The sequence below is a fragment of the Strix uralensis genome, chromosome 3 (genome assembly GCF_047716275.1).
Source record: "Strix uralensis isolate ZFMK-TIS-50842 chromosome 3, bStrUra1, whole genome shotgun sequence".
Lineage (NCBI taxonomy): Eukaryota > Metazoa > Chordata > Aves > Strigiformes > Strigidae > Strix > Strix uralensis.
Window position 1 is genome coordinate 62,704,905 of NC_133974.1, and position 144,179 is coordinate 62,849,083.

At 39.9% G+C, this 144,179-nt stretch overlaps 2 protein-coding genes and 1 long non-coding RNA gene across 13 annotated transcripts; 2 read left to right on the plus strand and 1 right to left on the minus strand.

The window, feature by feature from the left end:
- The first annotated feature begins 335 nt into the window (after nt 1–335).
- AKAP7 (A-kinase anchoring protein 7) lies at nt 336–94,132 on the plus strand. 10 transcript variants are annotated; one of them, XR_012628143.1, is made up of 9 exons: nt 363–642; nt 3,779–3,928; nt 5,015–5,160; nt 9,922–10,058; nt 15,320–15,480; nt 27,426–27,538; nt 39,206–39,350; nt 91,822–92,543; nt 92,787–92,930. XR_012628143.1 is itself a non-coding variant. In XM_074862512.1 (9 exons), exons 1-9 carry the CDS (start codon nt 453–455, stop codon nt 92,797–92,799), a joined length of 1,254 nt encoding a protein of 417 aa, XP_074718613.1. In that variant the 5' UTR covers nt 363–452; the 3' UTR covers nt 92,800–92,934. The 10 variants fall into 10 exon arrangements, 8 of the variants coding, with proteins under 8 accessions (XP_074718621.1, XP_074718613.1, XP_074718614.1 ...); XR_012628144.1 differs by having other exon boundaries at nt 91,822–92,453; nt 92,787–92,912; XM_074862512.1 differs by having other exon boundaries at nt 91,822–92,020; nt 92,787–92,934.
- MSH5 (mutS homolog 5) lies at nt 31,985–34,952 on the minus strand. 2 transcript variants are annotated; one of them, XM_074862511.1, is made up of 2 exons: nt 32,519–34,952; nt 31,985–32,452 (listed from the first exon to the last, which is right to left on the minus strand). In XM_074862511.1, the coding sequence occupies exons 1-2, from the start codon at nt 34,687–34,689 to the stop codon at nt 32,257–32,259; spliced, it is 2,367 nt and encodes a 788-aa protein (XP_074718612.1). In that variant the 5' UTR covers nt 34,690–34,952; the 3' UTR covers nt 31,985–32,256. The 2 variants fall into 2 exon arrangements, with proteins under 2 accessions (XP_074718612.1, XP_074718610.1); XM_074862509.1 differs by having other exon boundaries at nt 31,985–34,952.
- A 1,595-nt stretch (nt 94,133–95,727) lies between the features above and the next one.
- LOC141941793 (uncharacterized) lies at nt 95,728–107,553 on the plus strand. The gene is made up of 3 exons (XR_012628422.1): nt 95,728–96,048; nt 97,138–97,383; nt 107,325–107,553. It is a non-coding gene; the product is annotated as an uncharacterized LOC141941793 (long non-coding RNA).
- The last annotated feature ends 36,626 nt before the right edge of the window (nt 107,554–144,179 follow it).

The following is a 144,179-nucleotide window of genomic DNA, read 5'->3' on the forward strand; positions in this document are numbered from 1 at the left end:
CCTGACTACCTATTCTCCCCCAGACCGCAGCCAAAGATGTTAATTACTGCTCTGCGGCCCTAAGCTACAACCGGTTATTTTGGGAAGACACCAGCCCAAACCACCCCCCTTCTGTGGGACGAGGGCTGGGGCGGCCACGTGTCGTTAAAACGCTGAGCGGTAGCAAGGCATGCGAGCGCGGCTCTGGCGGCTCAGGACGCGCTCTCTGGGTTGCCTCTACGGCGACCGGCAAGGCTCGACGACCCGCGGCCATTACAGACCAAGGCAGGCGGCGGGTGGGGCCGTGCCAGGCTCGGGGCCGCCTCCCGCCATGCCCAGCGCGGCGCACGCTGGGAGCTGTAGTTCCCCCTCCGCCCCGGGCTCCCGCCGGCCCCAGGGGCGCGGCGGCGGCGCTAACCTCCCCCTCGGCCCGCGGCTTCCCGGCGGGCAGCCCCGCTCGCCCTAAACCGGGCATGCAGCGGCTGCTGCGGCAGCTCCTCCCCGCGCTGTGCTCGGCGCGGCCGGCGGCGGCCCGCGCCCTCCTCGCCTGGCCGGCTGTGCCCGCGCTCCCGCGCCTCATGGCGCTGCGGACGGCGGCGGGAGCGGCGGGGGACGGTGGCGGCGGGGATCCCTCCCGCGTAGCCGGCGCGACCCCGGAGCACGGTGAGGAGGCGGCGGGGCGGGGTAGGGGCGGGGGAAAGAGGGCAGGCGCCTGCGAGGCCCCGCGGCCGCCGTCCCCGCCGGCTGGCGGGGGCGGCGGCCGCGGGGCCTCGCAGGCGCCTCAGCGCGGTCCGGGCGCCCTCCGCTGCCGCGAGGCCTCCGCTGCCGCCGGGCGGCGTGTGGGTCGTGCTGCGAGGAGGAGGAGGAGGAGGAGGAGGAGGAGGAGGAGGAGGAGGAGGAGGAGGAGGAGGAGGAGGAGGAGGAGGAGGAGGAGGAAGGGGGGGGGGGGGGGGGGCGTCGACGTTGCTGGCGTCTGTTAGGCATTAAACGGTCACGTTGGGCAGGGCGGCTGTAAAAGCTATGGCTTGTGCACACCTTCTCAGGTACCGAATGGAAAGAGGCAGATTTCGCAGCAGGGGTTGTGGAGATCGTAGGGGAGAACGATTCAACCTTGTTGTGGGCTGTTGCTAAAAAGTCTGTTCCTTTCTGCCACGCTCAGTCCCCAGGTGTCAGTGTAAGCATCAGAGCTGGCTGTGAATATTAAACCTACCTTTTTTTTTTTTTCCCAAAATTTTCTGGTTTTGGTAAACTTTTTCAGTTCTCTGGCTACATAAACACGAGTGCCAGCACCAGAGGTTCACAATGCCTCGAGAGTAAGACCATCGATTTCTACAACAGCTTTCCGTTAAATTGTCTCCAAAGGATTCATTTGTTATTACACATATGAACATAAACATATTAAACAGGGAGCAGTGCCTGGAGGCCTAATCTCACTGTGATCTGTGATGTGTAGGTGTCAAATAATAGAAGATTATTCTATCTGAAACTATAATCTGAGTATGGAGAAGAGGGCTGGGAACGAGTGCAATCAAATATGTTTTATTACACCTTATTTTTGTATTCTCTCCTTTATGAGCTAGGTGTGTCATGACTTTTTTTTTCTGCTGGAACAGAGGACTTAAATACTGGTGAAGGTCAGCAGCCACTTAAGCAAATACAAATATGGGAATAAAGTATATGTCTGTTCATATATGAAATTCAGGCTAATATAATTAAGCATGCAATTAAGAAAAAAGAGTTTATCCAATAGTAGCTTGATGGTCAAGGAGTTCCCATGGAAGCTGATTTTGTTAGGTCTCAGATTATCAACAGTATGTCAAGAATTTTGAAGAATCATGTTTTCACGTTGGTTTAGTGACTAGAGCACAATTCTTGAGTTTTGTTGCTGATTTCTTTAATACATATTTCAGAAAAGGTGAGGGATGGAGTTTTTTGCTTGGGGCACAACCTGTGGAATTTAGAAGCAGTGCCTGTTCAGTTCAGCTAATTGATTTGAGAACAGACATTGTTAATCACTAGCGCTGTGCCTTTGCTATGCCAATCTGCTACTGTGAGCAGATAGAATTTTTCAAAGTGGCACAAGTATACTGCTTTTTGAGCAGACAGAGCAAAGGAAACACGTAATCTGCAATATACATCCCTCAGATTTATTTGAGTCTTTGTTCTGCAGCTGATTCTACCTTAACAAATCCCTTTTGCTTCCAGCTGGTTATGATTCTGCATTTCTGAATCTTGTTGATAACTTTTCTGCCCCAGACTGGCCTACCTGTTCATCATTTTCATGGATTTCTGTCTTGTCCTTCACTTTGAGACCTCTTTGAAGGAAGGATTGCTGTTTTCTGTATGCTTGTGGATCACCAGCAACAATCTGTTTTGTGAGCTTTACTTTAATCTAAACGTTAAGTAATAATTTTATCATTACTTTAACATCTGTTTGTTGTGCATAGCTCTTTAGTGTCTACAGGGGGAAGAAGCAACAAATCTAAATACTTTGTTTCTTTTTAATACCCTCCGGGATAAAGTTATGTGTGAGACCACAACCACAGAGTGATTCATGCCTCCCTACTTTAGACTGGAGTGAATTAGCATTTAATCAGGTTGTTCTCGTCTTCCCTAGCATAAAGTGATATATGCAAGAAACACTCCACAGAGTGATAATAATCCAGATTGGATCTATAGTGCTGAATTTATACATGTAGTGTAGTTTTGCATGCCACAAGTACATAATATGCACTTTTGCTGCCAAATTTTCCCCATGGGCCAGATTTGGACTATCTGCACTGGTCACAAGAGGAGCTTTGAAAGTGTGTTGTCTGTAGTAATGAGCTGTCCTGGGATAAACTGCAATTCTGAGATAAGGCTTCTTCCACTACAGTAGTCCCATTGTGGAGTTGTCCCAAAAGAATATTGCTGGATGCCTGGTTATGTGCACATTTTTTGCTGCTAGAGAAGATTTTACTTTCTCATTTTTTAAGGTGTAACTAATATGTCAGTATTAGAGTTTACTGATGCAGAAACATGAAGCAGACATAAAGAAATGGCTCATACTCAGTACTCTTGGGGAAAAAGACATTTTTTAAAAGCTTATTAGTGGAGATTATTCTGTCATTGTGGTATTAATCTGAGATAAAACTTCATGTTTATCTTTATACATGCAAGATGAGTTTGGATTTATATTGGTTCCTTCTTTAGCTGAAATACTAGAAGTCAGTTTTTAGATCGAGAAGTTCAGATCGTTGCTGTCCATAACGTGCTGTACTGTGTGGGAGATGCAGTAGAATAATCATCTCATTCCTGAATGATATAGTCAGCTGAGAACTCTTTGTTACATGTGGAATGGTAGGATTCCCTTCCTGCTCCTTTGTGCCTCATTTTCAGTGTGTTTACATTGCAATTCATTTGCCAATGTTTGTCTGCACTGAATTTCATATGCCATTACTGTTATCTGAAGTAAACTTTACGTGATATCCCAAGACTTTATTTTTTTCATGCTCAGCTATAAGTATCCCTTCTTTTGCACAGAATTGCATTTGCTTAGAACCGAACAAGACCATAAGTTGTTAAATACAGAGAGGCTGAACTCCCTTTTTTTTTTTCTCTTCAACGTAAAGTGTTGAAGTATTTTTGCTGATATGTTGACGAGGAAGAAGAGCAGCATTCTTAAGGGGGTTATATGTCAATATTCATTTGCTGAGAATTAGAGAAATGTGTATTTGGTATATTGCTTGGTATAATGTCTCAGCTGTTTATATAAAAAAAACTAAAACTCAGTGTGTTATTTTTAAATATTATATTACAGATGGGCTGGAAAATGTACAGCAAAAGAAAATCTTTAAAGAGAATAATAAAAGGACACAACAGAGTAAAGAGCCATGTCCTGCTGATTTGGTAGAATCGCTGATGGCAGAAATGCCGTTTGTCGACACAGATATTGAAGATGAATTTGTTAGTAAGTATATTAAACAGAAGTAGTGTGGATGCATAGACACATCACACACCTGGTTCTTGGTCCTGCCTGTTGGCATGTACAAGTGGGCTGTGTGCATGGAACAGAGTCTCTGGGCAAACAGGATCCGGTCCAGGGCTTCTCTTATTAGTACTCACTCCTGCAAATACTTGAGCATATTAAAAATGTACTGTTTTGTGATCCATTGCAGCAATGAGTCACAGAATAAAGACATCTTGTATGTCAATTCACATTATTGTATATGAGCTTCTCACGTGGTGGCTTTTATGAGCTGTCTTCCAATATGTGTATTCCTAGCGTGGGGCTAGAAGTGCACCTCTAATTGGACAGTGGATGTCTGAAGCCTGGTCAGTGTATGGGTATATATCAGGCCACATGGTGGGAGAGGGTCTGCAAAGTCTTGAGGAAATAAGTTGGGAGAAAAATAGTTTATGGTGCAAAGGGAGAAGTGAGAACACGCACTTTTCTTTCACTGTGTTGAAAGGTGTCTTTGGGTATGGAGGAGGTAGAGAGTAGGTATGACTTGGATTAAATTTTCTTCTGAGCTACGTTTGGTCCTTGAACTATATGTTGTCCAGTCCTAGTTTAATACAACCTTTTCCTTTAATAATCCTCTGCTTTATATATATGTGTTTTATTATATTATATATATGGGTCTTCTATTTCAAAATGCAGCATGTGTGGGATTTTTGAAACTTAATATTGGCTCTTTTGCTCTAAAGTCACGTCTGTGTTCAAGTGTCATCAATTTGCAGGTCTATTACGCTACAGTGTGAGTTGGCTGAGTGAAACATGGTAGTTTGGAAGCTGTGTGTCTGTGTTAGCAGTTTATAAGCCCTGCTTAGAGGCATAGGCTGTTAGCTCAAGTATGATACTCCACTTGTATGACTATGTTAATTCAGGTTGCAATAGGATCCCAGTCAGACAGTTTAGAGTGTGGGCAGATCAGATGACTGGGAAGACATACCCTAGTTGGTTGACTGAAGTCCAGCTTCTCCCGTTGGCATGATAATGTATTTTTGTTTTGATTTATCTGTATGCTGAAAGTAATTTTTTTTTTTTCTTCAGTACATGCAACCTCTGAAATAAATACAAAAAATAAAAGGAAGAGAACTACTGGAAAGGAAATTGAAGACAGCAGTGAGAGAAAGAAGAAAAAGAAAAAACAGTATCGGCCTAATTATTTCATTTCTCTTCCAATTACTAATCCAGAGGTGATATCCTTTATTATACTAATACTTCAACAGTTGCATGTGTTTATAAGAACAGTGTTTGATCTTGAGCAAAATTATTTTTTTCAGGTATTTTTAAAGGATCATTAGCAGCCTATTCAAAGAGTAACTTTATGTAACATTTTTGTGAATAAAATTGCTTATCTGTAAAAGGCTAGAGGAAAAATATTTATCTTTTTATTCAGTTTGTCAGTCTTAATGGATTTCATGTTATTTTCCCCTCTGTACTGTTCCAGTATATTGCTTATTTTTTCATTCACTTAGAATAAGGAAGAGAGACATTCCTATTTAATTTAGTAAGAAAATCCCTAGCAATATTTTTAGCTCTCCTTATAGCTAGGAATTTAAATTTGTATCTGTTGCTGTTTTAATTAGGCGGTTTGTAGTTTAACATTTTCCAGTAAAACTGATCATCTTATTTAAAATTCAAACAACCTATTGTTTTAGTGAGATGTGTTTAGTGTTCAAATGAATTCAAGAAGTGCAGAGAGCTCTTTAAGAAAATACATCTTCTTGTAGTTATCAGTGTTTTCTCGTTTAGCCAGTGAATGAGAATGATTTCTTACATGCTGTGGGATGTCTCTGGTACAGCTTTGACAACTTTTGTGTCTGCAAACAAGGAAAGTAGGTGCATTATGTTTAAAAAGTTAAACCCAACAGTTTACCACAATTTCCAAACTTAAGTTTATTTTTTAATACCAAGAGCGCTCTCAGGTGAGTTTTAACTCGTCCTACACCTGTACTGTCTGTTCTCTGAGAAAGTCAAAGATTAAGAGAATCTGAAATGAAAATAAACCAAAGTAGGTTTGAAAATTACAGTGTAGTCTTTTGATTCTTCAAAACATACTATGTGAAGAAAAGGTTGTAGATGTTGTTTTATCAGATCCAGAGTAGCCTGACATGAATATTGTGGGAGATCTTTTGTGCCATTTTACTCTGAAATATATTTTCTTCCTGTCTGTTCCATGATTTACCAAGTGCAAGAATAACGTAGGGTTTATATGATCTGATAATTGAGAATTCCTGCTCACAATTATTATGTTGAATGGCTGGTTGAGTGGAAAAGTCCTAACTACGCTTGCGTTTTTATGTGTCATGTATTTAGTCTTACATAATTTAGAGAGGCAAAGGAACAACTATATTAAATCTCAGAGCATTTGAGAATTCCAAGACTTTGCTAGAAAGTTTTGTTTATACTTTCCTTAGATGTAGAGTTGTTCTGAAAGTAGAAAATACACATTGGAATTTGTATAGGCAACATTAGCCAAAATTTAGACTTAAAACACCTGGTTTCTTGATAGCCAGAGGGAATCTGGTAATTACTGGTAATATTTCAGTTAGTAATGAGAGTCCTTTCTTTTTTTGAGGATCTGATTTTATTCCAGTGAAGTGTTTTAGTCGTTAGTAGTCTTTCTTCATATTTTATGTAGTATTTTAATCTTTACACAGAGAACCATTTTGTAATGAGGGATATTTCTGGAACATTTAATGAACTGTTCCTCTTGGAAATTAAACAGTTTCCTTGTTTTCATTTTAATTATGTTTTGAATCTTCAGAAATAAAATGTGGTGTTTCATTAATTTTAAATTTATATTGAATATTATTTTGCATTATTGTGTAAAAATAGCTAAGTGGATGATTATCATTGTATCCTTTTCTGGTAATTTTTTTTAAAGTTATGTTTCATCTGATGTGTTACCACTTGGTAGGTTAGCCTTTCAGGGTCTCCAGTCTTGATTATAATTATATTTAATCTGTTAAATTTTTAAAGCTTACAGTCTTTATATTCACTTGCTAGTAGTATCCTTGCAATAAGCAAAACTAAACTATTTTATTACTCTTCAGAATAACATATTCCAAGTAATGGGAGAGGGGACGGTGAAATCAGTATTTGAGGCCTTATTTTGGAGCACTTTTTAAAATAATCGGGGGAGGGGGGGAATTGTTGAGTATGATGTGCTTTCTTTTACTTAAGTTAGGAAATCTCGAGTTAAAAGAAATAGTCAACATGATAGCAGTTGAAATGTAGCATGAAACTTTGTAAGGTAATGTAAATAGCAGGTTAAATAGCAATTTAAAGTTTTTATTTATGCAGTGGGTCATAACTAGTTATACAGAGATGTAGGAAGAGTCCTAGTTTGCTTAATTAACATTCAGCATGCTCAGCTGTTAATTGCAACTTAGATTTGTTGAAGAAAACGGAATGAACCTGAAGTTGTATTATGCATTGTGATGGCACAATACGCTACAGCTATTGTGTTACATTCTGATCACATAACTTCTGGAAAGCATGTTGAAAATAAATTCCTGAAATTCACAAAAATGTACTTGAAAACTTCTTTTCTTCTTTCCAAATACTATAGATTGTGTTAGAAAGTGGTTACTTAGCCAAAGAGAGGGAACGTGCTCAGTCTTCTTTTTATTTTGCCTTTATCAAAAAGGCAGCTTATTTCATACTTTCCTGGTGTGTTCAGCAATAGCTTGTCTCTGGAACTGCTAACTGGCTATCTTTGGAATTAATCCTGTCCCAAAGGTATGTTATTTGTTAGGTTTTTAGCTTCGTTTCCTAATGGAGTTTATACAGGTGGAGCCTGCCTACCTGTTTGCCTTGTTATAACCCCATTATGTTTTTGTGGGTTCTGAACCAGTTGTGGATCTTCAACCTGTTGTCCAAATTTCGATAAAAGAATTGACGTCTTGGAGGTACTAGTTTCCTACAATTTCTGTGGAATTAGTGCTTGTGTAAAAGAGAGAGCCTTGAAAGAACATGCTTGTCTTGAAGGCTGTAGTGTGAGTGTGGTGATTATCTATCCTAGTAGACCGGCCAGCTGACGAATGAATATCTGCATGTTTGTTAGCCAGTCAACCCCTTATAGCTGAAAATCAGCCACGAAGTGTGTTGCTTCTTGCCCAAGCCAGCACTGAACTGGAGCTGGAGGTAGTTTAGGACATGAGTAGGAAGGGACTCGGAAGTACTGCTGGAGGAAACTATATGGGTAAGGGGATGTGGGATATTGGCTGCTTATCTGAATGCTGAATAACATTGATTTTTTTCAGAACTAGGATGGTCTTACCACTGTGATAATACAGTTCCAAACCTGTCTTCTGTATTCTGAAGGGCTTGTACGCTTACATTTTTTTTCTTTGCCAGCTCACAAATTAAATTTAGAAATAATAGTTGAGAATGGAATGAAATTGTAATTCATATGACAGCTGATCTCATTTTTAAGATTTTTTTTTTCTTTATGGGGATAACTGCATTTGCTTTAGTTTATAAACTTAAGTAATTATGCAGTCAATATAATTATCAGGGATTACATTTACCTTTTTTTTTGCTTAAATGTGGGTTAAATTTCTCTTATATCTGAGACAATAACAGTGTTCTTTATCCAGGATAAGATCAGTTCTGACATATGAAGGAAGATGGTCTTCTTATAAGGTGATTTATGATCAAAATGTTGGTGCAATTTTCTTCATACACTACCTAAGACACTTGTGGTTTTGGCCATATCACTTTTTTCTGGCAAGTGGCTTTTACCGTCCTTCCTCCTTCCCATCCTCCTAGAGTTGGTTCCTTTCAGTTATAATTTGGTTTTGTTTATATCTATGGCACGTTAGGTAAACCTCCTGAATGGCAAAACTCCTCTTAAGAAATTAAATCAGAAAAATACTGACGACTCCCATTAGATTGTGTTTTTTCAGGAAATCTGTGTTTCTTACGATTAACAGAGCTACCAAAATATATCGAGGCTTTTTTTTAACGTAAGAGCTACTTGTGCTTATGTTATAAAAGCCAATATCTACAGTATATTTGTGAAGCATTCATCACAGTGTTTCAAATAGAAAACTTCAATCTGATTTTGTTTTGCATGCTTCTTTTAGACTTTATACACCAAAGCTGATTTGTCTGTAATGTCTTTGCTTACCATGCTTTAAGAAATAACTCATTTTGTCAGATGGTCAAGGTTACTGGATTTATTTTCCACTAAGATATTCAAGAATTGTTGCAGGTTTTTGTGGTGGGTTTTTTTTTTGTGTTTATTTTTTTTAATCACTACAAGTATCATAATGGCAAGCTCAGTAAACATTTTGGGTACAATTTACAAAGCATGCATAACCATACAAATAATTTTCAATGAAGAAAACATAATTCAAATAATTTTAAAGAAAAGACTGATGAAGTTAGAACTATATACACGTTGTATGGAAATTCATTAAAATATGTTTGAAGAGAGTGTATAAATTATATGTCTATTGGACAGTATAATCAGAATTGTAAATTGGTTATCTCTACAAATTATTTACTGAATATTCCAGTTTTGTATGTGCCTAATCCTGCAAAGATCTCTTTCTTTTTCCAGACACTTTTCTGCACATAGCAATGTACAAGTTTAGCAAAGCGGGCAGAGAAAGTCCTTGAAGAAGCCTTTTATTTGGATTAGTGGCAGTGTAAAACTGGATGATCTTAATCTGCTCCAGGAATTTATCATACTTATAGAAGAAAACTCCTGTTAAAATGTGATGGGGAGTGTCCAGTGGTTTATTAATCACTCCATTCGTACCCACTTTGGGTTTACTCAGGTCAATTAGCACAGCTTTGTCAGAAGATAAAACTTTCTTCTGCTAGAATGGTTTTTACATAAACGTTTGATTTCAGTTTGTGTGCTTTCTTGTTCACTTGCTTGATGGGATACAGTAATGAACAGTAATGGCTAACTGTTGTTTCTGTGTCTGTTTTACCAGATTACTGGGAGTATTCAGGCTGTCCAAGATGCAATAATACAAAAGGATCAAAGGCTTTCCAAAGCAATGGTTCGCTCTGGCTCATTGCATGTCACCATGTTAGTGATGCATTTATCCAATGAAGAAGAAATTAGCATGTAGGTATTTGGTGTTGAATTAAGTATATACAAGTATTTTTGCTGGAGGAGTTAATAAAAAGACAGGAAGAGGTAACTGATGCTTATTTTTTTGCAATACACAGCCCTACATTACTAGAGTTACTGAACATTTAATTCATGTTGTTCTTAAAATGCTAATCTTAATATTAGCCATTTTCATAATTGCTCTGAACAAAATAGGCTTTTTTCCCTTGCATGTGTCTTACTGTGTGCTGAACTTGCATGCACAAATCTCATGTTTTGCTAAAGTAGTTATTTTAAAACAATGTTTTGATGTAGGGGACGCTGGACAGGTTAACAGGGGAATTTTCAGAATTTCGTAGTTTAGCAAATGTTATAAGCCAAATCAGTAATCGTCCCTGAAAGACTTTAATGAACTAAACTTTAGCTCCAAGCTAATGCCTCATGCAGTTAGAGTTTGGATTTTTTTATGTCCCTAAATGAATTTATTATGCTCAAAATTTAAGCACACTAAAAAGAGAGGTGGCTGTTAGGCATTATCAAAAGTATAATTTTTATGTTGCTTCAGTGATACAGCTTATTTTTTTGATCATATAAAAGATAGAAAAGTTGTGGAAAGGCATATATATTATATAATGATGTCCTGTATCTCAGTGTTAGATGCTTTATAAAAATGCAGTTCTTTGGTGTTTTTTTACTGTTTATCAGATGCTGTGCTGTTATCTGACAAGCCTACTCTAATGTACAAGTTCAATGGCTAATACGAAGATGTTCAGACTTTTAAGTCTGTACAGCTCTAATTTATGAATGTTCAGAATAATAACTTCTGCGTCTAGCTGTAATTTTGACTTGAAATGAAAACATATATTGTATTTTATAGTCCTGCTTTACACAGACTGACAGTTTCTATTTAGATGTGGTGCGTGATGACCTGCATATGTGATGTCTCTATATTTGCACATTATAATTGCAGAATTGAGATTGCAAACACTTTGGTAACTGTAACAGAGCATTATGTAAAATGCTGATAAACAGTCTACTGGCATTATAGTGAACATCTGGGAATCCTCCATTGCTTGTGTGTCAATTTTGTAGCAAATTGCTAATGAATCAAAATTCACGAGATCTTTATAGTTCTGTGAAGGAGAAGCCTCACAGTTTCATCTCCCCCAGATGAGTTCTTTCAGGGGCCTTCTGTCATACATATATATCTGTATCTATCTTACTGGTTTTCTCTGCAGTGTTAGCAGGCATGCAGTACATGTACTGATTTATCTAGATCAAATAACGAGTAAGTGCAGTGAGACATTGCTTTGGTTATGGTAATACAGTCACAAAATAATGTGTCTAATAACTGTGTGTTGAATATTTTTTTTTCCCCACTTGGCTGTTAAAGTGCTCATAAGAAAGCGAGAATCCAAGATAGAATGTAGGAACCATTTGGTAGTCAAGGGCATGCTTCTAATAAGTAGAAGTATTTTGGCTAAAAACATTTAACACACCTAAAAATAATGAGATACCAGTATATCTAAATCAATTGCCCTGCATGTTTTTCACACTTGTTTCCTTGAATGATATATTCTTGAGGCCTCTACACTCTCACCTCTCCTGTGAGGATGTGAGTCTGTCAGCATCCTGGTCTCCAGTGGTCTAATCTGAAGGGAGAGAAACAGATAGCCAGGAACAGAATAGAAAGGAAAGCAGAGGATACTAGATCTGCTGGACTCCCTCTCCTCTCCACATACCTTTTGTCTCCTGTAGTAGGCACACCAGCTTTGTCCTGCTCTGGTTGATGAGCAAACTGGTAGCACCTGAAAATCGGTGAGAACAACCACCAACTGTGTATGCAATATCTTTTTAAAAAAGGTTTGAAGTATGAACTTTTTAAAAAGGGGATGTGAGAGGATATCTCAAAGCCAAGTATGCCGCCTCATGAATATTTTTTAGAGTCCTAAACTGTATATCAAAACAAATATTCTCAAATTCAGTATCTTCTGCTACTCCTTGAGCTCCTTCTCAGCTCTCACTGTCCGACTGCCACCCAAACACTTACTTACGGAGTTCTTCTCTGCCTCTCCCAGCAGAACTCCACAGTCCAGGCACCCAGGAGCTGTCCTCTAGTCAGCAGCAGCTTCCCCAGTGATTCACCCTTTCCCTGGCCAGATGCCTCCTACAGGTATCTAGCTCAGCTATCCTCAGGTATTCTAGATTGCATTTTCTATTATATGGGATTTTTAAATTATTTTTTTCATAATGGATGTTTACTGTTTAATCTTTTGGGAGAACTTGAAGAGTAAAAAGTTGAATTTTCCTTTCTTTGCTTCACCAACTTTTGATACCAGGTTAATAGAAAGAAACCAAAATCCAGGCTGGCAAAAGAACTTGTGTGTAACATAGGATGAGAGTAATCCCTCAAACAAAGTGCAGCTAGTCAACTGGGCATCTGAGAGTTCACAGATCCTTAGGTTTGGATCCATTAAGTTACTTAGATATCTACAGTTTTTCTACTGTGTTTGCACAATAGTGCCTCTGTCTATACAGAAATGAAATGTGTTGAACGCTATTTGAAGTCAAAACGTGTGATAAGAATGTGCTAAACATAACATTCAATTCAGCACAAAGCCCTTTGTGTGGTATTTTAGTACATAACAGCTTTCACCCTGAAAATGGAAGATCTGTATTCTAGGCCACTCTTTCTAAGGGAATCCAGACCTGCAATTCCCATGCAAGTTTCCTAACTGTTTGGCTGTGGTCTAGCCTTCATGAATGCACTTCACATCCCTTTTTGTGGGACTATATGAAATCAAGAATGTGAGATTTTAAAAACCATAAAGCAAGCAAGCAAGTAAGAGCCATGACAGCACTCCCTTCCAGCAAAGGACTTCTAGTCTGTGCTATCTGTATGCATAGTCATGGGATCAGGTGTTAGAAATCAGGATGCCTGCCTTCATGCCTTCATTACCAGACTGTAGCATCAAGTTCTTCTTGCTTGTTATATGTCAAAGGCTCTGTGAATCTAACCTTTGCATTATAAATATGAGAGCTGAAAGCATTGTTTGGCTTTGGCTTTTTTTGCAAGTTTGCTTTTTCTAACAAGTAATTAAAATTAACAAGTAAGAAATTTCTAAAAAGAAACTACATCAATTTTAAATGCTATAATATTTACATTACAACAATACAGAAAAAACCAGGCACTGCTTCTATAATCCTAGTTTGTATTCACTTAGAATATGCTGCTTAATTCTTTTCTTTTTTACTTCCTTTCTCCACTTTGGAGTAAAATGCTTGTAAACTTTTTTCTTATCCCTGTGGGTTAATTGCACTGAGCGTAACTACATTTGGCATCGTAAATACTATTTGTTAGGAATAACAAGAAAATACCACTGTTGTGTTTTTTGCTGTTGATTTCAGTGGAAATGTTTGTCTTTGTGCATTATTCTTACAAAGCAATGTTAGGTGTTATAAAGTGAATGATTGAATACAGAATCACAAATATGCTAGCGAGATGACAACTATTTTTCTAAATATTTTAGTGTTTATAAGATTGTATATAAAAGAAAAAGTGGAACTAAATCTTCACTTACACAGTGCTAAACTGAAAACATGCTGCACTGTTTGAATTGACCTTTCATAGACCTCATCAGGTAATGTTGAGCTGATCAGTGAGTTCTGCGGCATACTCTACAGTATGGAAATATAAATCTTTGTTCAGCTGGGGAACAGAGCTTTCCATGACTCTTTGTGTACCACTTCTCAGATGCAAAAAATACAGAGATGGGTTTTAGGTATGTGCGTGATTCACCACTTGAAAACTCACTGCAGTCTTTGACACTGTATTTGAAATATCTGTACTTGTTTTGGAACAATTTTTAGGTTCATGTCGGTAAATAAATCTATACATGTTTACCTGTGAAGTAATCTGACAGGTATAATGAGTATTAGATGGTCTTTTGGAAAGGTCTTGAAGTATAGCACTTATGGAAGACACAAGAACAGGTTTGTCTAATGGTGAAAGAAGGGTAGGTAAGTGGCAGAGACTGTGTTCAAAGAAAAATATCTTTGCCAAGGAACAAGTAATGGCATTGTTGTTTAAAGTGGTTATATAGGAGCTAAAGTACTTCGAGGCTGTAGGTTAAAGCCCTATAGAAAAAACATAGGAGGACTATATCAATGAAGGATATTTTGTCATGTAATCAATCCTAACATCTTTCTTAACCTGGCATAGGTTTCAGTTAAATGCATAGTTCTCATCAAGAGGCCATCTTGTTAAACACGGTGGAAACGTGTGTAAAGTTGTTTGTAATTTTACAAGTTTAAAGAGTATAATTTAGCCTACTTCAGAAATCATGGTGATGGCTTGCATCCAGCTAGGACAGAAAAAGTAGAATAAACTCTCTTGAGAGTTTTTAGCCTGTTACTGCCATCTAGCGTTTGTGAAGTCAACATCAGTTTAGTGAAAAGTTCAAATTCAGTTTCGCTGAATAGAGTTAAAAACTGAGAGGACGTGAGAGATCTTTTAGAAGACACTAAGAATGTTTATATAGTTTTTGTTTAGCACGTGAATCACTTCAAGTGCAGGTCAACACAAATATGTAATCGTACATACACTTAAAAGTGGCTAATTAAAATGATTATTGAAAGGTTACCAGGCTTGCTCCTGTTTCTTACATGTAGATTATGTGTGTGTGCTACTTATCTCTTAAAGAAAGTACTAATCAGTTTAGATAGTACTTCTTTTAGTAACAGTTCTTAATGAGCTTAATAGTAGTTTCCATATAATTTTATCATTTTTTATATATATATATATAATGCCACTAACCTCTGTTTATAATATTAAGTAACGCTCTGTAGCAACTTTGAATGAAGTAGAATTTCAGAGTATTCAGTTGAGCTATCAGGAGATGAAAAAAATTAACTTAAGAATCGAAAACCAAATGCTTCCGAATAAGCATCTTATTTAAATGGGATGCACAGAATAATAGAGACACTATGATCTTAATATCTAGTCACCTTGAGGACTGAGATAAACTCTTTTGAGGAATTACACCTGCTTCTAGGTCTGCTTAATTATTTCTGTGGTTTTACAGCAGGGTATATGAACCAGTTTACCTTCATAAAATACTGACTGCATTGATAGGAAGTAGTGCAAAAGTACCTGAGTAGATAATAAATTGATAGTAATAAAACTCCGTGAGATTTTTGGATATAGTGATTAATAGCAATGTAAACAGTATTAATATATTTGACTTTCACATAGATATTTTCTTTCCTCTTGGCAGAGCAGTTGGTGCTCTTTCAGACAGCAAGGATTTTGTAGAAGATCTCCTGAAAGGAAAAAAAGTGGATTTGTCTTTTCAAGGAATTGATCACTTCAGAAATGAAGTTGGATTTGTGAAGTTGGCAGAAAACGATCATACAACAAAACTTACGGAAATAGCAGGTATCACTTATCAATCTAGTTTAAGTGCTTTAAAAATTTTTTGACAACCTGAATGAGAATGGAGCACAAAGATAAGTTGTTTCTAATTTAGTCAACATTAGTATACCTTTAACAACTGTGAAGGCTACATAATGAATTTCCTAGCATTAATGATTTACAGACAGTACTGTTTTCTGATATCTTTTTATTTAGTAGATGTAAAAAATGTAGTGCAGGTTTGCAGACAGATACAAAGACTCCGTTCTACCTTGTTTTGGTCCAAGTACTGTCTGCTGTTTCTTAGCTGATATTTATACCCCTTTCAATTTGTATATTCATACTTACTGACTTTAAGAGGTGTATCTTTGATGCATCTTCCCTGACTTGCAAAGTTACATAGTCTTCTCCTTTGTGTTTATGCTGAGTAGAGCACTGAGAGACAGTGACATTCTTTCCTCTTCCATGGTGTGGGGAGTCTTTAAGTTCTGTGTTTCCTGTAGTACATTATCACTCTTAAATCTCAGTGAACTAACTGTAATTTACCACTCCCACATGTATAAGTGCATATATACACACACACACACATATATATGTATAGGTATGTATATGTACTTTATATGTAGGCTTCCATATATGTATAAAGTAAAATCTAGACTTTCTCTGCACCCCTGGAGGATAAGGGGAATTCGGGAGAAGGACATGTCTCGTCTGTCAGAGTAATGGAGTTGAATACCATGCTGCTTTAGCCTGAAATTGTTTTTTGGAGCAGTTGTGGAACCAATCTGTGGGTTGTACAATGTTAATTGCCTTCCTTCAGCAATTAGGAAGTTACTGAAAGATGTGGCAGGTATGTGCTACTTTGCGTGTGCCCCCACATGTTCACTTCAAGAGCAAAACTCTCAGTTCTGACTTAACAGTGGAGCTAAGGCCACTGTCTTTGCCAGTCAGATGAAATGCATCCAAAGATACAGTTCAAGTCAGTAGGAATATATAAATTAAAAGGAGTGTAAATATCAGCTGAGAAACAGCAGTCAGTGCAGACTAACACCTACACCAAAACAAGGTAGAGTGGAATTTTTTATGTATGAGTCTATACTTAAACTATGTTGTTTACAGATATTAAATAAAAATTCTCAGAGAACAGTACTGTCTGTAATTCACTGGTGTCCTTTAAAACTATCTCGGCAATTCGAACTATTCCTTGGAAAGACACTTTAAAAGAGTTTTTCAGTATTGATGAATTATCTTTTGTGCTCTGAGGAATGCGAGGTCACACCATTTTTTAATAGTGCAATAACCCATATAGGACATTTTGCAGAGTGGCAAAGACTGCTGCTATCACGCTACCTCTTTGCAGTCCCATACAGAGAAAAAATGGCAAAAGTCTTTCTGAAGTGCCTTTAGAAAATGTTCAGTACTTTTTAACTGACATTTTAAAGAGAGGTTGAATAGAAGACTGAGCTTTTCAGCTTACCAAATTGCTATGCTGTTATTGGGCCATGCTTTATTATTTTAAGCAGCGTCTGATAGAGAAGTATTTCTAATACTCAGTGTGGTAGAAATTGAACAGTTCTTAGAGTTCCGGAGATGCTTCGGTTGTTGAATGATCCCATAATTATATCAGAGATTGAATCTACCAAGTATTTCTTCAGTCCTTTGGACAATATGCTTCCTCATCCTTGTCTTTGAGTTTGTCTTTAGATTTCTCTTAAAGGTGACAGAATATGTGTGCTTTTTTATAAACAGTGAGATAATTCATAAACCCTTTTGATACCTCTTGTGAAAGGAGATGGTTTCAGTTAGTGACAGTAACTTTGGATTTTGAGTTTATAGTTAAGAACTCAAAAATAATTGAAGTTGCTAGACATGGAGAGCCAAATATTTTTTAACTACAGGAAAAAAAGGAGTTTGTTATGAGTGATTTTCTACACATTTTAGACTAGTGAACCAGATTTTAATCAGAATTAGACAAGTAAAGATGTGATTAGGTTTTGACCTTTGTTTTTTAGTTTGACAGTCCTTCCTAGTAGACAAACTCATAGTGCAGTCAAATTTAGCAAACAAGCAATTCTCTGTTTTCTTTGTAAAGCATAACTGCTGATACTCACTGATGAGCATTCTTTGCTTACATTAGAAGTACAGCTGTATATTATTATTTTCACCTAACACTGCTGTTTAGTAAAAACGTTTCTTATTTCAGTGCTTACTTTTGCCAACCCAATGGATCATTTCTTGGCCTTAGGCCTGTTCAGTCGTTAAACTTACACGGTGATGTTTGTTTCATCTGGATTTAGTTCTGAATCAGGGTAGGGAGCTGAACATTGCCAGAAGAGAATGGTAAAATGACTGAAAATGGTTAATGGGTATGACTTCAGGATATGCTATCTTAACATTTCCTAGTGACTGTCATAATCATAACTTCTGAATTGCTGCTGATTTCAGAGTATCTTTTTGTGCCTTCTTGGAAAAGCTAGTATTATTTCATAACAGATAACCTGTAATTCAGGAAAGCAAATTCAGTGGTTGTGTTGATGCTTGTGCCAGAAAAAAAGATTTTTAGGTCTGTAATTATGTAACGCTGGAGATTATACAAGTGTGTTTCAAACAGTATCTTGGTTACATATGAAATTAGTGGAATGGCCAGGTATGAGTAGGAAGAAAATGAATACACTGCATAGTTTCTACATATGTCTTTATTATATTAAATTACAAATAATTTAATGTAAGTAACCTGATAAAAATAGATAATTTCTTATTATATAGATGTCGTTCAGGGCAGTGCAATTTGCAATATGAAATAATATTAAACAAAAGAATCCATGTGAACTCTTCAAAACTGATGAGGTAAACAAGAGTTGTTAGGATTCCCCCCCTCCCCCAAGTGTATCACGTATATAATTCCTTTAATGTAAGAGTACACTTATAGAGTTAATTCTAAGACAGTTTAGTTTGCATGCAGTTTTTACAAAACATTAGCAGTCATTCAGCTAAGGGCCAAACCTCCTACTGAAGGTGTTGCATTCTGGGGAGAAGACCATGTAGTATTCTGGGCTGTACTTGACACAATAAATGTACCTTCTAATGTAAAGCATCATATTAGCAGAAATGTGCCATTATTTTCTGTGATACATTTCATATATTAATTCAAAACAGGCTGTATGTCAAAATTATGCCTAGTATTCCTGCTCTGTGGATAGTATCCTGAATACACAATTTGAGAGAGAAAGCTGCAAGAGAAAATATTGGAAACTCTTTTCTGCTGGGCTGCTATTGTCAGGATCTGTGTGAAGATTGCTATCAGCTCTTCATATATTCTGCTGTGAGGTTATATATGTTTGACAGAAATTGTCACAAGTTTATGCTGGCTCCTAGTGCAGCTTGCCTGTGACCCTTGTGTCCCTAGAAAACTGCAATTTTAAAACTGAAGCTGGCAGAAAGAAGAAAAATAATTGCTTGCAGGATGTTAATCATTTTGTTGTTGTCCATGGAACAGTAAAGAGAGATCACTTCTGTAGCTGGTTTGATTTTTTGCAAGACCTAAGTTTAGTTTATTACAGAATTATTCTACTTCAAGATTACGTTCGTTTTCTGCTATGCTCTGAGGTAAATTTTGACTTCATGTGTTATTTTGTGTTCTACATGAACGTTGAAGGAGAAATATTGATAACATAGCAGTAGAAAATATATGAGGTTAAAATAGCTTCTTGTAAAAGTCCATTTAGTTCCATAAATTATATGGAAATTTGTTTGATATCAGTAATGTCAAGTGCGTATCTGCTAATGTAAATGAAAGTTTGCCAGAGACAATTTCAGGAAAACAGAGCTAACATGGATCTTCTGTTTGTTGTGGTTTGCTAGTTATTTCCCAACAATCCATTAAAAGACATTAGCATCATATAATTATCTTCCAGGAATAGTGCTAAACTATTAGGACAGAAGTTTGAGGAGTATTTTAATCCTTCTTTGTCCAAGTCATCTTAGAAATCCTGAGCTAAAAGCAACATATACACTCATGGTGAGTTTTAAAAAGCTCTTCATTTCTTGTGCTTTGCTACACTACAGAATATTTGAATACTAAGTGAATTTGGAAAAGGTAATGAATTGTTCGGCTTTGGTTTTCATTTTGATAATTATATTGTAAATGCTGCTTGAAACTGATAAAACTGAGTAAATGAATCCTGTTTTTTACCCACAGGACTTGCAGATTTTGGTTTTGTGGATGAATGATGCACGTTATGGTCTGACCGTGAGGGGGAGCTTGTATTTCATGAACAAAAAAGTTACTCTTCTGTTTCTGCAGATAACTATTTAATTTGCTTTCGGTCCTTTGTTTTTAAGAAATGTTCATTTGTTGGGTTAAATATTTGAATACAGTTAGGACTGCACTAGACAGACATGTACACCTAACTAGTCATTTCCTTTAACTTTAGTTTTATATAAATGACATTTAGTCTAATCTCACTAAATTGATTTTCCTAACAGTTCGTACTAGAGAGGGAGAAATGGAAAGTAAGTCATACTTGCCCGTCTTCTTTTCTAGGTACATTACAGCGTTACTCAAGCATAAGCTGGCATTGCCACCATACCAAAGCACTCCGGCCCCTTTTGTTGTGCTGGGGATTTATGCAACCACTAAATTAACGTTTTTACCTTTGCCAGCTAATTTTTAACCTACTCAGTTTGCTAGCGCAGTTTACTGTATAGTTACACGACTGTTGGCACAAAAGATAGGAGCGGTGGCAGGCATGAGGCTGGAGAGGAGGAACAGTCTGTTTTGGCGAGGATGGTGTTTTATGAGCTTCTTTAAAGATTATGAAACCACACATTTAGCATCTGTTTTAGGGTGAGTTACATTGCCCTGACTTCAGAGGGCCTAGGGAAATAATTCAGTTAATTTAGTTCCCTTTAGTTCCAGATGGCTGAAGCTAACATAAATGAATTTTGCCTCTTGTCAGTTATTCTTAAGTCATTTCACATGATGGAAGAGTTAAGAACTCAAAACTGTTGTACAGATTGGTTGTTTTAATGGAAAATTACAAAGTGAACAAAAAGCTGCTAGTCCAAATCCATAACAGTTGCATTGAAAATGTACTGCTGTGACGTTAGATTTTCTTCTAGTCCATGTGACATTAGTTATAGTTCCTGCTAATGCATGTAGTAGAACTTTACTGGTCTGTCTAGAAACCTGGGTCATCCACAGCAAGAAGAGAAGGATGCTCTGAAGTTGAAAGTGGCAATGTTCTGCTGTCTCAAAAATATAATTATCTATGTCAGCAAATATATTTCTGCTGTATTGTGTGATGAATATAACCAGCAGAAAAAACTCCCAACAATTCTTTTGTTGATTTCATTACAAGAGACAAGACTTCTACCTGCTGATAGTACTTACATGAAAGGCTGATTCCAATAGACATAAGCATTGTTCATGCCTTTTGATATTGCAAAGTTTTCTGCATGCAATCTTTTCTAATTCAGCTTTGTGCTACATGACAGGTTTTTTTTTCATGTAGGCCCCCCTTGACTACACAAATGCTGACAACAGGGGCAGACATTTTAGTGAAAATGAACAGTCACTATTATGGCCTAGTGTAACAACAATTAGTTTTATGAGTTTGTGCTTCCAACAGGTAATAGTTATTAAATACAGTTTGCTTGGAGTTCAACATTTTATTAGTTGCATGGGAATACTAAATGCTGTGCTGTTGACAAATCTCTTAGTTGACCTTTTTTGTGCATCACATGACAAGTAGAAGAGGCTTCTACTTGGGACAGGGGCCTGGCTTTGGAGCACTGTGTTGTAGTGCCTCTCCTGCCCTTTGACTCTACTACACTTCATGCAGGATCTTAAAATTTTGATCACCTTTGTGGAAGGAGTTAGAATCTTTTCAATTTGCTGAGAAAACTGTGATTCGGCTGTAAAATGGCATTTTCAGCAAGGTACAGAGAGGGCAGATACAAGGCGAAGAATAAGGATTTAATAGAAAGGAAGTTGGGGTAGGAGGAATAAATAGAGGATCTGTTCGTAAGGCAAGGAGAAAGTAAATCTTACGAGAGGATTCTGGCATTTACAGACCAGGTAATCTCTAATTTGCTGTTGTGTAGTCAGGTGGAACTGGAAGCAACGTTTTAAATTGTTGCAAGGAATTTATTCAGTTAGTAGGGAGATTGAAACATCTTCAGTTTGTCATAGCATATTATCTTTGCACCTTCATGTTTTATTATGGTTTTTATTCTCACTGTAGTTTTGTGTGTGAAATATATAAAACAAACTAACCATGTGCTTGCCTGGCTCTGAATCTGCCGTTTAATTTCTCCTTGATTGTTTAATATGAGATGCTTTTGTTAACACCCCTCTGTACAGGACACATACAGTGATCTGGTTAAAGGCCACTGAGCACTGCCGTATTATTCAATGAAACTGGATGTGCTGTTCACTATGTTCGTGGCCTTTGTTCCTCTAAAACACCTATTAGTGATCTCCACGTTTGTTCCTTAATGCTAAAAATGTAAAGTATGGTTCTCTGAAAGCAAGGACAGCAAATGCTTTTGGATTTTCATTTACATTTTTCTTAATATTGTGCTGTCAAACACCGAATAACAATAACTCTGATAAATACTTTATTAAAATGAAGCTATATGTTTTTTGTGATTTAAAAGAAGGTACTCTTACTCACTACTTTTTGTGATTGTGACAAACTTTTAGGAAGCATTGGAATGGATTAAAGCCAGTAAAAGAGCTGAGTTTCTTCAAGAAGTCTGGCACTTTGAGCCTTCACATTATAATTGTTTGTCTTGTAAGACTTACCTTACATATTGGCATTTGTGCACAAAGTGGGGATTGTTTGGTCCAGCTGCTCATTGGATCCTGTTTTATGAATGAGCACATCTTTCTTCTATTTACGTGTATGGTGATGGAGAGAATCAGAGGGACCTGCATATACAGCTGATATGTGCTTGAAATAACCATCTAGCTCACTGATATACCATAGTGGTATGGTACAGTGCAACTCTCTGTAGAAAAGCCTTAAGTAATATATAACCGTGTAGCAGTGGTAGAACCATTGGGAAATTGGCTTGACCCTGGTTTACCTTTTGGCACAGTTTAAAGCTAATTATTTACAGAGAAATGCTAACACTGATGGGGAGAAAAAATAGCCTCTCTTCATATGGAGAGATGAGAAGCAAGGCCTTTTCTTTTCTTACATCCTGGAGATAAAAATCACCAGCACATGAGGTAGTGACTGACCCTGGTTTAGCCAGGAAAAAAGGGTTTTTTTCATCAGAGCTTGGGCGTTGCTGAGGTGTTCAGGATTCAGTAGTTTTTGTCAGGTAGCAGCTAGGGACTCTCCTCAGGCTGATACTATCCTTCATAATGGTCTTAACAGTAGGATGGTGGAGAGTTTGGTGCTTGATGCAGCTTTCATTATATATTCCAAGCATAACATGATATGTAAAATAATTTCTTTTAATTCGTAGTGCTCACCTATGGTGACATATAGTTGAGGTCATGATAAATGTTAGCATCTGAAATAGATGGCTTTGAGTTCTTAATTGGCTTGGAAATTAGGTCTTGTAAGGCTTTGCATGTGCATTATTCTCAGTGCTATTTAGGAAAGGAGGGATGACCAAAAGAGCTGCTTTGTGAACCCCAGACTTCTGCTAACTGATAGCTAACAGAATGCTCTTAAAAAACAACTAAGAACTTAAAAATTTTAAAATGGCTTAACATGATAGTTATAATTGTAAGTTATTTATGCTTAGCTTTTCTTCAGCTCCAAGTGTAAAGTAAAAAAGATTGTCAGTAAAGAGACAGAGTACTGTTTCTAAATGCTAAACCTTTTAATTGAGAGAACATGTTTTGGAGACAAGCAGAAATGAATAGACTGGAAGAAAATGTACATATGTAGCAGTTTTCTATATCTAATAAAATCTTGGAAAAGAAGATGGCCATTTGTATTACAGAATATGTCTCTGCAATTTTTCTGTGAATCATTCTGTATTGATTTAGCTGTTGAATTTTTGAGCCTTTCCAGTATATACTGGTTCTGAGTAAGTTTCACATATCACATTTCAAATCTAATTAAGGGGAAACAGTTTTCTAAAGGATTCACCCGCATCCAATGCAAGAGAGGTAGATGACATTCAGTAATTTTGACATTATAAAAATAGGGTATGAAATGGTATTGCAGAGTACTTCAAATTGCATTAAAGATGGTCTGAAAGCTGTCCAGAAATTTGTTCCAGGAAGTCATTGAGCTTGTAAAAATAGCCTTAACTTTTCTAGGGTATACTTTGAAGCTGCAGACATTGCTCAGCCTGAGACTAATATGGGAAAACACAGGTCTTGTTTGTTTCTTTCAGTCTAGCTAGTGATGTTGATGTTGGGGGGAAAGATGGCAGGTCCTCATTTGTTAAGACCCGTGGGTATTGTCTGTCTACGATTCTTGCCACTGGCCTCTAATTTCTTTCAGTTCAGGCAATCCCATCATAAACTTTAACCTTTGTGTATTTGCTCAGTCTTCAAATCCCCTTTCATGCTGTCCCATAAGCCTGGAACTTTCTCTTGCCCACAGCATCCATGCTTCCTTCCACATTTCTTTTAAAACCCTTCTTGTGGCCACTTCTTCAAAGAGCTGCACGGATATTAATAGCATTACATTATCTTTTAACCTTCCTGTGCTCTCAGGAAAGCATTTCCCTTTGTTTCTTTTTTTTCCTCTCCATCTACTCAGATTTCTTTCTGTTTTCATTATCTTTGAAGAAGGAAACATTGTACTATTTATGTTTATAAGTCACCTTAACCAGTAAAATGTCACATTTTCCTTAAGTATCAAATACTGCAAAACTGGGGCTATCTGTAGTACCAGCAAGTGTGGCCAATCTCTTCAGCCTGTGATGTTTAATAAGTCTGTGTTGTGACAAAGCTGTGTGAGAAGTCTCATCACTATGAGAACATGTGTGGGGACACACACACACATACACACACATAAATCTATTAAATTTAAAACTTCACACTCTCTCTGAAATTATGCTTTCTTTCCTCTGAGCCAGTTTTTCATTATGGTTTTTCTTGATTGGAATTGCCAGGTATGAAAAAAAGATTAGTTTAGAAAGAGAAATAGCAGATATTGAACAAAGGTATTTAGCACAAAATGAAGACACATAGTCCATGTGGTTGCTGTGTCACTGTGTTCAGCAGTGTAAAGTATAGGTGCCCTACTGTCCTGCTATAACAGGCATTTATAGTGCTATATGATCAGTCTACCCTGTTGAAAATGCTGGATTTAAAATCCTGTGATCAGATGCACATTGGCAAACGATTGCTCTGACACTAAGCACTTACTGGAGTTAGGGGGACACCCTTAGAGGTGCAGATCTTCACCAGCACAGATCTTAATTGCAGAGTGGGAAATAAGACACTGCTTGGCATAAGATGTGATAACCAGAAAGAATTTGAGCTTTTAGGGGAGGAAAAAAAGACTACAATCCACAAGACTGACTCAGAATATCACAGGGTAGCATAAACCTGGTTTTGGTAAGACTAATCCTTTGCTGGAACATCAAGTCAATGAATCCACAAATGATGCAGTTCAGAGAACCAAACACAGGAACCAGAAAATGGCTTTGTTACAAGATAATTTCAGTTTTAAATAAATGTAACATTTTATTGGCTTATGAGCATCGGAAAATAAACAGGCCAGTGGATGCATGGAAATATATGCACACTGTAACTAAATGACTTAATTCGAATTTCCATATCTGAGTTTGAAGGAGCAGCAAACATTTATTTGTAGTCTTCTGTTTTGATATGTTAATCCATTGTTTAGCAGCATTTGTGTGCACAGCTGCACAATAGCTTAGTGGGGATTCAGTGTAAATTTAGAAATGTTTCCCACAGACACAATTTAAAATAATACAAGTAGGTAAGCTGTACTTGTGTATAGAGGCATAGCTATAGCTACATATCTATAGTAAGTCTATAGATGTAAATACAGAGCTGTATAGATTTAGATACATAGATCTATAGGTCTATATAGCAGTTATGCTTGTATATACATATATACATACATGGGGTGAGGGAGGGAGAGAGAACACGGGCATAAGCTGAAGCATGGCAGGTTCCCTCTGAACATCAAGAAACACTTTTTTTACTGTGAGAGTGACCACACACTGGCACAGGTTGCCCAGGGAGATTGTGGAGTCTCCATCCTTGGAGATAAGCAAAACCCATCCGGCCATGGTCCTGGGCAACTGGCCCTAGGTGGCCCCGCTTGAGCAGGGGCGTTGCAAAGGTCCCTTCCAACCTCAACCATTGTGGTAGGTTATCTTCAGCATCTGCCATAGTAATATGACCCCTAATACTATTGTGTAAAAGCTTCACAAGTTTTAATCTGGTTGTCCTTTCAGTATCCTGTGAGTTAGAATAAAAGGTTGAGCTAATTATTTTTTGTAAAATGCATCAGCCATCTTATAAGTGGGGAAATGAATGTTGGAAAGAGAATTTTCAAGTGGGCCTGTTTAAGAGATGGCATTTGGGTCTTTGATTTCTTTGACTTCTTTCAAAATCCCAACTTCTGCACAGACTGTGGAGCCTAATCATATGCAGCAAAGAAAGAGAAGTGAATTTTGATCTCCAGGTCCCAAGTGAATACTCAGCTTCTAGAATGCATAAACTTGTAAAATATTTTCTTAAGTGTGATTTCAAAATAGCTTACTTCAATAGTTATTATAGAAAACAAAAAATGGTAAGAGTCTGGAATGACATGTTACAGGAGCATAAAGTGGCAGACTTAGGCTAGCCAGCTTTAATATGCCTATCTTCCTCTTCCTTGCGCCTTCCCTATTTTTTTTCAGCCAGCTGTGCTGTTTGCTTTCCAGTGTAATGCATTTTCTTCTAGGTGGGAGAATAAAGCACTGGAACTTTCTGTCACAATTGAACTGTCAAGCCAAAATTAATACAATGCAAATACATTGTTATGGTAAGGGTTGATTAAATTAATGTGATAGGATGGGGTTTTTTTTTTCCTATTTTGATTTTAGTTCCAGGATAGTATGAGTCAGCTAGACCTAAGCTAGTGAAAAATTGGAAGTTGTATTTACAAAGAAAAAAAACCCACACATTTTTGCAGTTTTTCTGGTTTTCCGTAATAGAAATATTCTATTTACTGGCACTATTTTTGCCACAGGTTTTATCAATTTTATCTAAACTTTTTTTCAAAATTATAGCAGAAATTTTGCATGTATTTCAGCTAAAAGAAATATGGAACATAATTCAAAAGTTATACTGAAATTTATTTCTGAGAAATGAAACGTTACATTGGGCAGGTGAGTTGGGAAATAGTAAACTAGGTCAGTGTAGTAGCTTTGGTCTGGATTGTAGACAGACAAAGGTGTACACTAAAAATAGGAAATCAGCTTGGAAGGCAACAGTGAAGCTTAAAAAAACAAACAAAAATCATTAGCATACTTGATATGTTCTCTAATTCTGCCATGTAAATCCAGGGCCAGAATTTAGAGCTTTGAGTTTCAGATTTCCTTTGGTCTGAGTGGGAGATTACCCAAATATAGATAATAGAACTCACCATGGAATAGTGTTTTTGAAGAGAGACAGTTCTGTTACATACTCAAAGGTTTCCTGAAGTTTCCAAACCTCTAGTGTAGTAACTCCAGAACAGTTCTAATGTCGAGTTCCTATTTTGACAGCAAAAGCAGACAGCATGGACAGCTTTCTAATTGCCATTATTTTAGTAAAGCCAAATTCGCGACCCGTACTAACTGCAAATATAAGACTATTTTTTCATGAAATAATATGTACCTTTGAAGTTAACTAAATCTCTGCCTTTTAGTACTCATCATCATGTTTCTTCCCTGTGGAGCAGCTGTGACTCATATTACAGATGAAAGCACATTTTTAAGCATTCTATCATGTAATATCTTTGTACCTCTACATTTTTCTCCCCCCTCAGAGACTATGAGGAAGATATTTCAAGAAAAAGGCATCTTGACAGGAGAAGAAAGAGCTTTTAAACCACATCTGACCTTCATGAAGTTGTCAAAATCAACACAGCTACGTAAGCAGGTGAGCTCACATTTCACACAGCTCAGCAGCAATCTAGAAAGTTTAATTTGGAGACAAACAAAGGAGTTGCTTATGATACAGCATCATACTTTCTACTTTGTAACCAGCTGAAGAGGTAAGACTTTAAAATACTGATTTTTTTTTTTTTAAGAAAAATTAGTGCATCTACCGTATAAACAGTGGTCCTCTACTGTACTTTGTTACCACTCTTGATATTCTCAGTACAGTAATATCATGGTCTATTTTCTTTTGTGAAACTAGGCAAGACCAAAAGATGAAAATACTTGTTCAAAATTGCAGAGTTATTATTGTAGATTATATGCATGCAGTTTGTTTGGATAATTTTGTTACTGTATAGGAGAAAATAAGCAAATAAACAGTGGAATTCGTATTTGGATTATGCATAATAGGCAGACTGTCAGTTCCCCCTATTGAATATGCTTTGGTGAATTTCAGAGTAGCAATGAAACACATCTTCTATATTTTCTCTTGCAGGCAGTTATTTCTTGCTGTTTATTAGCTTTTTTGACAAAATACACAAATACATAAGAGTAGGTTATAACTGTGATGATAAATAGAATCAATACTAGTGTATCTAGTTTTTTATTTCATACTAATTTATCAATAATATTGTATTATTTAACATAAGGTATATCTCCATACATTTTTTTTTGCTGACATTGTATGGAATGTTTTACGTGATCCTTTTAAGATTGACCAGGAAAATTTTCAGAAAAAAATATATTTTTAAATAAGATTTAAAGTACATAATATAAATATTTTAAGTTGTTTTTTTCCTTAATAGTAAGCATTAAAGAAAAATACTTTAAAGTTTCATTAGAAGTAACTCCAGAAAATGCTGAAGGTGCATATTTTAATTAAGTGGTATTGTGAAATCAGTTGGAAGAAGGCAGTGAGGTTTGAGATACATCAGGAAACTTCAAGGGCACACATACTTGCTGTGAAACAGAAATAAGAACCTGTCCACAGGTTGTCACCTACAACGTGTATATTATATAATTATATAATATTACTCATTTGTAAGCTCACATAAGCTGTTGCTTGTATTAACAGTTGTTTTTTAAAACACTCATTTTAAAAATCCACAGCTCTTCTAGAATATCAGCTGTTCAGTAATTTAACTCTTTGGTTAAAACATCTGAGACTATCAGGGTCAGTTTTTTGCCATTCTGTTTTTTGGTTGTTTTTCTTCTGGTTGTTTTGTTTACATTTCTCTACCTTGCATGAACCCTTAGCCAGGATGCATACTTTCTGTGTTCTGATACTCACTGCCGCTGACAGAACCAGGTCAATGTCATTCCAAATCATCTTCCTTAGTCCTCTATAATGCTGGATAATGCATATGGTATTCTAAAGATACACTGTATAGAAAGATACTATGTATTAAAAATCTGTAAATTTTTCTCTGTCAATCCACTGTTAGGCATAAACCTCGGTCTTTACGGTCATTTGTTGTTTCATTGTGTCCATGCTTTTAGTGAGATAGTTTCATGCATTTACTGAAAACAATAAATAAAAACATGAAACATAAAGAGAACTTATGTTGAAGCAATACTCTGTTAAGCCATTCTCCTCATAGTGACACCTAAATTCCACCAAAGTTATCTTTTGGGAAAAAGAACAATCTGTTTTTCAAACTTTCAAAAATGCCTGTAGCTATATTAAATGCATGTAGTCTGTAAAGATTTTAACTTTTCCAAATTGTTGCTGATAATTACAAAGCAATGAGTTTATTCAAAATTAATAAAGATCTCAAGACATCAGCTTTCTACTTTGAAGGCACAGCATTAAGCTAAAAATGGTAAATCTAAAAAAACTTGGAAACAGACATTAATAAAAGATCAAAATGTGAGATAAAGTGGGTTAGAAAAGAGCTATCTGGGTCACTGTACCCCCTTCAGCTTCTCAGGTTAAAGATGCTTAGTTGGACAATTCTGAGATCAAATGGGCCACTGAAAACTTCCCCAAAATAAGGAGGTACAGTGTGCATCTAGGTGTCCTTGTGGAAGGAGATAAAGGGATATAATTTACTTGCACATGTTTAGCTATTTCCACAATTGTTTGAATGATAAGAAGCTTGGGTTAGTATCATTATCTTCTATACAAAGAACCTAATGAAACACAATGAAAGAAGAAACTGGAGTTTTGCACTTGAAGACAGCATTTCTATTCTTGGTTCCCTCACTAGCCTGCTATGTTGCCACACATCAGTCACAACCCCTCTGTTTTTCATTCATCCAGACTGCTGTTTATTTCAGGGCGTGTTGTGAGGCACACTTGATAAATGCCGTATGACATTTGGAGATCCTTTGATATCTAGTGCTGACAGAACTGCAAATCCTGTGAAATGGATTTCACAAGTAGAAGATGACTGACAGCTAAATTGCTCTGATGGCATCTGCTTAATTAGTAAGGAGTATATCCTTAGTCTAGACAGTGGTTGACAAGAATATATGCCCAAAATATAATTTATGAATACTTAAGATATTATATTCTTCTGTACAGCATATCTTTAGAATGCGTATGTATAATTAGTAAAAGAACATATTAGTGAGAAAAATCCGTTTGTATTTACAGCACTTGCAAGTGTTGTACAAGGCCTGATTCACTGTTACCATTCAGCTTCAATGGTAACATCATCAAGATGCTAGATATTTTGCAGATGGTATTATTATGACTGCACTGGAAATAGCAGTTACTGCATGATTCAGTAATTTATTCTTGTAATTTTTAATGAATTATGTTAAACTTTTGATACTATCCTGGTTTCATATAGAGATAACATAAGGTACTTATTTTGTAATAATAATTCCTTTGGCATAAAGGAGGAAATTCCACACTGAATCAAACCCAAATCAGTGTCTCCAAATTCAGATCTTTTTGATGTGCACTCACATACATGACATGGTAGACATACCAGATAAGATGTTTAATACTGACAATTATGGAGGTAATTACTTTCTTCTCATGTAAATTTTCTCTCAATTTATGTGACTAATATTTTTGGCTTTTTGAAATCAAATATAGCTCAAGAAACCTGTAGTGTGTCTGCTGATGTCTTTTGTAGCCTTACTGTAAGCAGTTACAGCAAGTTTTGGCAGCCAGGCAATAAGCGATCTAATGTCTCTTCTGCCTTATTTAGATAAGGAATCTCCAGCACTTATCACAGGGAAGTTTATTACTTCTATAGTACTTAGATGTCATGTCTCTTGCTTCATTTATTTGTTAATGAATTTCTGTGGCATATGTATACATGTACTCGGCACTGGTGAGGCCGCACCTCAATTACTGTGTTCAGTTTGGGGCCTCTCACTACAAAAAGGACATTGAATTACTCGAGCGTGTCCAGAGAAGGGCAACGAAGCTGGTGAAGGGTCTGGAGCACAGGTCTTATGAGGAGTGGCTGAGGGAACTGGGGTTGTTTAGTCTGGAGAAGAGGAGGCTGAGGGGAGACCTCATCGCCCTCTACAACTCCCTGAAATGAGGTTGCAGAGAGCTGGGGATGAGCCTCTTTAACCAAGTAACAAGCAATAGAACAAGAGGGAATGGCCTCAAGTTGCGCCAGGGAAGGTTTAGACTGGATATTAGGAAGTATTTCTTTACAGAACGGGTTGTTAGGTGTTGGAATGGGCTGCCCAGGGAGGTGGTGGAGTCCCCATCCCTGGAGGTGTTTAAGAGTAGGGTTGACATAGCATTTAGGGATATGGTGTAGTTGGGAGCTGTCAATGTTAGGTTAATGGTTGGACTGGATGATCTTCAAGGTCCTTTCCAACCTAGATGATTCTGTGATTCTGTGATGAAATACTGTGTTCAGTAAAGATCCTCTGCATGACAAGAGAAGAGAAAGGGAATCTTCCCTTTCTGATATCATTCCTTCCAGTTTTTTTCAATACTTGAAAATAGAATATAAAATGTGAATTTCTGTCTTACACCCCCAGCATAGTTTTCAGTTTCCTACATTTCTAATTTTGCTTTTATTCATACCCGTATGGCATAGATACATAGCCATACCATGTAGGACCTTATGAGAAAGAGTGATTCTCAGCAAAACCAAAGCACTTCTGTTAATCAGTCCCCGCTGATTCTGACCTCCAGCATTCTTTTTATAACTCCTGGGATCTCTGGCATTTTGGACAGAAAAGCTGGTATAAGAAAAGCCACAGAGCTCATTAAATCCCTCTGTATTTCCATTTATCAGCCTCTACATCAGTGCTTTGTATTGTGACAACTGTTACTTGCCGATATGGGACTCTGAGGCACATACTTATTTGGAGTCTTTGATGCTGATCCTAAAATGGCTGAAACGATCACTTTGGCACAATACAAAACAATAAACACTTTCTTTCACAGTCTTATGAGATCAACAGAAATGTTTTATGATTTTTATATGGTATTTTTTTAATCTGAAGATCAGGGGCAGAAAATTCACAAACAAGATGACCCAACAGCTGGAAGAGGTTCTTAAGTTCTCTTCTTTCAGTCTTCCTGCTTTCATACCATACACCATTTTGCAGAGATATGTAACTACAGTACTTGTTTTAAACAACAAGAAAAAGAAAAGACATAACTGTAGACAGTTTGTTACAAGCTAAATGTAGTGTGAGGTGTTATTCATAGTGATCATTCCTTTAAATTACCAAATTCTTGTACTGAACATGGTAGATAGGATGTAATCTATGCTTTTACACATACCCCTGTTATAAGACTGAGGCTGCAGAAGGCAGCACCTCTTCACGCATGAACTCTTCTAAGTCCACATGGGGATCATCAAGGTCTAGGCGAAGAAACTTTTCCACAACAGACTTGCATTTTTCCATCCGATCGCCTTTTGAAGGATGATCAATACGTTTGATAGCTTTTCCATTGCGAATCAGTTCTGACACTTCCACTCCTCTTTCAATAATGTTGGCAGGCATTCCTGCTAATGCAGCAATGTTGGCAGCATGACTGACAGTGGACATGCCTTGTTTGATCTGATAGAAAAATATCAACTCATCTCCATCTTGGTGGGTCTCCATGGTCAGGTACTCCAGCAGAGGTGTGTCAGGCAGGAGTTCTAGTTGCATTAAACTGTGAAAATTAGTGGAGACAAAGACCTGCGGACACTGTGTTCCTTGACTGATCCAGTACCTCAGGACAGCAGCCAAAAGGGACAGGCCATTCAGTGTGTTGGTCCCTTTACCAAACTCATCAATAAGTACCAAGGACCTCTCTGTGGCATTGTTTACTGCCTTGGCAACCTGGTTAAGATCAATCATGAAAGTGGAGAGCCCTACAGAAACTGATTCCCTACTGTGTATTCTTGTGTAAATCCCATCAATTACTCCAATCTCTGCCTCTGTTGCAGGGACATAACTGCCAATTAGAGCCATGAAGACTATAAGACCTACTTGCTTTAAGTAGACACTCTTTCCAGATGAGTTGGGCCCTGTGATGATCTTTATTCGTCTGGTAGCCTCGCCACTGTTCACAGGATTGGCCACAAAAGTCTTTGCACATAGTTCCATGAGTGGATGTCTTCCATCCTTGATGTGGAAGCCATGGCGGTGAGTAAAGCGTGGCCGGCAGTAGGCATTCTCCCGGGCCATCACTGCCAAAGCTAGTAGCACATCTAGGTGTGCAGTATACTCAATCACACTGTTGAGCACTTCAGACTTCTCCAAGATCTTTGTCTGCAGCTGGTGCATAATGAGTGTTTCCTGGTCTCTGATCTCACAGTGCAAGTCACCCAGCAGGCTGTCTAGCTCCTTAGTCCTAGCACTTCTGTAGTGCAGTTTATCCTCTGACAAGAACATGAAATCCAAGCCTTTGATTTCGAAGTCACTCTTATCTACCATAGTTGGTAGCCGTGGAATGGAGAGAAGGAACCCAATCAAAGGAATGTAGATCACACAACAGGAGGGAATATGATTGTCCAAGGTCTCCAGTTCTTTTCGTGCCACTTCTGTAAGGAACTCTGACAGTCCCATCAGCTTTCGTTTCTTCTCATCAATGGTGGGGTCCACGTTGGGTCTAACAGTGAAGCGGTTCTCTGAGATGCTGCCTTCAAAGTCCACCACTCTGCTGATTAGATTAGCGATGTAGTGCAGATCATCAGTGAAAACACGCGTTATAGTCTGAAAGAGTTCAATAGTGTGGGGCAGAGAACGACACGTGTCTCTAAGGCACACTGCACTGTATGCTGTCTTATAGAGCGCTTGCCAGTCACTAACTTTAGTGTGGGAGAGAGTCATTCTTTTCAGAATAAGAGGCACATTTTTAATATTCTTGAGGCAACCTTGAAGAGTGAGGACTGTTTCATGGTTCTGAGCCAGCAGGAAGAAGTGGATAACATCTAGCCGTTTGTTCAGCTCTGTCAAGTTCCGAGTAGGTCGTGTGAGCCACAGCCTCAGCAGTTTTTCTCCCCATTTGCACCTGCAACGGTTTAAAATTCCATACAAACTGAATCCTTCTTTTAATCCACTGGACAGCTTGTACACAGAAGGATGGATATCACTTTTAAATATCTGCAGGACACAGTAAGTGTCTTGGTCCATATTCACAATATCTGACAGCACAAACTTTTTAAAGGCCAAAATAGGAACTGCAATAGTGCTTTCTTCGAGCTCAACTCCAACCCTTCTCCTGTCTAGGAACTTAAGGAGTCCCCCTAGGGCTCGTATCATGAGTGGGCTCTCAAAAGGGATGATTGAGGACAAGTAGAGGACTTTCTCTGCTGCAGTCATATGAGATGGGATAAATGGAAATTGCCTAGATAGGATCCGTTGCTTGCTAACTTCTAAGCCAAAATCTATGTTAGGAAACAGGACAATTTCTGGTTTTCTTATATCTTTGTCACCAGTAGCTGTTAGGCTGGTCAGGAATTTGGCAATATTCTGGTCCTGTTTTGCACTGGTCACTATGCATTGAGGATTAACTTCCCCAATCACTCTATGCAGTAGCTTGAGGTCTTCATTATCAGGTATGTCAGGCATGAAGTACACTGAGCAATCTTCTGTATCATAGTAAGTAATTGCAAGCTGCCCCGCATACCACAAAACAGACATGTGTGTCTCGGAGCACTCTTGGTCCTCTTGTTCGGGCCCAAGTGGTGGTGGCAAGGCACAACTCGTGGCTGACGTGGCACTCATTCTTCTGAATAAAGATACTTTTATTCACAACTCATCCAAAAAATTCTGAGAAGTAACTGTAGTTGACAACAGCAAGTTAACATTCATTCTTCCAACCCTGGAGAAAATAAGATGCTACCAAGAATTAAAGACCCATGTTACCTGTTCCAGTGAGAAGATGCAGCTAATAACTACAGCCGCCATCTTGCTTCCAAGCAAGGTGTAACTGAGCTAACTACCAGCAATGTTGGAATAGTTTTACAGTTTTAATTTGTATCCTTTATTTTAGTAAGTGTATATGTATGCCCAAATACCCACAAATACAGTAATGTGCATGCACATGTATATACACATACAAAATCGTCCTCCCTCAGAGGCAGGGGACACTCACGTGCACTGACCACAGATCCTCACAACACTGCAGCCACATAAGCTAGTCATTGTTTCAGGGTCCTCCCCCAGTATTTATGCTGCACCATCACACAGTACCAGCTTCAATACAAGTACATAACGTGCTGCTGCAGGGATCAACCATACCAAACAGCTTCTCCTACAGAGACCGCAGTAGCTGTCCGCAACCCACTTCCAGCCGTCTCCCACTTCTTCCCCCTTCTGCTCACCCTCCTCACCGCAGACGGGCAGCTCGTCTCGCTGCTGCGTCTCCTTGCAGCCCAAAAGTTTTATCTTGACCCCCCTCCCCTCCCTCTCCGAGCAGGTGCTTGTCGCTCCCTGCCCTCAGGCCTCCCCGCCGCCGGCTCCTGTCAGGAAGGCGCCGCGCTGTGGCGCTGATCCCTGCCTGCGCAGCCAGGCCGCAGCCACCGCCTCGCCCCCGCCGCGCTGCCGTTTACCGCCGGTCGCCCGGGGCCGGCGGCGGGGCCCTGCCGTCACGCCGGGAATGGAGCCTTGGCTTCCCCTGCGGACTCCCGGCTGAACGGGAGCGCCCTTCGTCTCGGGGCCCGAGCTCCTCCCGCCAGCCCCTGCCCCGTCCCCCGGAGCGGCTCGCTGCCTCCCTCCCCGGCCTCCTCGAGCCCCGCGCTGAGGGGGAGGGAGGGGAGGCGGTTGGAAGCCCCCTGAGCAGCTCAGCCCGCCGGCCGGCAAGGGATGCCATGCCTCTGCTCCCACGTTGCACCTCCGTGACCTGCCTCTGCACCGCCTGCCAGTGCTCCAGCGGGACCCATGGCTGTCCCTACCCGCTGCCAGGCTCCCCACTGCTCCCCTCTTTCACCCATTGTGGCCTCTGCAGTTCGCTTAACTTGGAGCAGCTGTAAATGAATCTTCATCTGCAGCCGTCGCCATTGGAGAGCTGGGTGTGTGGTGCTGGGAGTTGGGCATTTTGGCTGTGGGCTGTGGTACATGGAAGCTGAAGCTGCTTGTGGGGGGCGTTGGGTACCTGGCTTTGCAGCTGTGCTAAGGCCTGTCACCACTTCAGCCTTCCTGCCTCTTCATGCAGCTGGGGGACTTCATGCAGCAGGGACTTCATGCAGCTGGAGGGTTTAACTGCAGGCTGGGGACAGCAAGCTGCACCTTCCCTGCCCGCATACACAGGAGGCGCAGACAGAGAGTTAACAGATGTAACAGGGCTACCAAATGTTGTCTCCTTGGTGCCCTGCCAGTCATGTAAGAGCTCCACATGCAACGCCTCTCCAGGCCCACATTACACAGCCATGTCCCTTTGCAGGCATCCATTCATTACAGTACTTCCTCAAGAGACAGGTGTCTTGCTCCTTCCCTTCCAGCACCGAGTGCTTCAAAATGGCCTCTCAACTACTCTTGTTTCTCACCATCCCCCGATTATAGCATAGTTCTGTAATCAGCATCTTTGACTTTCCCATGTGGTAACAACTCCTTTCTTTCATCTCTGCTGCTCCAGACACTTTCAATTAAGAAACGAACTGTGACCTTCCCGTGCACCTGCATTGTTTCATCCTTTCACATCTCATTACAAACAGCACTCCAGAAATTGCTCCAAGTTACTAAAAATACCATAGTTTTCCCATGGCTGCTTTTCCAAATATTTTTCAGTAGTGCATCACAAGCATAACCTAGTTCCTGAGCGTTCAACATTTGATTCACACCTTACCAATCTTTTTGACAAGCAACATCCCAATCTCTTGTAAATGGTATTTTTTTTGTTGAAGCATGAAGTGGTGATTTTGATCTTTTCCTCATTTTGTTCCATGAGTACTCAAGGCTTCACATTTTGACAAGTGTTCTCCTGGCTGAAAAGGTCTTTTTTTTATTAGTGATTGATGTCTAAATATATTTCAAAGAACTGTCAGCCAAAAAGCAAAGAATGATGATTTAATTTTAAAATAACCTTAGTACATAAGGACTAATCTAGCCAGAGAATATCAAATTTTAAATAATGTCAGTGAGGATGGAATAAATGTAGACTTCGAAGATCGTGTGCATGAAATGAGAAGCATCCACCACTAGATGTCATCGTTTCAGAGATTAAGGAAATGGAAGGACATTTCTGACCTTCACTAAATTAGACTTTAAGGGACCAAAGTCTCTAAATTAGACTTTAGAGAACCAAGTGTGCAGGTACTTACTCAAGCAAAGTGCTGCTGAAGTCAGTAATTTTGTAAAAGCTCAGTAGACATACCAACACTGAGCCCATCTTGCATATGAATAATTGTTAATGAAAGAAATGCGTGTGATGGTCAGATGAACAGATACCGTGTAAGAGTGTGAGGAAGGAGACAGCATCTGTCCCCTTTAACGTGTCTGGTGAGGGACATTTTCAGTGCAGAAGGGCGTAATAAGAAAAGGAGGAAGCCCTAAACGACACAGACACAAACCTGACCAACATACGATAAGGGAGGCAGTAACAAGAGCCAAAGCTGGTCAGCCACACAGACTGATAAGGGCATGTGGAATGTGGGGATGTTTGTTTCAGTAGGACTGTCTGGTTGAGGACCTCATCAAATGGGATGTTAAGGAGAAGGGGGAAGCCATAACCAAAATATACAGAGATACAAACCTGTCAACACACAAAAACAAGAAACAAACCTCATCAGTCACACTAATTGATGGACTGTCAAGAAACCACAGGCAAACTGGGACTTTGCAGCTCTTGGGGATGTAAAGCTGAGGGTTCAGAGTGTTGAAGGGTGTTGATGGAACTGTGCAAACGAATGGGAGATGTGCAGGAAAAGGGGATGGGGAGGAACAAAGGAGGAGTGGACAGAATGGGGTGTAAAAGGGACCGGTCCCGTGTAAAACGGAGCTGGTGGGTGCACTTGTCTGACTGAGCAGGTGTGCTGGTTGCTGGGGGCAGATGTCTGTATCTTCCCCAAACGGTGTGTGTGTGAGGGGTGCAGGTGTTCACTACCAAACCTCAAGCTGGACCAGTTGGCAAGTGAGGGACCCATAGGGTGAGGAAGAGGGCCTGGGATCTGGACAGGGGTGCTGGGTAGATAGAGGGGCTGTGCCGGTGCTTAGAGGATGCACAAATGTGGGTGTGCTTGCAAACCTGGAGAGAGTCATGTGCACGACTGCACTAGTGATGACCTGTCTCTGCTGGGGGCTGTCCACATGTGTCTCATGTGAGCCATGTTTGTGGGTGCTGTTGAAGGCAGCACCTTGTCTGTGGCAGCCTGTGTAGCTGTCTGTGTCCATGTCCTCTGAGCAGGTGTAGGTGTCTCTGGGACATGAAAGGAGCAGGTACCTCCATCAGAGACCCTGGGTCCCCTGGGCATGGGGCTAGACTCTAGCAGCTGGGCAGTAGGGAGCCCTGGGCTGGAGCTGCAGGAGGCAGTGATTGCTCCTAACACCCCTTAGCATATAATAACAGTTTTTAAAAAGCAGACAGCATTATTGTGAGGTAAACTGAAGAAAACAACACTGAATTTCTACAGAGATCATCTATTTTATTGAAAATATGATGGCATGAGGAGCCCTAAACTCTTAAAATAACTACTGAAGGTAGGTTTTCTGAAAACAGCCTAATAGAATATTTATTATGTTCCACTTTGTATATACATAATGATACTGATATTATAAATCACTGTAATTTCTTAGATTTACTGAGATAAAAAGTCTAGTGCTAGTTAAATACAACCATATTTTCCTGTTTGATGATTTTAAAGACTCAGAAAACTTCCCTTGACAAATGTTTGAGATTCTTCCTTGTAGTAGCATGCCCAGTGATGATAGCAAGAATAATTTCCAGTTACGTGTTCCATGAAGACTGTTGCAAACCCTTGGAAGTTAAAGCAGTTGTAGCATTGTGTATGTCAATTTGTTTCCTACAAGACTGAAGAAGGAGGGTTAGAAAGGAGGTGTAATGACACTTGTATTTTCTTATTTAAGTTCTGCAGCAGACCGTGTTTAACTAAAACAGAAGAGTTGGCACATTATTGTTTCAGTATTCTTTTTGCATCTTGAAGTGGTTTTCCATCCTAACTATACCTCTGGTTAAAATGAAAACCATAGGAATTAAATATGAAAATTCAGTCTTCTAGTAGAATGCCTAAATTAATTTTATGTTAAAAGCTATTTATTATTTATTATTTATTTATGCTATTTAAAGGTGAAAAAAATTGACTCAAGCCTGTATGAAGATTTTAAAAGACATTATTTTGGAGATGAAATCCTGCACCGCCTAGATCTTTGCTCCATGTTGAAAAAAAAGCAACCAAATGGTTACTACTACTGTGAGTCCTCTATTGTTTTTGGTAAGTACATCTTCATTTTTTTCTTATATCAATTGTGTCTACAAGTTATATGCCTGAAAAGCCATTTTTTCTGGAGTGTATGTTAGGCAATTCTAGTAATAATATCCGTGGAGTCTGACAGAAGTCTGTATATCAACCCTGGCTTTTCAGGAACACTGTGCAGTGCTTCTTGGTGAAAGCTAAAATTTATGCTCAACTATCCGTCCACAGAATCCAGTTCCATTTCTCATCCTAAAATGAGTGTTTAAGATAAGTGAGATGTATCACTCCAGAGCTGCTCATCTCTCATGACTCATCATTACGACATTACTAGGAGAAGTCCTAAAGCAATGAAGAAAGATTTCAGGTCCTTGGGGAAAGTGATTAAGGGGTTGGGGGCACAAATTGTGTTCTCCTCCATCCCTTCAGTTGGGGGGATGGATAAAAAAGAATACAGGAGAACTCAACAGATGAACTTGTGGCTCCAAGACTGGTGTTACCGTCAGGGCTTTGGATTTTTCAATCATGGTTTGGTACACAGGGCACCAGACCTTTTGGCATTAGATGGAATGCACCTGTCCCTGAGGGGGAAGAGGATCTTGGGGCAGGAGTTAGCTGGGCTCATTGACAGAGCTTTAAACTAGATTTGAAGGGGGAAGGGGGGAAAACATCAGCCCATCTGAAGTGCATGTATACCAATGCACACAGCATGGGTGACAAACAGGAGGAGCTTGAAACCATGATGAAACAGGAAAATTATGATGTTGTGGCTATTACAGAAACATGGTGGGATGTCTCCCATGACTGGAGTGCACCTGTTGAGGGCTACAAGCTCTTTAGAAGGGACAGACAAGGAAGGAGAGGTGGTGGGGTAGCGCTGTATGTTAGGGATTGTTATGATTGCCTTGAGCACAAGTGTAGCCAAGACAGGGTAGAGTGTCTTTGCGTTAGAATCAGGGGGAAGGCCAACAGGGCAGATGTTGTAGTAGGAGTCTACTATAGGCCACCCAACCAGGACAGAGAGGTGGATGAAATATTCTGTAGGCACTTAGGAGAAATTTCACGATTGCTTGCCCTTATTCTTGTGGGAGACTTTAACTTCCCAGACATCTGCTGGAAATACAGCACGGCAGAGCGAGACCAGTCCTGGAGATTCCTGGAATGTGTGGGAGACAACTTCCTGACGCAACTGGTGAGAAAACCAACCAGAGAAGGTGCCCTGCTGGATCTCCTCTTTGTGAACAGAGAAGGACTGGTGGACGATCTGGCGGTTGGAGGCCGATTAGGGCACAGCGATCATGAAGTAATAGAGTTCTCTATTCTTAGAGAGGTCAAGAGAGGGCTAAGCAGAACTGACATCCTGGACTTCCAAAGGGCTGACTTTGTCTTGTTTAGGCACCTGCTTGAAAGGATACCTTGGGAGACAATCCTGAAGGGTATAGGGGTCCAGGAATGCTGGACACTCTTTAAGAAGGAAGTGTTAATGGCTCAGGAACAGGCAGTCCCCAGGTGCTGTAAGAGAAGCCGGCGACAGAGAAGACCCCCCTGGCTGAACAGGGAGCTTTGGCTGCAACTCAGGGAGAAAAGGAAAGTTTACAGCCTTTGGAAGAAGGTGCTAGCCACTCACAGTGATTACAAAGACGCTGTGAGGCTATGCAGGGCAGAAATCAGGAGGTCTAAAGCCCAGCTGGAAATTACTCTGGCTTCAGCAATCAAGGATAACAAGAAATGTTTCTATAAGTATGTCAACAGCAAAAGAAAGACCAGAGAGAGCCTCCATCCCCTGCTGGATGCGGGAGGAAACATGTTAACAAGTGATGAGGAGAAGGCTGAGGTTCTTAATGCCTTCTTTGCCTCAGTCTTTAATAACAAGACTAGTTGTATTGAGGGAATCCAGCCTCCTCAGCCAGAGGACAGAGACTGGGAGAACGACCGCCCCGCAATCCAGGAGACAGTCAGTGACCTACTGCATCACGTGGACACACACAAGTCTATGGGACCTGATGGGATACACCCGAGGGTGCTGAAGGAGCTGGCTGGGGTGCTCGCCAAGCCGCTTTCCATCATTTACCAGCAGTCCTGGCTGAGCGGGGAGGTCCCGACAGATTGGAAACTGGCCAATGTGACGCCCATCTATAAGAAGGGTCGGAAGGATGATCCAGGAAACTACAGGCCCGTCAGCTTGACTTCGGTGCCTGGGAAGCTGATGGAGCAGCTCATCCAGAGTACCATCATACAGCACGTGCAGGACAACCAGATGATCAGGCCCAGTCAGCATGGGTTTATGAAAGGCAGGTCCTGCTTGACAAACCTGATCTCCTTCTACGACAGGGTGACCTGCTTATTGGATGAGGGAAAGGCTGTGGATGTAGTTTACCTCGACTTCAGTAAGGCCTTTGACACTGTTTCCCACAGCATTCTCCTGGCAAAAGTGGCTGCTCGAGGCTTGGATGATCGCACGCTTTGCTGGGTACAAAACTGGCTGGATGGCCGGGCCCAAAGAGTTGTGGTGAATGGATTTAAATCCAGTTGGCGGCCGGTCACGAGTGGTGTCCCCCAGGCCTCGGTTTTGGGGCCACTCCTGTTTAACATCTTTACTGATGCTCTAGACGAGGGGATCAAGTGCACCCTCAGTAAGTTTGCAGATGACACCAAGTTGGGTTGGAGTGTTGATCTGCTCGAGGGTAGAGAGGCTCTGCAGAGAGACCCGGACAGGCTGGAACGATGGGCTAAGGCCAACTGTAGGAGTTTCAATAAGGCCAAATGCTGGGTGCTGCACTTGGGCCACAACAACCCCCATCAGCGCTACAGGCTTGGGGAGGAGTGGCTGGAGAGCTGCCAGTCAGAGAGGGACCTGGGGGTGTTGATTGACAGCCGGCTGAACATGAGCCAGCAGTGTGCCCAGGTGGCCAAGAAGGCCAATGGCATCCTGGCCTATATCAGAAATAGTGTGGCCATCAGGGACAGGGAAGTGATCTTGCCCCTGTACTCGGCACTGGTGAGGCCGCACCTCGATGACAGTGTTCAGTTTTGGGCCCCTCACTACAAAAAGGACATTGAATTACTCGAGCGTGTCCAGAGAAGGGCAACGAAGCTGGTGAAGGGTCTGGAGCACAGGTCTTATGAGGAGTGGCTGAGGGAACTGGGGTTGTTTGGTCTGGAGAAGAGGAGGCTGAGGGGAGACCTCATCGCCCTCTACAACTCCCTGAAATGAGGTTGCAGAGAGCTGGGGATGAGTCTCTTTAACCAAGTAATGAGTGATAAGACAAGAGGTAATGGCCTCAAGTTGCGCCAGGGAAGGTTCAGACTAGATATTAGGAAGTATTTCTTTACAGAACGGGTTGTTAGGCATTGGAATGGTCTGCCCAGGGAGGTGGTGGAGTCCCCATCCCTGGAGGTGTTTAAGAGTCGGGTTGACATAGCGCTTAGGGATATGGTGTAGTTGGGAACTGCCAATGCTAGCTTAAAGGTTGGACTAGATAATCTTCAAGGTCCTTTCCAGCCTAGATGATTCTGTGATTCTGTGATTCTCTGCTGACTATAAAGACAGCCTGTGTGTCATAAGTTAGATTAGACGTGGTAATTATAGATGATTAAAGCTAAGTGAAATGTCTCTGGCTTGGCAGAGATGTGACCTTACTTGGACTGTATTTATATAGAGAATTTCATTGGTACAACCATCAAGACTTTAAACACTACAGACACCTTGCCTAGATCATTACAATACTAGAAATCACAGTTGTTTCCTCGTGCTTTATCTGAACGGAAGCTTCAGATCCCTATGATTAATATTCTAGGCTTGTCTTCTCATTTCTGCAACAAGTTGTGTATAGCTGGAACTTCAGGTGGTATACATGGAAGGTCTGTGGACTGAGAGACTAAGAAATAATGGTTTGTATAATAAACTTCTCTGTGACGGTTAGTTCCCAGTAGCTGATAGTAGATCTTGGGACTGCTATTAGTCATATTAAGAACATGAGAACACTCTAAGTGGAATAGCTAGAGAATGTTGAGTATTTTTTCTTAAATTCAGTCACCCCTTTAAATCTGGGAATGTATTCTGTGATGTGTTTGGAATAGCTTTAAAAATACCATTCCTGCACCTGCGGATCTTTAAGAAATCAGATGACATAAGATGGTCAAGTAGTAATACAACAAAATGCAAAGTTTTTTATATTAATTGCTTTTTTCACCTGTCCTAATTAGGCTGATTCTTTATATATGTCATGTTAGAAGTGAGTCTCAAAAGTCAGGTTTATAGCAGGGAACAGTTTATATTTTTTATTCTTTGTACTGGTACAGCTTGGTTTATATGTTTTGGGGATTATTTTTTTTTTGCTGCAGTCATCTCAAAGGTTGAATGTAGTGGTGTTAGAAGACATGGGATACTGAAATTCATTCCATTCACGAACATGAAGTTCATGTGAAGACTTAACTTTGTCTTTCTTATTTAGACATAGAAATTCAGAAATAGAACAAAACTCTGTTTGGCATGTTGTCAATGAGCAATAGTTCCATCTCAGCAAGAATATAGACAGTCTTAATAAATCTTAATAAAACAAAATCTTAACTTTGACCTACTTAAGGAAAAGAGAACATCTGCTCTTGTATGGATCCTCTGATAATAGGAATGAAATGTGAAAAATCTTTAGAAGGAGCCTCAACAATAAAATGCTTACTTAAAGACTATAGTAAATTTGTTCACATATACCTTGCAACATTTTCCAGATTTCTGGCAATAAGCAGAAGTATAAAATAAAAAACTTTGGCCAGAAATCATTCCAACAACCAAATTATTCAGTGGATCTAATGTTTCCCACTCCAAAGCATACTAGCCTTAGTAATGAAAATATTCATGACCAAGGAATGATCATATCCTCAGAAAGAAAGAACAAAACATGCAACATCAGGGAAATCTTCCAAGACTGTTGCTATCCCAACTTGCTGAATAGAAACGTTTTCACTGGAATCTTTTTTTCGTGTGGACAGTTTTAAAGGAAAGCCCTGTCTTCATGCTTAAATAATAAGGAATCTCAAAAAGATGAAAACTTGTATTTTTTATGAAGATACGTCCTTAAGGACTAAGAAATCTGAAAAAGATGAAGACTTCTGTTTGTTACAAAGATACGTTGTTAAGGACTAAGAAATTTCAAGAATATGAAGACTTTATGAAGGTACAATGTCCATCCCCAAATTCTGCAAAACCTTTGAAGGTATGATGAGCATAAAATAAAAGGAAAACTTCTGATCCAGGCACCTCTTCTAGTTGAGCTAATTTTGATGGAAAGATCTAACTTTTAAAGGTTTATAATTGACAGAAATATGTGTGAATAATGCATTATACTCCATTTTTCCTAAGCACATATTGTTTGCTTCATAATCATAAAAACTATACATGGTTAATGGGCAGGTTATACCTGGTGCCTCATCTGCTGTTTTTCAGCCATTTTTCAAGGTCTGAATTGTTTCATTCTTAATGCTATAAAGCTAACACTATGTTGCAGACAAAGGGTGTTTATGAACAGTTAGTACTACTTTTAAATCCCTGTTGTTTGGACTAGCTTTACATAAATACCAGTATTAAGATTTAGTGCTGGTTCCAGGACTCCGTGTAGGGCTTTGGTGACGACTTGGTTTCTGTCTTGTGGTAACTTGTTTCCCTGTGCTTCAGCATTGCTGGTGGAAGTGCTCACTGGTCTCGAGGACTGTTTTGAGGATTTTTGATTAAATACTTATACAACACTTTAAACATGTCAGGCACTTTGCAAATGCTAACTGCTGTTAATGTTTTTGTTTACATTTAGGGCCACCTTTATTTAGCTTACAAAACAAATCAAAAGCAGTACAGAGGAAAAAAAGTGCAGGATGTCTATTTAAATTAGTGACAACACTATTGCAAAATCCAGACCAGTCAAAATCGAAGTGAGATGTATTTATACATGCATATCTATCTATCTATCTATCTATCTAAATATCATATTTATTACCTTGCGTTAATGCATGTCTCATAGTTATGTTTATATCTGTATATAACTATATATCATCTTCTGTACATGTTTGTACGTTCAAATATTATTTATGTGCATCCAAATGCCTAGAGAAAGAGAAATTGCAAGATTATTTAACATGGTATAAAATTTTTCATTTGGGTAAAATTGAGGCTCCACTATTCACAAATATACTTCAGAATATTTTGGAATATGTATCTGTTTAAAGAATTTGGTAAATAACTCATTACAAATAAAAGCTGTTTAATAGTATATGTGGTAGATATTGACAATGTTTTTTCAAACCATTTGTTTAAATCTCTTTTCTTGAACTAGTCTTGTTACTGACATCTCAGAATGCTGAAATGAGAAAGTCAGTCTTTCAGCTGTCTTTTGAATATGTGTCCCATTAAATGGTTTATAACAGCAGTCAATCAACTAGTATTCAAAGCAAGAATCAGATGCTTGTTTGGCTTTAACTCAATCCTGGTGTCACAATGCGTAAAGAATTTATGGGAAATGTCATTTTCACAGTCGGAAAAGAATTCTCCTCTGAATTATTTTTACATGAGTACTACATCTGGCTTCTCTAACCGTAGTATTTGAACGCATGTTCTTCACTGATACCACATTAAGAAAGTATAGTATTATTATCCCAAATTTTCTCAGTCCTGTATGAACATAGATGCATCTTGCCCAAATACATACATTTAATTTTCTGGTTTTGTACATGTTAATATATATTTATTTAAAGCCAATAGGAGAAGGAGAACAACTATATTGGAACAGAGTTTAAATGACTTATTCTTTAATTTCAGAGAAGAAACTATATTTTAATGAATTTTGAAAAACCCATTTTAAAATGTTTTAAAATGTGATTTGAATATTACTAACTATAGGTAGCTAGGACATTAAAATAAACACAGGAGGGAGTTAATGCAGTTCTATTAGTATATCAGAAATAGGGAAATTTGAAAATAACTTAATACAGGCAAAACACTGTACCCAGCTCTCATTCTTTCTACATGTACGTGTACTCAAGCAGTTATCTTCTTTCCTTACGGTGCACAGAAAATACAAAAACAGTATTTACTTTTTGTGGCATAGTTTGGGCCAAACTTGAGTGTTATGCATCTAATAAGATGAAAAGATCTAAAAAGGTATCAGAACTAATGTTAGAAACAGAAATGCATACACAACAGAGAATGGCACACTACCATGGCTAATAAATGCTACAACACATATCAGCTTGGTAGCTGCATGTGTTAAGAGCATGTTTAAAAATATGGGAAGCATAAAAGATTGGTATGAATAAAGGCAGAGGTGAAACACCTGCTGAACTGCAGCAATATGCACAGCAGGTAAACAGGCTTTGACAATATGTTACAGAGCAGCATCCACCATCTTCAGCAGAGCCTGTAGATGTCTGCACTAGAAGATTTCTCTGCATCCACATGCCAGCCCCACAGGGTATGTATTCAGGAGTTAAAATTTGACATGACAGTGACAATAATGTTGAAGCTTTATTCTCAAAGTACAGTTCAGTTTATTCTTTAAAGAAAACAAAACATCAAGCCAACAAAGTGTCCTTCAGACCACCCACCGCATGGCAGCTGTTGTATGTCACCTCAAATCCCAAAGACAACCAGTGAATGCTAGAATGAGTTGAGCTTCTCAATATATACTCCTTCACCTGAATGATTGATTCAGTTCTTTATATCACAGTGAAGATGTTCAGTAGCCCCTCTGACCATCAGATCTTCTGACCATTATGTAAATCTTCTTATGATAAACGTGCCTTTAGCATTAAGTATCTTACTTAAATATTTTCAGAATCCATTCATAAAGATTTTTGTAGACATGTTTCAAAGAAAATTTGTTTATAGTAATATAATGTCAAATGAGATTATATACACATTAAAGAAAGTTATCACACGCTAAGCTGTATTCAGCCTGTAAACTGTGCTAAGGTTCTCCTGAGTGGCTAGTAAGGAGAAATTTATGTATCAGACTTCCCCTGGGCTATCTCAGGGGTAGAAAAACTTCAAGAAGCCTGTTCCTTGGTGGAAACCACCCAGCAGATTACTTACTTTCTGCACAGCCAGAATTCATATATCTGGAATATGTGCCAAGTTGGAGGTTAAAGTCCTATTATAGTTCTCCTTAACCCTTGCAATCTAGCAGTAGCAATATGGAAATTGAAATATCAGACTACAAACATCATTTTATCTGGATAAAAGCATAACAATGTGGTAGAAGGTAATGCTTCTTGCTGCTCAAATAATACCTCAAACAGATGCCTTCTTAAGTAGCAGAACATTAGTGGGTCAATTTACCTTTCAGTGGAACTATGTACAAGTTCGGTGTCCAGTCTGACCTTGTAATCAAGGTACCTTCTGCAGTCCATGGAATGGGAGACACCTACAGAAAGCTGTTCATCCCATACTAAAATGTGTGTGTAAGACAAGCAAGGTCTAAGAGGTGTCTAAGATAGGCAAGATGGGAGTCTAAGATACACAACTTGAACAGGTGTTAATATTTGTTAATTAACTTGCTTGCTAATTTTATATATATATAAATTTTTAACTAAATGACCAAAAGATACATTATATTTGCAAGCTTCACATTTCTGAGGGAGATCAATAACATAATGAACAGAACATGTTACAAACAAAATTTATTCTTTCAGATTGCTGCTGTTAGGGTATTTGAATCATTTAAATAACTTTTTAGTTGCTTAAACTTTAATAACCTTGAGTTAGGATTTAGTGGTGCAGTTTATGGTTTCACATTATATTTTATGATGTTAGCCAGGCAGCTGCTCAACACCCATGTCGCAAACAAAGAACAAGATACTCCTGGTGGTACCTTGTATAAAAGCTCTCTAGACTAAAGATAAGTTTGTCGGTAGTAGGTTTGGGGGATACCCACAAAGAAGAAAGAATTACAGAAGAATGGAGAAAAGAAGAAAAGACTCGGTGCCTCAAACAGAAAATAGATATGATAACATCACTGTATGAACTCAGAGTAATACTGAGAAGACTTAGAAGACTAAAAATAAAATAATTGGAAACCAATTGATAGTCTGATAGATTGTCAACATCCCTTAGTTTGCTCTTTTTAAAAAATGCGCTTAACAGTGTCAAGCAAAAAATACAGTAATACTTCACCTTCATCATCAAGGAAGAAGAGGGTTCAAATACAGTCTGCAATATGAAGACTGTATCTTTTTTTAAGTGGCACTGGCTTAAACGGAGAGAAAGCCTGGCATTTGTCTTCTCTGGATACTGTCCTGCTTCTCTATCTATAGATGGTTTAACCTAAATGTGATTGATTTTATTTGTACGGCAATTAAACATTTTCTCACATTGGGAACAGCAATGGTAACCAAGTAAATGGTGTTTTAATTGTGCAGATTCTACATCCCACAAAATTACACATATCGTGTGTTGGTTTCTTTTACTCTCCTTCTTACTTCCATGACAGTGAATCACTTCTTCTAAAATAATTAATCATTCTTTGATTTTATCTGTTATCTGTCCTTATTTCTTCTTTTTCTATAATTTCAAAATACTCGTAGGTCTGTTTCTACCACTTCTTAATTTTTCTTTCCTTGGTAGTCTATTTGTAGGCTAGCTTTTACTTTCTCCCCTCTTTTAGGTTGTAACTGCTCTTGAGTTTCTTGCGTATCTATGGCACTTTTCCCAAACTTTAATTAATAATACGGCAGTCATACTGCTTTTGGATAAAAATGTCTTGGGCAGCTTCCCAGGGGCTATTTCTTAACATTCGAAATTAGTAATTAGTTCACTGTTTGTGTTGAGTTTATCCACAGCTGCTGTGATTTTGTGCATGCAGGCAGCATGCTTAATAACTCTTGGCCTACATAAAAAGCAACAGGTATTGTGTGCTAATCAATAAAGTCTTTCCCTAAAGCAGAGTCAGGTGGTAGAATACTGACTTATAAAAATTATTCTTTTAAACATGTCAGAGAAACACTCACATTTTAGTTATTAACCTAGAAGCCAGGCTCTTTATGGACAGTGACTAGAAAGTGGCGATCCAGTGGTTTCTTACACACATCAAATATTTTCCATTCACTACTGAGAACAGAGTAGTCCCCTGTTGATTCCTTTTCATGAGTCTTAGGTTAAAACTTGATGAATGTTCTCTTTAGCTCTAGAGATATATCATCTTGTATCACTACGTTGGGCAGTTTCTTCTGTATTTGGTAATTTTCTGCGCTTGAAAAACTGACCATTAGTATATCATTTTTCATAATGAGATAGCATTTTTATATTAATTTTGTAATACCAGTTACAACTTAAAAGCTATAGTGAATACATTCTGTGTGTGTGGTTAAGGAGGAGAACAAGCTGACTGAGAGGGAAATAGCCAATGTAAATATGGTTTGAAAGTAGAAATTTTCATTTCAGAATAACATCTCATTGTTTTGAGGGCAAATTCTAAAGTCCCTGACTTTGAGATTTAATGTTAGCAAATGTGTAACAAACTGTTCATTTAGAAAGTGACAGGGAGCTTTAAAAACAGGAACAGGATATTTAGAATTCAATCATTCATCTCCTAATACTGAAAGTAGGTAAAACCTTCTCATCACCTTCTGTAATTCTGTGATTCATGATTCTGTGATTATGAGGTATGTAGTATTTGCTTTATTGTAAAGGGTAATTTTTGCAATTGTCTTTAAAAAATAATGTAATTCTATTCAAAAGGCTATTGTCCTTCTATTTTTCAACAAAAAGGTGTTTGAAGTAGTGATGTGTTTTCATACCAGAACTGTTATCAGTAGTTGAAAATAAGTGAAAATAAGATTTTCCACAAATGACTTTCAAAAATAGATGCAGACAATGGGATAAAACTGATGAAGTAAATCTGACAGGAAAGCACAAAAGCATATTTGACATCAGTAAGAATCTGATTCATGACTGAAAATCTGGTTGAGTATATAAAAAAGACAGAATTGATTTTTCACAACATAACATAGTATGTTATAAAATACAATTTAATAACGTCCAGCAACTTTTTTGTATCTTAAGTATTTCTGCTTTAAGGACATTTTTCCTCAAGCAGACTTTGGTGTCCAAACAACTAATTTATTCCTAAATTTCATATACTAAAAATGCATGGAAAATATGTAAAACATTAATTTCAAGATACATTAATTGCAAAAAGTAAACAGACTGCCTAGGAGGTAAGGAATAAATTAAATATGTAATATTCTTTCATTGAATAGATCAATAAAAGATACTTTTTTTCCTTAAAATATTCCTAGCTAGGATATTGCTTTTGTTGATACGTATTTATTGTATAGTCTTAACATCAAACAGAAGGTATGTTTGGTTTACCATAATGGAATTAAGCTCTTCTGCAGTTCCTGTGAGGAGTGTTTTTCAGTAGTTCGAAGGACATGAAGTGAAAGGAAAACCAGTTTTCCATTGTTCAAATGTCACCATTTTTCAATTGTTGATGATTAGTGTAGATCTGAAGAGCTTATCCAGTGTGCTGCATGGTTACACAGGGAGAGTCTACTGAGCTTCCTACCTAATCCCTGTGAGGTATTCTGAAATAAGACATGGTTGCAGATCAATAGAGATCTGTACTTCAGGGGTAATACAAACACTGACATAAAAATGTAGTTGTTGAGGAAAGGGCTTGTTTTGCTTAATACCACAGCTTACATTTCTCTTTCAGAACAGTACTCACCAAGTAATGGAAACAGGTGATAATTTAATTTCCAGTAATTTTCATATTCTAGACTATCCATAAAATATTTCTGAAGCCTCTAGTATTTGTAAAAGTAGTTTCTTCTCAGTGGAAATAATTTCAAGATAAAATGTGACAGATTTTAGAGAAGTATTATTAATGTGGCATATAGTGAGTGTCATTTCTTGCTTCCTAGAAAGCAGCAATGCGCTGTTTTTTATGGAAGCAGTAGAATGTAAGAACAAGATTACATCAACCACAGGCTAAGACATGACATTGTTGTCTTAATGGCAGCCTGCCAAATTACTTGAAGTTTCAATCTGTTCTTAAACACATCAGAAAGGGCCATCACAGTACCTGGTGAATACATAGTATGCAATCTTCTGTTTTTCAAATGAAAATCAAACATTTAAGATCTGAGTTAAGATTTAATGACAGGACAGAAATCTGAACCACCCTTCTGTTTATAGGACAGTTACACAGATTTTTTAGGTACAAACGGCTGGAGGGTGTCACTCATGCAGTATAGAGAACTTTCTGGGAGGGTGCGACATAAATTCATAAACATGTTGTGTTATTACATAGACAAAGAGTTTTCATTTCTTCTTAGTGAAGTATGTCTGAGTCTGCTTGTGGACCCTTATTTGTCAGCCATCCAGCTGGGGTCAGCCCAGCATTGAAAAGGCCCCACAGCCTGAAAATTTACCAGAGGATGTGGGTTAGAATAGAACCACTGTAGGGAGAACAGTGCCAAACCTTGCCATTTACAGCCAATAATAAATGGCTGAGCAATACATAAGAAATAACTTTTTTACACTGCCTTTCATGCTGTGTGAACATTCCTCATCTGTTCCATTGCAAGATTTAATGTGTTAACCACTCATGACATAAACTGTCTGATACAACTTTAGTTGTTAAGGTACCCCACTTGCTTGTGCTGTGGAACTGACAAGGAGGACTTGAGATCAGGTGGAGATGACAATGCTTAATGAAGCTGTCCTTCCTGCTTCTCAAGTGTTGGCTGCCATCTCTAGGCTGATGCTATAGTGTTTATCTATGTATTAATTTCTACACAAGCATCAGTAGGTCCAGAGACTTACATGGTACCAGGTCAAACATACATACATACATACTCATTAGACATACTTACAGACACCTGAAGTTAGGCTTCCAATTTTTAAAGTGCCTAAACATGTCTACATTGTATTTTCTGAGTCAGTGTGGATTCGCATCACTTGCATTCTGATCAGGTATATGGGTGTATGTGGTTGGCAGAGTGCTGAGATTGACAGTTTGAGTTGGCATCACAGATTCTGTTCACCTGGATTTGGGTCAGCTATGAGTATGGAAAGAGTGAGCTCCTCTTGTCCTCTCTAGACTGCATGGTTTTACTTTAGGTAAATAGCTTGATTTCTGAAGTGCTGAGACACTACAGTTGACTCTTTGGCACAAACTTTTAAAAACATCTGCTGTGACTTTGCATTTTACAAAGAGATTTGTTTTAAAGAATTCTGAGTAACCATCCACAGCCTACGGATTACAGCAGAAAGTAGTTGCTGAATGCAGACTGTTTATAAAACGTTTTACCTTTGAAATTGCTTATTTAAGGAAACAGTGAAAATGCCACACTTGCATTTAATACTTAGACACTGTTTCCATAGCTTATTTTTAAAAAATGTTTAAGGTGTTTTGCATCAGAAACCCTGGATACTGAACTTTATTGCTTTAATGAAGAGAACAAACAAAAGGCTTTCTTACACATAAAACTGTTCCTAATTAAATACACTTGGAAAGTGGGTCAAGCTGAACAGGAACAAAGCACTGTTATTCCAAAATAAGAGCATTCACATATGGAATTATTCAGAAACAGCTCTTAGTACTTCAAAATTCCCCGTCACTGTTAATCTGTTCTATCTTTTGAATGCAGGCAAACCCGATAGTTTTCCCTCCCCATTCCCATCTATTGTATTGAAAACACAAAACACATTGGATGTTAAAAATTTACATCACTTGATTAGAATGTCTTTGGCAGAAGAGGAGACTTGTTAGTGTATCTTTAATATTAGAAATGTTATTTTCACATGAAAGCAAGTAAAAGCAATCATTATTTTATGTGGCAAATATACCTACTGATGGATGTACTCTTTTAGAAGCATATGCTGAATTTTTTTGTGATCTTTATTATTGACGAATTCCATTTTATAGACATTGTAAATTCCTTTCCTGACATATTACCCAAGGTGTAGAGATGATAATCTCCAAATATCTCAAATACCATCCATAATCCGGATTAGCTGTTACCTCAGACATTTACATCTTCCAGTTGTCTTGCAGTTATCTAGTTATCTAGTCAGAGCTTCTCATATATTTTTTCTTTTCAGAAATATACAGAACATCTGGTTCATCTTTCTTCATAATTCATTACCCAGATGGGTTTGAATGAATTTAGTGGTTATTTATATTCTTGGGGATAGCTTTTCTTAATCTTGAAGAACACAAAACAGCTGAAGCCATAAACTCCAAATGGAGTTTAAAATATTATAGTACAATTCTTTCTATAACATACACATATTTCAAAGTAAACCTAAATCTGTAATTTGAAATACGGATGTGTAAATCGTAATTCCTTTGTTGTTTTTAAACTATTGTAAATAAATTCCTGTATCACCTGCATTTTTACTGCTTCTCTGTATCATGGGGCCTTTTTTGGCTTATATAACCAATTTTCACCATGATGCTGTAGTTATCCAGGTAGCTTATGAGGAACAAGGGTTAAAAGATTCTAAAAATTGAGTTCTTTCTGATTGTTTATCTGCTCTTTAAACTCTCTGAACACTTTCACTTTCTCAGTTTGGGACTTTAGTGGTACAGAGCCAGTGGTGGTGAGGCTTACACAGTGAAATTCTAAGGAAAAGAACATTATTTTGGGAGAACGGTGCTCTGTAGTAGGGTACATTTAAAGGTAAGAACTATATAGTAGCGTGCAATAGTTGAGTACAAAATATTTTTGAATATTTGAGTATTTTTGAGCTTCTATTTAGCATCACTCTTGTCTAGACTCTAGATGAGTTGCAGTGCTCAAACTCATGGAATTAGTCTGCTACATACATTTATAAGTTTGTCTTTTGTAGCAGTAGCTAGTCTGACTATTGCATTTTCATTTGAACACTTCTGTCTTCTGGTTTATTTAATGGAAAGAATCTGTAAGGGGTTGTATCCTGGCACATGTATACATTTTTTCAGTGTAAAGTTACATTTGTGCAAATTCAAATGTAATGGTCCATTTGAATGGACAATTATGTTAATAACTTTGTGCTATTAGTGCAATTATAGTAAGAATTCTCTCTACAGACTCTCTTAAGGGCTGTTTTCCAAACAAATTTTGGTCCACAGTCCTGGTCCACAGTCTTTTGCACCATGAAATATAACACATGGACTAAATGTATGTTATCTACCTGACTGAAAAGTGAATTCATTAGGTATATTACATTGACAAGTCCTGCTATTTTGTGTTAAAGGCGGGGTTTGTTTTATGTCCTCATGTATAAACAAAATTTACCAGTCAAAGGAAGAAAAGTCATTTTAGGTGAATATCTTTTGCAGGAATTTGGCCCCAGAATGAGATGCCTCCATTTCCAATTGTGTGCAGGGTCCAGTATCTCAGAGCAGAGTCAAGAAATTGCAGGCTGAACTGTGCGCTGCATTGAATAAGCCAGTGGGAAATGCCCAACAAAGAACTGTCAACACCTCTCTGTCTTTCTTTGATTTTTGAGATAGGCATATCACCCTACTCGGATCCAAAGCCCAGTATCCTCTGCTTACGATACATGGGTACTTAAATCAAGTTTCACTTTTTTTATTTTAAAGAGGAAATACTTATTACATACATATTTTGGTTACAATTCCCACTCAGATTGGACATCAGGGCTTTTTTCTTCCCGCAGCTTGGGGGAATTCAAGCCCCTGAAGGCTGGAAAGGCCACAACTGGCAGTTTAGCGTGGAAGCTGAATGATGCACCTGTGTTCTTCAAAGAGGCCCAGAGTAGCAAAGAATTCACATCTCATAGGGCCAAAGAATGAGCCACCACCTGCCCCAAGTCAGACTCTGTAATCCTGTGATTATTTCTTGCAGTCTTATGGAGGTCACAGGCTCCGTGTTAAAATGCTCACTGGACTCTTAATCTTATGGCCTATTTAGGAAAGGGAGTGTCCAGTTTTTGGATTCTAAGCAGGTGGACCCCAGGCTGTTCAAAGTGAGCCAGTTCTGAACATGACTACTTCTACTGCTGGACAATAGTAGAATATGTGGGTTTTATTCAGTTTTTGGGTGCAGGCACATCACCCTCGTCTAAATGCTCTGTTTGGTGCTTGTCTTTTTTTGGTATTCATTAGAGGCAAATTATCAGTATATAGGGTTGATATATATATGTCTCTCTGTGTGTTTGCATGTTTGTGTATATGCGCATGCATGCATGTCTACATAGCATAGTTCCTGGTATTTACTGCGAGGTAATGCAAAAAGTTCCTTTTAAGCAGCTCCTTTCTTGCTGGAAACCTTTTAATCAATTTAGGCACAGAAGTGGGTGGTGTTCACATGGAGGAGGTTAAGAAAAAGCTCACCAGAAAAGCATTGAATAAATATGGGTTTGGACAGTCTTTGGCTATGGGACTCGTATGGTACCTTGACATGTATCAAAGCTGCTTCCTACCAGTTGCACAGTAGACTCCCCATGATAGGCTTTGGACTGAGTACAGCCCAGATGTTCATTTTCTCATGTATTGTTACTACATGATTCATTGAAATGTTCCTTTTCTTTGGAAGCAGTTTGAGAGTCTCATACAGGGACATGTTTATGAATGTCCATTTAAAGGAGCATCTTTTTTGATTGTTGCATGTTGTTATCTTTTGTATGTGGGCTTATTTTTCAATCTGTGCTATCTTTTTCATTCTTACATAAAAGCTTCATTAGCAGTCAAATAAAAAGTTCATGTTTAACATTGTAATTAAAATAGATAAATCCTATTTTATCAATTAGTATAAAACAGCAATTTAAAAATCAGAGCAGATGCTGAAGCTGATAGGTAGGTGATAGGTGATTTCTCCTATCTCCAAAACATATTTATCACTGCTAAGGATGAAAACAAATGTCTTTCCCTTCTCTAGGAGAAAACGCAGTTGTAGTTTGTACAGTACAGAGAAATTTTATGGAAATAAAGAGAATCCAGAGCAAACAAAGGAAACCATTTTACTTCTTTTAAATCCTGTTTATACATGAGTATATTTTGTAAAGAAATGTTCTTCAATACATTGAGGAAGGCAGAAAGAATCTGTTATTTCACTCAGTAGATATTGTATCCTCTCCTTGTTCTGACAGCAAATGCAGAATCACATTCCCTTTTTTTTTGACCTTTATAAATATCACTGTGTCCTTGGAGTAAAGAAATATGTGGGAATGCCCACTCAGTTACTTATGTTGTACCGCTTAATATAGGCATCTCAGTCAAAACTCCCAATTCTTGAATTTCTTTTTAAGAATTAAAATATGTTTCTGAAAATGATATAATTTTTGTACAAATATAATAAATTCCAGTACACACTTTCCTCATAGTTATAAAACTTAAAAACTGAGATTGAAAGACAGTAAACATGTTTCTAGATGAAGACACAAGAAAGTCTTCTAGGTGTAGTGCTAGCTGGCTTTTTTTAAGAACCTTCTAGTAAACCACTCCTACCTGTTAGGCTCACTTTTGACTCCATAGATTTCTAGAAGGACTTTCAGATTAAGCAGGTATCACTTCTACATCTTTTTATAGAGATGTAATAGAAAATCATAATGCACAAGCTTTGCTTCACTTGTTCTTACTTTACTTTTTACTTCTTCCAGGTATACGTAACATTATTGTCAATACTCTTATACATAATGTCTTATGAAATAACTCATTGATTTGAGTTTTTTTGAAATGTGTGTATTTTAATTTTAAATCTGTAAATATGTTCTGTTAATGTTTGAGTCTCTTGGGTAAGTAGTATAATTAGGTTTACATTATTATAATGAACTCTATCTCATCCGTAATTGGACACCAATGGAAAACTGTCAGAACTATTTTTTTAAATCAATACTAAAATTAGGAGGCTGTTGGTCTGTAGCAAAAGAATGGCTGGGTTCCAGCAGAAGTTTCTGTTATCTTTGGGGCAGGACATGATTTTTGTGTTGAGTTTTTCTGAGAATAATGTATGAAGGGGAATAACAGAAATCTCTGTATGACTAACCAAAAGGAGTTTAGTTCACAGTCATCTGAGAAAGCAAAAGCTGGATGCCATTCCCAGTTCTCCTTTCCTTTCCATTTAGAATGAGTTTTCTGCTTTGGTCTCAAGAAAACCTTGGAGCAGATTACCATAAGAAATGAGTCAGTGTTACTGCCTGTCCTGATCTTTTAGTAGAGACTATCTGGCACTTCAGGATGATGAATCTGATAGATTCACACACAGGCAGCCATGGCAGTGTAATACCTATTAGTTAAAATTACACCAACAGTTACCCAACTTTCAATCCTTTGGTAATGTGTTTATGATATGTTGATAAACCATATGCTAAGGGGTCACCTGCAAGTGATACAGATTATTCAGTACACTTGCTGCCAAGATGCATTGATAATGAACGCATTTTTATGCTTGTTTGTGAGAATGAACACTTCAAATTCCATGCTGTTTTCCCCTTCCTTTTCATAGTGTAAATTAAAACAAGAAAAATATTGTAAAAGGAAAGAAACAGCTTTTTAAAATTACAGTCAATGAGTGATTGCTAGACTGAATGTTTACAGTATTTTAGAATATGTGGGCTAGATCCTGAAATATTTTCCATTTGCCCCATTTCTGTCTTTTTAGGAAAGACTGAGAGCAGAGTTGTCCCTGGAATAAGTTTGTTTTAACTGGTATTCTCAGAGCAGAGCTTAACAGTTTAGCGCATTTGCTGTCTGCAAAAGATTGTACTCAGTTTATCAGTTTTAGCTGGTGTAGATACAGGCTTAACCTTGTACATACAGCTTTAAATTACATTGTGCATCTCAGATGAAAGCCATGGTACTGTACATAAATCAGATAAAACATTTCAAACAGGAGGGCAGCCTGAAGGGTCCATACTTGATTTCTGTTTGAAACTCAAGGTGGAGACTGCTGAATTTCTGAAAAACAGCTGTTGAAGCTGCTTGAAGTATAAAGTCAGAGATGGTTCCATAGTGCAGCCTGATCTCTGCTGTTAGCCCACTTGGCTCTTCGCTGAGCTGAATGGCTTTAGGTAGGCTGAAAAGGTGATGTTCCTATGGCGTCTCACAGGTGTGTGGTACGGGCGTGGAACAAGGACATTTTGCCTGCTGCCAGCAGTCAAAGTCCTGGCAATGGTGGAGAATTAACCGCTTGGAAGACTGAGCTGCTTTCTCATCTCATTGACGTGGAGGAGCCAGAATTTCTCTGAGCATCAATCTTGGTCATCGATCTGACTTCCTGCATGTTTCGTATGTATGCGCCAGTCAAGCACTTAAAATTGAAGATTCTCTGTACAGAACCTGGTCACTGGTCAGAGCATCCTTCTTTCTTTCTGATCCATTCACAGACCCTCTTCCCACTGTGGCTGATCTTTTCAAAGGACTATTGGCTATAAAGAAAAGGACATATTTAAGAATATATTCAAATCTAAAGATTCTTTTTCTGGAAGGCTTTGAGGTGAAATGTGTTATTTCAAAGGAACAGGAGTCAAGGGTTAATCCTTTTCTTCCAGATGTCTTTTTTTTTTTTTTTTTTTTTTAATAATCTGAACAAACAGATTGGTTAGGGTGTGTTCCTTGATTAGCTATACAGTTTACTAAAGCAAACGACAGCACACAGGCAGATTTCAGTGAACCATATTAAGATGCAGCAATCTAGCAAGTGCTATGAGCTGACAACATCAAAACCTTCTTAATTGTGGGGTTTTAAATACAAGTTTTACATGGTTCCTTTACTGACTTCATACTACTTTCCTTTTTTCCTCCCATGAATCATGAAAAACCTTTAATACAATCTTAAAAACAGCTGTAAATGCACAGTAACTAGCATTGGTCCCTTCATTTCTGTTCTTTAATGCTAAGTATTTATTTGCACAGCACCAAATACCACGTTTTCACTGGCATACCAGAATAAGACTGTATTTTCTTCAGACTGTAAAAATAGATATTTAAGGAACCTTCTGCTGTTGTATTGTCAAGTACCTCTTAAATAAATGAGAATTCTATGGGAAGGACTACCTTAAATCTCAACTCTCTCCTGACTTGCGTTCTTACCAGTGGCTTTAACAAGCAGGAGAAAAGGAACTTTGTAATATTCTCAGAAAGTTAGAAAAATCTGGGCTCTGGAGCTCCAAATGGAGATTGGGGAAAAGTTGCAATACTGAGGAGTGTTGCAACAGGAATGGAAAGGGGGCTGAAATCAGGGCCTGCCTGTGCAACCTTACACCAGCTAAATTTTGGGCACATTCAGTGAGCCTATTTATATAAGTGTTCCAAACCACAGAAGAACTCTAGTATAGAACGATAATGAAGAGAGCAATAGATCAGCAATAAAGTACTGGCTGGGGTCAGTGGCATTAGCAGATCTGACACACAAAATTGTGGTACAGTGGCAGTGCATTTCACTAACTTTCTTGACAAACTTTGAAGGGAGAGAATATTAGTAGTCACCATTTATTTAATTTTTTTTTCCTTTTTAAAAAGTTTATTCAGTTTACTTGTTCTAGTGGAAAATTAATTTTGATTTTTTTTAACAAGAATTGTTCTTCTAGGCTATGTACAACACTCAGTGTTCCAGAAAGCAAGTTTTAATATAATGTGATTGATAATGTATGTACATGGCAAAAAAAGAATTCTCACTGTTCTGTGTTCATATTGCATTTTATTTTTAAATGTAAAAATTTGTCATGTTTGAATGGAGAGCAAGGGAAGGAAGTACAAGAACAGACCTCTATCTTCTTTTTCTTGGTAGCCAGGTTTCCCTGTTTTTCAAAATAAGCATTTAAAAATGCTAAATGTAATCAGGAAAGTAAAGAAAATATTCAAAACAACATTTTGGAAAAAAATGGACGTCCTTTTAAAAAAAGGCAAACAGCGTAGTGATAATTTGTTGGAAATTTAGGTATCAGAACAAAGTCATTACAGCCTTGCCACTGCCACATATTTCTCATTTATTTTTGATACACATGAGAAAAAAAAAATCATTTTACTATAATAAGTTGAAATCAATTTATATTCTCCTTAAAACTTTTTTGGTGTCCTCACAGTCAGGTTAACTTTCAGTAAATCATCATTGGACAATGATAGCTGTCTCTAGCTACTTACTGCTTGGCACAATCATTGAGAGACTGCTAGGCTATGAACACAATTCTTTTCAAACTTCATTATCTCAACTGTTCAGTTCCCCTTGAAATTTTAGAAGGCAAAAGTATATAAGCACCAAAATTTTTGCCTTTCACTCAAATTGCACTATTTTTTCACGCATGGCATTTAATAATTTCTATTAAACTCTGAGATTCAATTTCTTTTTGTGATTTTGGAGGGGTTTTCCCCCACAATAACTAATGTATCCTTCAGTTTCTGGTCCCCCTGCTTTTATACATTCCTTAATCTTTCTTTTCCACAACAGCAGGAACTAGCTGAATATTGAATTAAATGAATGCTTGATAGGTGTCAGAGGCATAGGCCTGTAAGGTGAGCCTTGGAAAGACCCTGAAGTGTGAGCTATACCTTGCCCCAGCTTTTCCCATTGTCATTGTCTTGGGGCTTATCTACAGATCTCATATGTCAAGGGGGACACATTCTTGCATGCTGGCATCCACTATGAAGTCCATCTCATACCCCCGCTTTCAGTCAGGCAAAATCACTGCAGGAATAGATGGGATACCTCAGGACATACACATCACAGACAGACATGTCCACTCTGCAAAGAAGCGTTCCGTGAGTACGCTGCAGAGCTCGAATATATTTGGGGTTTTCACCCAGAGGTGCTGTATGGCTTATTCTAAACACAGCTCTGAATGCATTCCTGAGGGTAAACAATCTGGACAGTTGGCAGATTTGGTCTTGAGCCTCGCCTTGAGGTTGCACTTAGAATAGAAGGCAGGCGTATGGGTGGCTGGTGTCCCAGCCTTTGCTGAAAAGGTACAGTGCATTCAGCAAATGTAACTCACAGAAATAGTGATTTACAGTGAATAGGAGCAAGATTCTCTCTCTAGAAGGCAGTGTTGTAAAACACATATTAGTGGTGAGATTTCCCTGGAAGTATTTTAATGTGGTTTTAAAGAGCATAGCTAAAATAGTCACTTCTGTTTTAGAATGCAAATGCCAACTCAGTATATTTTTTTCTTTATAGTACATGTTTCCAGAAATATTCTTAAGCCATTAAAGAATAAGAAAATCAAATACTTTAAAATTAATTTAGTCTAGTTGTTTAAGGTTTTCCTCCAGAAACATTTAATTGCAAGTGTTTTCAGAAGGACACAATTAAAAATTTGATAGGATTACACATTGCATTACGAACCAAGTATCAGAAAGAAATGGGAGCATAGTCTGCACTGTCAAACAGAGTAGGAAAATGTTTTCATTTTGGGAAGTCCAACAGATGATTTGTTTATCCCTGGTTTTTCTTCTAGGTAGGGATTGTAATTCTGGTTTGGTAGGTGCTCCCAAAACAGCACTTAACAGTGATACACTGTCTTCTGTGCTCTGTGTGTGTGTGTGTATGTGTGTTTATATACATTGGCTTGGGAACAGCTTAGGTTCTGAGTGCAGAAATACTTTTAAGTTGAAATGCAGATCAGCTTTTCTTCCTCACCCACTTTTTACATAATTTGCACCACAAGCATCATCTAAAAAAAGCTTTGCTAGGTTCCTTCTGGATCAGCTGAACAGTATTCAGGAGCAATAGGAAGGCTGAAATTGCCTCTGCTTAGAATGAATACCTTCTTGTTTCTTTTAGACTTTATCTGCTCTGAAGAGGGACACTTTCCAAGATTTGAAATTGTAATTTCTGCTTGGTGGAGGCCAGTAGTTCTGCTGGTTTTGCAGTTTGTCTTGGCTAGTCTAGGCAACCATCCTTGATAAAGGATGGCACCTTGCCATTCCTTCCCTGGAAAAATTCCACCCCTCAGTTTCAATCCCAATGTGTCCTCCAGCTTCCCTGCCTCCCAGCAAAACACATATCAGTGTCTTTTGGGGCTTCTTAATTTTTAATGATAATTGGCTGTTTAGGCCTCATATGGCTAGAGTTAGTATAATTCTATATCCAGTCACACTTATGTGCCTGAAACAGTTGAAAGCTTTGCTGCTGTGGGGTAACTTCTGTCAAAACGTACTTTGTATATCTCACCAAAATTTCATGAGATGTCAAAACAGAACAAACTGCAGGCCTTGAGCTAGCAAAGCACTGAAAATGTGATCAGGCCCACTTTTGTTACTGAATATATGCCCAAATATTTAAGATGGACCATATCTAGCTCTTCAGTTCGTGGTCCCTATCCTCATCTTTTAAGTTAGAGCATGTATACTGATCTGGCCAGTGCTAAAAGGCAAGAGCCCTCCTTGAATCCTCTGTTTCTTCTCTGTATGCACATTTGTGCTTATGTACTTTGTTAGTTTTGGCTAAAAGATGACTTGTAGATGGATGGAAGAGGTCTGTCACTGGTTGTGACTATTCCAGAATTGCGTAAGAGGGTATTGTCAGCCTGACATCCATGGATTGCCCGCACTACTTAGGAAGCAATCAGTAAGAACTACGGTTATTGCATGTTTTAGCAGAAGGATGCTTTGTTTTAAGTACAAGAGGACTGTGTGCTTCGTATGCTGCTTTGTTAAACATGATTGTCAAAAGATGACAGCACTGGGAGTTTTGTATTCATTTAGGTACTACGTAGATGTGATCTGTCTGTATAGATGGAGAGTATGCCTACATAAAACTGAAAAATATGTTATTGTTTGGTGTATTACTTGAACATTCCTGATTTTTTTTTTAACTTTTCCTGGTGGAGAATAATTGTTTTCTTGCCTAAAATATTGCCTGTGATCTTGTTTTGATCCTGAGCAGAATGAAAGATACTGCTCACTCCTAGAAATAGTCTCTCTATGCTTTGATGATTGGCTTCACTTATGCCTTGTAGTATTCATGTTTAATTCACGTTGTAGAATATGGGTCATGTTCTTTCCTTTTTGCTCTTGGTTAGGCTAATAGCATCTCCACAAGTGAGGCAACTGCACAGCTGAAATGGATTTCTATGAATATAGAACTTAATAACTGTTACAGTTATTATAAAAACTTGTATACCATCCTGATTTTTTTTTTTGTTTCTGCTACTGGAAGATAATAATTCTTAAAACAGTAGATGATTTAATTATTGTTAATAACAGAGTAATGATGGAAAAGAAGAATATTACAATCTGGCAACCTTATATTAATGCATCTTAGTTTTGGAATAGTACTTAGCTTAAAGGCAGTTCTGTTTTCATAAGGAACCATGCCTAACAAACAAGTTAAATATATTACACTTGTTCTTCTCAGACAAACTGACTTGTCTCTGTAAGAAATACGAAATATTTATAGGATTCCCCAGTCTTAGATTCTTACATCTCAGAAAACAAACATATAATTTCATGAATCAAATAGTAGCTTGACTATGAAGCACTAGACATTTTTGTGGAGAATTTCTGCCACCGCTTAAATTGTTGGTTTTCTAGAAGGTGTGTCATATAAACTAGAACACTAAAAAAGTGCAGGTTAATAGTAACAGAATTCATACCCTCATTTTGTGGCAAATGGATTCTCTTTTCGGCTGTAAATATTAGACTTTAAAATATTAACAAGAATATAAGCCTTATCATTTATCGGTGTGATAAACGATTGCATGCTTTATCCATCCTTCGTATTAATATTAAATGTTAAGAACCATTGCTATCACAGGCTCTCTGTTATTCAGTGGGTGCTCAAAATGTGTCAGTGACTGCAGGTATTGTGCAAGATTAGGTCTTTTAATAGAAAGTATTGGTGGATTTGATTTCTTCTGAATTTTTGTTTACATTGTGAATGCAAAAAAATTACTTTCAAAAACAAAGTGACTGCAGACGTGAAAGGTGCACCATTTGCCAGTGCACACAGATGACCATTCAATGAAACACTGGTTTTCCTGGATATACTAGACAGGAAATTGTGTGCAGACTTTCTAGACTGTAATCCCACAATTTCTATGTATACCTGCATGCCTTCATTATTAGCCTAATGACAGAAAGCTTGTGGGATCATGCTTTGCGTATGTGTATGTGCGTATGTGTTACCTGACCGTTACAACAATAACTTTAAAATTTGTTGACAAATTTCTGGTAAATTAAACAGACGTAGAAGTCTCAAAATATTAAATACCTACATGTTAGCAGAAACACACATCCAGATAGAAGAGGAGATTTTATTAATTCCCACAGTGAAGGAAAAATTGCGGTATGAGCTCAACTTTTAAGAGCCATGGGGCATCCAGTGACTATTGTCATTATGAGTGGCTTACCAAGGGTCAGTCTTCAGTACCAGATCTTTGGACACCAAAGAGCTACTTCTCAGACACATATCTCATGTACATTCTTTGTACATGAACATGAACAGTTTGTGATGACACCTATTTGCAGCCAAAGCTGGGATATTCACAAGATACTTAACCTGCAAGGATGCTTTGATAGGTAACAGCATGTGAGCACCCCAGTAGGAACTGTCTAATTCCTTTAAAAATTCAGTGAACTACAAGACAAAATAGGTAGGAAGCTGGACACTTTTGGTTCTGGTGAACACAAGAATATTTAGACAGAATATATGCCTTTACGTTTGGGTTTATTTACATTCTTCGAATGAATAGACTCAGTTTGCCAAAGCCATACAGGGTGTGCTCATTTACTATCCTGTCTCACTGCATGTACTAAGGTGTTTCATTACTTATTTACTTTCAGGTAACTAATGACTCTGTTGAGTAATGTTGGGATTAGTACTAATCCCTGTAGGACTGCCTTTGATTATTTTTCATCGTTAATCACTAATTTACTCTTTACTGATGTTGCATCTCATTGGTTTTTTATTACCTTAGAAAAGTCTACGTTGGTTACATCCACCGGGTGACCTTCCTCACGCACAACTTGTAATACATTCGCTGTTGAGGAGGGCTGGTAACCTGCAGTGAAGTGACCTGCTCTGTTCCTACCGAAATCGGTGGCGAACCCCGACGGCAGGGCGGGCGGTAATCCCGGGCTGTTTGTCAGCATCTCTCGCTAGGGCTGCTGCTCCTCCGGCAGCAAGACCAGCTTTTTTCCTTGCTTAGTTTTATAACCTCATTTTTGCTTCTGGGGGAAAGTAGGAAAGCCCATTTATTAAGTAAAAATACTTAATATATAGATTTAGTGTATACTTAACCGTATCTTGTCCCCTTTCTGAGCCCGCTTTTGTGAGGCAGAGGGGAGGTGTGGTGGCAGAGGGCACACAGCCACACTTACACTTTTTAAACCAACCGGCGCCTTATTTAAGGTGGCCAAACGGTGCCTGTTTTTTTAAGTACCCTTCTCTCCTTTAACCTAAGGACGAGAAAGGGAAAATCGGGCAGCTGTCTTCAAGACAGATTGCACGGCAGGGGCAGGGCGCAGGCTGCGAGCGGGGCCGGGCCGGGCCGGGGGCGGGGCCGGGGCCGGGGCGGGCCGGGGGCGGGGCCTGCCCTGCCGCTCACTCCCGGTCTCCCGCCGCTCCCAGAGCAGAATAAGCAATTTCTTCACGGACTGCAGCCCGATCTACAGCTTTTGATTGAGGGGCACGCAGAGACGACAAGGAAGAAAAGAAAGCGGTCGATGCCATGGGCCAGCTCTGCTGCTTTCCTTTCTCCAGAGGGGAGGAAAAAATCAGTAAGTGGGCAGTAGTGTGCGGCGCTGCCTGCCGCCGCCTCGGGGAGGGGAACGCTGCGGGAAGCTGACAGGCGTTCCTTGGGTTTGGGGGTTTTCCTTGTAGAAAATTAACTGATTGCTTTTTAGAGAAAGGATGGGGATAGGTGGAGGCAAATTGAGCACTACTTCCACTAAATAGATGAAGATTTCTTTGTAATAGAGATAAGTGATTATATCAGATTTTGTTTATGAGCATTCTAGCAGCCCATTTCTCTATGCAAATGTAGCCAAAGTGAGTATTTTAATTTTCCTTTTTAGCAAATGTCATTCAGAGTAGGAGTTGAAAAAGGACGAAAAGCAAGTGCGATTTTAACAAGTGCAATTTAGAGTAATAGATGAGGTTTTGATGTTGTTACCATACACATGTTGATGGTTAATACTCATTAGCAACAGATAGAAAGAATGGAGATTTTGTTGATGGCAATGTTGACAGATGATGAAGGAAATCATCAGTTCATTTTCCGTTTGGGTGTTGGTTCGATGTGTAGTTTTTAGCTGAGTGAGCAAATAGTTGCACTTTATGTATTTATCTGGTAGTGTCTGAAGTGACTATCAAGTATATATCTCTGGTTTTGCTTTTAGTTGAGTAAATATAAGTTAGAATTAGAGGAAGCAGTTCTGATTGCCTTATCCTTTGGTGCACTGAGTCAAGCTAGCTAATTTGACTGGAATGTTTTTTTCTGTTAAATTATGTGCTGAAAATGGTATTTGACCTAAGTTTGGTTACACAATAAAATATTTACTCTTGACTTCTTGCTCAGTGAAATATTGTCAACCTTTCTTCTAGAAGATGCAGCCAAATTTCTGTCACATTATGTCTGAAATCAGTTTTAACTAAATTCACATAATTCATTAGCTGTAGTCTAGAAAATCCAGTTATCTGATCTGGTTTATATTTCATTCTTGTTACTCAGGAAGCTGTCTAGGCATAAATAAAATCAGAGTTTATACCATCAATTTAAAAAAAAAAAAGTGTCCCTTAATGCAAGAAATCTAGAAGACAGCCTCAAGCAAATGAGTTGGCTGTTTTTAAATGTTTTTCCTTCACAGGTCATGGTATGAGGGTAAATGTTGTAAATTTTGCACAGTGGAAAATGGCTAGAAATATTTTGTATTTCAAAACTTTTTTATCATATAGTCAGTACAGAATGTCTTTATGTGAAAATCAAGTACCTAGTGCATCTCAGTTTTAATATACAGAATAGGTGAAGACAGCAGATACAAATTGTGTTTAAGATTGTTCTCTCGAGCAGATCAAAAGATACAAAGAAGCGATAGATTCTTCTGTGTCCTGCTTCTCTTGGTTCCCTCACTTCACTGCTTTTTGACTTTTCTTCTGGCATTACCTGTCATGCATCAGCTTTCTTTGTATGTGCTCCTGTGAGTGAATGGAACATACACAGAATGTAACATTTAGCATAGCATGACCTCAAACTGCTTGTAGTCAAAAAAAATCATTCAGGAGAGGTCGTTGTGTGCAAAGTCACAAAGGCTTTTGAAAGAGGTGGGCTTTTGGCATGTAGCAACTGAAAGGTGTGGCACAAACCCCTGGGAGTGAGGAAGGGACAAAAAGGATAGTTATAGGATGATGGGAATCTGAAGCAAGGAGGTCTGGCTATGGATGAGGTAAGAGGGCGGTGTCTGAAATGAGGAGGAAAAAATAGATGTGGCACTGTTTTACCAGTGTTTGTGGGGGAGTAGGATAGACTGAGACATCTTAAAAAGAGAAAGACTGAGCAAGTATGTGATGAGCATGGTGGATATGATTGGCTTTCCCCGCAGTCCAGCACAGTCTGGAGAAAAAAGAAGAGAAAGGGGCTTTTCTTTCAGCTGGTCCCTTGGCCTCCCTCCCTCTCTTCTGCCATGCCTGGTCCTCCCTTCAGGCGCTGGCAGGAAACACTGCCATGCGTGGCCGTGTATCTAGCATGGCCCTGCCTGAGCTAGATGGATGGCTTGAAGCTGGGCATACGAAGAGGCAGAAGGGAATGACTTTCACATCCATTTTTCATCTTCCTATCACATTATCATGATGGCCTTTAAACTAATTGTGTTGGGAAAGTAACCCGGGCTTTTTATTGCCACTAAATTATCTTGGTTAGCAAACATGCAGGTGCAAATCACGATCATGTGATTGTTGTATATGAGAAAAAAAAGTACATTAAATAAAGGCAAGCATTTGCAGTAAACAGCAGCTCACTGTGCTGCTTGACTGGACTCAGTCACAGTGACGATGAAAATGTCTAAACTTCATTATGGTCTTCCTGTAAGCTTTGTTTCAGCTGAGGTGCCTCAAGTTAAACACAGCTGACAAATGCCAGTTATTGAATGGCTGAGAGTTCCTTACTTAGTAAGGAAATGTTTCCATTTCATGTATAGTATAGTTTCAAAAGGTGTTGTAGATTTTATTATCTGGTAGTGTTACATAGTATATATTTGTGTTGAGTGAGGTGAAAGCTCACTGCTTTCATGGCATGCTTTTTAAAATAAGAGTTTAGATCTATTTCATGTCAAGTCCGAATTGAATTTATCTTCAACTCATTGCCTAATCTGCATTGTTTAAAAAAAAAAAAAAAAGATAAATTTAACCTTAGAAATTAAAAGATGGCTATGACTGAAATGCACCAAAGTACTGACAAGTGGAAGCTGAGTTGTATTATTAAGTTTGAACAGCAGCTTTCTCACATCTTGTATCTACACACAGTATGTATTTCACATCCCTCTCTATTCTCTCCAAATACAGGTATAACCTTGGAAAACATTTAGCCAAGTTTTACAGTTTTGGTAAGATCATAAGAGTGGTTGTTCTGAACCAAATTTAAGATCCCTCTCCCTAGCATTGTAGGCACAGGATGCCTGATAGAACCATTAGAAAAGGGCAGGTGTAAGAAGGCGTTTCTTCAAAATACAGCTCCAATGCTGCAGCGCTTCATAGCTAGTGAACTTTGTGAAGTGGGGTGGTATTCTTTATAATTCAAAGTCTTAAATAAATTTTTCTTCCAATAAATTTTCCAGTCACCTCTTAAATCCATGTAAACTTGGAGTATCTGTACCGTCTTCTGGGACGGAGCTTTACAGCTTAAATATGCTTTTTGTGAAGAACCTTATCAGCCATGCCAACAAATACAATTTGGTTTACTAAGTACTATCTAAATAAACAGTTTTTCTGCCACACTTCATAGAAATCAATTCCCAGAATGTACTCTGGGGAGCAAAGAGCTAGTGCATTCTGCAGAGGAGGAAAGCAGAGAAGTATCAGTCCTCACTACTGGTTGTGGGACAGAGATACAAGTAAAGCATGAGTAGAAGCTGTTACAATTTAGGCATTTAGGACCTTCACAACCTATTCTTTCAGTTGATGATTCAGTGAATGATCATGAACCACTCTAAGGCTGAGGAGCTTTCTACAGGGGTGCAGACATCTGATTCAGCATCTTCCAATGCTGCCTTTATGTATATTCATCAATGTATCCTGTGTTGAGTCCCTTACCAGAAGAACCTTTTTAAATAACCGGTGGCTTAACTAGTTTTTTCTTTGTTTTTAGGTACATAAAATGAAACCATATTGATAATATTACCCTGATTTTGCACAGGAGATCCCTCAGATTCCTATAAATTTGAAGGAAGTTATTCTCATGAATAGAAAATTAGTTTTAGAGGTTACATAAATTTGATAAATTTATGGAGACTTTTATTAAAAGTCATAGGGTAGAAATCTATTTTTAAAAAAGCCAAAAACAAAACAAAAAATAAACAACTTTATTTCTTCTCCCATTCAACAATGTTAAATTCCAGTGAAGTTGGTGAGGGTTTCAAAATTTGGCTTGCTCTGTTTAAGGAGGGGCTTTTGAAAGAGTGTCTATTCCAAAATAGACTAGTGTATAGTCTAACAGTTCTTCATGTTCTAAGATCATGAAGGAATTCCCTGTATGATAACCCTGATGTTAAGCTTCGTATTGATTTGCTTATGTCAACACTAAATAAGTGCTTTTTCATTTTGGAATGATCTTTAATTGCTTTTTGAACTGATCTCATTGGAAGCTTTTTTCTGGTCTGAACTTGTTTATTTATTTTAACTTCGTAGCATGACACTTTTTAATGTGGCATAAAAGAAAGCATTGTCCAAAATAAGCATTGTTACACTTCATTTTAGCTGTATATGCGTTAGCCCATTTGCTACCTGATAGGAAACCAAAGATTAGAGTCTGGCCAGAAATTGTTTAAAAAGGCTGTTACATATTGAATGCATACAAAATTCCCGTGTCAGACAATTACTGATGTGAAATAAGGCTGGTCACTTCAAAACAGAAGATGAAACCTATTTGCATTGTAAAAGATGTGATTCACAACTTTAGAGGGCAGAGCATAGCGATGCGAGCACTTCTATGTGTTTTGATTTAATGAGATTAAGCACTTAATTTGTTCTTTGGTAGCTATTATACACTATTACTTATGGTGCATATTGAATATAACACATGCAAACAGTTGTGGAAATAAGTAAATGAACACAGGGCCTGAATCTACATATCCTGTGCACAGGAACCAGGCAAGCAAGCAAGCTCCAACACACAGCCAGGCCAGCCACATTCAGCCCAGATCTTGCTCTTTTGGGCCTGACCAAAAATTACTCAGCTGTATCAAACTAGGGGTTGGTTTTTGAGGGTAAAGAAAAGTTCAGTGAATGAAATGCAACTATTTTATTTAGGTCTTAAGCTGATTTTGAAAATCCTGAAAGTTACATTTACAAGACAATGACTTGGCCAAATTTGCAGTTCGCTCTAAGTTATCACAAATTATTTTGCGTTTATGTGGCTATAGCACAAAAGATGCATTGTTTGTCTTTCTGTCATGAGAGACAGGACAGGTTTGCCTACCACAAGTAGTAAGTGAATCCCTGTTAAACAGCCCTTGTCCCTTGTATGTTTGCCAGGCTGTCTAACTAGTTTCCAGTACTGCTAGCTCTGTCCCACAGGTTGTATGTCCTTTTCATTTCTGTTTTGTGAGGTTTTAACTCTCAATTGCTCAAAGGGATACCTGCTCTGATACTGTAAAGATGCTATCCTTTTCCCTACTTCTTCCCTAAATGTGAAAACACATTCATCAGCTGATTTTGGCGAGTCCTATATACACTCCATTCTCCAGTGCTTATATTCTTTCCTGTTTTGCCAATCTCCCTGTGTAATGTTGTTTCTTCATTCCTATGCATATGTTCACTCATACACACATGATGTACACAGGCAAAGAGGTGCATGATGTGGATGAAAAAACAACTAGTTTGAAGGAAAGGTGCATTCCTTAAAATGACATTTTGAATAACAACTAGGTGTTATTTGTCTTTTTCCCTCATAGAAATTCAGAGTGCCTGTGATTCGGTTGCTAAGATTGCTTCCATTCTATACTATAAGAAAAGAAAGAAAATTTAGTGATCCCAACCAAAACTAAATGTTCGATACTTACCATGTCAAAGCTGAAAATTACGCAGGTTTTTCTCCTCTTGCAACTGACAGCGTTAGTTTTGATGACCAAGACAATAAGCCTAACCAAGGGCTGATGACAGCCAAGACTGTCATTACTGTTTGTGAATCATGAGTATCTCTACTTGTATGTCCATTCTTGGGATTGACGTTGACTGTCAAAAATAATCCTTCAGTCATGAAGCGAGACTGCTAGAAGAATGCACCAGTGAAGACAAAGTGAAGGACATTTAAGAAAAATCTGGGAGAGAAAATAGGGTGTAGAAGAACTGTGAAGTTCAACTTCATTGCAAGGTATCCAGGAGGGGATGATAGTCTAGATAGAATAGTCTTTTAAATAGGAGGAAGGAGTTTTAAAAAACCTTCAGCAGTGAATGCCTATTTGTGACCTCAAAAAATGGAGAATATATTCATCTTGAAATAAAGAGAATAAAAATAATGGTGAATGTGAAATTAGGGAGTTTTTAAAATTATGTTAGATGTATCCATATGCCTTAGGCAATCCTCCTTGAAACTAAAATGTCTTTACGTTTTTGGGTTGTTTGGTTGGGTTTTTTAATTAAAAAGTGCTTTTAGAAAATAGTCCGACATGGTATGAACACATATTGCAGAATTTCTTCCAATTTCTTCCAGTGTCTGATCTATAGTCATTTCAGGTGGTATTTGACTTTTAATTGAAAAAGTGACATTCAATTTTTTTTTCCCTTTATGTTTAATACAAACATATGTAAGTCCGAATTTAAGTCCTATCAGCACATATGGCCTGTGGAAAGAAATTAGCTTCTTGAATTTAATTTTTGTACCAGTTTTTATTTCGGTATAAGGAATTTTGAAGCACAGAATTGTATAATTTTTAAAACAAAGCTACGTTTTACTATTTCATAAGTATGCAACAGACTGTCTTGCTCTATAATCTATTAGATTGCAGATGTTAGGCTACCTTCCACCTTCCTGGCAGGATGTTTGTGTAAAATGAATTGCAACTAGACATTCTGGAGATTAATCAAGTCAAATGGGATTGCCTTGCTATTAAGTTATGTTACTGATGGAGGGAAAAAGCAGCATTGTTTATTATATAATTTATTTAGAGACATGGCAGAACTGCTTTTTTCCTGAAAGGAAACATGAGCAAAGACAGTGAGTTCTTTGGTTCATAATCAAAAAATGTCCAGGTCAATTTGTAACTGTTCTAAAATAGTAAAAACTGTAAATTCGGTTAAAAGTCTAATTTGCATGTAGCATGCACTTACACGTATGAAATTAAGACATACGTGGGGATGAAGGCCTTATTTGGGAGTACTTTGGACCACACTGATCCATAACTACTGTACACTGAGAAACTTGAGCAAAGCCCTTAACCAAACCTGTTTGTATTAAAGGACTTGAAGAATTACCCGGAGAAGTTAGGAAAAGATTTCATTTCAGTTCAGTTGTAGCAAACAGAAGACAGGACTAGCTAATTGGTATAGGTGACTAGTTTCATGATGGGATGGGTACCAACACTTCTTGATCGCACTGAGAGACGATGAGAAAGAATAAAAAAGTTTCTCATCAGGGTCTTCTGAACTTTGAAATGAAGATGAGGTTGCTAAAACTGACTCCATGTTGATGGAGTTGGAACTTTAATGAACTTAATGATCACTTTTCAAAAAGTGTGTCAGCAGAGAATCAGCTTCCAGTGATTGGTGACTGTGTAGTAAGATGAGAACTGCCCAGTCCCCGAGTGCAGCCTGCTGTTACTGTAATATATTGGTTGTTTTCTGTCTTCCACTGATGCCACAGGGAGCCAGCTGCAGAAAACGTTTGCACTGATGGTTAAGACCATCTTAAAACTTCCCTCCTGGATATTTCTGTGGGAAGTTTGTTCCTCTCTGTTGTACCTAGACTGTGGATTAGCTGAGGTATTCAAGGGTGAATAGCTTAATGACCGTCTTATGGTCAGTGTAATTGCCAAACTAACACTTTACGTAGGCGGAAATGTATCAGATGCTACATAATATTTGGCAGAAGTATTTGCATGGATTCTTCCTATATTGTTGAAATTGCATTTATTTTCCATATTGAGGCCAAACGTCCCATCTTCTATTCACATGCTACTATTACTTTACTGTCAGTACCTCTGCAACTGAACTGGGTCCCAAACACGTTGGGAGAGAGAGAATTATATATACATTTTATATTCATTTAACTGACTGGCAGAGGGGGCATAAGATAACTCTTGTCTTTTCCTTTCACCTTCACTATGATCACAGTCCTCTTTACCTGCTATGTGGGAGTTGTGTGAGCTTTGGCACACAATAACCCTGCCTGTACTTTGTGGTGGATTACTACAGGCTACCATCTTTCATAGTGAGTTCTAGCAAGAAACACGTCATCATACACAGTACTAATTAACCTCACTTGTTACAGATAAATGTTGATAGAAAAAATGTTACTGTGCTGGCAGTTGTTAGATAAGCAAAACAATAATGGCTCTATGGCCATAAAGCCCCTTCCTCTTCTAGATTCAAAAGTGCTGACAGAAGAGGTTGCTGGTCCCATGTAGTCATTGCTGCCACCATCCCTGGTCATGTACACCGTGCACTGGTGATGTACGCTGTGTGCATTGATCCATAGCAAAGCGGGTTATGTGAGCACTCCTTTAAGGCAAAATCACCCCAGTGAGGTTAAGCATTTCTCCACCATTGGTTGACTTTTGCTTGAAGTGAATTAAAGAATCCTCAAAAACCCTGGGGCAGATGATGGTAAGCATCATCTAGCCACAACAATTTCTTCCACTGTATGACTAGATCTAGTAAAGAATATCTGTTGCTTCAGAATATGCAGGCTCAGTCTTGCAAATTGCTGAGCAGCCTCAATACGTTGTGAACATACACACACGTGGTGTTGCTGACTTCCTGCTGCTGGCAGAGGATGCTGGGGTGGCAAGGAGCCGAAGCTTTTCTTGCACGTGGGAAGGATTAGCAGTCCGGAGGGTGAGGACATTGACCAGAATAGGTTGATCATGGTGTCTTTTTCAACAGACTCTATTAGTAACATTTATATTGAGATAAAGTAAAACTGTACTACTCCCTTGATGCAATGAAAGTGATTTTACTGTATCTAAAGTAATAAGCTCTGTTTCTGTCCAGATTGATCCACTGATACTTGTGGATCAAACATTAGATCATGTAGACATCAGATGGGTCAGCCTTCCTGCTAAGTTCAGTGTTCTCAGAACAGTGAAATGGTGTCTCTGTACCTACCCTGGACTCAGATGGAGAGAAGAAGGAGGACCTTCTTGATTGTAGTCAGGAACTACAGGAACAATAGTTGGAAGGGTGAACAATAGTTGGAAGGACATCCCTCCCTCCATATTGCCTCATATGGCTGCTGCCCCACAGGATAAAGTGCTGTACTTCTTGGTTGGCTAACTTGCCAGGTGCTGTACCATTCATCATGATTATATTTCACAAGAAGGCTATCTTCATATTTGTATGCTTCCACATCCTCTTCTGATCTGCAAAACCATAATTCTCTGAGAATTTCAGAAATGAGTTTATTTCCCATGGTGGGGGGTTGGAACTAGGTGATCTTTAAGGTCCCTTCCAACGCAAACCATTCTATGATGCTGTGACAAAGAGGTGATAGTTAATGCCAGTCTGGGAATTTTAAAAGCCATGGAAGAAAATGAAACAACTGATGCAAGTTTATACCTCATTTCTGCTGTGAAGGGCATTGTATGAACCATTTATGGATTTTTTTGAGGTAAAATAATCTATTTAATTATACCAGAGCAGATTCTTCAGTAAGTCATGTTAGTACTGCAGTGGATAACTCTGTTATGGGATTTTTTGTTGAGCAAAGATGAGAGATAACATTAAAATTGTTTTGTTTACAGCTGAAGGCTTCTTTGCAGATTATGGGAACCGAGCCTGTGATCTCAGTGAGCCCATACAAAGGTCACCACTGCTGGAACTAGTCAGCATGCTTGTCAGACTAACAGAGGCTGCTGGTTGAGGGGGTTATGAAAAATGCACTATTAGTTATATGGTTATGCAATTCTTTCTGGGTGGAAATAAAGCACAGTAAGGGATGATGATCAGTACCATGCAGCATTGCTGCTATTATATGTATAGCACTATAAAAGAAAAAAAAAATCCTCTGTCAAGGAGAGGGATCTTCCTTAAAATATTTGTTTTACTGCACGTTGATGCACTGAAATTTCCAACATTTGTTTTCTTGCTTTTGCTCCCTATTTTAAAATTTATGGCCAAATAACTTTTTAGTATGCTTTGCTACAAGGTCAGGCAGCCCATGTGGAAAAGTAATGCACTGTAAGCTTGCTTATGTGGAGAAGTTTCTAACTGTGACATTAGCCAGGCGTTTTATTCATTGTTTCCGGAAGGTATTTCATTCAAATAACCACATGAATAAAAGAGCAGATTCCAAAGGAAAAGTAGTATTTTCCTGATCTTACTGAGCACACTGATGCTTCTTCAATTAAATTGATAGGCAAATGTTTGGGGAGACGGGAAGCTCAGTAGACACAGAACTGAGCCCTGTATTTCTTAGGTTATATAGATATCAGTTTAAATTCCATCCACCATAGGTCATTCCCTTGCCCTGTTAGGGGGGGAAAAAGGCCCAAGAATATATCTAAAACGCTCCATATGCCAGTCTAGGAAAAAGGAGGCTTTATGATGATTTGGAATATAAGCGAATTCTGCTGTGATAGCATTCAGATAGCCCTGGGCATTTCTGTGGGCCACCAGCTGCAGTGGCAGATTACAGCTGAAAATTGCATTTAATATTCCAAATTGTGCTGCTTCTGGGTTCAGAAAACCAAACAGTAGTATAGACCAAAGAATGGTGAATACCATTTCTCATGGGGCCAAATCTTTCAAATGCAATCAGTTTGTTTTGTAAACCTCCAGCATAAAGTTAGAACAAAAACTTGAACAGAATGAATAACTTTTTATATACACTGTAATGGGTAATAACTTTTCATCTTTTGTAAAGGGGAAATAATTGACAGTTAACTATTGTCTATCAATTTGTAACATAACATAAACAAGAATACATGTTGCTTTGGTCCACGAATTTATTTCTGTATAATAAAAATTTTACTTTTCTGGTAGTGATAAAATCTCTGAAAAGTTTCCATTGTACAGTAGCTGAACTGGCAATTCTATTAATGGTTATATTCATTAAAAATAATATTTTTCAATAATAATATACCATTTAGTACTGCAGTGCTTGGAAGCTGTCTAAAAGGACACTTCAGTTGGAATATTCTGTTAGAAGCAAGCTAATAGTGTTTAAGGATTTTTACTAAACACGCAAGTAAAACCATGAAAGTGAGACAGATTATCTGGGCCATGAATCAAGCGGTAGTGAAAATGTCAAGTGAAACCCTTAGCAGCAGTAAGCAAGAATAGTGCTGATTTATACCAACTGAGGACCCAGCCTGCCAAGTGTCATGGCTGTGACAGTCCGCTGGCAGTTCCCGGAGTCAAGGGCTGTAGCAAGATGGATGAGAATATCAGCTAGCCCATTTAAAAGCAGACCTTCTATAAATAATATCGGAGAGATTGGTTCAGACAGCAAGCCAACAAATTGCCAACTCCATCTGGAATCCTCTTTGTAAGCATGTACATAGCAAGGGAAGGAGCCTGGGTAAAATACTGTTCTTGCAGCCCTGGGCATTAAAAATCAGGCCGGTAGTCAGCTCCCATGGCTCTTGCAGGAGACTTCCAACATGATTTCTTAAAGCAAGAGCAAGCTCGGAAGGAAAATAAGATCACTTTTAAATTTTCTGCATTTACACTATTTTGCTAGGGAGAATAAAGGGCAAAAGACAAACATACATAAACACGTCTTGGGTGAACTGAAGAGAGTAACTTCACTGATTGTCCTGTATGCAGATTTTCATCTTAAGGAAGTGTTGTATTAGATTTTTCATACTTTTGTACGTATGCAGGCTAAACATTATTGCTCATTAGTGAAAAATATGTTTTGTATTCACCTCATATACACCAAGACATGAGATATTCTGTCTTTTAAACTGTTAAGATGATTTAAAGATTATCTTAGTAACACCATTGCCACAGCAAAAGGAAGACTGGGTTCTCAGAGGAACTCTGCTTGCTTTACCGTAGCATGCTATTGAATAAAGCAAAGACTACAACATTATGCTTTTATTGATTTTGAAAGGGTAAATTACAGGCCGTTGCTATCAGATAATATTAAAAGCTGCCCTATACTCCTTTCTCAGTTTACCGAGTTTTATGTATGTTCTGGCACAGTGCCTCTCAACTCACTATACAAATTGTGCCACATGTTACTCGCCAAACAGTAGAAGGAGCAGCGTGGTTTTCCGAAGTGCTGTAAGACCTGCCCTGAAAAGTAGAAAGTATCAGAAAGTCTAAATATTTAGAGTTATGAATTTTACCTTTACATTTCCTTACTTCTGGAGATTAAATCAGCACTACAGCTTTAGGATTTCTTTGTAGTGGAAGAGGAAATGGAAACTGTGGTGTTCCTACAGCTTTACTGGAGTCACAAGCCAAATTCTGTCCTCTGGCACACACATTACTCTAGCTACTACTGCATTACTCTCTGAAACTGTTCTTAGTTCATATCTCTTGTGTTCATTGGTGCTGGACTGCTTTGGAGTTGTGAGTCAAAACCTCTGCCAGTAGAAATCCACTGTTTCATGAATGTAGAATTCAGCTCAGTGTACTTCTCAGCCTTGCTATCTACAAACACACCCCAGCTCTGCAGACCACTCTGTGTGTCTTGGACACCCATGTGACTCATAACGGGGTGTCTGGGGATGTACCTGGGCACTGGGACTGCCTTGCCCATGCTATGACCCTGGCATAGTTCTGGCCCTGGCAAAAGGGCACCTTGTGCAGCAACTTCTGGGCACTGGTTAGGAGTTATCACCAACCCAAGTCCGTTCCCAGCAGACAGTTCAGAGGCTAGCAGAGCTGGATAGGATGGACCTAAGCTGCTCTGTGCTAACTGGCCTCATAGCCAAAGAACAAGTACTGGCATTGTGGAGCTCACCTGGGTAAACATAGCTAGGTACCTGTGAATGAAACACTGGGTTTCAGAGATGCTTTTCATGTTACTGTGAGGAGAGGCGTTTTCTAATGTCAACATAGAACTTAAACTGAATTTTCTTTCTCTGCTCAGAAGTGATGCATGAGCAAATCCATGTTACAGCCAAATAAGAAGTGAAGTGTGACATGCTAAACATGAAATACTGTTCTCTGTTACTATATATGAACAGCTACCCCACTTTAGATACTCATTTGAAGTATTGTATTGCTGTATGACAAGTCCTACAGTAACGTAATCCCTGTGAGCTTAGAGTAGAGCCACTCTCAATGTAGAAATTGTAACATATGGAAAAATCATCTATTACAGAAATAGAATAGCCACACTGCAGAGTGGGAAAGTGTTATACAACCAGAATGTAGCAGTTGTCTGCTCCTTCCTAACCTGATGTTTTAAATGTGCTTTTTTTCTCTTATACTGTCTTATTTGTGGTGCTTAATGCTAGCTAATTGAGTGCTTTGTTTTCTGATGGAGAGTGGTATTCCTGGAAGCAGGCAGACATATTTTAACCTTTATTCCAGAAACCATTAAAATATTAAAATGTTTAAAAATTATAAAATTAGTCTGCACAGCCCCTCTTAAAGATACCATATAATTAAGAAAGAGAAAATAAGTTATTTTATTTTGTTTCATTAAAGGTCTGTAGAAACCAAAATCTGGACAAATAATCAGATTCTCAAATTCAACTTTTCTATACTGACCTGGAATGATCAGGAGGCTATACTCAGTCCTCTCTGAAAAAGGGGGAAAATAGGTTTCATCTATGGAAATGGTTCACCTCTGGGAAGGAAAAAACCCCACAAACCCTTTCTCTTTTTCCCCTCCAGCAAGATCATGTGCTACCAGACCTACAACCTTTTAGCAGAAATGGCATGCATGCAGTGCTAGCTAAATCTGCACTGGAAAGATCAGTGTAACTTTTATCCTAGAAGCTCAAGAGGCACAATCATGGAGCAGAGGAGGAAGAAGTTTGGAGGAAGGGTTACATTTTCAAAAAAAAATGCTCCAAACACATAGGAGCCCAGGCTGCACTTCCAGAAAATGCCTGGGGAACTGCGGAGCTCCATCCTGGGGACGGCCCATGTGCTCTGAGAGTAGGAACTAGCTAGTGTTGGAAAAAAACCCTGCAAAGCCAGAAGGCAGGAGGAGGAACTGCTTAACATGATTAAGCAACTGTTAAGATAGCACGGGATTACTTCTATTGCATCATGCAACATAAGAACAAGAGAGAACATTTTGTATATATTTCAGGGAAAGCTTCCTGTCAGTGACAGATGCTGGACTGCAGAGAGTCTCTACATTTTGCAATGTTGTGACCAAGATTTTCAGATTAATGCAGATAAACAAAGAAAGCAAGGCAAATAAAGGTCCTTAGTCCAGTGAGGAGTTGTTCTTTAGATGACACTGGTCTGTTAGTATTTGTGGAATTATTATAGGCAAAGTGGAAAATAAGATATCTTGAAAAGTATCTTAGTACAGCATACTGGCACCTCGTTCAGCAGCTGATTATTTCTGGTTTAGTAAAGTTACATACCTAATCAATTTTACCATTCCTAAAATTTGAGTGATTCTGTTTCCATAAGCTTTAAGTGTAGAATTGACAAAAGAGGCTGGGATTTAGAGGAATTTGAGGTACAGGGTTGTATATGCTATGGAAATTAGCATGGAGAAAGGCCTAGGAAATTTTCCTGCCTTAACAAAAGGAAAATGAGCTGGATGTCACAAACATTGTTCAAAATTTAGATCACAGAATGGTTTGGGTTGGAAGGGACCTTAAAGATCATCTAGTTTCAACCCACCTGCCAGGGGCAGGGACACCTTCCACTAGACCAGGTTGCTCAAAGCCCCGAATAACCTGGCCTTGAACACTTCCAGGGAGGGGACATCCACAACTTCTCTGGGCAACCTGTTCCCATGTCTCACCACCCTCACAGGAAAGAATTTCTTCCCTACATCTAATCTAAATCTACCCTCTTTCAGTTTAAAACCATTACCCCTCATCCTATCCCTACACTCCCTGATTAAGAGTCCCTCCCCATCTTTCCTGTAGGTCCCCTTTAGGTACTTGAAGGCCACTATAAGGTCTCCCTGGAGCCTTCTCTTCTCCAGGCTGAACAACTCTCTCAGCCTGTCCTCACAGGGGAGGTGCTCCAGCCCCCTGATCATCTTCGTGGCCTCCTCTGGACCCACTCGAGCAGGTCTGTGTCCTCCTTATACTGGGGGCCCCGGAGCTGAACACAGGACTCCAGGTGGGGTCTCACGAGATACCTTCAACTGATAAGCATTTGACTACAGACTAAATCCTTGGACCTTAAGTAACTAAAAGCACACTATACCAGTGACAGATTTGGCACTGCCAAACTTTTACAATAGTCGGTGCTTTTAGACATGTAATTCTGATGTTAGCATACACAGCTGAACTTTCGTCAGGCTCTTGACCCTGCCTGTAACTCTCATGAACCTTAGGAGCTGCTGTCCTAAACCGGTATAGAGAAAATTCACGCCTTATTAGCCATCTCCTCTGGATCCCAGTCCCCAAAATCTCAAAATCCACCATTAACTTCATCTTTTCTGCTAATGACTTAATCCCTTTGAATATCTGCCAGTCTCAGGTGAACTTCATCTTGGCACTTGCTGAGTTTCGTGTGAGTTAAAAATCCTCAGGCATGGATAATTCATTTGCTATTTCTGGAGAACTTGTATCCTTTTGCTAAGAGGAGAAATGTCTTATGCCATGGTCTGTTACCGTGTTACTCATTCAGTTTCACATCATAGCAATAATTTTTTAAACGGCATTTTATTCAATTTTCCACTTTAGTACAAAGTACGAGAATTGAACAAAAACATATTAAGTATCAGGCATATTTTCTGCAGCACTTGCTGTGGCTGAGGAGAATCAGCAAATGAGTAACAATTTTTGCTGTCTTAAAAATACATTGCCATCAAGTATAGCCTAATGCAATCAAAAAGGTTTTCTTTTCTTCCTCTCTTCTCTCAGCTTTTCTTTTACTTTTCACATACACATCATTAATAGAATATGAGAGATTTTTCCAGCACAAAATGAAAAGTTTGTTCTTGTAATTCTACAAAATACAACCTGTGACTAAGGTGAGTTGTAGTGATTGAACGCCCTCCTAAAGTCTGGAATTACCTTTCTTTTGTTAAAATGAAATCTGGTGTAGTGTTTGCATGTTTTGAAACACTGTTGATCCTCTGGTTTAATGAAATAAATGTTATTTTCTGTTGACCCCACCTGTGTGCCCTATTTACGCATTGTGTATGTTCTCTGTTATAATTGGACTGAAACATTTGGAAGGAGGGCCAGGTATTATAAGGACAGAGGGCTTGGTGTAACACAGCCCAGATCATGGAGGTGTTGCCTGTAATGCCTACTTCAGCACAAGTGAATAATAATAATAATAATAATAATAACTCCATTCCAAATGAAGTGCATCATTTTGCTTTGAAAGATTAATTTCATTCCCTTGATCCTTTTTTAGCCATAATCTCTATAGAAGGCATAAAATAAGAAGAGATTACAGGCTTAAACTTCAGATAAAAACATGTTATATGTAAGATGTGTATAAGTATAAGCTCTACATCAGCAGCGGAATACCTGGATTGATGTGGTGCTGCACCCAGGCTGTGAGGACAGCCTAATTCTCAAGTGCTCTAGGTTACTGCTTCTGGTGCCCAGCATGGTGACAGCGCATAACCCTCTGATGTATAGCTATACCTGCGTTCTTGGAGTTAAAGCCACACTGCATTGTGCCACGCAATTATCGTATGCGTTTACCCATCTTGGGAATTCTCAAAGTCATGAATGATATCATTTGATCTTGAGGGGAACCATTGCTCATCTCTTTCCTTCTCCTCATCCTTAATGAACTTTTCTTGGTCCCTGTAGACAAATATAGAAGTGAGAGAACTTTTCTATGTGGAAAACATAAAGTTGAAGGGAACTATGGAATCAAATGCGTTGCTGTTTAGCTGGAGTGAAGAAAAAATACCTGCTTTTGATTTCACAGTTGGTTCTGAATGTAGTGAAGAGAAATGCAAAAACTGGTTTTGACATGAATATCCAGCCTTTATTCTTTTACTCTGAGTTGGGGAAAGACTGAGAAAAAATTTACTTTAAAGTAAGAGGGGATGAAGAAAGATGAAACTCCAGATTAGAACTGTTTAGTCTGATAGAAATAAAGGGCCAGAAGACCAGCTGTCATAAATAATCAGTTCTCCACTGATGTTAAGGGGACAGAATTAGAATTATTAGGATGCTGAAGCGGAAGGGATGAAATTGTGTATATTGTGTAGGTGGACATAACATTTGTGAATGGAAAAAGAGTGGAAAGAGAAGAGAACCATCAATTTTAAGGCATGGTAATGAGAAATTCATTACGGTACAGAGTATAAGTTGGTAAAAGTCGTGAGGATTAGCTCAGTTTTTGGCATAGCAGATGTATTTTTCTGGATTGATTTCATTGAAGTGCTGCTAGAGTAGGGTTTGGCTCACCGAATTTGAGGAGGTAGAAATATGGGGGAAGAGAGAGAGGGAGTTATTCTTTTGCTAGAGTGCTGTGTAAGAGCTGTAGGGAATTACTCTCATGAAAGAAGTGTTGCTATTAGGTAGGGAAATGTTTATGTTCTGAAGGAGTTTTATGTTGTTTCACAAAGAAGTGCTTTTACAACTACTTGATATTTAGCATAGGAAGGATGTGAAAGTAAGGCCCACTGGTTTAAACAAATAATCAGGACTCAATTATTTTTGATTTCTAATGGTGAAACACACTGAAGAATAATGTTAATTTTGATTACTAGATGCTTGTTCATCAACTTAAGATACATGCACTATTCATAAAGAAAATAGGATGGAAAAAAATGAGTGTTGTCCTTAATAGATTTTTTTTTTCCTTGTCCAGATTATAAAGTCTGCTTATTTTATATGAAGGATTGACTGCATTAAATTTAGTTTTATGACATGGTAAAGTTTAGGTTTTTTCATCCATAGATTTCATTAAGTGATCTCTCTTTATGTTATACTCTAGCAACAACTTTTAGATTCCTGTGAATTAGATTAAGTCAACTGTAGTCATACCTTCAGCATTCTTAATGCTTTAACTATAGCTATTCTGATTTCATACAGCTGAGGTCGCCAAAAACCCCACGACACAGAGCAATTTATTGTGACTAAACACGTGTCTGAACTTGTTGCTTATCTTACCTGAATATTTTTCTTTGAACATCAAGATTCACTGTTCTTGAGAGCAAGTATATTTGCGGTTTTAGAGAGAGATTAAAGTTGAGGAAGAGCATGTCCTGAAGAAAATCGTAAGCAGTAGTTTTATGGATTCGGAGCCAGAGCATTTAATAAAAGAGGTCTAAACTTTTTTGAACTAATCTTTCCAAGTGCCAAAAATAAATTTCCAAACCTTTCATAAACCTATATGTGGTAGAGCAGTGAACATTTATACAGCTATATCTCACAAAATCAGTGAAAACTTATGTCAAATTCTAGTTTAAAAAAATCCACATTTAAAGTGGAGGTTATGTGGCAAACAAAAGGGAGGGAAGAAAGAATAAAGCTAAATACATTACTTAAGGCAAAATATATAATAAAGGCGATTAAGATAGAAAATGCCATGATAAGTACTTAATGTTTTGGGTTTTTTTTAAAAAAAATTACATTCAAATTGACTTAGGGTGTTATGTTAGTTTTCCCAAAGCTATTAACAAATTTGGTCAGATTCTGTAGGCTTGATCCATGAAATGAAAGACAGTGACAATGCTTACTCTTATGTTCAGAAATACATAACTTCATGGTTTGCCCAAGAAGCTGATGAAGTGGATTCAGTTCATTCATTCAAGATCCTGAGGGAAAAGGACTAGACCCATCTATTTTGACCACCTTAGGATGTAGTTACACTACCAGTTCAAACCTACGTAAGATACTGCTACCAAAAGAGGTGACACTAACCTTCATCCATTAGGTTTAGGGTCTAATTAAGTATGATTACAGAGATGTTAAAAACACCTTGAAAATGACATTTTTCCATAAATATTGCATGTTATTGCAGTACTTTATGGCCACTGTTGGACATCTTCTTGGATTGCAATTATACTTGCATCTTAATCTTTTTTGGACAAGATTTCATCTTCCTTTTGCAGTTCAAGCAGTATGCAGCTGTGTTTCGCTACTCATGTTACTGCAATTGAAATAATTAAATTAAAATACATGTTGATTAAAATCTGACTTTTGTCTCCAGAATTTACACATATATTCAAAATTGCTTTCCCTGATGTAAAACATGTACTATGTGAGAGACTATTTGATAGTATGAGTTTGTATGGAGTCTTTTTCTGAGCTCAGGAGGAGCAACAACACAGGATCAGCTTGCTAAGATTCACTTATTAACACTTGTTTATCATCTTAGTCCAAAAAAGGTTGTGCTTTTTCAGTCTACTTGACAGTAGCATGAAGTCTCAGCCAAAATAGTGTCCAGTTGGAAGCTGTATAGTAACAGATGAATCCTGAAGAAATTAGATTGAAATTCACAGAGAATATAAGAAGGATAGGAAACAGTAATGAGAAGTGAATGTATATTAAATGACTTCCCTTATCACACTTCTGAGTAAATGTTTGATTTTTGCAGTTGATGGGTCCATAAGCAGGGACTTAGAATTTGGCAACACATTTGGACTTCAGCGATTAAAATCCGTGTATATCCTGTTTTGGTTAGCTGCTGCATTTCTTGGGTCTATACCTCCCTCAACTCAGACACGACCATCCGGCTTGGTCTGTGGTCAGTGGTGACCAAGGTTGATGGGGAAGCAACCTGTGCTGTCTCCCATCGTGTGTTACATTCTCAGTATTATTTTGGAGAGCCACTGAAGGATGCCCGGTCTGTCCTGTTCCAGAATTCAGCTTTTCCCTGAGAAGCTGGGAAGCCCGGTCTCAGGCTCTGAAAACAGTAGGAGACTCCCCCTTGGCTGCATCCCGGAGGGAGGAGGGACTCTCCTGCTCTGCTCACTAGCCCTGCCCGCCCAGGCGGCTCCTGTTCACCCTTGAGCTGTTAGTACCAGGCAGCGCTGTGGATCATGAAGGGGGGTGAATAATTCTGCCTGGATATTTACTATCTAGTAAAAAGTCTGGACGCTTTTGTTCTCCCATTATCAGCATGTACAGTGGATGTTCCTCTGGTTATATAAAACCACTTTTGTAACTTGGGTTGTTTTCTCTACCTGAGTGTTGGTGAGTAAATAGAGTAAACCAGCCTTTTAAGCCATCTTCTTTCCTTCAGCCATTATGTTATCTTTGTTTCCTGTTACACTAGACTTCTTATAAATTCATTAAGTTTAAGTATTAAACTATATTAAGGTAGTCAGGAAATTTCTCTGTCAGTAGGCCTCTTTTAATAGGAAAATAAACCCAAGATATTTAACAGAATTCCCGGTGTGCCAGGAGCAGAATCTTAGTTACCTTTTGTTGTTTGTCTGTTTTGAAGGCTCGTGCCTCTGGCATCGCATCCTTCAGTGCTTGTAGAAGGAAGAGTAAGTTTAGCAGAGCACATCCTGTTTCTCCACTTATAGTTAGAGGTGGTCAGAAATTTTAGATCACTGAGCTTCAGAGAGTTTTGTCTGAAACAAAACAAACTTTTGCCACATTTGCCAAGCCTCCAGCTAGAAGGGAGCTGCAGGTATTCCTGCTGTCATTACTGAAACTGGCAGGAGCACCATTTTTTCACCATTTTTCCTGAGTAGCTGCAACACCCTTAATTTCCTCTTTACTAGAAATTCCTAATGTTGTTGGCCTTATTCCATGATGGGCCAAATCAAATTAAAAAATCTTTCCAGCAAGCTAGAAACCCATGTATTGAGCACAAAGGACAGATGGGTATTGCCTATATTGCCTTGTTAGTGCTGTATTTGCAGAGCAATATATGTAAAACTAAATAAGTTTGTTAGATTTCCAAGAGGAGAGCTAAACTACACCCGCTGCTTAACATCAAGTGGAAACATCCAGCAACACAAATGTCATCAGCATCATGTCATAACGAGATGATAGTTTCACCCTTCCTCTCAGTGCCTTATTTGTGCCAATTCTGTAAGTGACCACTCAAGAGACATTTCATGGAAGTCCTTCCTAACTAATGAGGAAATGTTCAGAGTTGTGACTTTCCTGTCTATGCTTATTGTGTTGATTAGATATGGGCACATGCTCATGTTTGTGTTCATTACTTCAAAACCACGATCTTGAACATGCTGGCTTATTCGGTCAGTTGTAGGGGTGGGAAGAATGCAGTCTGGTGCCTGGTTATAGCTTGTTATTCAATTTATTATGGACTATGGACTTGCTGCCTTTGCAGGGCTAAGGGGGATGGTATTTCTTTAATGTTATATTTCTGTTAATATATATGGCCTACCAAATTTATCTGAAAGTCATCAGTAAAGAAAATGTTCAACACATTGGTCTGATGCATAGGACATTGCAGTTCAGTATGTAGGTGTGGGAACCTCATCTGATTTCCACGGAAGTCGGTGAGATTTAATTTAATTTAGAATCAGATACTATAGGCACAAAAGTGTAGTGTAGCAAAAGCTAGATGTAGACATGACAATGTTTCCACAGGCTGCAGCCAGGCATGGTAGCCTTGCAACAGTCTACATCTGCCTGGGCGTTGTGAATATATATGATGTCTTCACTCTTAGGTCTTTTCCTGCTAAAATAGAGATAGTGAACCATGATAAAGGCACAACCATTGACATTGCAAACTGTATGAATTCACATGCTGAAATCTGTCTGGAATTTGTTTTATTGGACTTCTGTTGTTTCCTCCAACCCTACCATATGCAGAAATAATTGATACTCATCTGCTGAAGGCTTTTTAGTCCATCAATAGTTAGAGTAGTTGTCTCCTTCCTTCTAGTCCCACTATGCTGCACACCAGCAAAGCTTTTGACCCTGTGTAGAGGGCATAAAAGTCAGTTATCTTATAGTCAGGGATTACTATGAGTGGGAGCCACTGAGGAGTCACCATAGAAAGGAAGTCTTGTGGTAAAAGCTTTGCATGTATACAACAGCAACTTGGCTCACCCTCTTGGTGTCAGTAAGAGACACAGTGTGAGAAGAAAAATGAAGTTTTCCAGCATTCAGAAGGAGTTTCTTAACATTTAGTTTTTGAAAGATAGCCTGAATCCCTTGGGCAATTTTTTGTTTCTAGAGTTTGTAAAAACAGTGTTAGAAAACTGATGAACCAAAAGGTAGACGGAGGCATAGCTGTTACCAAAGCCCTCCCCAGGGTGAAAACTGTAACCTCTGCTCCCAGAGTACAGACTTCCCAGCTGGTCTCAGTCACCTATTCAAATTACCAAGGGTCTCCTTTATAATTTGGCCCATGTTGGCATCATTTTGTTGTGATGAAAGGTTGTTAGAAGGAAAAAAAAATGTATGTTGAGGCCATGAGGCAAGGATTGCAGAACATTGTGTTGGAGCATATCTGGTAAAAGTTTGTGAAACTGGCTTTTTCTGTAAAAGGAATCCACTGTTCGTTTCTTCAGTTAAATCTCTCATAAAAGTGGACTAGTAGAATAAACAGGAGAGGGATCCAAGTAACTGTCCTGCCTCTCTCCAAATCTGAGATATCCACATGGACTCAAACAGGCTGTGTCAAGACCATGAAAATGCTGTACCAGGATCATGAAATCTGATTTGTTCCAGTGCAGTATTTAAAAATCCGTATCACAGTCTTATAAAGCATTAAGGGGGTGTAGACCTGGGAGAGTAAACCTAGTCCAGTAGGGAGATACAGCAGTGAATTTGAATCCAAACTTGGATTTGGTTGCAGGGATCTGGTTGATGTCCATAACTGCTGGCAGCACACTGTAGGATCATAAAGCCCCTTTTGAATAATTCTGTGCAGTTGATAGTTCTCTCTTGTAAAAAATGGTGATCATTTCAGGTCAATAGGTATGCTTCAGTTTCAGTAATAAAAAGCACTGCTTAGCATGGATGCATTGAGATACATTCACAGATTATGAATTTGTTTTCATCTTCAGAAAAATATAGAAGAGAATTCTGGGATAGACAAACTGAAAGGGTTTTTTTTTCATTTTTATGCTGAGCCACATGCAGGAAAAGGCAGTGGAAATCTTTTATTCACAGGCACAGAAATAAAGTCGTGGCACAATTTATACTGAAAGGCACAACATAGAGGCAAATACAGTGCATGTTCCCTTTTCAGAACAAAGTTCACAAATAAAGCAATTTTTAGATGTCCCTTTTAAATCTAAAACATTCATATCTACAATGGCTTTTTACTGAGACTCTGATAATTCCTGTAACGTCAGACATTCTACACAAAGAAGCATTTGCCTGCTGTAAGGGAATTGTATACATCCAAGAAGCAGGCAAGCAGCAGATGCAGCATGGAGAGAGAGAGAGAGAGAGAGAGAGATAAACAGGATATATGTGCGTGTTAAATATTCAAGTAAATATAGATGATCAATACCTGTTATTATTACATGACCTATTTCTTTTTGTCAACAGTCATGAATAGGAATAAGACAATAGTGTACAACTACCTTGCCAGTGAACCTCAGCATTGCACAGACACTCACGCAACTGCTATTTAGGGAGTCTGAGAATATAAACAGAGCATGAGTGAATCATATAGCCCCATGTGCCAGTCCACCAAGGTAGCCAGGCAGATAAATCCAAGGGCGCTCTCCATACAGGGACGTGCACGCATTTGCACGTCAGTCACATCCCCTGTATGTCTTCCTAGTGGGAATGTAAGTGTACTTAGGAGGTACCATAGACTCAACTCCAGACTGTTAGTGAGCCACGAATGTCTCAAAATATTAAAACAAAACATATAACAAAAAACCCCCAAAACATTCTTCTGTAGCTGTATAAACTGTGCTTTTAAAAGGCTCATTTGAGGTAGTCTGATTTTTTTCATGCTTGGGAAATTACTTACACAGTGAGCTATCTATCTAATTTGAAGTTTTAAATGCAATAGTATTGCAATAGTTTTTATACATGGGAACTGTTTTGCAGAAAATATTTGAGAGAAGATTTCTGTCCTTTTTTAGACTGTAAGAATAACACATGATGTACTACAAGTAAAATTACATTCTGAGTAAATATAATCACAACTGTTTTGTGGTATCTGAAGGCCTTTGTGACCGATTAGTCATATTCTGCATATTAAGTACTATAGGATCTAGTGTCAGAGTGGCTGAGCACCATATTTCCTATTGATTTTGTTCAGAGTTGCATGGACAGCTTATTAGAGCTGTGTGAGCAACAATTTCTGTGATTCACTAGCAGTTCTGAAAAATAAGAAAGTCTCCCAACTGGAAACCACAACATTTGGGTTTTTTCTAGTGAATAAATAGACTGGGACAACCAAAACATTTTGTCAAGCATCTTTAATAAAAGCAAAGGAAATTTGGAATCAAAAGGCTGCATTCAAAGGAGCAAGGGGGATCAATTCATAAAAGCTGGGAGGAGATGCTGCTCATACATATCTTAGGTCTTCTGAGAGAGCCTGAATTAAGTTCCTCCTCTACGTAAGTTAAAGGATAGGCTTAAGCCCAAGTTTTGGAGATAACGAAAGAACATGGTAAGCAGTGGGCCAGCGAATGTGGAGTATGTAGCTGCTGTGAGTGGTTTGAGTGGTGCCTGTGCCTCCCTCGGACTTGTATATTAACCTAAAACGTTTCTTCTTGAAATGCTAAACCCATTTTTAATGTTTCCTCTTATTTTTTTAATTTTGTTTTAATGAAAGCTATTCCCATAGTTGCCTTTTAAAATATTTTTTTAGAGTATTTTTCAAAACTTTTTCCAAAACGTAACAAAATGCTTTACCCAGGTGTAGTCTGATGGCTCTTCAGCCAGAGAGCGCAGTTCTTCCTTCCCCACAGTAACAGTGCTGTGGAGGCCCAGAACTGGAAGAGTTTGGTCTGTTTTGCTGTTTCAGAGCAGGATGCTCAGATTAACAGCTCGTAAAGGCACCCCTTATGAATTATGTTTTATCAGTGAAATCACTCCCGGTTTGTGCAATCCACTAGGAAGACTAATAAAAGTCTTTTAGAATTATAATCTATATGTGCTAGAAACTTGAATAAATTTACATATATGAAAAAGAGCAAATTTAGCTAATTGAACAGTGCAGAGCTTTGTGCTGAAAGCATACAATAGTATCTCTTTCACCAGATGTGTGTGACTAAGCAGCCTCTTATTACTGGTTGCAGAATGCTAATTCCAGAAAAGGACATTAAAAGTATGGACTTTAAATACAGATGGAGGGAAAGCGTTATTTACCTAGTGCAAGAAATTGCAAAGTGGCAAATTACATGGCCAGTGGGAATCAGACAATACAGTGTGCTTTTCCTGGATTGCATTCTTCATAAAAGGAGCATGCTGTAGCAAGCTGTGTAGTTTATTAGGAAAATGATTCATGGAAAAGTACAATTTGAAAATACATGTGATGATGTATGAGAATCCTCACGATGTATACAATTATTTCATTGTATATGTTTATTCATGCGAACTTTTAACAAAGCAGGGAAGTGCCAGCTTATTGCTTTTATCAGCAGATATCTGGACTGCTGGAACTTGCATTCCTTCAATGTCAGAGTTTTAAGTTAGTAGAAAGAAGAGAGACAAGGAGGGAGTATATGTTTTTTTCCAAGTTTTACACTTTGTTTAGAAAAAAATTTCTAAACTGCACTTAGAGTATTTTAGTCATTTTTCCCATGAGAAACTTGTGAATTACAAGCAATGAATAAATAGGTACAAGATTTTAGATTTATTAAGCAAAATCACAGAACAGGGGCAGCTAAATTTAAGAATACTGCTAAAATGTAAATTCATCGTGTGCCTTGTTCTTCATCTTTGCCCAGATGGCGCAGGTGGTTGTCGGCCAGAAGAAATTAAATTTGCAAGCTTACTCCTCTAAGCTGAGTGGGTGCTCATAGTGTTAGCCAGTAGCTTTTACTGGAGTGTTACAATAAAGATGAACAGTGAGATATTTTGGATCTGATATACTGTATACATCTTCATGAAACACTTCCGATTCAGAGCTTGGGAAATTACTTTTTACAATCAGGAAGAGGCAGCTAATAACTTAAAATCCAGCTCAGACAGAGGCTCCTGATACATTTACAGCTACCATCTTTCTGTGGCAATGAATTCCTTCTCTTGTCTGTTGTGACGCATAGGTGAAAAACATGCAGCAGAGCCAGATGATGCAGAGCTGGTGAGCCTCAGCAAAAGGCTGGTGGAGAATGCGGTGCTGAAGGCTGTACAGCAATATTTAGAAGAAACGCAAAACAAAACCAGACAGACTGATGGAAGCCCTGTGAAAACTGAAGAAGCAGCAAGCAGCAGTAAGAATGAGAGCGACAATGATAACAGCAAGTGAGCACTGTGCAAAAAGCCCGGGAGCGAATATCCCACCAAGAATAACCACAAAAACATGTCCCAGCCCCCCACTGAAATTTGCTAAGTGGTGCTGGGTGACAGGCACTCTGCTTTGTGAGTCTCTTATCAAAAGTTTGTTCTGAATCGAAGGACACTGTCTACTGGTTTAATAAGTGCTTGCACTGCTGAAAACCTGTTGAATGCTGGGAGGGATGGACAATGGAAAAAAGACAAGAATGGTGAAGCAGGCGACACCAGTCTTCACTGGCTCTTGATACCAAGAGTCCCTTCCTTGCTTGTGAAGAGAAACTGAACCCTTTGTGTTTGCCTTTCGGACTGTCATGAATGGCCGTGGAAGAGGTCTTGCCATAAGTGGAAGCAATGCCCTCTGCCTGAGGGTTTGGCACTGCCGCAGGGCTGCTTACTCCATGTGAGAGCACGTGCTGTTTCCTAGTCAACAGCAGTCAACCCCAAGCTAAAAATTACCACTACAGATATGCATCGCAGATACTATTACACAGTATGTAATATGGCAGGAGTTTCTCTTAAATGTGACAGTGTACTGTTCTTTACTTTTTGGTAGCATTTGTTGATGTAAATTATATTTTTTTGACAAAGTACCTTTTTATAAAAAATCAATATGGACAAAAGGCTGAGCACTTAATACTGTCCAAACCAGATACGATCTCTTTATCTCCATGCATTCATGATTCTAAATGACATTAGTTGTTATAAAATGTATTATATTGTTCTTTTCCTCTAGGAAAGAGCCATGAAGCAGACTTTGTAAAGGAAGCTTTGCACAGAGAAACACAGGCCCTGTTATCCAGACTGAATCAGATAAAGGAGCTGTTATCCAGTCCCGAGATCCGCACGAAAATTAGCAAAGAACTGTTTGAAGACAGGCACAACTCTAACAGTAAATGGAAAAGTTGTATTGACTCTGGATCTCCAAATGCATGATTGTAAATTGCCATGATGTAAAATCTCATCAGGTTGTTTAAAGACAAAAATTTTCATCAAGAAATTTTACTTCCTGTTTCTTTTTTACTGAAAATACAAATGGGTGTAAGTGGCTCATGAGGAATCATGCTGAAATACTTGCACAGAAGGATTATATTTCATAATGATGAAGTACAGCGACTCCTGAGCACTGCTTTGAAACATGCTTGAATGTGCAGGTATATGTCATGACTCCAAAGTGGAAAAATACTGGTTTCAAATAAATCTGAGCAAACACTGTGCCCTTCCTTTATCATTGCAAATAATTCAGATTTTTGTCATAGATCCCTTCTCTAGCAATGATATACAAATATTAAAAAATGGATGCTTTTAAATACTTTAAAATGTATATTTGAAAAAAACCTCTTTTAATTATCTGCCTTTTGGATATGTACTAGCATTTTGGGTTAGCACTGTCTGGTTTTTGGTTTTTTTAAAACAGCACTTGAATACTTGTATAGATGCTGACATGTTGTTTCTGCTGATGTTTACACTAACTCAAGAATGTTTTAAATTTCAGAATGAAATTCAGGCTCCACTGGTCTCAATAGCAGACTCTCATTGGCTTTAATGGAGTCAGGATGCTGCAATTAAGGTTTCTTGTGAAATTAATAATATTCCTTGAGATAATATTTGCATTTTTACTTTTGTAGAACACTCTTTTTGTCTTCTTTTGATGTTTCCTCCATCTCCACCTTCTGCTGCCTGAGGTGGGGTGTCAGTTTGCTCTCATTGTTCCCACCACATACCTGCAAGATTCACCGAAGCTTTGGATGTACAATGCAGGAGTAGGTCCAATATCTGCATTTTTATAAACATTGTTTAAAATTGCCTCTGGTCATAAAAGCTATGAAATGTATGTTGTGATTGATATCAGAGTTGTGCTGTTAGAACACCTGTGTGCATATTCTTCATTGGTCTCAAGCACTGGTCATGTATCTCATGCATCAGAGCGTTGTTTTTTTTTTTTTTATTTGATATATAACAGTATATTCTACAAGGTGACTCATACATGCTATTCATAATAAAGTATTTTTTCCTTTGCACTCTATGTACGTTTTCACCCATCTCCAAATGGACTTTAATAAAATTAAGTACTTGAAAGTACCAGGATTGGCAGAAACAGTGCTTATATGAATCACACCGTTGACTATGGGTGTTGTGCCAAGATACTGATCTGGAACTTGGGTGCTGAAATCATGTGAAGAAATTCATGCAGATAAGCTAGTCCCAAGTCATTATTGTTTTAAATGGCAAAACTTTGAAACTCTAGGGATTAATTTATATTCTGGGCAGTGTGGGTTTAAAAGGAAGTAAACCAGCTTCCTAGAGGTCCATATCCACTCTTCAACATCAAAAACTGCGTTTAACGAGTCTTTGAAGTAGTGATGCACAGGTTATTCCAGGAAAGTGTTGGCATTTCAAAACACATGGTGCAGATTTGACCACGTTTTGGTTTTGGTTCTACCTTCTAGCTTGCTCATACTCAAGAGTATTTCTACACCGCTGATTGTAGAGAAGTCTGTGACAGGTTTAAAATCAGTAGCTCAGCTTCCAGGACTAGTCTAGCTAGAAGTCTTTGGACTGCCCGTGACCCACTGAGAAACTGTTCCTGACATCTACACGTGGTCTAGGCGTAGTGCACAAAAGTTGCAGAAGCCATACATTTGATACCTGAGCAACCCTTGCCATGAATTGTCTGCACTGTTGAGCTGTGCATCAGAAGTGTTTAAGAGTTGACAGAATAACCAGAGAGATCAGTAAATCTGTGTAAGTCCTGACCAACAGACACCAATTCTTTGATGTAGGAAGGGAGCCTGTTGTAGAAACCAGTGTCTCCAAACATGGGTGAGCACGGCATAAGGATGCTCAGTCTGGAAGTTAGATAGTAATGCAGCAGATGAATATGAATCAAGATCTTCATGAAAAGGAAACTAAATAGTGTTTCTGTGTTGAGTGAAGCTGATATGAATCTAAAAAGGATTGGAGCTTAAGGTCAGATTCAGATATTCTATCCAGATACACACATATTGGGATCCACACTGGATAATGCCCTGTATCTATCTACTAATGGTCCTACTGAAGTAAGTATGATGCTTTGAGTGGTTTAATACTACTTCATGGCACGGTTATATAATCTGACAGTTAGGATTCAAGAAGCTTCATGTTCTATATTTACAGAAGTTTCTGATTATAACTGTGCACACTTTTGTATGTGCTATTTTAGCCTAAAGCCCATGTGAGTGTCTCATGGATCAAAGAGTGTCAGCCATGCTTCATTCTGGTGACAAGAATGATACTGTTTCATTTTTATGTCAGTCTAGACATGACTCATATTCTTGTCAGAATTCTGATTTTATAAGTCTTGAGACATATCCTACATATTTATGTAGCCAGCAAGCAGGAAAAATAGAAGAGCAAAGCCAATGCACTCAGTAGAGCTTGTAATTTGAAGTTTAGTAAAAACACATGTACTTTTTAAATTCAGTTATGTCTGAGAATATGCTTGTGAAATGAAGTGTAAACTGAAACTTTTTCACTGCAGGTGAAATACTACCTGCAGAGGCAGCTGCAGCCCCATGGAAGCCAGGAAGGAATCCGGTTGCCTCAGGTGGAGCCTGGTAGCTGGATGCCTGAGGGTTGCTTCACTCTGCTTCTAGCCTGGGACTTTGTTTTGCACAATCTTTTTCACAACGGTCTTTTATCTGTGAATGCCCTCTGCCTCTGTTCAGCTGTTAATGGCACTTTGTCCTGGCCTGAGAAAGTGAGGGACTGAATCGTGCTGTGGCTTTCAGCTCTTTCCATCCCTTTGGAGAAGGGGGAGGTTGTCACTGAAATCCCAGAGGTTGATGTCTTTGCAGAGACACCTCTGGTCTCTGCCAGAGGTCAGCGGAGGGCCTGCGTGGCTGTGCGCTGAAGCCTTCACCTAGAGGTGACTACTGTCTGATCCTGAGGCAGTGGAGGCGGCCCAAAACCACCCAACAAAAGCAGTTCCCAAGGGATGCACCCTCCCAAAACAGATGGTGAGTGGGTCAGCTGTGTGGTTAGCGGGCGGTTGGTTAAAGTAGGTCTTGTTTTAGCTTTATGAAAATTGTTCTAAGTCATGGTCATGTAGTAATCTAATTTGTGAAAACCTTTTGGAATTTTGATTCTTTTATAAGTTTTCACATAGTAATAAGGGGTAATCTCTGAAACTGATGAAGGTGCATTTGCTTTCAAAGAGCTCATTAGTGCTGTACCATAATGTTCTATAGAAGTGCTTTGCACTTTTTATTTCAGTTAAACAAAATCATTATGTTGGCCTGCTTTCAGAGGCAAGGAATCGCACCATTCTTATGGGAAAGGAAACTGTTTGAACCCTGGAAATAGGAGCACGTTAATGCTGACATGTGTTTTACTCTGCTGTTCCTTTGATCACACAGTTTATAAGCAAGTTCTTAGTGTGCATTCATTTTCTCATTTATATTCTCCTCATGTTAAGTCTTTATAATGAGAACATTTGTACTGAATGAAAATCAGTCCTGAGAGACGGCTGGGCTGAGAAATAAAATGCTCTCATACTGGAGCAATAATTAGAACAGTACATAGGAAAACAAAAAGTGATATGCCTGCCATTCCTGCCATAGCAAAAAGGGCGCTCTGGCATTGATAAGCAAATACTTCTGGAGCAAGAGGCTGGAGTTTGACCGCTGGGTTCTGGTCTCTGCTTCCACTGCTATTTACGTGCTTTGTTTAGTGACTCTTGGATGCAAAATGCATTAGCAGAGACTGGGACATGGAACTGTTTCTCACACAGGACTCTCTCCTCATTGCCAGAAAATAAAAGCCACACTTTCCTCTTGGTGATTAAGGATTAAACCAATCAAAAATGCAGAATTAGGGTAGTTAAAAGGAGTTGATTAAGAAATGACATATGAGGATTTCAGCAGAAGGTTATTTGAAGTGAAAGGAGTTTTTATTTCAGATAAGAAAGGCAGAGATGTTTTGAGGTCAGAAATTACTCTAGAGATTCTGGTGAAGTTTTTTTAGCAAAATTACAGTTTGAATTAAAAGTCAGGGAAAACATTGCACTTTCAGAATCCTTTTTACATTTCATTCTTTTTTTTCCCCAGCCATACAGAGAACTTCAGGCACTGAAACAGTCAGAAGAGAAGAAGAAGAAAACATGCTGATATGATTTAACTTCAGTCATAACTCAGACAACCACAATGTAACAGAAAAACAAAGCCAAAAAGAAATGCCAGCAGCTACTGATAAAATTCAAAAGTAGCTGCCAGGGTAAAAAAGATGTAATAAGTCCAAATGTTTAGAAGAATAAAGGATGAAATGAAGGAAAACGGTAGCGTTCTCTGCATCTGGTAAGTCAAATGCTGCACACTTGTGTGTGTCACTCAGCTGTACTGTACAGGGAAATGTCCCGTTTCCTGGTCACATTTTCCAATCAAATACATCTGAGAGGGAAGGCTGAATGAGCATGTGGCTGTGAAATACCGCTCTGGCAGAGCACTGAAGGGAAGGGCCCCAAGAAATACTACAGGATCGAGGCAAAGTCAAGGCAAAGCTCAGGAAGATGTTCCCTAGAGGAGCAGGAAGAAGCAAAGAAACAAAGCATACATTTGAAGCTCCTTTTACTAATACATTTATTATTGCATAGGTGCACTGAACTTCTGTGTCTGGAAATCAAAGTGTACTAAGCAGGCAAATCCTTAAATGTGCACAGAGCACTACAGAAATTAATTGCAAATAATCTTAAATTCTGGGGTACGCATGCTGCCAGCCAGCCGAGCAGAGTGGGAAACAAACCTCCCTCCTCCAGAAACCAATGGATGACTGAATGCTTGCAAATGGCTGAATGCGATGGCAGCAGCATCGAGCTGCTGGCTGCATTACTTTATGCTTGCAAAGTACAGGAAATTGGAATACAAATCATGGGTAAGAGGAAATGAAATGTCTATTCTTTGTAAAGGTAATGTCAGCAAACTTATTTAGGTTAATTATCAAAAAAATCCACTGCAAAACCAAGCAGAATCATCAAGCAAATATGATAACTAGATAAATTAAAAGCAGCTTTACCATTATGCTCTAAAATGAGATGTATCACTGCACCAGGGTGGAAACTCTTATTTGTAGAACGATTGCTAACAAAAGGAATATGCGGAGCAGGCTAAACCAACATCCTAAATGAGTAACACTGCAAAGGTAAGGAAGACATTTCAAAAGTGAAGATGGAAGAAATGGATTAATTTTTTAGTAAATCCAGATATTCTTAACTTCACCCTTCCTGGCAAAACTTCAAGTGCAGGACAGGTCTCTAGTATGTTGTAGCTCCATTACAATTAAACCATTAAAAATGTGTTAATCAAGGAAACATATAACTGAAATTACTTTTAGTGGTAGATGTAGCAGACATCTAGAAATAGATTCATTGCTCATCAAGCAATTGTAAATTACATGGCATTTTTGTTCCATATGTATTCTATAATTTTCTGTGAAGACATAGTAATAATTTTTCTAGAAATACAGGAAAGGCACTGAAATACACAGGACACCCACTTAATTGTACCTTAAAAGAAGATTATAAAAAAGGAAACAAAGTTCTTCATGTTTTTGAGAGACCAGAAATTAACTGAATTAGTTCTATACTAGACACTTTTTGAATTTTCAGTGTATGAGGGTTTATTACTTTCAAAATAACACAGACTAAAGACATGTTACTGGACATCACTGAATTTAGTGAGTCACACAAGATATGCATGGAGAAGCCATAGATCAATTTGCATCATTTTGTCTTGTTGCTATCCTGTAACTTCAGGCTATTGGAAGACCACTTTAATCTGTGGTAACTGCGGAGATGCTCCTTCATAATTACTTATTAAGCTTCTGGGTTTTTTACTACTGTAGCATTTCTGGACCATCAATGTGAATTAATAATTTATAGACATTAATAATTTACACTAGGAAGTCTGATGGAGTAACAGAGGCTGGAGGCCGTGGGATCAAAGGGAAGAAGGATCTTCCCTGTAGTCAGTGAAGTTACCAGAGTCATGAAAAGAGACTAAAAAAAGACCGTGTATGGGGAGTCTCCTGTCTTTGTGGAGAAGAGCAATATGCTCTACCAAGCTGGGTGAACAACCAACCCCACCAGCACAGGAAAAACTGGGCTGGGAAGGTGAACACAAGTAGGTCCTAGTTCAAAAGACGTTATGGCCTCTCCTTTGGATCAGTTTGTTTGAGCATCTTTAACCAGGCACAAAGAGACTCTGCAAACAGGACATGCACAACTCAAAAGCATAAAGTGATCATTTATTACATAACACACATTAAAAATTGGGATTTGACAAACTACTAAGCTAAGCACACTCCTCACCCCAAAGTCTCTCTGCTGCTTGGGCAGGCATCAGACGGGAGCAGAGCGGTTGGTCTCCACAGTTCCCTGGATTGGAGCCTCTCTGGTGCTGAGCTACCACCTGCCACCACCAGCACTGATGCACTGACTGTGCGACTCAGCAATTCCCGGCACGGCAATTTTGCATTGCTGACCTCCTGCCACAGTGTCTCACATCTTTCTCAGGTAGCTGGAATCGAAGTTGCGCAGGGGGACTGTGTCCGAGAAGAAGAGTCCTTACAGGGTCTGGCCTAGCTTTGCCGTGAGCCGAAGGCAAAGTCACGGAAAGGGAAGAGGAGCTAAGATGTGGTTGTAGGTGGTCTGTACCAGGCAGGAGAGCCAAGTCCTGGCTGGACATCTGCGTTGTTCCTCCCGGGAGAGTCGGGGACAAGCAGTGGCACTGAGGAAGGCCAGCCATGCCTCGGCGTGTGTTGGGCCAGGACCCTGGGCAGGCAGGGGCAGCGCCAGCGGTTGGGCACAGCACGCTCCGCGCGGCCTCAGCTGGCCCCTCCTGTCACCCCCATAGCCACATCCACAGCTGTCATGTGAGTTGTTCCCCATACCAGCAGACATTTCCATCCAAATACTACATTAGCTTATGCATGAGTGGATTAATGTTACTATTAATATTCCAGACTCAAACTGGTCCTTGCAACAATTAGAAAAAGGAGGTTTCAGAAAAGTGTTAGCTAACATTTGTTAATCATTATTCCTGAAAGAAATCCCATAGCACTTGGCTCTACCAAAACGTTTGGCATTTTCTTACCCTGTCTGCTTTTCTCACTCTAGAGAAATCCAAAGAGAAGATTGCTTGAGCCATTGCTGGCCCCAGAGGGGGGCCAAAGGCACAGGAGGCATGTGGCCAAAATCAAATGAAAACCTATGGAGGTGGACACTGAACACACAGATAAAATCCCCGTATTGCACATGGTCCTTCCTTTCTCTGGTTTGCCTGGGAGTCGTCTTACAGTGCTCCTCTGGTGGGGGCTATGCCACATGGAAATGCTCATGTTTGGCTGTTTTGTGTAATTCATCCTTCACTGTCCATGTTATTTAGATTTGTGGGTTTGTATGAGACCAGTTTAAAACCAAACATGAGCCCAAGAAACCAGAGCACAGTCTGGTGTGAACGTGTTGCAGCAGCTGAGTTACACTCCCCCAATATTAAAGAATCTTTGTATCCTACCAACACTTACCCTGAAAATCATACAAATAAATTAAGAAGCTTTCAAAAGAAACCATCTCTTAAACCAGAGAGAGAAATACTTATCAAAGGGTTAGCTGCTATCCAGACATTTTATTAATTGTACGAGCGGGCACACTAAGTTAAGCACAAAGCACAGGCCAAAGAGTCTTGCCTGATGGCTGCAGCTGAGACTCCTGCATGGTCACACATGGGCCTAGGCTCACATAATCGCTTGTTTTCCATCCACGTCCTACTGCAGCTGCAGAAGCCAATGTCACATAAGATATCTGTATGACAAGAAGGGTTTTGCCCATACATGTGAGCACCATAAGGTGCCTTACTGGAGAGAAAAAGAAGCTCAGAGTGGCAGCACACCCAGAAGATACACAAACCGGGGCTAGGAGACACCAAAGTTAGAGAAACTGATTTCAAATCCAGGTAACCTTCAGGAGGTTCTTTCATCACCCAGAGTTCTGTATTGAGAGAAGAGATGTAGAAGTAGAATCCCAAACCTGAACCAGTAAATATTTATTAGGCAGTTGTTTACAGACTGGGCTGTTGGCATGATGTGTAAAGTAGCCCTGCTTTTAATCAGACTACTTTAGAGTATGTTTTTAAAACTGAAAATGCCGTTGGTACCCAACTGAGGTAAATTCATCTAACAGTCTACAGGAAAAGCTTACCCAGGATGGGACATTCATATTAGCAGAAATGAAAGTAGACTTGGGCCAACAGTGAATATTTTTAAAACTCTTGTTCTGAGCCTCTGGGATAAACACAGTTAAACAATGGCAAAGTAAACCTGTGAACGTATTTACAGATTCATTCCACAAGCCACATTATTGCTTTTTATAAGCTCGAAAATCTTTATGCATAAAATTATGCAAGAATAATCAGCCCAGTTTTTACGACAAACAAAACATTAGAGAAACTCAACATTTTTTGTCTGTTCTTGACTGTTTCCCTTCCTAGAGCATTTCAGAGCCAAATGAGAATCGGAAATCTATCTCTTCTCTTAACAGGTATTACCTATACCAAACTGTAGTTTATATGAATAAACATATTATTTCAAACCATAAATTTTTCCCATCTACTTTACTCATATGGATGTAAGAGCTGAGTTAGAGCAAAGATCCATGTTGCTGACTCATAAGAGCAGCCAGCAGTGGCTGCTTAAACAGGGGCAGCTCAATGTTTCTCTCCCTGGCAGATCCTCCCAGTTTCCAGCAATCAACCCTTCAGGGATTTTGTGAGTGGGAGCTTGCGTCTGGAACTGGAGGCTTTGATTACCAGCCTGATTACCAAAAATGAAAATGATTTCCAAAGAGCAGAGAAGACATATAAGAAGATAATAATAAAAGGCAGTTGAAGTCATAAGTGAATTAATGAGCTAGAAAGAAACTCAGTTCTAGTTAAAAATAATGAATAATTTGGTATAGTCCCAGCTGTCACAGAAGTAGAGGTGGGCTGCAGAATGCTGAGTGGCTTGAGTTGCTCATATGCCCTACTACTAATGGCTGTGAATCTGTACCCACAACATGCACAGGGAATGGCAAAACACATACTACACCACATCCTGTAGCAAGCCTTGCCCAAAGCACTTAAATACTGAGATTGACAGCTGTCCTTTTAGTGCCATGCTGAATCAGAAATATTTGGCTGTTGTGGTAAGGAGGAGGTTCCCAGCAACAAGTTGGTGGACAGCTCTGGTTTTCAAACAGGACACTGGAAATCCTCTCCACCCGGGAGGCCCCAAGGCCATGGCCAACAGCCGAGGAGCAGTCATGCGGTTCTGCCTGGCATGGAGGTGGTGCCATTAGCAAGATCACCTTCTCACAGCTAAGCAATTTGAGTAATTTACACCCTCCTAGGGCAAATATATTTCAACTAGACCATTGGATCAAATGCAATACATCAGGCAGAATAGCTAATGTGTGATAGATTTGTGGCTGCAGAAAATAAAGGCATATTTTGAAAGAAAATGTTCTAACTGTGCTAGTAGGTCAGGAGAAATATTGCCTGGATAATAATTATAACTGAAATTACACTTTTGTTTTTCCACTTGGTTTGGGGGTGAAATAGCATTGCTACAGCTAACAGAAGAGTCTGGTTCTTCTTAATGCACCAAACCTGCTAAGTGGAGAGAAGGTAGTATTCATATTCCTTTTCAATTGTGCTCCTTTCCTATTTATGTTCTTTTAAATTATGGTCCTTCTCAAACACATGGCAACAGTCTGGGTGCATATTATTATTTGGTGCTTTGACAGCCTGTATCCTTTCAATATACTGTGTCACAATAAGGGGCATGAGAGGAAGCTGGCAGGACACAAAAACAGAAGAAGGGGTTTGTCATGCAGCAAATAACCTGTGGAACCTATTGCAAAAGGATCTTTTCAGTGGAAAATCTTTACATGGCTTAGGGGGGCAAATGGATGAGTACTTGGAGGGAAAATCCACTGTGGATTGATATGGAAACCATATCCACTTCAGGAAAACCCCAACTGTAAAACTATTTCTGTCTTTTAAAATCAGAAATTATTTAAGTTTTTAATTCAGCTAGTCTAAAAGCTCTGAGATTTGTTACCCTTACTCCTTGGGCTTTGGAAAGTTTCTGTACTATACATTTGATCATATACAGAAAAAACATTGTTACGGAGCAGCGATCAGATTACGAATAAAAATATAATCATAGACTTTGTAAATTTAGGACAGCCTATTGGAGGTGATAAGATGTGCAGATTGCTCTTTTATAGCCCGAGGGGATTTTCATGCATCAGCAGTATCTTTCCCACCACTGGCACAGAGAATTATCCTCCTTTGTCCCTTGCCCCTTAGTTCAATTTAGAGCTCCTTACTAATACAAATAACCTACTTGCTATTTCTCTTTTCTTTGGGAATGTGTGTTCTCATATGGGAACCATTCTGTATTTCTGTATTTTTATCCTCCTTGGCCGTTGTTACACCTCTCTAACTCTAGGACAGGCCCTCTGGGCTGATGTGACTAGAACTGAAGACACCGTTGTCATTCCAGAGGCATATGCAGTCTGGCATGATGATGTTTTCTTCTATATTCCCTATTTCTTTCCTAATAATTCCTACCATTCAGTTTAGCTTTTTGATCACTTCCCTGAACTAAGCTGAAATTTTCAAATAAATATTCACAGTAATTGCAAGATCATTTTCCTGGGTAGTAATAGCTAATATAGAGACTATTAGTATGAATATGTAATTAGAGTAGGTTTTGCATTGCTTTGTATTTATCAGTACTGAATTTCTTCAGCCATTGCATTATTTACTGATAGTCTCACAAAATCTTTTTACAGCTCTTGATGGACTTAACTTTGACTACTGTGAATAATTCAGTATCATAATCAAATGTCTCTCCTAATTCTTCATGTTCTTTTCATGATCACTTACAAACATTATAGAGTTCTAAATTTTCTATTACTCTACTAATTTTATGCTCATAATTGCTTAGTTTCTTTAATACACTCTGAGGAGAGACATCGTTAAAATGATTTGGTGATTAGCTCATTTTTAATTGTTTGTTTGTTGATATCTTCAGATAACTCCAACAGATTTTACTCTAAAAGCCATGTTAATTCATTCCCTGTATAACATATTCTTCTATTTTTTAATATTGTTTCCGTTAATCTGTTCAATATATAAAGCAGATTTATCTCCCTGTAATTTTCAAAATTTCCCCAGGGATCTTATTAAATATTGATGCCACATTTACCATTTTCCAATCTTTTGGATCTGAGGTAATTTTAAGCAATGGGGTACAGTTTGGTCATTTCAAACCATCCTAGACTGAGTCAAGCAGAAATTACTCATGGTCTGGTAACCAGACTTCACTATGTCTGTCTTGCTGCATTGCTGTGGAAAATATCAAAGGAAAAGCAGTGCCACACTGCAGGATTAGCACCTCATCCACCTGCAGATGAGCACATCTTTCATTGTATCAGTTGCTTTCAACTCCAGGACTTTTTGGATTTGTTGGACTACTTATAAAGGCTCGACAGAAAGTAGTAAGAACAGGCACCTGTTGCCAGTGGCCTTAATTGAGTGCGCAGTGCACTTTCGACAGAAAGGTTTTATTGGTACCTGTGTCAAAATGCTTGGGTTAGATCCTTTATAACAAGTTTAACAAAGCTGGCATGGATTACTTAATTTTGCTGTATGAGAAGCTTAAATAGTTGAGCTCATGTGCATCTATCTACTTCTCAATTCAACAATAACCAGAAGAACCTAGGACCATACATGGCCTCGCAACCAAAAAAAAAAAAGAGTATTTCTTTTCTTTCAGATGAATAGTTTGGCTAGCAAGAGCTCCCCGGCGAGGTGAGCCCATGCTCACCTCAGGGGAGAAAGTGGAGATACTGGTGGAGGTCATATTGCATGGTCCTCCCCTTTCATCCTTCTGCCAAGGCTTATGGAGGTGAAGCTAGGGCACAAACTCAGACAGCAGTTTATTGTAGGAGGGAAAAGATGGGAGATCTTCCCAGCATTTACAATAGCTTTGGTCTAGACACGTTTCCCCTTGACTGTATTTAGATTTAGGCAGTTTGAGGGGTAGGAAATATGGATCTGAGAGAGAGAGGGAGGGAGGGAATTTAGCAAAAAGAAAAATGCTGCATGTTGAAGTTAACAATATTTCATACAAGAAAATTTATTTTTGGCCTTCAAAAAGAAAGCTGCTTTCAGTTTTCTGTCATGCTAAAGTCATTTTGCACCATCTGGACTTCTGTTCCCGTTTTCAGGCAGGAAATATTTTCATTCCTGTGTAAGCTTCATATCTTAGCTGCAGTGATCTCTAAAACTCAGTTACAATAATAATATCACGTTAGACTAAATATTGAGCATCAAATCCTAGATTGATTTTCTCTTCAGAGATTCCATTTCTTTAACGTGCAAGTTGTTACATCCTTGCAAGGAGACTGTTACAGCACTTTCCCTGCTGCTAGAGCTAGAAACAGACCCAGAGTTCACCCCATGGCTTGATCCTGAACCTGCTAAGTACAGAGGCAACACTGCCTGGTGTTTTAGCACTACGGAAAACAAAATTGAAAGACTCAAGATCCCATCAACCTTCCGAGAGATGTGGCAAGAATAACAGATGCAAGAATCTAATTTAAGTAATTTTCAAATGCAAAACTCAGCACTGGAGAAGATCTTTGGCATATGTCAGTATGGTTTTATTGACTTGAGTTTGTTCTATGTCAGGACAAACCTACCTGAAAATGTACCTTTAGGATTATGTTTTCCCCAGTGACAGAGAAACAGATCTATCCAGACAAAAATTTTCTTGTATATTTAGGTATAGTCCACACTATACATCTCCTCATTTGCAAGTGTACAAACGTTTGAACTTTGGTTCACAGGACATGTCGTCTTAATATTTTAACTAAATTTAAAACAAATGCAATGGTCTCATGCCTCCAGATATCACAATTGCCATTGAGAGGTAATCCTGGAAAATCCGCTTAGACATAACAGCAGGTGTTTAGATAAGCAACTAAAAAAGCACCTAAACTTTGTGGCCGGATTAGAAAAAAGTTTTTGTTATGATTACTGGGGTTTCCTGTTTTTGTTAGGGCTGAAATTACTTTAGGATCAGTTCAACACGACTATGCAGCAGTTCCAGTCCTAGAAGCATCTGTGAAACAGAGAACAAAACATTAAAAAACAAAAATTAGTAAAAGTCTAAAAAATCCTGTAAAGTTTTTTGTCACCAATTATCATTTTGAAATTAAAATTTGAAGCAGAAACCTTCCTTTGAGGAAAAGCTGCTCACACCTTTCTTTTCTTGGAACGATCTCTCTTCCCTCAGAGAAATGCTGAAAACACCACAAAACAAACATAGGTTCTCCATAGATTTTTCCAGCTGGGGGTCTTTGTTCAGTTAAAGTAGTCTTAATCTCTTAAACATGATCTGATGCCACTTCTTTGCATGCTGCATGAGTCCTCTTCTGACCTTGTAAATCGAGTTTTATATGTACACTTTCTGACACTCTCATTTGGAATGCCAGAGGCAATTTAATTGTTCAATATTTTCATTAGTCCCCTATTGATCTGTTCTTTTTCCTCCCTGCTGTGCAGAGAAAGGTACATTTCCTTTTGCTATTTGTTATTTAATAAAACCTTCTTACTCTTTCTTTGGCATTTTGATGATATTTGATACTAATCTTGCCTAGTGGTACTTAAAGCAACTTTTTTATTTAACATTTTGTTTAAAGCAACCTTTTAAGCAATTTTACCTCGCCGTGCAAGTTGTTCTCTGAACCCGTAGCAAATCACTTCTCCTCCCTGCCTCTCTCCCAGTATCTATTAAACCAAATACTGGGCTGGGCAGTGGGAGGTTTTCCTCACCTAGCTGAAGGCATTCATTGAACTAATATCATAGCGTGCCCTCTAAGGCTACTCTCTAGCATATGCTGGGAGGTATGGCATCCTAACACACTGCAGGTGTCCTTAGCCGGGACAATGGGGCCTCTAAGATCTCAGAGAAATGTCTGCAATTGCCATGCGACCTTGTTGGAGCCAGGTGAGAGAGCAGCCATGGGAAAACCCTGTGCTGCCTTGTTGCAGCCAGGGAGTGCTATGCAAGATCACTATGCTACGTTAATTTAAAATAGTCTTTTATAGAGACCTAAGCTTTCTTGCATTGCATAAAGCCACAGCACTCCCATTCAGGTATGTCCATTTCTCCAACTCTCTATTTCCAGGACATTTGCCGACCCCTGGGAAAAGGACTCCTCCAACTCGACAAAGAAAGTCCATGCCTTTGGAGAACATGTGCTTATGGCATCTGGGGCTGCACCAGGCTCCCTGGCTTCCCATGGTCACGGTGGGATGCCTCTGCCTTGTGTGTTGTGTTTCACTCCAATTCTGTGGTCTTCAGAGAGTAGGACTTTCTGTTTTCAGTTTTCAAATTAAAAATCTCATTCACTTCAACAGTTTTTCTAAAATTGGTTTGGTTTGGTTTAGTTTTAGCTGGCTTTTGAGCTTTTGAAACAGCTTAGACAACTAAAGGTTTAAGAGAATGTGTAGTTTAGGTGTTCACTTGCACAGGGGAAAAATTAAAACTTCTTTCACCTTTTCTTTACAGTAAACCCCATCAAATTCATACTATGTCTTTTAAACACTTTACTTTTAATTTGTTCAGACTTGGATTTAAGACACTTTAGGTGAGTTACTGGAACAGTGACCAGCTGCAAGTCAGGAGCTGAACATGGTCCCAAAGTCCATGTAGCTACTGAGGAACTAACTTGCCCCATTAGAGCAGCTGGTCCCCCGAAGTCTGGACATTTCAGACACATGTCCCCTTTCCTCTCCACACTCTCTCTGGTGTTGGTGGCAAGGGACAGAGGTCTCTGTGGGTGGTGTGGCCTCAGAAGCCTCTCTCAGGTGTCCCCGGGGATCTGCTTTCCCCAGGGGAGGAGTCAGTGCCTGTGGCCACCCGACTTCTGGCTGAAGGACCCAGGAAGGGCCCCACCAGGACCAGGCAGGCTGGACTTGGTGTTGAAAGAATGAGAACAGTGGGGAAAGAGAGCAATTTATTTTGTCAAACTACCTTAAAAGAGCTAAAGATTCATACATATGTTTTGGTACGCACAGTATGCCCCATTTGGTGGCTCACCACTAAGTACTGCAGATGGTGACAAGCTGTACCTATGGGACATTGCCAGTGTGTCCTGCAGCTGCTGCTGCTGCCAGACACAGACAGTCTCCACTGCATGATGGACACACGTTTACAGGGACACCATTGTGGGGTAGTTATTACTGGTGGTTGTCCCAGTCTGATATGACAGATGCATCACAAGACAGTGGGCATCTGTAGTATGTCATTGTATGGTAACTGCCAGCAAATAAAAGGCCTGCAGTTGTTTGACAGCATCATGGTCTTCAGGCTGTTTTACAGATTTATTAATTTACTGCTTTTGATGAGTTACTGAGAGACATAATTCTCATAGTGATCTTAAATGTCTCTTGGGCGAGAAGCAAGACTGGGACTCACAACATACACTTTGAAAGGTGTACTAAGATTTAGGGACAGAGGACAGTTGAGCTTGCTAGTAAGGAGAAACTGTGCTAAACTTCCATGTCTGTGTTTTCTCATGTCCCCAGACCTGCACAGAAGAGGACTGAAAGTCATTGGAAGTGGCAACATGTCACTTCATCAGCGCTGAATCCTTCTGACAGAATGACTCTACTTCAGACAGATGTTATTTAAGAAAAAATGTGAATAAGCACTGACATCGATTTATGATATGAAAGATCAGATCCTGAAATTTAAGTTGTTGTTACAAACCTTTTTTATCAGAAAAGTAGTAAGGCAGACATGAAAAAGGTCTGGTGGTGAAGTTCTCCATTGCAAAGACCTTTCCTGATGCTGGTGGAAAATGTCAGCCAAGTTTCTGCCCTGGTCCAGCAGAGAAATCCTCCTGCCAAAGTTCCAGGTTCAAGCATGGAAATCCCAAGTGTCGTGCAGGTACATCACTGAGAGCTTAACATCAATATGGAAACTGTTGATCTGTTTTTTATTTCTGAGTCTTGCCCATGCTTCCCAGCACCTCACATTTGTCCACGAGGTTTGTTCCCATGGATTTCTTCTCTTTCTTTTGCTCCCTCCCGCCTGTTGTGGTTCAGGGTGAGGCAGGCAGGCAGAGCTGTGCTCTACCAACCTGCCAACACGTGCTGGGGCACTGAGCACCCCTCCTGCCAGCATCTGTTGTGACAGAAACAACAGCTCTTCCTGCTGTCGTTATTGACAAAGCCATTGCCTGGTGCAAGTCATGTGGCAGATGTCTGGAGAGGGTCCTGCTCCATCTTGGTTTTGTAACAGTCATTGCAAAAGGGCCTGAGCACTTAGCAGGGAAAAGAAGAAATATGAGAGTAAGGTTAGAAACAGTGGGAGCCTCAGGGAAGGGCCCCCAGTGCCTCGTCCTTTGGGCTCAACTTTGCCCCAGTGACACAAGGAAGCAGCCCAGCATGTTCGGGGCATCTCCTTGCCCTGCACCCACTGCCTCTGGACATCTCCTTTCCCTGCCAGCATATGGTGTCTCTTGGCCGCCATGCTGGGAGGACAGTGGCTGCTGGGTTGGGGAGATAGTGAGCTGCCCAGAGGCAGGAGACCTCCCACTTGGCTGGGATACCCCATTTCAGTTCAGGGCTTGACCAGAAATGGCTTCATTTCGTGCAAAGCTCTTTCCCATAGAAACAAAGTCACAGAGCTTGTCTTGGGTCAAGTTCTTCACCTTCCTTCAGGGAAGTCAAGCATCCCGTGTGAGCCACAGCCATTCCAGGGCTGACTGAGGGCCACCAGCCCTGCCCTGCATTGCAGACCACCTTCATCGCTCCCTGAACCTCCCTGCAGAGCCCCTTAGTGCCATCCCATGCATTCAAAATGACATTTCTGTAGTCCCCATGAAACCAAGTGCTTTGTGGTCTCTGGGGCCTAGCGGGGGATACTCTTGGGCATACCTTACATGCAGCTTCTCAGGTGATGGCTGCAATCAGGATGCATTACAGCCACACAGTCCTCAGCATTTCCAATCCTTAAAACAAATACAATTCTCTCTATTTCAGCTTGAATGAATGAGGAAGCTTTAATGCCATCTAGATTAAAAATGGCATGCTCTTTACCTCTGTGAGAGCTCAGTTTTTTGCAGCACAAACCCTTTCTTTCAGCCCCCCATCTCAGAGCTGTGCTGTGTGCACCACGTCACAGAGCTGCTCAGGGCTCCTCTAGTTTCTGTCATCCTTATTTCACTCCACAAAACAAGGGCTCAAAGCCCCCATGGATGAAGGCTAGCCAAGGCAGCGTGGCTCTTGGCTTGCCAGATACCTGGTGCTAAGCACAGCAAGCGTTTAGTGTCACATGGTTGGTTTGGGAAGCAGCTAACTGAGCAGAAGAAATCACCAGGGCTCATTTGGCACAGGGTGAACACCTGGGCTCTGAGGTAAGGTGCCATTTGCCCCTCAGGGGCCACAGATGGTGTGGGTTATGTTTTCCCACTTCTGTTCAGTCCAGATGACTGTCTGTTGGAAGTGGGACAACAAAACCAGAACTAAACCAAACAAAGACCCCAAATCATCGCCTTTTGGGAGGAAGCACTGAAAGGCATCTTGGAAATTCTGTTTTCTAACAGGCTGAAACAACTGTGAAAACACGGTGCTGCAGTCACGGTGCACAAGCACTGGCTTTGTAGGGGCACTGGACAGAAAGGGACCAGCTTGTGCACAGGTAATGGATGACTAGAAAAAGCACTTTCTGAAGCCACTCCCAATACCTTGTAGCAAATATAAAATCTGCTGCAAAAGGTCAAAATCAGCAAGTGTAATGTGCTGGGAAGAAGAGCAGGAGATCATAGGCATTGCCCATATTTTAGGTTCACTGCTGCAGGGAATACATTAAACGAAACTCTTAGACAATCACAGAAAATGGACCATGCCCAAGAGAGAGATGGGAACTAAGCCCAGAACAGTCAGTGCATGGAGTCCTGGCACACTGACACGCCGGAAGGATCCCCCAGACAAAACCAGTGTGATTCTGCACAGGCATTTGTTACTTCCAGAGCTACCAGGATGTCCATGTCCTGTCTTTGGGTGCATAGCCCCTGGGAAAGGGGAAGTTGTTTATCTGCAGTAAGCTGCAGCTCACTAAAATACCCACCTGCAGATATGTCAAAGCATGTACATTTCAGCCACTGCCTGGACTAAAGCATCTGAGCTGAAAAGCAACTGATCGGATTTTAGGACACTCTCCGAAGAGCAGAGGAGCGGCTTGACTGTGCCTGATGCTGTGATGTGACAGGGCTTCTGGCATCTGTTCTGCCTCCCTGTCCTGTGCAGCCCTTCTCATTTTACATGGTCAGCACCCGCCATGGGTCCCAGCCCTGTTCCCTACAAATGCATCCAGGTTTCTCTGGAAAACATCAAGAGATGGCAGATAGTTCATTTCTGTAAGCAACTTGTTTCACTAAGTGCTCTTACTGGTAAGAATGTGATCCTAATTGATAATAGAATTCCTCTCGATTTACCTTCCAGGAAGGTTTTTAAATTATTTTTTTCTGGTAGACTAAAGAAGTTCTTTGTATCTTTTATTTTCCACCTAGAAAGATACATCCATGCTGCAACCAAGCCATTGTTCATGACCTGATAACTGAAATGGGCTAAGCAACTTCTATCAGCTGTGATTCTCCATTTTTATTTTCCATCATTATTTTTCCCAGGGTTTGTGGCAGGCTGCTATACCCATATATTGCATTGTTCACACTGGTAGTCCTTAAAAAGTATTGGCACTAAATTATCACTCTTCCATGTCATCTGGAACTCCTGCACTGTTAATGGGGAAAAGCCTTCTCAGCAAAATCTTTTAGGAGTTGGGAATAGATTGGTTACATCTACTGAATTGAATTTATTCCCTGAATTTGCTTAACCTCCTTTGGAATTACTAGTGGTATCCTAATAGGCTGCAGGTAGCTTAATGTATTTCCAAATACAGAACAAAACCTATATTGAACATGCAGGATTTTTAAATTATTCATAGAAGTGAAACGTTTGATTAGTTTTCGATGGGATTCACAGGCATGTGCAACCACTTTTGTTAATAAGTTCCTCTACTTTTTGCTATTAGATGGAAATTTCAAAAGCAGACAGAGAGCTTAAAATCACTAATTTTATTGAACACCATCAATGGGATTTGTGTCACTTTGAGCAACAGAGCCAGCACATGGGAGACCAAGCAGAAGTGATGCTACTGCAGCTAAGAGATCCTAAGGGCTGTCAGCATGATGTGCTCAGGAAAGAGAAAAACTCATTTACAGCCACATTCCTCTGGGAGATGAGGCTTATGTTGCTGCCCTGCAAACAGCACCCTTTGCCAGCCAAGTAGTCCTTCTGTCACTGCTGAGCCAAATGCTGGCACTTGTGGATCTCAGTTGTATGGCTGGTTTGCAACAATTAGGTATGGCACAGCAGTGGTGAATGCATCAAATGTCAGAGGGACAATCTGTGGGGAGAGGCCAGCTACGAATGACATGAATTTGTTAATAAGAACTGTCTGCTGGTTTTTAGCTACAGGAAAAACACTCTGGGAGATCTTGTAGCCAGCAGCACTGTGCGAGGTGATATCCATGGCTATTGATGTGGTGGCTGCTATGGGAGGTATGTTTTGAGAACAGCATAAAGGGACCAGGAGGGGATGGAAATCTCATTAGAAGAAAGTGTGAGCTGGTTGCATGCAGAGGAAGGCAAGGTCACCAAACCAGAGGGTGCAGTGCAGCCTGGCTGCGGTTGGTGACATTCAGATGGCTCAAGAAACTGACATGAAAAATCCCGTGAGGAAAGAACTGGGGCCTTATGAAACCAAACCTGACTGTGTGAGTTACTCTTTCTTGAGGACGCACTTCAAGGTGTATCACTGGCCCTACCGAGTATGCCAATGGCAAGCCTGAGGGTGCTGCCATGTAGGAGGAACCTGCAGCTTCTCTGGCTTGGCACCCCCAGGAGACAGCCTCCTTGGATGGCCCCAGCCAGCCAATTACAGTGGATGGCAGGGGAATGGATAAAAAATGAGCCATCTTGTCCAAATAAAATCTGGAAGGAAGGAATGAGCAAGAAATGAAGGAAAGAAAATAGGCAGGAAAGAGGGAAGGAAGAAAGTTTGAAAGAAAGGAAGGAAGAGAAAGAAAAGATGGAAGAAATCAGGAAAGAAATAATATTATAAAAAACCCAACGAGCAGAGCTAGTTTCTAAAACCATGACTTTAAAAAATAACTGTATAGTGTTTGTGATACATTTTTAATTTAGTAAATGAATCTATTTATAATTAATTTTCTTCTAAAACAAAAAATACTTTAAAAATAGGATTATTTTATAACTAATGGATCCTATCTACAAGAGCACGCAGAGAGGTGTGCGCCTACAGACACAGCCCACTCTGAATACTCCAGATTGGCTGAACATGAGGCAGGTCCAGTCTGGACACCATCCAAACAAATTTGGTCTGGTGGCTCATTTGTTCAGTCACGGCTCTGCAGCTTCTAGCCTTAAGGTAGCTTGTGTCCTACTAGTCTAGAGCATGAACATAAAATAAACATACAGATTTGTCCATTAACACAAACCTTCAGTATCCTGTCTCAGTTTTGCTCCAGTCACTTATCTGGACTGAACTTGGGGGATTTTTTGGTTGTAATGGCAAAGATCTAAACCAGAATGCATCATTCATTAATTCAGCCTATTTCTTTGATAATAATAGGATTCTGGACCCAATGTGAGGACTGATAAAATGAAGAGATCCTATTGTCAGTAAAAGTCAATCAGGCTTTTAACAGTTTCATTGATATATTTTAAGATTGTATTTAACAACATAAAGGGAGAGACAGATCTTTGAATACTGCATATCTATTAGACCAAACCATTGCTTTGGGCATCAGAAAGAAAATATTGCAAGCGTGGTAAGTTTCAGGAACGTTATGCAAATGCCTTCCTTTGGATCCCCCCACACCCACTCTGTTTTACACATTAGAAAAGCTATGCAAGGCTTGCCCAATATTTACACAACTGTATAGTTGAATAGCACATGCAAGTAATATAAAGACTGTATATTCAGGAAGTGAAGGCTTTTTCAGTTGTTACGGGTATCATGTGATCTAAATACACAGCAGTCAGATTTTTGTAATCTTTCACTAACGTGGTTTCTATCTTGAATGTGGAAAGGAAACACATTTTGCCAGGAGCGCTTCCAGTTCTTTCTGTGAGCAGGTGATACCACAGGCATAGAAAATGCTCAGAACTTCCTAGGAGCAGTACTATTATTAGAAACCTTCTCCCATGCTGCCCCTTCTCCCAGATACATAACTGTTACACCTCTGAAAGATGTTTAAGATTCAAAGCCTGGAGAAAAGACTCACCAGAGTCCCATATATCCAGCAGGCAGAGCAGAGATTCCTGCTCTCTTGGCAAGTAAAGAGGGGATGCTAGGAGTAGGAGAAAAGAGCCATATCCAGCATCTCTGTTAGACAGTGGGAGTGTGGGAAAAGGAGATGCAGTTGCTAGTTTTCCAGTTGACCTCTGATGGTTCATTAGCCTACTCCCACAGCATGATCAGATCAGTTGGGCCAGTTTTCTAAAACGCTCCGGATGACTGAATTAGCCAAGGATTGGTCAGATTATTTCTGCCTTATTACCATCATTATGGTGCCATAAACATGTCAATTAAAAGAGTTTGCTCTGACAGGATTCCTGCTGTTACTAATGCAATGGCTCCTACTGTAAAGAAAACCAACTTGGTGGTAGCCCTGAGAAGACTGTGGCAGTTGAGTGTGGGATGCCCCAGCTAGGGAGCAGAGGAATATCTCTCCTTGTCCTGGGCAGAATGCACGTGGCTGGGTGCGATGTAGAGGAAGGGGTGCTATGGGGCCAAGGACCCATGTTTGGATGGCAAAGCACTTGTTTACCCAAGTTAAAAAAAATCAGCTGAGCTTGCTCTTGGGACCCTGCAGACTCTTGAGGAGTTTGGGGCCATTGCCCAGCACCCCAGGCTTGTTTCCCCCACTCTAGTCAGATGAGTCCCTTTGACCGTACTGCGGGCTGCTGCCATGGCCCTCTCCCAGGCTGGGATTTGCTGACCAGCTCTTTTTCCTGGACACTCCAGCTGTATGTTGTATGTTGCAAAGATTCAGCCACACAATAACCATGGTGTTCATTGGGCTTATGGGATTTAACCGTGAAGACCATTTGGTCTTCAAACCTCACACTTTGCAGGAAAAAAATTTATGCCTTTAGACTGAAAAAGTCTCATCTGCATTTCCTGAAAGCAATAACAAGATCAATGCTGTGGGACAGCAATGCTAACGTAAAAGAATTATGTACTCTGAAATCCTTATTTAAATAACTGTGGATGAGTAAACAGCTTGCTGATTACCTATTAAGCTTTTCAAGAACTGGAGAGCATTTCCAAATACTACTTTCTAAAGACTTGTAGTTAAGCTGCAGATCTGTGCTCTGACCTTGGGCTTATGAGATATTAAAGCTTTCCCATCAGTCACAACACCTCAGGAATATTTTGTGTGGGTTAGCTATGATTATGGTAATTTGCAAAACCAAATGCTGGGTGGAACTCTTAAGTTCTGAATACGCCATTTGTTCGCATCATATACATACCTCTCTTAAAGCATGCTAGCAGTTTTCACATGGACTTCGCAGAGTGGGTGGATCTTTTCTTCTAATGCCTGAAAACTGTGAAATTCACAAAGCAGTACTCAGATGAAGTAATTATCAGCATTATATGACTGACCCCCTAAACAAAAATTGTGGAAAGAGACCTCTTATAATAGGGTGGGTGCTGTAGCCAGGGGAGGTCTGGGCTTGCTCTCCCTGGGTGACTCCAGCTGATGCCTTGCCAGTTCATTGCTGCAGCACAAGAAAGCACTGCCAGACAGCTCTGTCCTTCCAGCTTGAAATCGTCACTGCTCGCACATCTTGGCTACATGGGTCACGTTTACAACTTAAAGAGTACTCCTTTCTCCTGCGTGTCATATTGCCCTACCTTGCCAAACTTCCTCTCTCTTTGCACATTCTCCTTGTGCTCAGAATCAGTCTGCTTTTATAATAGATACTTCTGCTACCTTTTTTCAGTGCATTATGCCAATGCAATGCTGGAGCATGAACTCAAGGTTATGTTTCCCAGAACAGAGCTGGCTGTGTTATCCCTGTTCCTCTGCACACTGTGGGCCTGGGACTTTTAGTCAGGCTGCATAAGCCCCTTGTGCCACTGCATCACTTCATCCTCCTGCAGTGGCATGAGGGAAATCCTTGCTGCAGTACTTGCTTTTTAGCTAGCATTAGGTGTGACAGGGACCACCAGTGGCTGCCTAGCACTTGCAGTACTATTAATGCTGGATAGGGTAACCTCCGTTGCTCATTAACAGCAGAAGCACCCAAGGGAGAAGGGCACGTACTGAGCATGAGTTGGGAACAAATGTTGGGAACATCAGGGTGTGTTGGAGAAGGACACCAACAGGAGAAATAACAAGGAAAAAATCACAACTGCAACTGAGATAGAGAAAAGTATCTTTGTACCTGTGGGACAGAAGTTCATAGTCACAGGATAAAAGCCAGGTGTGAAAATAGCAAAACAATAAATACCAAACTGGCAAAGATAAAATACAAAAGGATATTGTGTAGACCCCTCCCTATGGGGTGATTTGACTTCCACTCTCTTCTCCCCTAAATCTAAGAGGGAGGAGTGATCCTACTGAAAGAGAGTTCACAAAAGTCTTTTCTTCACAAGCTGCAGGTTCCCTGGGCACTTATGGCCTCAGAAAGTTATAATTAAAAAAAATAAATGCCTAATACATATACTTGAAGATCTTCTACTCACCTTCAGAAGAGGAGCAGGAACATCTACAGACAGGCACCTCACACATTTCCAGCTTTGTTAACAGGTTCATTTCTACCATGACCAGGCTCTGGAGTCTGAGTCTGGATTGAAGTTCATGTTCACCAGATTGCTTCTGACTTCATCATGACCCAAAGGGTAAAAAATATGGCTCAGGCCACCTTGAAAATCAGATTCAAAAGGTGTTTTAAAAACTGTCACTTTAAATTGGAGTTACCAGCAAAGAAAATTAACATTTGTCAAGACACATCTACAGCTTTCAGAGACCTTTTTGCCCAAGGATGTCTGCTACAGTCTTACATTTCCTCATGTTTTCACTATTTCCCCTCATCACCAAGGTGGCTGCAGACAACCGTGAATGAGGAGGAGGAAGAGGGAGGAAGAGAGCAGGGCCAGAGAGAGCCACCGTGGCTGGAAAGCTCCGTCCCCTGGCCAGGAAAAAGAGCCATAAGTGTAAACTCTGACAAAAGAAAGCCCCGTTCAGGCTGTGGAGAGTTAGCTTCTGTGGTGTGCCCCTGACCAAAGGAAAAGGCGTGGCTGCCACAACCCGCATGGTGAGGGTGCAGCACGCCCCAGAAGAGCCATCTCCCACTGCGCTCAGGGGCCAGGCTGGTTGTGCAGGGTGCTACATCGCTAATTAAAGGCTGTTGAGGAATGCAAATCTATGGAGTCTAATTACTGCTAATTTATTGCATTGATCATTTAAAATCAAAGGGAGAAAGAGGAAAAAAATACAACTTTTTTTCTGCAAGTGGGAAAGTACTGAATTAAACAGATCCAGGCACTTACCATTACCCTTTAACTGTGCTGTTTCTTCTGCATCTGCTGCATAGGTTTAGCTGGAAGTCTTTTCTAGAGACAGAAAGACAATGGGACAAGTACCTGTGAAAAAAATTTTTTTTTTGGTCTTTGTCTAGAGTGCCACATGTTATGGCTTTTATTTGTACTGTATTGGAAGGAGAACACAGCCGGCATGTTCTGAAAACAAAAATATGGAATCATAGAATCATTTAGGTTGGAAAAGACCTGAAAATACCCATAAGATCATTGAGTCCAACCATTAACCTAGCAGTGCCAAGTCCACCACTAAGCCATGTCCCTAAGCACCACATCTACACATCTTTTAAATACCTCCAGGGATGGTGACTCAACCACTTCCCTGGACAACCCCTTCCAATGCTTGACAACCCTTTTCATGAAGAATATTTTCCAAATATCCAATCCAAACCTCCACTGGCACAACTTGAGACCATTTCTTCTCATTCTGTCTCTTGTTACTTAGGAAAAGAGACCAACACCCACCTAGCTACAACCTCCTTTCAGGTAGTTGAGGAGAGTGATAAAGTCTCCTCTCAGCCTCCTTTTCTCCAGGCTAAACAACCCCAGTTCCCTCAGCCGCTCCTCATCAGACTTGTGCTCTAGACCCTTCACCAGCTTTGTTTGGACACACTCCAGCACCTCAATGTCTTTTTTGTAGTGAGGGGCTCAAAACTGAACATGGTATTTGAGGTCTGGCCCTACCAGTGCTGAGTACAGGGGGACAATCACTTCCCTCATCCTGCTGGCCACACTGGTTTTGATACAAACCAGGATGCTATTGGCCTTCTTGGCCACCTGGTCACACTGCTGGCTCATATTCAACCGGCTGGTGACCAACACCCCCAGGTCCTTTTCTGCTGGTCAGCTTTCCAGTCACTCTTCCCCAAGCCTGTAGCATTGCATGGGGTTGTTGTGACCCAAGTGCAGGACCTGGCATTGCAAGTCCTAACTCTTCACTGCAAGTGTCAAGTGATCTGCTTACAAATGAACATTCAAGATGGAACCAAAAAGGTGGTTGCTGCACTCAGAGACCATCCCTGGTGTCAGATGACAGGGAGTACTTTCTGAAATAGTGGTTTCAGCTTGCATTGTGTGAGCACTCTTCAGGAGCGAGTGGCTTTTCAAATGCAATCCCTGCACTTCAGAAAGCAGAGAGCTTCACGTTTCCACTGGGTGTATGACACAGAGCAAAGTGCTGGCAGGCTTTCTCTTCTCTCATGTATGGCATTGTAAATATTAAAGAACATCCACTTACTCCAGACATCCCTCACTGCTGAAGTGGGATCAGGTGGTGGGAGCCGTTGCCTTTTTTATCTCTTGCCTGCTCTCCTTTGGAAGCATAAAATTTCATCCTCTTTTGAAGATGCATCTCAATGCTTTCATCGGTGATACCAGCCCTTTCTTTCTCTCACCAGCCTCATACCGTGTGACTGCAATTTCACAGCAGGCAAGAGAAAAAAATGTATTAATGGCTCTCATTTCATAGGCAGGCTCTGCGGTGTTGGAGGAGCAATGCTATAAAAGGGCTAATTGCAGATAGGAAGCCTGCTGAGTTACACATGCAGAACATGAGGCTCATTTCTTGTGTCTTTCCCTCCTATTGCTGCGGTGCCTGTATCGTCCATCCCAGCAGCACTAACCCAGAGATTTTTGTGAATGAACAGAAGGAGCGGGGGCAAGGGTTTTACTCTGTCCAAACCCTGCGGTGCAGGTTTCCCTTTGGTGAAGTACTTCCCCTTTGTTCGCTCAGGTCATGGTTGCTTGGATTGACAACCTGCCTTTTGGTTAAATAGCACATTTTAAATACAAGATTCCCAAATCTGCAGATGAAGTGTATCCTTAGTTCTCACTAGACCTTCCCACATAGAAAGTAATTTGAATCTCAATCAGGGTAGAAAATGTAGTGTATATGCAACAAAGCTACTGAAGGCAGGCTGAGAAAACATAAATGAGCTTCATTTTTGTTGCTTTCAAGTTGCTTCTGTACAATCTCTTCAGTTCTTATTTACTGTAATCAACATCCATCTGATGGCAATTTGTAGGTAATTGTGCACTACAGTTTGTTCAACATTCACATAAAAACAGCACGTTTCTGAAACCTGAGGTAAAACCCTGCAAATGCTAGAACTCTGGATAGAAGATTAAAAGGTCTCAGACCAGAATGCTCATTGTTTTGCTCCAGAGAAAGGTACAAGGAAGAACAAACGGGCATCAGCGGCTCCAAGCAACTTTTCACGTCAGGATTATTCCAAAGGCAAAGAAGTTCAAAATAATAGATTCAGTTCTTGAACCCCTGTGGGCTGTCTCAGGCTAAGTCACATGGTTTCAGCATCTCCCACATACAACTGGGAGAATTGGAGAGTTTTTCTATTGAGCCCCTTCCTCTTCCTCAGTCACCCTTCTCTCAGCCTCCAGGTGGGTGATGGAGAAACCTATTCTGCTGTGAGAGCTGGTGCAGTGTGAGGACAGCAGTAGGACCTGTGGGTGGGTGTTCGGGTGTCCCAATGAACTGAAGCAACACAAGAATTTCAACCAACTTGCTCAGCTGCAAGTGCTGTGGAGGGTGCCTCTCTTGGCATCACTGTTTCTGTCCACACTGCTTTCACTTCTCATGCAGCCTCCTTCATGCAAAGCCAGGTTTTATTGCAGGAAGGATAATGGAGGTGGAAAATGCCTGGTGTTGAATGCTCTGCTGCTTCAACTTTTCAACATTGCCATTTCAAGTGTTGAATTGTTTTTTTATTTCTGGTGATGTCAGGTGAGAGTGGCATTAGTTTGAGCTCTGCCAGGCTGAGATCAATAAAGTCACCTACCTCCTTACACATGGGGCTTCTCTCTGATCATACTTGAACAGCTCATTAACCTTGATCCAACTATTCTCCTGGCACAGCACTTTTTAAACTGATACAGTCCTTCCTTGGAACAGGAACAATGTATTTATATTTGTAAAACAATATGTAAATTTGTAGGGCAGCCTCAGTGGTGAGCAATAATAAACATATCAAAGGTCAGGGCAGCCACCAGACTCTGTGTGGCTGTGAGAGATAAGCCTGGTATGAAAAAACTATTGGAGTTATACACAGATAACATGATCCTCTCAGGCAAATCCAGTAAGATGCTATCCTGGGAAGAAAATGGAGCAGCCAGTGTGAAACAGCAATTTATAGGGGCTGAGCAGCAGACACGCATCTTAGACAGTGGCTGCAATTCAAGAAGGGCATTTTCCCTGCAGCTTTTGTCACTGATGAAACCTTTAGGGGACTAAACAGGGTTAATACCTTGGGGCAGGCTGTGATCTGATTGTTCTCTGCTTCCACCTACTTAATTTCTGTGCATAGTCTTTATCCTGGAGTACGGGTCTTCCTTTGGATTTATGAGGTGATCAGGGAGAGCACTTTTTCTGATAAGCCTGAAGTGTGACCGATTTAATTTTGAACAAACTCTTCTTATCAGACAGATCAGCTATTGCCTTGACCCTGTGCCGGCAACCAGGTCGTTTTGCTTTGCAGCCAATAATGTTTTAAAGTTTCTTTAACACCCAAAATGTCTAGATCGTTGCATAAACAAACCAACAAAGCTAGTTTGGGAGAAGTCAAATTCTCTGTGGAGGTCTAAACACTCTGCAGCTCAGAGACGTGTATGAAAGCTGCTTTAGAATAGCTAAACCCTTTTAAATCCATTAAAAAAACCTCACAATTAAATTTGCATGCAGCCAGCAACTGCTTTGTCTCTCCCGAGTAACAGTGGGCTTGTCAGGCTAGAGAAAATCAGGGCCATGTTTTCACTACCTTAATCCCAGTGTCTTTTCTAGATGGGTGTGGGAAAAGGGCACTGCTGCTGAAGTGCTTTGGTGGGAAGCTGACCGGGAAAACTCAGAGCAAGCAAAGTATGAACAAAACAAAACAAAAAAAAAGCAAAGTAACCTCTCCCTGAAGAGGCAAACCGCTGAGCAAGAGGTTCAGAGGGTCAGGCATGGCTCGGAGCCCCTGGTCTCCCTCCCAGTCCAGGGCATGAGAGTGGATGGGCTGCAGCATGCTCATGGGGCTGGCGGGCACCCTCACTTCGGGCGGCACAGTGCTGATGGAGGGAGTGTTTCTTGGGTGGGAGCGACACGGACAAGTGGAGAAGGCAGCAGGTCAGTATCAAAAAGCAGAGCTTTGCTGATGAGCAATGGTGCTTCTTGGGGGTCAGAAAAGGCTAGATGTTAACCGGGCTCTCAAAGCACCTCCAGCAATCACTGCTCCTCATTAAAAGGCTGATGATGGCAGAGGTATCACTTGGCAGCTCTCTGTCTTAAGAGACAGAATGGAAACATTAGCTTTGCCATGTAAATTTAGGGTCCCACCCGTCCTTGGGTGCAGATGATCCTTATTGAAGCAGATGGCTGCTGTGGATGGATAAATTGCCAAGGGCTTGTCTGGTGGGGTTAGAAAAAGCACATCTTTCCTGCAGCCACATAGAAATCCTGGGGTTGGTTAAACAGGCATTTCTGTCTGCTTTCAAATATGGGCCAGTGCCATGTGTAACGGCAGCTGTGTGTTCCCAAAACATTTCCATACAATTAGGTTTCAGGGAGACAAAAACAGGCAGCTCAGCTTGCTTCTCCCTTATTCTGCTCCAGCCTCAGGGACTTACTGTGTGCTGACACCAGCCACAGCAGAGATGTTGGCCATGAGGCTTTCAACATTTTCTAATTGAACCTTGCTTCCTAGCTCCTGGAGCAGGGAAGGGATCCTCATCTCTGTCCCCCTGACCTTTCCCTGATAGCTTCCCCAGAAAGTCAATCGGGGGTTCACTGAACATGGGTTTTTTTCTAGCTATTAGGAGCATATTCATAGTAGGTTATCCTGGGTTTCATTCATGGAGAAAAAGTAAGAGAAATATGACACTGTTTCAGTCTCAGAAACACTAATGAGCAAGGAAAGCTCAGTGACAGGGTCTGTATTGAGAAAAATCTGTGAATTTTAAAACTTGTTTTCACAAGATCAAAATGTAACAAGTCATCTTTTTGAGAAATGAGACTAACCCCACCTTGACCCATCAGCTGTGTGTCAGAAAGTATTTTATGCTTTTATCCAAGGACATCAAAGTGCTGCTGCGTTCTGTATGGTACACTGTATCCCCTTCAATCTCTTGAATGCCCTTTGTCCCCCTGCATTGCAAGTCCTGCTGCTCCAAGTAGATGCAAGCTGACATGCAGAGCTGGCTGCTGAATGTGTGCCTTGTTAATGATTCATACAGCAAAAATACTGTTTGGGCTTTGCAGGGTGAGCTCTTCGGCTCACACCGACTGGGCACAGCTCCCTCACCTCTTGCTTGGCCAGCCCAGACTTCCAGGAGAGCGACTGACTGCGAGAGGATGGTGGAGCAGGAATACAGGCTGACAGCTAAAGGTGACAAAGACTGTCACCAACTAGTGGCCCTTAGGGGGATGAGAGCAGCTAAAGTGAGAGAGAAGAAAAACTACTGAATATCAGTGGTCTCAAAAGCTTAAATAATTGCAGGTGCTGAAACTTTAGGTATGATCAGCTTCGATGTTTGGTGTTTCTTTTCCCACTGTAGGAGGCAGTAATATAAACCTTTGCCTTTTTAGTCAGTTCTGTACTTTCAAATAGTTGTAAAAGATCCGTCAAGAGCTTTTTCTTTTAACAGGATTAGAATTAAGCAGAGGTAGAATATGTACCTTTTTCTGGTCTCCGTTTCCTGTCCACTTATTTCTTCAGGTGAGCATAGAAGAGCTTTTTGTAAATAATTGCAATGGAGTTATTATAATGCTGGAGCATGTTCATCCACACAGCCTAAAGTGCAGATTGCTGTGGAGAAAAGATTCAGTGGTGGAGGTGTTAAATTTCTTTCAATAAACTAGAGCAATGATTATTAATTCTCCAGCTGTTCAGAAATGCTGTCAGAACATAGAGTATTAGCAGAAGAGAGCAAAGAAAGTGTGTGCTCGCATGTGTATTTGCTACGTTGTTCCTTCAAATTCTCCAGGCATGAAATCATTACATGTCTAATGAAGTGGCAATTACAAAAGCAACAGTCTTTATTAGTCCCTTTGGCACTAAGAATATTTCTAGATGTTTTTCATCCCACCTTTCGCAGATTCCACTGAAATTCAAGGTGAATTTCTGGAGCTTTTCCTCTGACTTCAAAGGAATCGGTGTTACCTCCAGTGGGATGATGGCCAGGATGAATTAGGCGCACTGAAGTCTGAGAGGCTGCATGTTGAACTGCCTCGTGAGTGGTAATAACACTGTCACTGCAGATACAATTTGTGGAATATATTACCAAAGCAGTGTGAAAAAAATACCCTTAGATTTTGCAAATTGATACACTAGAGCTTTCAACTGGGATAGGGAGGGGTCAATTTACACTTCAAAAACCAAACCGTGCCCTTGGATATATTTGCTAAGCTCCTTCAGAAGTTAATAAGGACCGTGAAATTAAAGAAGATACAATTTAGCTTAACTGTGTCTTTTTAACCACACTGTTTAGATGGCTAATCCCTTTTACTGTGCCTATTTTACATCTTCCAGAACCCAGTTTTTTAAATGAGTTTCTGAATGTTCAAGCTGAGGCATCTTAAGGAGAGGAAGTAGTCTGGGGGCTTCTCCAACAAAAGTCTCTTAAAATAACAGATACCAACAAATTAAACAATCCTCAAATTTCCAAATTCTTCAGAGACTGGGAAGAGAGTTTATGTACCCAAAACCTCATTTTTTTCCAGCTAAGATACTTCTTTCAGTAAAAAGATCAACTCTACCTACAAATCTTATCAACATGCCTAAGAGGAAACTTCTTCTTATGATATGACTCTTCTCTAAAATGTTCCTGATTGGAAATCACCAGTTTTGTGTGGAGTTAAGTTTTCTCTGTGTGTCTCACTGCTTCCTTCTTTTTTTAAACAACATTTTGACTGAAAACAACAAACTCTTCATTGTTAACAGACTGTCAAGATTTTTAACATAAACACAAATCTAAAATAAGTTTGATATTTTAATTAATCTTCTCATATCAATAAAAGGAGCAGTGAAAAATTATGACTGAAGTATTTCTTTTTCATTTCAACCCTTTCCATACAATGAAGTGATTCAGAGCAGGTGTCAGATATTTCTAAACTCCCAGAATCATGTGGCAGGTTGTGCCCAGCTATGAAACTGGGGCAATAGCTTTCTCTTCTGCAGAAGCTTAATTCCAGTGAAAGATTTTCTAAAGCAGTAGCAGGTCTAACCGTATTAAAAACAATTATGGGTACTTCTATAATCAATCCATCTCAGGACAATTACATAGGCTTATATTGGCATACTGAATAGACTGAGGTCAGTTTAGCTTTGTCTACACTAAGTAGAAAAGTCCACATTAAAAGAAATCAATTTGATGATCTGACATAAACTGAGAGTGCAGGAAGATGCCAAAGCAGAATGATGGTGTTACCTTTCTTCATTCTGCCTTGCTCTGGAAACAGGTGTGTGGGTCATTGGCATACGCACTATGGAGGCTTCTGTAATGCTTGGAGGGATTACAGAGAGGCAGAAACAAGTGCAGGAGCTCAATTCCTGTTAATTGTAAACAGATCTGATCAGAGAAAACTTTTTTTAAATGAACTTTTGCTGTTGTTTTCTTTCGGACTTTTTTTATTGTGATAATGCACCACTTATTCCTCTCCTTCCCCTCTGCCCTTCTCTACTTTGTTTTTTGGGGGTTTGAGAAGCTGATGCTGCCACAAACCTTGCAGTGAAGAGGATGCAGAATGACTCTGAGGGCCTTCGACATGGCATGAGAAAGCAGGAAGAAACAAGTATGGCATACATTCAAAGGTATAGTTGGAACTATATGAATAGTTATATACTATAACTATACTATATCTCTAAAGCACTTTTACAGTGCTTGGATGCTTGAGCAACCTTCCTGCCTGCCACTCACTGCTGCTGGCTGCACCTTCCCATTAGTGTTTTCTGGAAGCTGAGTTGTCATTGCTGCCTTTTGGCTTCTCTTTTCTCTTACATGCAAGGATCACCACTGTGCTTGTTTGCCTGTGTCCTCTCACAGTACAGCTGTCTCTGCTGAGAAACTGTAATGCTGAGGATCAGGGTAAGATTTGAAGTACTGCCCTGATGGACTTTGGCCTGCACCACTTTAAAGCCTAAGACAGATGAATGTGACAGCAATGATGAGATTAGAATTTTAGGGGGGGCATTCCTGGTGCCAGAAGAGAGAAATAAAATAATCAATTTTCAGCTTCTCTACTTCTAAACAATCTCCAGTCATTTGATGTATTCCAGGGCAGCCAAAAAATGTGCAGTAAAGAAAGAAATGAGATTTCTGGATATTAAACTTGTATAAAACTGAATACTTTAATACCAGAAACAGAACAGGAGAATTACTGGGGTTTTTTTAGTTTTTTAGCAGGTCAGACATTCACTTGTCTTGTTGAAGGTGAGTGAGAAATGTCACCAAAGTGACATTCTATTCTAAAGTGCAACTGAGTAGGTCTGCAGATGTCTTAGGTGGGAAAAATACTTTTCATATCTGCAGAGATACCTGATCATTGATTATGTGAGTTTCAGGTACATCAATAGGACTCATACTAGGTCTTGGCTTCACAGGATTTGTTCCTATACCTCTATCCACAAAGGCATTGTGTCTACCAGTGCATCTTGCCAGCTCAGCCCATGACCATGCAATCAACTCGCAGTGATTTTCCTCTGTGCAAAGTCAATAAAAAATTTCCAACTCTATAAAGGTACATATATATATTCTAAAAGAGGAACATTAGGGGCAGATGGAATATATAAATATGTAATACAACCTTTGACACATAACAAGAAAGCGCTTCAGTATTCCACTGTGAAGCTGGTAGAGCTTGGTGTTGTAGACTATAGCCAAGCTGTGAACTGTCCTTAGCACAGAAAGAAAATAATGAACATTTTTGGCAAAACAAGTGAGAGAAGTCTGGTCAGTTAACAGCTATTGCTATATTAGATTCAGTAAAACTGTTGCTTTCCCCCTAAAAAAAAGAGTTTTCCAGCAAACCCAGATGCTAAGACCACTGATTTGCTATTGTCTTGCCAAAATACCCTTTCATGTTTACTTAGTCTAGTGTAGTAGTACCCAGTATTGCATCTCAGTGAAGAGCTGTAAAATACATATGCAGAAAAATGTGAACAAGAGCTTATTCTCTTAGAGGAAAACACGGTATGAGATACGTCTTTTTAGAAGACCATACTATGAAGCTTTCCTTTTAACGGTGTTGCTAATTGACAGCTTCTTTCTGGAAGTAGGAACACTGTCACCTTTCAGGGTTCACGTCAGTATCTATAACCATAGAGACCGTAACAATGTCTCCTTACAAATATTTTATCTATTTTTATCTGCTGTCTACTTATTATCCTGAGCTATTGGGTTATAGAACAATTTAAGGTGGAAGGGGTCCCTGGAGCAGTGTAGCTTAGATCAGGTTGTTCAGAGCCCTGTGTAGTGTAGTGAATATCTCCAAGGATGGGGAGTACACAACCCTTCTCCACAACAGGTTAACTGATGATCTGAATCTAAAGAGGACTAGGTAAAATTCTGTGTTGTCTTTTATGATTTGCCCTCAGTTGCACCCTGCCTGTTCCCATGGCTTTGTCCATGTGATGTGCAGCATTAAATTAATGTGTTTTACCTTTCTTCTGTGGTCCTGTAGCCCAGGGCTTGGACAAGCCACAGTGTAACGCTGACACCCTGGAGCATGTCCACTTCTCTGACCTCCTCCTCAGTCTGATGGGACATACGTGCCACCAGATGCAGCAGTGCTGAGGAACTGGGCAGCAGTTGGGAACAGCTGGGCACACAGACCTGGCCTGGTCCCTTTCCTGCCCATGTTGCTGTGTTAAACTGAGCCATTTCAGCTAGCAGATTCAGTGCAAAAGGAAGCTGAAACTGAACTGTGGAGTTTTTTCCCAGGTCATGAGAAAACATGACTTTGTTTTTAATTTCTTGATATCAGAATCTACTTCTCAGCCTTGCTGGACTGCAGGCTGAGATCTGAGATGTCTGTTGCAGTTACGACCCTGTGGTCCGACACACTCCGGTTAGGAGGAATAGCTCCTTCTCCTCAGAAACATCAGTATGTATTGCTGGCAACGTTTGACAGCTGTAGGAAGTAAATCTATTGTTGCTGCAGAATATTTGCTTCCTGAATAAAGTGGCAATACATATAAGAAATCCCACTGTGCTTTAATAATCCCATGGTTCAGAAAAGCCACCTGGATCTTGTGATTAAAATACTGATGAGCCTGGTGAATTAATGCGTGATGGTACAGCAACGCCTTTCAGTATTTAGCTTGCCTGCTGTGTCTAGTGTATTTACAGTGGGCTAATCCCCAGACTTACAAATGAAACTGAATTCCCTGGAGCAGTGTGTGTGTGATTTTTTTTTAACAAGAGACATCGAATGTGATGAAAATAACTGGCTGTACCTATAGACTGGGGAGGCACACAGTGCTTTTGTTTACTCTCCAGGTGCGAGCAGCTTGCAGCCAGCATGGCCAGCAGGGTCCTTGTTAACCGACACCCTCACTATGTGTTATGAATGCAACAGTGGAAGAAGCTTCATTACATGCAAAACTTGAATCCACAGCAGCCCAAAGCCTGTGTTGGTGTATCTGGTACCATAAAGCTGACTTCCCGGGGGAGAGCTGGAACTCTTCCAAGAAAGGCTTCAATAACATGGGAAATGGAAGGAAGGATAACAAATAAAACAGTACTGAGAGCAGACTGCAGAAGACAGATCATCAGATAGTGTAAATTCTGCTGGCACCACAGATGTTAATGGCTCATCAGGACCTTTTCTTCCTCCAGACCCAGCTAGAAGAGAATATTGATTGCTTTACAGTAAGTTCTTGTTTACTGCAGGCTAGATTCAATCACAGAGCTGAACGATAATGTGGAAGTGTCATTAGCAGTTCTCTAGAAAAAAAACAGTTTTTTTCAATTCCATACACTCAGCCCATAAACTATTCCATTTTTAAAGCATGGGTCAGAACAAAGAAGAGATAAAAAGATACAAGATGTCCTTGTTAACCATCAACACAATTAATCCTGGATGCGGTGTTGAAAATTAATTTACATAGGACACAGATAGTTCAAGGGAAAAAATCTTCCAGATTATCACTACTTTGTTCTCTGTTCTTCTCATCTCCCACCCCCAAAAATGTTCAGAAAAATCACTGAGGTTTCTGGTGCTTGTAGCCCCATGTGCTGTCACAAATAACCCATCACTTCAAAAGCTCCAGAGACTAGTGCTATAACTTCAGGATCAGACCTGCAAAACTGGAATTGTGTCACGCACATCAGATGGTTGAAAATGCACCAGTCTATGTGCCTAGCAGCACGTGGCGGGTGTCAAAACCACAATGCTGTTTGTGTGCCTACAAGCTGTCTTTTCCATTTGCCTTTTTGACACCTGAAGGGTTAAGCAGAAACTGGAATTCAGATCAGGGGACTCAGGGCAATGCCCTTAGTGTAAGGCAAGGAAATTCTTTGATGCCTCAGTTTGCCCATCCTTATGTACAGCTAGGTAAAATATTGCTACTTCAAGGTAGTATTGTAAGAACTGAAACACGTAAAGTATTTGTGCATTTCTGGATGTAAAGTGCCACTGAGAACACATTTCTTGACCTTATTCATAGTCAGTGCTCATTCTTTTTTCTGATGACTGGCCTCTGCATAATGGAAATGGTCCCAAAACTTCCTTGATAGCAGAGCATACGCCACTGTGTACTACTCAAGTTGCTGGTCCAGGAATATTCTATGCAACTGAGAAATAATCCTTCCTGAATTTTCAGTTGGCTCAGGGCACTTCAAAGTTATCCAGAATCATACAACAAGAAGTTGTGCTTTGCATAGGAACCTCTGATGTTCAAATTTAAAAAAAAATGTACGGATAAACAATAAAAAAATGGAAAGAAAAGCTTTTAGAAAGGTCAATAAGTTGCTTTTACCCAGCTACGAGTAGAATTTTAACCACAATTATTTTTTCCCCATGAATTATTAACATGTGCCATAAAAATGCTATAAGCAGAGGTCAAACAGGACATTCTGAGAGAATTTCAGAGTTTGATATTTTCACCAAGAAACCAGAAAAAACCCACCCTCTTTAGTGATGCAGCTATTAAAATAAGGTCAACTATAAAAGCTGTGAAAGAGTTTTACTCTCACGGCTACCTCAGAAGCCCAAAGAGACTGAAACATGTCTGCTCCTTATGTACTAGCAACAAAGTTTATCATTTTACCGTCATGACAAAGAAATTAAGATAAATACTCAGGAAAGTAATCAGACAAACTGTTTCGTTATATAAATGTCTTCTCCTGAAATTACTTTTCTAAGATAATGAAAGAATACAGCTCTGCCAGAGATTAACATTTTTCTTTTTACAAATTTAACTCCTGTCATAAATACTTCTCAGGAATTAAAAAGGAAACCTTTCCTGGAAAATTGTTTCAAGACATGTTTTCTGAACTTCAAATTCAACAGCAGTAGTCTTGCTTTGCCTTGTTTTCTAATAGGCTGGGCGACACAGCTGTTAGCTTCATCTTGGTACAGAAATTGTTTTAAAGAGGTCATGTATGGAGTACTTAGGTATTCTGTAATGTTCCCAGGTTTGCCTGACTCTAGGGCAAAACATAAACTCACACTAACCTGCAGTAATTAACAAGGAAACTGGTCCTTGCTCTAGCAGAAGGATTGTGACTCCCACAAGTGGCATGAGGAATCTTCCACTGCCCAGCCCTGCCCAGGAGCAACCTGGCTTCCCAAGGATGCAGGTTTCCTAACTCCCAGTTAGACGAAATCCTAACACAGCCTGAGTAACACACTGAGAAACAGCAAGAAAAGAAGAGAACAAAAACCCTGGCTACTACTGCCAGCTCCTTTCCTTCTGTAAACTCCAGTTTATCTAAATGCCAGCAATGACTTTTGTTCTTGAGGCTATCGATTCTCCAGCACTAATCAGTACCCTGCCCTTAAGTCCATCCAGGCAGAGAATTACACTTGAGAAAAGAGAGAAAAGATGGGTTGTAATTGAAGGCAGCCACCTTCATAAATGCTCAGGTGCTGCAGACTTGAACAAACATCCTTGGTTAGTTATCAGATTTTAGAGGACATGAACAGCTATGAAGAGTGTAGGCATGGATATTTGGTGAGGACATTAGCCCTCTTTCCCCATGGGGTTCAACCCTAAATTTGTGACCAGCTTACAGAACCATCCCCAAGGTACACCACAGGACTCAGTCTACAAAAGGTGAGCACAGGTTTTGGACCCAAGCCATGCCAGCCTTCTTCCTAGCTCAGCCTCCTGCATAACGAGGTCCCAGCTGAGGGACTGAAAGGTTTAGATTGCTTGATTCAAACACCAGATAAAGTCTAGACCTAAGCTGAATGACAGTCCACAGACCCACCCAAAGATGCATGCAACAAAACCCCTCAGTCATCACCATCAGCCACACTCATGGTGGTGGTCAAGGTCTTACTAAAATCAGGAAAAATTCCTGGGCTTTGTGCCATCTTTTTATAACCCTCACAGAAACCATAACTTGGCACAAACTCTACTGAGAAAGAAAAGCAAAGCCCTTGTCCCCTAAGATAACTGCTGCTTTCCACTCCCTGAGCATGGGAAGCTGCACACCCAAGCCATGGTGGGGGCTGCCTCCTCCAGGGCCCTACCACAGAGCAGAGCCAGAAAACCTTTAACATCTTGCAGAGGGGATAACTGTGATTAGGTTTCCCATGAAGCCTACACAAAAAATATGCCGAAGAGCAAAAACAAGGGTGGATGATGCTGCAAGTTGGGCCATGGCCAGGCATCTGGTCTGCCCACACTGTCATTGAAGTTCTGTTTGGTCTTAGGGTTAGGGTTAGGAGATAGAAGAATGGCAGAAGGCTGGAAGATGATGTAAGAAGAAAGCCAGGGTTGATGAGAGCCAAGGGTTTTGCCCATCTTGCAGGGCAGGGGCTGCTTCCCAGACCTGGGAAGATGACCAAACCTATTTCCTCCTAGGGCTGGAGAGTGTGGGGAAGGTACATGGATGTGTAGGCCTTTCCATTGCTTGAATTTGTGGAAATTCTCTGCAGGTTGTGGTTGAGCTGTTACTAGTGGTGGTGTTAAGCTTAAATTATTTCTAGAAGACAGGTGGGGGGTCTGCTTCTTCAGGATAAAGTGAATGATGGAGAGACCTGGTATTTTTGGACCCAAAGTTGTTTGCCTGAACACTAGTTGTACAAAAAGTCAAGAGTATCCTTTGACATTTTTGCATTGTTCTGACTCCAATGGTTTAGAATAATTAGGACTGATGGGTGTATCGAGCAGAAAAATAACACATCTGTGCGCCACACAGGCTGAACATACCATGGACGTAATTAAAAGCTCATCACCTGCTGCTTAAGTGATTGTATTAATCTGATACAGGCAACGTTAGAGTGGTTAACAGAGGTGCCCAGGGCAGGGGATTTCTAAATGCAATGCTTGCCAAGATGCTTGCGGTAGGTGCAGGAGTGGAGATAGCTTGGCTCAGAGCCAGGTGGGTGGGGAGGAGAAGGTGGCCAGATGCAAGGCAAACACCCATGGCCTCTTGTGGGGAAGACGGAGACATTGCATTCCAGAGAGGGTTTCAGGGCACCTGGAGTATGGGGGCTGTCTAAACCAGTGGTCTCCAAAGTGGAGTGTGTGCACACCAACCTGTGTGTACCCTTTTTTGTGCCATTTTTGTACCCTTTTTTTTGGTACCATTAATTAATTAAGCTTAAAGATAAAATTAAAAAGACATTTGTTTCACCTTTATCTTATCCTGTTTTAATTTCTATTTTTGTGTATGTTTTATAATGTTCATATTGCATTAATACAGTCGTACATGTGTATAATTTATAAATGAATATATATGTATTAGGGGTGTGCGCTCAAAAGTTTTTTACTGCACAATCAAAATAGTTTGGACATCACTGGTCCAATTTCCCACCAAAAAATAATAGGGCAGGGAGGTCCTAAAATCCTGCTTCTCACCTAACTTCAGCCATAGCAGTTTATCTTTGGGTCCTAGCTTGCTGCTGTGGCTACAGCTACCACTCTGCTTCTTGTCAAATGGCCTCTCTTAAGACATCACCTTCTGTTTTATTGCGTGTGGAAGTTTACAGATGACCTAAAGAGAGGACATAATTTTCTACTCACTTCAGTTCCCCTGTGAGGCTTCCCCACTTTGCGGTGTAGGCACAGGTAGGAGCTCCTGGCTGGCTGCTCCGCTTTCTCACTCATAAAAACAACCCTGACAGCAAACATAAAATATGAGGCTCCTGTGATGGCATGAGCAGCATCCATATTTTACAACAAATGTTATAGAAACAGGCATGTGACCTGCTGCTGACAAATCCATGATATCCATAACTGGTATTGCAGTGGGTCACTATTTCCATGATTTACACCCTCTGAAATCTCTGTGCCAGGTGCTGAAGACAGTGAAGGGAGTCTCTGCCTGTATGCGAGGAACTCAGGAAAGACAACCACAATGACAAAAACCACATGTCAAAACTTGAAAGACATTTAAGAAAAATTCTACCAAACACAAGAGATTAAAAACTGATAAATGTATCATTGGAGGAGCAGGGTCATTTTATGTGTGGATGGATGACCATTGACTGCAGCCATGGGAGCTGCAGCTGGGAAAGCCCAGCTGCCAGGACGTGCTCATGAACCACTGAGCCACAGTCAGAGCCTTCGCAAATCCACTGTGCCAGTGGAAAAAAAACCAACTTGTTTTTATATTTCTATAGGGCTTCATAATGAAGTTCTTGCAGCATTACAGCATTTTGTCTTGCTGGCCCTTTCACCACTGTTAGCAATTCCTCCATCTTTTCCTACAGTGATATTGAGGGGATTGATTCAGTTGTCTGCAGTGTGTCAGTCTGTGTCAGCAATTCTCTCTTCAAATGAGAAAAACTAACTACAGACTTCTCTTTTGCCTCTTTCATGCCCACCAGCCCAATATTTATGTCTTTCTGAAATACATTTTTACACTGTTTCTGATGAAAGCTCTTCACTTTTCTGCTCTTCAGCTGGAAAACATATGACTGCAAATCCAGCAACTTCAGTGAAATTAAGCCAGCTATGACTAGTTCATGAGCTAGCTTTGCATTTTTGTACTTCACATTGCACTCCTCATCTCACAACTGCTGCTGCCATGCAAGCATTTCATTTATAATTTTGTTATCAGATGAATCTCCAAAAGGGCTCCCTCTCTTATTCCCCCTTTCCCAGCAGATGAATTGCAGATGAACTTCAGTACCTGATTTATATATTTTATTCTCTCTATGGAGCCAGAAAACAGTAGTCACATACATGAATCTCTCAAGATGATACAGAAGAATCAAAAATATGCTGCCCAATTTCATAGGATTTAAATCTTCAGTCACTATATTTAATTTGAGAAATAAGTAGTTTTTACCTAGCTTTCTTCTGTTCATAATAGCAACCACAGAAACATCTCACAGTCCTGTCTAGAAAAATTAAATTAAGGCTTTTCAGTTGAAGTAGATGATGCTTACAGTACAGAAATAGACTGTTTCTAGTCAGCAGGATTAAAGGAAAGAAAAGCTCAGCAAGAATGAAGTTGCATTGCAGACTTATCTCTATCTAGGCAGCAGACTAATTTCCATAGACTAAAGAGAAAATTCTCATCACTGCTTTGCAGGTCAAAGACCCATTTTTAAATTCCCTTATCTTCTCTTTCTTTTCCTTAATTCCCTCACTGTCTTCTCTTCTGTGCTTTATTTGAGAACTGAAGAACAGTGAAGCATAGAAAAACAGACTCGATTTTATAGTATACTTAGGTGTCTATATAATAGCATATTTTACAAGTGGAAATTTACAAGAGGGGAGGGGAGAAAATGCCCTTTAACAGTACTGCCTATAGCAAGCCATGCTCTGCAAGAGTATTATTGTCTCTTGGTCACTTAAGATCAATACGTGAGCTGCTCTTTACTAACATGATTAGTCCTGTAGACCTCACTACCTTCTCCTTACTCTACTCATTGCCTCCCTTGGGCCAACACTGCCTTCACTCAGACAGCTGCTGAAAATTAACCTGTCAATGGCAGTTATAAAAGTAAAGATTAGCTTTGAGCCAGCTAAACTGTGGGATCCAGCTCACTGCATGTCTATGTGAACACTGGTACCAGTCTGAGGGACACCACAACAACATGTTGCCAGTGGCAGGCTGAAAGGTGACTGAGGGAAGATAAAACAAGCTCTTCTGACACTAGTCACTCTTAAACCAGCCTTAAGAGACAGCAGAGCAGAACCTTGAGCCAAGCAACATGGAGTCATGGAGCTTCCCTGCCAAAGCCGTGGCTTGCACTGGGTCATTTCCAATGCAGCGTGTTCTAGTAGGTGTCTGAGCTAACCCAGGCAATCACTCATCCTGAATATAGTAAGAGAAGAAAGCGCCATTAATGAAATACTGAAATTGTAACATGGTACCACTGATTTCTCTAGTCTTTGATTCAAAATCTCAAGATGAGTAAACTTAAAAATTAATGAGTAAAATCCTAGATCTCTCACAGCCTATGGGAGTACCAAGGCAGAGTCAGGTTTACATCCCTTCTTGAAGTAGTGGTGCGAACATGGACAATGTAAGGCATGAATCTCATGGCTTGTCAAAAATCCACTGAGATTAACCAGAAGCTGTAGGAGATGAAACTTTTCTCTTTAAGGCAAAGTTTCAGGAGGAAGTCCTGGCAAAGCAGCAGACTGCCAGTGGCTCCCTTCCTCTTGCAGAGCAGCCACACAACAGGGGATGTTGCCCCCTGGCAGTGAGACACAGCACCCTCATTTGCACTGCAGAGCATCCCCAGGATGCCCAGGCCCTCCCTGCATTATTTGTTATTATTATCATTGTTATTATTATTTATTACTACTACTATTGCTATTATTATTATGATGCTGTGTTTTTAACATCTCAGTCCTCAGCACGTAATTAAAGAGTATCTTTTCCAACTTTTGAATTTCACTATCCAAGTTCAAAAGAACAAAGGCAGAAGATGTTTGGTTTCCATTTTTCCATGATCAAACAAAATTTCAAGAAGTTTTATTTATTCCTTCAAGAACATTCTTGGTTAAGCTATTCAAGCACAGAAGACTGTAGGCCAAATACTCCTGCCTTTTCCGTTGCAAGCATGTAAAATAACCATATTTTTGATGGAAAAGATGTTGCAGAATACCTACAGTGAGTGCATACTTAATATCTTAAAAACTAATTGCACACATTTGTTTTCCCCAAAATGTATATGCATATGGACAAATACCAAAATACATAAGATGTTAACTCTAATATATACACATATCTCTCTAGATAACAAGCTAGGAGAAATATCTATGAACAGAACATAATGAATAACATATCTTCTAAATTCTTGCTCAGTAATAAATCTATTTATCCACATGCCTTACTATCCAAATAACTTATTCAATTAATAGACTATTGGCTTGTCAAGCTGACATGTTTTTCAACTGAATTAATAGCAGAGTTTATGGACTCTGCTTCATTAATCTATTTAGGGATCGTACTTAACACCAAGCAAAAGCAAAAATGAGAAAATGATCCAAGCAGCCTTCAAGGCTGACTTTCTGAGTGCCTTTGAGTCTGATTACAGCTCGGGGCAGCCACCACACAGTCTCCTAACCCAGCTCCAGAGCAGCCAAGCAAGGAGCTGACTCTCTGCTTGCCCCATTAGGGAAGCTGGCGGTGAAAGCCTTTTTCCTTGCATAGCTTTCCACCCTGCGGATGGTGAAGCCATGATCTGCGTTAACGCCATCCCATTTTTTTGACAAGACAGTTTTTGCATGTCTGTCTCTACCATGGGAGGGGACAGAGCCACCCAGGAGATGCTTGGCAGGAGCAGGCGAGCAGCATCCACAAACACAGGGGAGCCCACAGGGACCATCACTCTCATGTACCCATGTGTGCCAGGTCTCAGGGACCACACTCACTGCCAGGCTTTAGGATGACAAAGGAAGACTAGTTTTGCTAACACTGATATGTTTAATACTGAAACAATTAGAGGAAATGAAGATGGAAAAGCAAAACATTGTAGTAATAAGAGAAAACTTAACCATCTTTTATACTAATGAAGGCTGGCTGTGGAACTCCTTTGCATTTACCAGCAGTTTTTAAACATTTAAAATATTGTATTGTGTTTTCTATATACCAGCTGAACTTCTACACTTCTGCACAACTTTCACACAGTGCCTGTAATGAAATTCCAACAAGGTTATCTGGGACTTTCTATGCATATTCAGCTGTGATTGACTCACAGCTCCTGGGAGTCTAGAAAAAAAGATATGCATGGCAGTTTTCTTAGCCCTTCACTTAAAGCACAGTTACAGACACCTCTGCATGTTTGCATCAGTGTGATTGAAGATGAATGCAAAGAAGACTTTATTCTTATGCTAGATCTTGCCACTATAAAGACACCACACACTTGTTCTGCAATGAAAAGGAGGACTACACGGCATATTTGTAGGTTAAGCTCTGAGCAAAAAGGATGTTTGATAGAGGTTTACACATAGCTGTTGTAAGTTCTGTTTTATCCCTGCTAATTTTGTCTCTCCTTTCGACTACAGAATAAATCCCAATTGAGCATCTGAATCCTTAAAGCTCACAGGACTAGCTGAATGAAATACCTACTAAGGTTGTCCATGCTGCCAAAGTGAAAAGCAACTCCTTTATGTTGCACAGATTAATCCCCATCAAAGCCTCCTCCCCAAAGCCCTTCTGAGGCTCATTACAGACATTACATTTCTCAAGCTAAGGAAATTTCACAAGGCCACATTGTTAATCAGATGCAAACTTGGGCAAAGAGCTGGGAGTCTCAGTCTTACCCCTCACTAACACACCTCCTGAGGCAGAAACAGATGTGTCCTTTGGGCTGTCAGCAGGAAAGGATGACTGCTTTCAAAGCAAGTCTTAACTTTTTTCTGGCTCCCAGAGAAAAGCAGAGCAAATCTTCGGTGCTGCCTTCTGCTCTGTTCAATTCACAGAGAGCCTGGTGCCAGCCCAGCTGTGAGTGATGTGCAGACCACCAGGCTTTCTCCCTCCACACACAAGACTTCCTTGGCTGACAGCTTTGACAAGAGACCCCTGGGCTTTCAAGAGGGTGACTCTCCAGAGTCAGGTTTAGTGTCTTTTAACAACCACAGAAAATTTGGCTTTATCTTTTTTTTTTTTTTTTTTTTTCCTCCCAATCCATCACTGATTTCAGAAAGGGCAGCTGGTATTTATCGCTGGAGAACATGTGGGCATTAGTCAGGGAAGGCAGAACAGCCTCAGAAAGAGAAAGAAGATAGGAAACACAGAAGGCAGGTAACAGAGATGAAAGAGTAAAGGTCAGGACCATAGGGAGGAAGATATGAAGGAAGTTAGTGTGATATTTAACTCTGTACCACTATTGGCTGACTGTGTTTATTCAGGCAGATATACTGCTATTAGAACCTTTTCCAGTGTTCAGAGATCTCTTCTGCACCATCCCCCAGAGCTTTTTTCTTTCTTCCCTGGAATAAGACCTGTAAACATCCTTTTCTCCTTGCACAAAAATTGGACCCTTCTTTTTATCTTATGTTTTCTAGGCTGACATGAGGCCTTCTGAGCTGCAGTTTCTTCAGAAGGAGTCAGCAGCCCCTTCCCTTTGGTGTCTGCAGAGGGGGTGCATGAGAGAAGCAAACAGCAGCAGAAGAGGTACCCACAAGTCTTCTGTAAGGCATCTGCTAGGGCCCACATCATAGGCTGATGAGCTTTCAAAACAAACTTGGCTTCACTGTGGCTCAAAGCACTTGCAAAGTATTTGGGGTCTGGGGTGTTACTGAAACAGCAGAACAGCTAAGGCATTGCACGGTGACACCAAGAGGGAGAAGTCAGGCTGCACCCAGGGTTCATCCCAGTGGTGGCCCCAGCAGCCTGCAGGTACCTGCACTGGTGGGGCTGGGCTGGTGGGGCTGGAGACCTGGAGAAATTGTGGGACCTACCAGGGCCCTGCAAGTTTTCTGTGTTTCAAGTGCAAGAGATAACTTTTTGCAAGGTTCCTAGTTCCTATTTGTTTGTGTACATTTATAGGAAAATGAATTATGCCCCCTGCAAAAAAATATTCAAGAATATTGGTCACACTAAATGACCCTGCTGTTCTCCAGGGCTCAGCCTTTTTTTCATTCAGGAGCTGGCAATAAAGACTGCTTTATTAGCAGTGGTTCTACACTGTACAAAACTGGACAGCTTGCAGCTTAACCTGAGCCTGAGCCAATAGTTTGCTGTGGTAGGCTAGTCCTGCACCAACCTACTCAGGACTGCATCTTCTGGGGATGTGACTGGGCAGGCAGGGTATACACTGCTTTTCCTCATGGAACTGTGTAACACTGGGTTGCAGAGTGCAGGAGTGTAGGTGCCACCTTGAATTCAGAAGCAGCAACACCTGCATTGTCCAGTCTTTTCCATCATTGTCTAAAGTAGAACCCCATGGCATCAGATGATACCTTTGAATTCCCATGTATGGCTCAAGCTGAGAGGTGAAAGGTGGAACAAGCCTGCTCAAGCCACTAGCTTCCTCATTTCTAATACTGAAAATGTATGAGGTAATATACTGCTTCAAAACTGGGTTTTAGGATGGCTGTAATCAGCCTGAATGCTAAAGTCACACATGTGTGCTCAAGTAAAGCCAGCCTGTCACTGCACCTACCACAGCCCCAGCAACGTGACCCCTATTTACCAAGCACTTATCTGAAAAGGAAATAGGAATAAATCTGTCAGTCACAGTCTTAAATTACCTCTCAGCATGTTCTGAGCAAGTGCTGGATGCTGTTCCCTGGCAAAGGAGGTTGTGCAAACTGACACTTTGCCTCTCTTGAAGGCTGCAGGCTCCCAGCTGGGGAGCTCCTCGCCAGCTCACCCCACAGCCCCAGCTCCCAGGGAGCTTCCTTCCTCCTGTGCAGACTGCTTTGCAAGGGAAACACTCAGGATAAATGAAATGCACTAGGGAGAAAAGCTGGCTTACAGTATATGAGACTCTCACAGGACATGCCCATATGACACCGTAAGGTGTGACTGAAGTTTCTGTAGTTATACCTGAGTTAGTGTTCAGCGGGACAGCTCGAAGACTAGTGACTCTGAAACAACCGAGTTCAGCCTGGGCTCACTGCCTGGGGGGCTGTGAATTACATTTGCTTGTGGATTTGGCTGACAATGTTGCTGTGCTGGTGTTTCATGCCTGACTCAAGCCTCCTTTACCTCCTGTATCCCCCAAATGCTTGCTCCTGCCCTTGTGTTACTCTCGTTTAGTGCTGTCAGTGTTGCATGGTGACCCAGGTCCAGCTGAAGAATAAGTGCTCCATAAGCATCCTCACTGTGCTGCTCTTCAGCAAGAGCAGTGGGCAGCTCTGCAGGGGTGCATATGTGCCTCAGCACAGAGGAAGGGGGAGCAGGGCAAGGGCTGCATGGGCCGAGGCAAGCCACCTTTGTGCTGGCCGTGCAGTCTGAGCCAGAAGTGCAATGGTTAATGCCCCAGCTGCCCACCCATACATCATTGCCCGAATAGCAGGGAATGGTGCAGTTGTCAGCCCAGGCAATTATGTGAATTGGAGACACTGGCAGAGCCTATGACTGTTGGGACACAGGGCCAAGACGGGGAAGGATGTCCTGTTGATCTGTCTGTGCTGACTGTGCTGTCTGTGCAGCAGAGGGCCAGGACAGCAGCCAGGGCAGCCCCCATTTCCCCCTTGGACAGCTAAAGTCTGCCACAGATGAGACAATGCCATGGCCACCTCTCTGACTTCCCTGGTAGCCCTGCTCACACACCTCTGAGCTGTCCCTTTGGAAAGCAGGGCAAAGTCAGACCCAGTGGCACTTGTTTAACTGGAGTAGGACTTTTAAACTCCTCTTTGTTCTCTGACATGGCTGTTTCCCTTGGACAAGCTGACTGGTTAACTTTTTTTGCCTTCTTCACTGGCTTCATTTTCATGGATTCAGAGACAGTAAGACTATAAAGGTTACCACCTTGATCTTCTATAACATACAACCCACAGGATTGCTCTGATTCGGTCTGTATTACTCTTGGTCAGGCTTTTGGAAAAATCTCATATAAGTTAAATGGGGCATGAACTGGCTACCTGGGCGGTGCGTGTGCACTGACCAGCCGGCTGGCATCTGTGCTAGACAGCTTGAAGCATAATCACAGCTGCCTTCCTCTGTGCGAGAGCATGAATCCACACAGCACTCTGTCCAGTTGCTTGTTGTCAGGACACTTATGGATTTGTCATATCTTTGAGATTTTTATTTTTCCACTGTCTCACCCCAGGAACTTTGGTTGTAACTGGACAGGCATGCTAAAGATATTTTAAACTTGCCTGGGTGGGAGAGGAGGAGGAGGAAAAACAAGGAATGGAACTGAAAGATGAACAGACAGACCAATTGCATAGACTTTGCTATCCCTAGGAAACCATGTGAAAATAATACCCTATGTTTGGCCATCTCAATTTTCCATCTTTTGAATTTGTTCATTAGATTGAAGACCACCTATCAGATCTCTGTTCCATGCATTTAAAAAGTGAACAGCTCCCTGGCCAACATAATTTGAATAAAATAAATAAGTTAAATCCCTTTATTTCATTCTCAAGAGACATATTTTCTAGTCCTTCAGCAATTTCTATGGCTCCTTCATGAATCTTCTCCAGTTTCATCAGCATCTTCCTTGAATTTGTACATATCTGTCCTGGTTTCAGCTGGGATAGAGGTAATATATTTTTCTTAGTAGCTAAGATGATTTGATTTGAGAAGAATGTTGATAATGTACTGATGCTTTTAGTTGTTGCTAAGAAATCAAGGACTTCTCGACTTCTCATGTCCTGCTAGTGCGCAGGTACACAAGAAGCTGTGGGGGAGCATAGCCAAAGCAACGGACCCAAATTGGCCAATGGAATATTCCATATCATCTAATGTCATGCTCAGTATATAAATAAGGGTTGATCAGGAAGCTCATTCTGGCTTCCAGGATTGTGGTTTCAGAATTCTCTCTTTTCTGGGATCACTGGCTGGGAACAGGCTCGGCATCAGTCAGTGGGTGGTGAGCACTCACACTGTGCATTATTCATTTGTATTTTCTATTATTACTATTATTATTATCATTATTATTTGAATTGTATTTTATTTCAATTATTAAATTGTTTTTATCTCAACCTATGAGTCTTTTTATCCTTACCTCTCCAACTCTCTTCCCCATTCCCTAGGGGTGGGGGAGGGTGAGTGCATGGCTGTGTGGTGTTTGGCTGCTGGCCAGGTTTAAACCAGGACAGTATGAGATGGGACAAACATTGCAGCAGCAGACTCCCTGTGGGCGTGACACAAACTTTTCTGTTCCTTTTGCTTTGTGCTTTTATAATCAGGATGTAGCAAACATGACATCACGTGGGTTGCCATCATCATTCTGAAGCTCATGTTCAGCAGATGATGCACCAGGACCTCCAGCCTCCACTACAGTCCTCCCCAGGACTTAACTTGCAGTTTTTGTAGAGACATACTTTCATTATAGGCCACACTCAAATATATATTGTATACTTGCATCTCATTTACTGACAGATGCATGTTTCTCTGTATCAGAGACCTGTTTTCTTCATAATTGATTTTTGCTCCCTTATTTTTTTTTTTTACATTTGCAAACAACTGCATTTCTCTAGACTGTTAATGAAGAGTTTTAAATGTCATAATGCTAAAAACTGATCTCTGTGGGAACCAGTAGAAATACAACCATTAAAACAAAAATCCCTATTACATTTTGAAACCTATTAGCCAGTTTTTAATCCACTTTCCTTTTAATTAAAATGCCATGCTGTACCACATCACACACCCTGCAGAGTCTGTTTAAAACAGCCACAGTTAACTTTTGCAATCAATCTCGTAATATTATCAACAGATAACAAGCTACTTTTTCATAATTGCACTTTGTTCAGCATTAAATATACCGCTTCCTTTTAATTTTTTATTAGTTGACTCTCAGATCAGCTATAGAGTATTTTACCTGGGATTAGTTTCAGGCTATCAAGCTTATAATTACATGGACTCTTATTTGTCTTGCTTGAGAAGATTGGCAAGATATGGCTGATTACTTGGTTTTTTTCATGGGTGCAGAAATAGATGTTTATCCAAGTTATAATGTGACCTCGGCTGGACCGTTTTGGGAATCTTTGAACTACGAGTGCGTGAGACATCAGCCTTTTTTTCAGCTGGGAAGCTGCTGGGTTCTGGCCGACTGCACAGCTCCTTCACTTTTCCCTGGCTGAAAATTTTAGAAACTGAATGTTTCATCTTCCAAGGTCAGACAAGTCTTATCCAGAAGGAAAGGACTGGGGGAAACCTCAGGTCTCATGCCAGGAGAGCAGGGGGAGAGCATGCAGGGAGACTGTGAGGGTGCAGGGAGAGTGGCTGGGGGTGCCACAATGGCAGCATCACTTTTGGGGTCCTTGTGTGGGACCCAAATCCCTTATGTCATGCTCATTACTGCTGCTTCCCTGACCCTTTGTGCTTCTGACCTCTTCAAGGGGTGTAAAAGTCCTGTGTGTATCTCTATACTATGTTCCTTTGTGCCCCACCTTAGTTTTTCATTAACCAGTGCTGGAAGGGATAGAAACTACAGTTTGCTGTGCTTCTGTTTCTTACTCTGGCTCTACAAAAGAGACCTTCCATCTGCCACAGGGTTCAAGTGCTTCTCAGGTTTCCTGAAAAATAAACTTTCTCTACCTGAAGGTCATGGAGAGAGGCTGTTGCCTGCTTGAGATTTGTCTGCAATGACAACGTTGCTTTTCTATTTTTACCTCTCGTTTCCTCAAAGGGATTTTGACGTGCATCACAACTGCAATAGGAGGGGGCTTCTACCTAAAGCCCAAAACCAAGAACAATACCTTTGGAGAAGCCACAACCCTGTATTCATTTTCATTAACAGAGCATGAAGTGGAGCTGAAGCTGGTACGAATCAGGACAGCTGGTGTGTCTTTAGTGGACCTGTCCCTGCTGACATCTGTTGTGGGTCTAACTCTGAAATGAAAGACATGCTGCACAAGCAAATATGGGAGCATATATTTTTTCTGATTAATCCAAAATACATGGAGAATACAGTGGGTCCTTTATATAGAAAGAATCAAATAAAATCGCTGAGATAAGAAATGTGCCCTTTTGCCCTTCACAGAAAAGTAGAAAGTAAAATCAGTTCTTTCATTAAAACAATTTGGCACCAGAACTGGATTTGTTGAGTCCTTGTAGTCAAGCCTAAGACCTTGTCCCAGTTTCCTCCTTTCCT

Bases quoted from the DNA above. Each gene is read 5' to 3' on its own strand.
- MSH5 (XM_074862509.1), bottom strand. From the start codon at position 34,689: ATGAGTGCCACGTCAGCCACGAGTTGTGCCTTGCCACCACCACTTGGG.
- AKAP7 (XM_074862512.1), top strand. From the start codon at position 453: ATGCAGCGGCTGCTGCGGCAGCTCCTCCCCGCGCTGTGCTCGGCGCGG. The intron at 643-3,778 runs GTGAGGAGGCGG...ATTATATTACAG, and splicing joins CGGCGCGACCCCGGAGCACG to ATGGGCTGGAAAATGTACAG. The intron at 39,351-91,821 runs GTAAGTACATCT...TGTGACGCATAG, and splicing joins TGAGTCCTCTATTGTTTTTG to GTGAAAAACATGCAGCAGAG.